This window comes from Aquarana catesbeiana, linkage group LG06 (assembly GCF_042186555.1).
Source record: "Aquarana catesbeiana isolate 2022-GZ linkage group LG06, ASM4218655v1, whole genome shotgun sequence".
Taxonomy (NCBI): domain Eukaryota; kingdom Metazoa; phylum Chordata; class Amphibia; order Anura; family Ranidae; genus Aquarana; species Aquarana catesbeiana.
The window spans coordinates 380,716,078-380,860,256 of record NC_133329.1 but is presented as its reverse complement, the minus strand read 5'-3'; the positions used below and the strand labels follow the sequence as shown (position 1 = coordinate 380,860,256).

The 144,179-nt window shown below is 43.7% G+C and overlaps 3 protein-coding genes, 1 long non-coding RNA gene and 1 pseudogene across 9 annotated transcripts in view; all 5 read left to right on the top strand.

Annotated features, from left to right (window-relative positions):
- Positions 1-13,162, top strand: part of THSD7B (thrombospondin type 1 domain containing 7B) — an 807,368-nt gene extending 794,206 nt beyond the window's left edge. Inside the window, exons 26-29 of one of the 2 annotated variants that reach the window (XM_073634254.1) lie at positions 723-805; positions 5,570-5,759; positions 7,629-7,716; positions 12,379-13,162. In XM_073634254.1, the coding sequence (XP_073490355.1) occupies positions 723-805; positions 5,570-5,759; positions 7,629-7,716; position 12,379 (362 nt within the window). In that variant the 3' untranslated portion in view covers positions 12,380-13,162. Of the gene's footprint in view, positions 1-722; positions 806-5,569; positions 5,760-7,628; positions 7,717-12,375 lie in introns of both variants that reach the window. The other variant, XM_073634253.1, reaches the window with a different exon arrangement.
- Positions 13,163-26,226: 13,064 nt separating this feature from the next.
- Positions 26,227-55,520, top strand: LOC141147124 (histamine N-methyltransferase B-like). 4 transcript variants are annotated; one of them, XM_073634251.1, is made up of 8 exons: positions 26,229-26,349; positions 30,605-30,699; positions 32,222-32,418; positions 40,534-40,586; positions 51,154-51,261; positions 51,366-51,496; positions 52,688-52,781; positions 54,694-55,520. In XM_073634251.1, exons 3-8 carry the CDS (start codon positions 32,282-32,284, stop codon positions 55,053-55,055), a joined length of 885 nt encoding a protein of 294 aa, XP_073490352.1. In that variant the 5' UTR covers positions 26,229-26,349; positions 30,605-30,699; positions 32,222-32,281; the 3' UTR covers positions 55,056-55,520. The 4 variants fall into 4 exon arrangements, with proteins under 4 accessions (XP_073490350.1, XP_073490352.1, XP_073490351.1 ...); XM_073634252.1 differs by lacking the exon at positions 26,229-26,349 and adding an exon at positions 28,196-28,408; XM_073634249.1 differs by lacking the exon at positions 30,605-30,699 and having other exon boundaries at positions 26,227-26,349.
- A 12,358-nt stretch (positions 55,521-67,878) lies between these two features.
- LOC141147122 (histamine N-methyltransferase-like) lies at positions 67,879-137,939 on the top strand. 2 transcript variants are annotated; one of them, XM_073634248.1, is made up of 7 exons: positions 67,879-67,971; positions 93,297-93,493; positions 95,355-95,407; positions 99,694-99,801; positions 104,309-104,439; positions 128,253-128,346; positions 134,551-137,939. In XM_073634248.1, the coding sequence occupies exons 2-7, from the start codon at positions 93,306-93,308 to the stop codon at positions 134,898-134,900; spliced, it is 924 nt and encodes a 307-aa protein (XP_073490349.1). In that variant the 5' UTR covers positions 67,879-67,971; positions 93,297-93,305; the 3' UTR covers positions 134,901-137,939. The 2 variants fall into 2 exon arrangements, with proteins under 2 accessions (XP_073490349.1, XP_073490348.1); XM_073634247.1 differs by lacking the exon at positions 67,879-67,971 and adding an exon at positions 77,776-78,032.
- Positions 69,311-69,448, top strand: LOC141101872 (U2 spliceosomal RNA; annotated as a pseudogene).
- LOC141147123 (uncharacterized) lies at positions 108,368-117,056 on the top strand. Its single transcript, XR_012245020.1, has 2 exons — positions 108,368-111,374; positions 115,242-117,056. It is a non-coding gene; the product is annotated as an uncharacterized lncRNA (long non-coding RNA).
- Positions 137,940-144,179: the final 6,240 nt, after the last annotated feature.

Below are 144,179 nucleotides of genomic sequence, written 5' to 3'. Positions count from 1 at the left end.
TAGAAGAGTACATATAGGCCTAAACTAATGAAGACTTTTTTTGGATATTTATTATAACAAAAAGTACAAAATATTGATTTTTATTTTTTTTTTTCAAAATTGTGTTTTTGTTTTGGTTTTTTTTGTTTATAGTGCAAAAAATAAAAACCGCAGAGGTGATCAAATAACACCAAAAGAAAGCTCTATTTGTGGGGAAAAAAGGACATAAATTTTGCGACCCTGCAATTGTCGGTTAAAGCGACGCAGTGCCAAATAGCAAAAAATGGCCTTGTCAGGAAGGGGGCAAATCCTTCCGGGGCTGAAGTGGTTGAAAAAAAAAAAAAAAAAAAAAAAACCAGAGCTGCATTAATTTGTGTCTTTCGTGTTGTTTTTTTTTTTTTAAATCTGGGAATATAAGAGTGGATTTCCAGTGACTACACTAGCTGAATTGGGGGAAATAGAGATTTTGACTAAGGAATACATGAAAAAAAAAAAAACGAAATGTGACATTTTTCTGAAGTCCAAATTTTTTTCAGCTTTCCCATGTTAGTAGTATGATTATCACGGTGGAAATGTTTCTGAAAACTTTATAATGCGGTGTACAATGGACAATTTATTGATTTCGCCACCGCCACTCTATCGAGACGTCTTACCGAGAGCAAGACAAAGGAACAAAAAAGCCGGACTCGAGAGTGATCAAAGCAAACCTAATAATTGTACAATTTGATATTTTCTTCTCCTAGGTGGCTGTTCTCCAAACTCTCAACCCGCTGCAGCTCGGTACTGCGACCCGCCATGCAGAAAACCATTTTCTTACTGTATGCAGGTAACCTACTTATAAGCTCACATTATATAATCAGCACAATTTCAGAAACATTATCCCTGTACCCACCATATAATGTAGGTTTGGGCGGTGTTTCGTTTTGAAGGGATACACTGCCACCTAGAGGATATTTTATTGCATTGCAGTGAAATGTTATCTTTATGTGAACTGTAGGGGTCTGCCAGACCACCTTCTGTAAAGCTTAGTTGTCTGGCTATGATGCTGACTGTCTGTCTTTGACATTTTCTAAGTTGCTGACCTGGAACATATCTGCTGATCAGAAAAGTCGAAGAAAGTCAGATGTCTTTATGTTCATGGTTGTTCTGCAGTGGCGGCTGGTGCTCAAAATTTTTGGGGAGGGGCGTAAAAAATTTTTGAAAAAAAATCATCATTTGCAGCCACTGTGCCCATCAAACGCTGCCACTGTGCCCATCATATTTTGCCAGAGTGCCCATTAAATGCTGCCAGTGTGCCCATCATATTCTTCCAGAGTGCCCATTAAATGCTGCCAGTGTGCCCATCATATTCTGCCAGAGTGCCCATTAAATGCTGCCAGTGTGACACCCCCCCCCCCCCCTGCCCGGCACTTACCCTGTCTTGGTGGGGCAGCGGGTGACAGCGACGAGCGGGGTCCTTTGTGCGTCTCCTGCCGTCCTCATCTCCCGTCCTCTCCTCCTGATAGGCGTCCAATAGCGGCGCCTGTCCTTTCAGCCAATCAGGTGACAGGTAACAGACCTGAGCACCTGATTGGCGGAGAGGCGGTTTAGTGTTAAGAGAATATGCATTCGCTTTTCTAACACAGCTGAGTGAACGACGCTCGCAGGTCACTTTTTTTGATGCCTATTAGAGCCTATGGCTTTAATTAGGTGCTTCAAAAACACCCCCGCCACTGTAATGCAGGCGCCCGGCTCCCGAAAAGGGGCCGGGCGCCTGAATAGTGGGTAGCAGCGGTGGCCATAGATATCTATCTGTTGGTGATAGAGGGGGTGGCAGGATAGAGGGGGCGGCGCCCGTGTGCCCTCATGGACACACCGCCAGGTCCGCCACCGTATGTTCTGGGTTTTTGGCTCAAAGCGCTGAAAGTAGTACTAAAGCCTAAACATTTTTATCTTAATGCATTCATTATTCATTGCATTAAGATTAAAAAAAAACACCCGCTTTATGATCTACCCTCCTCCCCACCCCCTCCGCAAACACTTACCTGGCTTCATGTCACAGCACCCTTTACTTCCTGCTAACACAGAAGAAACTGAGGGCTGCGGAGCCATAGGCTCCATCTCCTGTTAGTCAAACTCCTGTAAGGAGGCAGCAGGGGTGTGGATTACCCACGCTGTGTGTGTCTATGGACACACACAGCCTGGCTCTAGCACCTGGCTTGTTACAGGAGGCACCAGCAGGAGGGGGAACAGGACAGTGCTGGCAGGGGACTAGCAAAAAATGAGGAAAGCAACCTTTCTGCATAATATTGTTGCAGAGAGCTGGTAAGAATAAGCACTTTTGTATTTTAAAAAAAAATAGCCTTTAGTATCACTTGAAGCAAAAGGGTTAAAATTCAACTCCGGGCTAAATTGAAAAAAAAAAAAAGTAAAATTGGTGCAGCAGAAAAAACAAAAAAGGCAGGGATGAGAGCAATACTCACCTCCTCATTTGGCTTTGATTCCTGCAGTAATAATTCTCACAGCCTAGATGCCCTCAGTCTTCTTGGTTGACTGAAAATGAAAACTAAAAGTTAAAGTATTTGCATGTAAAATCGGTGGCACTTACCCCATCACTGGCGGCTTCCCCTGCTCGGCGGCTGCCTCCCGTTCTGCTCTCACGGCGGCGGTGGCTTCCATTTCCTCCCTCCTCCTCTGCGGCCAGTTGTAGGACTTCTCTTTTTGGACAATCCGAAAACTGGTCTCACACCCGCTTCTGGTTGGCCGGATTGAGGATCGAGATGCAAACCATCTATGGCCGGAGTTAGGCTGGCCAACCATGAGTCATTTTTTTCATTCAACCAGCAGGTTAAATGACAGAAAATGACTTGATTCCCCAGCGGGATGGGGAAATCCCTTCCACTGAGCCTTGGTATTTTGATTGTGGGCAGGCTCCCCCCTCAGAATACACTGATAATCACTGCTGGCGAATGCAGGCTGGTTGCACACAAATTGATCTATAGATTAACTTGTGAACAACCAGCCTGCCCATACAAGGATCAAATTCGCCTGGTGTCTACTGAACCGGTGGAATTTCAATCCATGTATGCCCAACTTTACAGTAGTCTTTGCTCACACTCAACTTTTCAATGCTAGGTGGCCGGGGACACTGCCAATAGAGTTGTATTGTGATAGAAGGTACAGCAGAGCAGAATCATTGTACTAATTGAAGGGCATCATGTATGTGTCCTATGCAAATGTGGTTGCTGCTTGTACATATGCTATGTGGCTGGAAGTCATCCATCCAAATGATTGCGTTCAGGTGTTTCCAGTGAAGGGTACTGTTAATACCACAACATACAAAGACATTCTATCTAGACAATTGTGCACTTCCAACCTTGGAACAGCAGTTTGGGGAAGGTCCTTCTCTATTCCAGTATGGCTGTGCCTCCATAAATACATGCTTTGATGAGTTTGGTGTGGAGGAACTCAAGTTTCCTGCACAGAGCACTGACCTCAACTCAAACAATCACCTTTGGGATGAATTATAAGCCAGGTCTTCTCATCCAACATCAGTACCTTGCCTCACAAATGTTCTGTTGGCTAAATGGACACAAATTTCACAGAATATCTCCAAAATCTTGTGGAAAGCCACCCCAAGAGAACATAGGCTGTCACAGCTGCAAAGAGGGGGCCATCTGCATATAAATGTTAATAGTATTTTGAAAAGGCTCATATAGGTGTGAAAATCAGGGGTGATATAGTGTATATACAGTAATTACAAAGGGGTAAAATTATAAAAAATGGAGCACTCAGAATCTGGTGCATGGTAGCCAATCGGCTTCTAACTTTAGCTTGTTCAATCAAGCTTTGACTATTAAACCTGGAATCTGGTTGATTTCTATGCATATCTGCACCAAATTTAGTAAATCTCCCCTAAAGTGTATGTACTAGAGTACTAAAAAGAATAAAGCGCATGGAAAGGTCACTAAGAAAAGTTCTTAAACTGATCACATAATATCTATCTATCTATCTATCTATCTATCTATCTATCTATCTATCTATCTATCTATCTATCTATCTATCTATCTATCTATCTATCTATCTATCTATGTAGTAAAATAGAAACCTTTAAGCTAGAAATGACGGGTCCCTTATCATAAAACGTTTAGAATTTGGTTTACAGAACAGGGGTGCACTGACTTATCAGGGCTCAAACAATAGCAATCAGACAAAACTTTCTACCTGCCCAGTCCTATTCCCTATAGATATGGTTTAGCTGGCGATATCTAAAATTGCCCCATAGAAATTTGTTGTTTTTAGACACATCGGAAGCTTTTTAATATCTGTGGGCACCTCTGCAATTTATAGTTAAAGCTGTTGTATTTGTTACCTTGTAGACTTCAATAAATCTCGATTCAACCAAAATTATAAAATTATAAAATTATCAAAGGAATCAGTCAACTGATTCCTTTGATTTCCTAACCTACTCTACAGAAATGAAAGTTGGATTCTGTTGGGTGAAGAAGAGAAGTTGATGACATCCTGTTACAGTTCTACTGCAGGCAACTTTGTTGGTCAGTAGAGGACCTCTTCAAGCCCAGGCTTGTGGGCAAAATGCTTTAGAAAAGGAAGTCTCATAAGGGGGCTACTTGCTTGTTTACCTAGACCAGGGGTCTCCAAACTTTCTAAACAAATGGGTAGTTAATTGTCCTTCAGACTTTAGGGGGGTCGGACTAAGGTTGGTGGGAGTAGAAAATGTCCTGGCATCTAGTGGGAGTAAACTATGCCCTATCTTTGGTGTCAGTGGGAGAGCTAGTGCCTCCTCATCGATGTCAGTGGAAGGAATAGTTCCCAGTTGTTGGGATCAGATGGAGGAATAGTGTCCCATTGTTGGTGTCAGTTGGAGCAATAGTGCCCCATCGTTGGTGTCACTGGAAAGAATTCTGTCCCATCATTGGTGTCAGTGGGAGGAATTATGCTCCATCGTTGGTGTCAGTGGGAGGAATTTGTTCATTTTGATGGTGTCGGTGGGAAGAATAGTGCCCCATTTTTGGTGTCAGTGACAGGAATTACAGGCATACCCCACTTTTAAGTACACAATGGGGTTTATTTACTAAAGCTGGACAGTGCAAAATCAGGCTCACTTCTACATAGAAACCAATGAGCTTCTAACCCCAGCTTGTTCAATCAAGCTTTGGGAAAAAAACCTGGAAGCTCATTGGTTTCTATGTAGAAGTGAGCCTGATTTTGCACGTTCCAGCTTTAAAGTGGGGTATGCCTGTATACCACATTTTTGGCGTCAGTGAGAGGATTAATGCCCCAAGGGCCAGATTAAGGCAAGCAAAGGGCTGAAGTTCGGAGACCGCTGATCTGATCTAGACCAATAAAGTTGCTAGCAATGTGAATTTTATAGGAGTTCCGCCAGCTTCTCTTTCTTCGCTGTTTGGCTTTCTGGGCTGAGGCACTCCCTGGTTTATGGCACTCAGTCCTTCTTCTGAACAGTGACCTGGCTTTTAGGCTTTCGAGTAGTGCGCACAACTTTTCGTGAATACAGTTTGCTGAAATACAGACTGCAATAGATTTTAATGTTGTGATTATTAGCTGATGTTGTCTGCCTTCCTCCCTATAGAGCGGAGTGTGTGGTTGCGAAGACGGGTACACACAGATCATGCGTTCTAGCGGTGTTCTGGACTACTGCGTGAAGGTTCCAGGCAGTGAATCCAAGAAAGCAGACGTGAAAACTTTCATTGGGAGGAGCAAACCTGTAGACTCCAATCTCCCCGAGATCTTCAACTGGTCTTTTCAGTTATTTGACCAAGGCAAGTACAAGAAGATGTATGGGAATGGGCCAGAGAAGAAAGCACAGGTTAGCCATCCACAGGAGTTCATCCCTGCCACCAGGGCAGGAAAAGAGGGGAGTTCTTGATACCAACAACCAATGAAACCTGAGAGTGTTTCCAACCTGCCCTACTCTGTTCAAGGCTAATGATGAACAGATTTTTTTTTTATTATTATTATTAAGGGAGTGTAGGGTTTTGTTTGGGGGAGGGTGTATTTAGGCTAGTTCTAGTTTCATTTTTTGTGTATTTGATTGGTATTTGTGTACGGTCACTTTACATCTTTTTAGTTTTACATTTTGTTCACTGTTTTTTTTTTTGTTTTTTTTTTTTTATTGGTTTGCTGTCTTTCTTTTCTGTAAAAAAAAAAGAAAACAGTAACAAGGGGCCCCTCTAAAGCACATGCACAGATAACCTCTAGGGGCTTTTTAAACCCTTCCCGCTGATGCAACACATATATGTGGCTCCACTGGACTGGGCTTTTTTCCACGGGGCCGCATATATGCGTATCCCCCTTTGTGCTGGGAGCCTGCCGCACAGAGATCGGGGTCTCACTGTGAACCCCTGGCCCTGTACTAACGATCGGAACATGGGACTCCCAATTGCAGGTCAACTAATCGCTGTGGTAGCCTCCGAATGAAGCCCGCCCCTGTGTTTCTCTCTCTGCGAATGGAGAGAGAAGATGCAATGGGATTAATTTACTAAAGCAAATACACTGTGTACTTTTCAAAGTGCAGTTGCACTCTGCAAGAGCAGTTGCTCCAGAGCTTAGTATATGAGGGAGAGCTCTGCTAACTTCCATCATCCAATCATGTGCAAACAAAAATGCTGTTTTTTTAAAAATTTTCCTTGCATGTGATTGGCTATTCTTTGCAAAGTGAAGCTTTACCTCATTTACTAAGCTCTTAAGCAACTGCACTTGCAGAGTCCAACTGCCCTTTGCAAAGTGCACAGTCTATTTGCCTTTAGTAAATCAACCCCTATGTATCTTTCTCTTTCCTTGCAGAGAGGAAAAAAAAGTGTGTGTAAAAAAATAAATAAATAAATATAAAGAAAGAAAAAAATACCTAGATCAAGGTTTGATCTAGGTTAGTGCCAGGGTTAGTGTTTGGGTCAAGGTCAGGGTCAAAGTTCAGGATCAGTATATTTTGGGCATTTTCTAATTTTTTTTTTTTTAATTAACATCAGTGTCAATGGGGTTGATTTACTAAAGCCAAATAGACTGTGCACTTTGCAAAGTGCAATTGCACTCTGCAAGTGCAGCTGCTCCAGAATTTAGTAAAAGCTCCACTTTGCAAAGAATACCCAATCACGTGCCAAAAAAAAAACAGCATTTGTGCTTGCACACAATTGGATGATGGAAGTCAGCAGAGTTGGAATTTGGTCTGGATGAATGGTGTCCTCAATGCTGGGAAATACAGGCATATACTTATCCATCATTCCATACCATCAGGGAGGCGTGATTGGCCTCAAATGTATTCTGCAGCACGACAACGACCCAAAACATACAGCCAATGTCTTTAAGGATTATCTTCAGTGTAAAGAAGAATAAGGAGTCCTGGACAGTGGCGGCTGGTGGTTTTTTGTTTGGGGGGGGGGCGGCAAACAACCCCCCCCCCAAACCCCTCCCGCCACTGTCTGCCAGTTCACCAGGACTTACTACATCGGCGGGCACATCGGGCTGGTGGACAGGCTGCGGCAGGCATCTGGCATCTGTCGTCTTCTCCTCTGAGATCACGGCGGCTATGGTTTTGCCCACTATAAATCCTATTATCCCTTGGGTGTTTTTGTACAAGCTATTTATTAACATTGTAAAAATCTGGTTGATATGATTTGTTTTTTGTTTTACAGATGGTCGGTTGAGTCTTTGGGTCTATGTTATGTGTGCAGGGAGTTTTCTTATCCTGGTTATCCTAATCATCATCTCTTACCTGGTCTGGTAAGTACTAACTTTTTAGGTAACAACAGCCAAAATTATAGATCTTGCCATTCGATTCAGGTTGAATTGAATCTGTAGAGGATAACTGAAGACCCATGCCTGCTATAGGGATGATGTATTGTTGCCTATCTCAAGCTAAAAGCCTTTTTGTTTAGTTTTCGTGGAGTAAGAAAAAGTTAAAGAAGAAGTATAGCCAAAGCTCATTTGGCTGTACTTCTCCTGTGGATCACAGGAGTGTAGTTCGTTCTGCACTTCTGTGACCCATTTTCAGCAGACAGCGGGCAGAAGCCTGCTGTCGGCTGACTTCACAGAGCCGGTCCAGGCTGAGGAAAGATCGCCACTATATGGTCGGGATCCACCCACATGCCTGGACTGCCACCGGGCTCAGCCTTTCAGCGAGCGCCTGAGCCGGCTGCTCCCACCCCCCCCCCACAGCCCAGCGCTCCAGTGAGTGTAGGGGGGGGACAGAGCAGACAGTGGTGAATGACAGTCAGCAGCTCTCTGCTCAGGGAGCTGTAAGAACCGAGCGATGCTGCACCGAGCGAGCCATGCTGCAGTCGCTCGGATCCCAGTGTCACAGACACACCATCTTGGGCACATCTCCATCCATCATAGCATAGAGCAGGAGCCCTGAAGAAGGGGGAGTTTTTGTTTCCTTGAAACGCGTTGGTTTTATCATACTCTACTATTTCCAATAAAAATGACCGTTCACCTTTTAATTACTTCTGATTGGATACTGGGCTTTCCTTTTACCTCACAAGAACCGAGCGATCGGCAGTGTTTGATCGTTCGGTTCTCAGTCTTAGAGCCGGTGGGGACCAATGCGGCATCCACCTAGGTAATGTCAGTTTTTTTTTTTCTGTGAGCTCACTTCCTGTTTCTGGACTAGAAATACATCATCAGGACAGGAAGGTAAGGATAGTTCTGAACTATCTTCCACTATAAGTGTTTTTGTTTTTATCTGTGTCCCTGTGGGAACATTTCACATCTCACTGCACAGATGGCGATAAAAACCAGAGAAAGGCTCTAACCCATTTTAGCTGGAGCTGGGCCTTAGAGTGTTTCTAAAGCCAAGATATTTCCTTCATTAAGGTAAAAAAAGGTCCCATCACTCTTACTTACCTACCTAATTACCTGAGTCCTATCTCGAATCCAGCACTGTGCCCATTTGCAGCGGCACCGGTCTTTGGTCCTCTCGTCAAAGGACACAGAGGCAGCAGTGGGAGTCACTGGCTCTTGCTGCTGTCAGTCAAATCCTGTAAGGAGGGAGAGGCGGGAGTGGCCCGGGCCAAGCTGTGTGTGTTTATGGACACACAGAGACTGGCTCGGGAGTGAGCCGCAGGTGTGCTCCCATAGCAAGCCTCTTGCTATGAGGGCACACAAAAAAGAGGAGGAGTTGAGAATGGTGGCGGAGGATCCCAGAAGAGGAGGAGGTTCGGTACCGCTCTAAGGCCACAATACCATTGCACTGAACAGATAAGTATAACATGTTTATTATTTTAATAAAATATAAAAAGATCCTTTACAACTGCTTTAACGTTATAAATAACATCCATTTTCTTCTTTCAGATTTGAATATAGTAGTTGTAATGTTTAAAATTAAAACTATATCTAAAACCAAGAATCAAAACTGAAATGCAGATTACCAGTCCAGATGTGGTGGCTACTAAGGATAAGCCGAACACCCCCCGGCTCGGTTCACACCAGAACTTGCGAACAGGCAAAAAATTCGGACAAACACGCGAACACCATTAAAGTCTATGGGACACGAACATGAAAAATCAAAAGTGCTCTTTTTAAAGGCTTGTATGCAAGTTATTGCCATAAAAAGTGTTTGGGGACCTGGGTCTTGCCCCAGGGGACATGGATCAAAAATGGCCGTTTTTTCGGGAGCAGTGATTTTAATAATGCTTAATGTGAAACAATAAAAATGAAATATTCCTTTAAATATCGTGCCTGGGGGGTGTCTATAGTATGCCTGTAAAGTGGCACAGTTTTCCCGTGTTTAGAACAGTACCACAGCAAAATTAAATTTCTAAAGGAAAAAAAACAGATCGTGGCTATAATGAATTGTCGGGTCTCGGCAATATAGATAAAACTCATTGAAAAAAACGGCATGGGTCCCCCCCCAGTTCATTACCAGGCCCTTTGTGTCTGGTATGAATATTAAGGGGAACCCCCCAATCAAAATTTTTTTTTAAATTGTGTGGGGGTCCCCCCGAATTCCATACCAGGCCCTTCAGGTCTGGTATGGATTTTAAGGGGAACTCTGTGCCAAAATAAAAAAAATGGCGTAGGGGTCCCCCCCCAAAATCCATACTAGACCCTTATCTGAGCACACAGTCTGGCAGGCCGCAGGGAAAGAGGGGGGGACAAGAGAGTGCCCCCCCTCCTGGACCATACCAGGCCCAGGACAAGGGCCTCATCCCCACAACCCTTGCTCGGTGGTTGTGGGGGTCTGCAGGCAGGGGGGCTTATTGGAATCTGGAAGCCCCCTTTAACAAGGGGACCCCCAGATCCTGGCCCCTCCATGTGAATTGGTAACGGGTACATTGTACCCCTGCCAATACACAAACAAAAGTGTCAAAAATAGTAAAAATGACAAGAGACACTTTGGGACAAGTCCTTTATTAAAAAATAAAAATGTCCCGCAATGTACATCCATCTCACGCTGCCCGATGGAACGAAAAAAGAAAAAAAAAAGCTGCACCAGCTCCGCCTCTATGGGAGGCTCCAGCCGAGTGACGCTTCTTCTCGATGACAGCTGTTATATAACTGAGGGGGGGCCACCCAGTGAGGCCACGTGACGTCAGAGAAAGGCGGGGTCACCCGTTTACATCACCGAGAGGCCCCGCCCTCAGCTATATAAGAACTGTCACAGAGAAGAAGCGTCAGTCGGCGAGAGCCTCCCATGGAGGCGTAACGGTTGCCCTTTTTTTTTTTTTTTTTCTTTTTTGGTCCATCGGGCGGCGTGAATTTACATCCATGGGACATTTTATTTTTTTATTTTTTAATAAAGGACTTGTCCCAAGCTTTCTCTTGTCTTTTTTACCATTTTTGACACTCTTTTTTTGTGAAATGGTAGGGGTACAATGTACCCCATTACCAATTCACATGAGGGGGAGGCCGGGATCTGGGTGTCCCCTTGTTAAAGGGGGCTTCCAGATTCCGATAAGCCCCCCAACTGCATACCCCCACAACCAAGGGTTTTGGAGATGAGGCCCTTGTCCCCATCAACATGGGGATAAGGTGCAGGTTGCGTGCTCGGATAAGGGTCTGGTATGGATTTTGGGGGGCCCCTATGACATTTTTTTTTTAATTTGACGCAGGGTTCCCCTGTTATGGATTTTAGGGGGACCCCAACGCAATTTTTTTTTTAATTTTGGTTCGGGGTTCCCCTTAATATTCATACCAGACCCAAAGGAACTGATAATGGACTGGATAATGGACCCATGCTCTTTTTTTTCAATGATTTTTATCTATATTGCTGAGACCCGACAATTCATTACAGCCGCGATCAGTTTTAAATGACATTTTTTCCTTTAGAAATTTAATTTTGCTGCGGTACTGTTCTCAACACTGGAAAAATGCGCCACTTTGCAGGCATACTATAGACACCCCCAGGCACAATATTTAAAGAAATATTTAATTTTTATTGTTTCACTTTAAGCATTAAAAAACTAACTGCTCCTGAAAAAACTACCGTTTTTAAAAAAAATGTTTGCATTGATCCATGTCCCCTGGGGCAGGACCCGGGTCCCCAAACACTTTTTATGACAATAACTTGCATATAAGCCTTTAAAATGAGCACTTTTGATTTTTCATGTTCGTGTCCCATAAACTTTAACGGTGTTCCGGCGGCTTTTGAATTTGCCTCAAACACTGCATATTGTTCGCTGTTCGGCGAACACCCGATGTTCGAGATGAACTTACGTTCGCCTCGAACATTGGGCTCATCCCTACTTGTAAGTGCCAGTCTTGCAATGGCTCATGAGACATGTAGAGTTTGATTTACTAAAGGCAAAAAGACTGTGCACTTTGCAGTTGCATTCTTCAAGAGCAGTTGCTCCAGAGCTTAGTAAATGAGCAGAAGCTCTGCTGACTTCCATCATCCAATCATGTGCAAGCAAAAATGCTGTTTTTTTTTTATTATTATTTTCCTTGCACGTGATTGGGTACTCTTTGAAAAGTGAAGCCGTACCTCATTTACTAAGCTTTGGAGCAACTGCACTTTGCAAAGCGCACAGCCTATTAGCCTTTAGAAAATCAACCCCACAGAGTCATGCTTGTAACGGCTGGTCTTGCAATGCTTCATGGGAAATATAGTTCCACAACAGCTGAAGGGCCGCAGGTTGCCCACCCTTGAGCTGGATGATGCTGGACATTCTCCAGCCAGGAAATGAAGCAAGCCCTGTCTGACTTGCTGCATCTCCCAATGCACACTGTGATATGCTCACAGTGTGCAGTGAAATCAGACTAAGCAAATTCAGGAGAGGAGCCTGTACTACTGGTAAGGCCAGAGTTGAGCATTAGATACTCCTATTTTTCCCCATTTCCCTGACCTTGTTTGCTAACCAACATTTGCCCCTTTCTTCATGTCCTACTCAAGTCGCATAAAGCTGAGTTCCTGTTTTCCTATCTCGATTTTTTTCCTTACAGCAGAAAGCCAAAAGTACCAAAAAGCCCATTTCCTCAACAAAAGCCGCTCACCTTGGCCTACGACGGAGATTTTGACATGTAAATTCGAAGCTACAACTCAGAATTGAAAAAAAAATCAGCTGCCTTAACCCCTCCTCAGTACAAAAATCACCTCTCCCCCCGAATTTCTACCAGGAGGATAAAACCACCACCGGCGTTCTTTTACCGAAGATTAGACTTTGATTGATGGTCCAACCTTTAGCTCTTCCATGGCGCCATCTCCCGGAGCTCATGTCCGTTCTTCAGAGCAGAGCTTTGGCTGCAGGCAGTTCTCACATCCTGAAATCTTATCTAATCTCATGAAATGCGTCAACAAACCCACCCGGATTTTATCTCTGTGTAATCTGTTGTGGATTTCAGACCTTGGAGATCTTTTACCGCATCCTAATTCATCGTCTCATTGGACAATCCCCCCCCCAGACTAGATGAACAATTGGTGGTGATTGGAGGGTAATAGAATCTCCTGTCCGTGTAATTGATTATAGTGGGCGTGGCTTCTCGGACCAGGATCAGAAGGCGGTTCTATGAAGTTGTATATTTTCTTGTAGATATTTGAACTGTTACCATTTGCACACCTGCAGAATCAGTTTTTTCTACATAAAATTTTGTGATATATTTATAACCCAACTTTTGTATCTAATGTACAAATCGGTCACGTCAATACACCTTTACCAGTGAAGCCTTCTGCTAACTACACCTAAAAGAATGAAACGATTATTGCCAATAAAAGTGGGAAATGTTGATGTGGCTTTTGTCTCCGTTTTGCTTTTCCTTTATTTGCAGCCATGGGAGAAGGATTAACCTTTTCGCTGCCAGAGTCTTTTCTTTTTTTTTCTTTTTTTTGCACACATTTAAAAAATCATTTTAGGCCTGAAGATTACACAAAAACCCCAAACATATATTTTCTGAAAGCACACACCCTGGAGAATAAAATAGTGGTAGTTGACATTTGTTTTTGTAACACAATATTATCGCAAAGGTCTAGGAAATGTAAAATTTCAGAAAAAAAACACACTGCAGTGAGGTTTTGGGAAAACAAACGTAATACATTATTGTAAGCTCTAACAAGCAGGGCCCTCTGATTCCTCCTGTATTGATTTGTATTGTAACTGTACTGTCTGCCCCATGTTGTAAAGCGCTGGGCGAACTGTTGGCGCTTTATAAATCCTGTATAATAATATAATAATAATACATCACCCACATTTTTGGTAAAATATAATAGAAAAGGTTGCAATGAGTACATGAATACCCAACATGCCAAACCTTAAACTTGTGTGGGCCCGCAAAATGGCAATAAACTTCAGTAACCTATATTTTTTTATAGGCATTTCTTCAAAAGCCCCCTATACACTATATTACCAAAAGTATTGGGACACCCGCCTTTACACGCACATAAAATTTAATTGCATCCCAGTCTTAGTCTGTAGGGTTCAATATTGAGTTGGCCCACCCTTTGCAGCTATAACAGCTTCCACTCTTCTGGGAAGGCTGTCCACAAGGTTTAGGAGTGTGTCTATGGCAGTGTTTCTCAACCTTTTTCCAGTCGGGGCGCCCTTAAAAAGTATTTTACAGTCTTGAGGCACCCCAGTCCAAGGCTTAGTTCACGTTACTGTGTGTTGCGGAACATGCGCAAAATCGCACTCGTTCCTGACACACAGACAAATGCCCTGCTCTTTAGGGGTACCATTAATTCTTAATGGTACCTCACACATTGGAAAATGTGCTTTTGGTGCCGTGCAATTTAAAAAAAAAAAAAAGGTCGGGGACTTCCTTCCCTGAATTTTTGTGGTTAGGGAAGCCCATTGAAATGAATGGGCTGCCCTACACGCAGCACGCAGCCACACAGATGTGAACCAAGGGCTTGTTCACATGTCAGGTTGGAGGGGTGGTAAAAGCACATGGTTAAGCTGTTTTTACCACCCCCAACTTCTTCCCCTTTAGCTGCAGAGACAACAGCTGGGGGTGTACACATGCTGTGGCTGCAGCTGGAGGTATACCCAGGGTGAATGGGGCTGCACTGCAACTACCCTGCAACTGTATTCATTGCACGGTTGCAGTGTAGTGATGCTGCATTAAAACAGGTGGTGAGGAGGCAACATAATGCCTCTTTACCGTCTGTCAAATGCCTCTGAAAAGCGATCTGTGCATGGGTTGCTTTTCAGAGGAGAAGCAGTCCTTGCTGCTATCACAAACAAGACCTACAAAAGCAGTTCTGATGGTACAGGAATGGAGGGGGGTGTCCGGATTAAAAGTAAGATATATACACACACACATATACAGGCACTTGTAAACACACACATGCAGACACGTGCACACACACATGCAGACACGTGCACACACACAGAGACATGCACACACACAGAGACATGCACACACACACACATGTACAAACACACACACAGACACATGCACACACACATACAGACACATGCGCACACATACAGACACATGCACACACACACATACAGACACATGCACACACACACATACATACAGACACATGCACACACACATGTACAAACACACATACAGACAGACACTCACATGTACACACACATATACAAACACACATACAGACGTACACACACACATACAGACAGACACTCACATGCTCACGCACATACAGACACATGCACACACACATACAGACACATGCGCACACACACACATACAGACACATGCACACACACATACAGACACATGCACACACACACACATACAGACACATGCACACACACATGTACAAACACACATACAGACAGACACTCACATGCACACACACATGTACAAACACACATACAGATGTACACACACACATACAGACAGACACTCACATGCTCACGCACATACAGACACATGCACACACACATACAGACACACACATGCAGACACGTGCACACACACATGCAGACACGTGCACACACACATACAGACATGCACACACACACACATGTACAAACACACACACAGACACATGCACACACACATACAGACACATGCGCACACATACACATACAGACACACATACAGACACATGCACACATACAGACACATGCACACACACACATACAGACACATGCACACACACATGTACACACATACAGACAGACACTCACATGCACACACACATGTACAAACACACATACAGACGTACACACACACATACAGACAGACACTCACATGCTCACGCACATACAGACACATGCACACACACATACAGACACACACATACAGACACATGCACATGTACACACACACACACATGTACACAAACACATATATACACATGTACACAAACACATATATACACATGTACACAAACACATACAGACACATGTACACACACACATACAGACACATGTACACACACATACAGACACACACATACACACACATGTATAAAGCCCTTTTAAAACAAATCTAGCTTGTAGCACAGTACCTTTCCAGCATCCTCATTCAGCTGGGTACTGCACTGTAGGGGGAAGCAGAGAGCACAGCACACTCCCCTGCACTTTACTCTCACTTTGCTGAGGTTGACGGAGCTACTCACAGTGCCGATGTACAGTTCAGCAGGGGATCGGGAGATCGGGCTCATCTGACAGCCCTTCTCTCCCCTGATCCCGCGGCACACCAGAGAACCTCTGACGGCACACCAGTGTGCCGCGGCACACTGGTTGAGAAAGGCTGGTCTATGAGAATGTTTGATCATTCTTCCAGAAGTGCATTTGTGAGGTAAGGCACTGATGTGGGACGAGAAAGCCTGGCTCGCAGTTTCCACTCTAATTTATCCCAAAGGTGTTCTATCGGGTTGAGGTCAGGACTTTGTGCAGGCCAGTCAAGTTCCTCCACCCCAAACTCGCTCATCCATGTCTTTATGGATCTTGCTTTGTGCACGGGTCCAAATCATTTAGTGGAGGGGGGATTATGGTGTGGGGTTGTTTTTCAGGGGTTGGGCTTGGCCCCTTAGTTCCAGTGAAGGGAACTCTTAAGGCGTCGGCATACCAAGACATTTTGGACAATTTCATGCTCCCAACTTTGTGGGAACAGTTTGGGGATGACCCCTTCCTGTTCCAACAGGACTGCTCACCAGTGCACAAAGCAAGGTCCATAAAGACCCCATCTACCCCCATCCATTCAAGACTGCCCCCCCCCCTCACCCCATCTACCTTAGACTGACCCTCCACCCCCATCCATTCAAGACTGACCCCCCCACCCCCATCTACCCCAGACTGACCCGCTACCCCCATCCATTCAAGACTGACCCCCTCGCCCCCATATACCCCAGACTGACCCTCCACCCCCATCCATTCAAGACTGACCCCCCCGCCCCATCTACCCTAGACTGACCCTCCACCCCCATCCATTCAAGACTGACCCCCCCACCCCCATCTACCCCAGACTGACCCGCTACCCCCATCCATTCAAGACTGACCCCCTCGCCCCCATATACCCCAGACTGACCCTCCACCCCCATCCATTCAAGACTGACCCCCCCGCCCCATCTACCCTAGACTGACCCTCCACCCCCATCCATTCAAGACTGACCCCCTTCCCCCCACCCCTATTTACCTCAGACTGACCCTCTACCCCCATCTATTCAAGACTGACCCCCCCACCCCCATCTACCCCAGACTGACCCTCCACCCCCATCCATTCAAGACTGACCCCCCCGCCCCATCTACCCCAGACTGACCCTCCACCCCCATCCATTCAAGACTGACCCCCCCTGCCCCATCTACCCTAGACTGACCCTCCACCCCCATCCATTCAAGACTGACCCCCCCCGCCCCATCTACCCTAGACTGACCCTCCACCCCCATCCATTCAAGACTGACCCCGCCCCATCTACCCCAGACTGACCCTCCACCCCCATTCACTTGAGACTGACCGCCCCGCCCCCATCTATCCCTCCAACCCCATCCTCTCGAGTCTGACCCCCCCATCCCTATCTACCCCAGACTGATTCTCCTCACCACAAACTACTAACATCCTCACCCCCCCTCCAGACTGACAGACCCACACTTCCCAAAACAGTAACACCCCTACACTCAACTTCTGTCCATCCAGACTCAGACCCTGTACGGCTCCTGCCCATGAAATCAAATCCCCTGTGCCTCAAATGTCACCCGGGTATGTAAACTGATGAAGCACATTGGGATCCATCCGACTCAGTGCTCCGCCCCTCCAACCAATCACTGTTTGTAAGACCTGGAGGAGCCTGCAGTGATTAGACACAGGGTGTGGGGCTGATGACTGCTCCAATCACATACATGGGGCAGGGCTTGTGGCTCTTCAGACGTCTGCTGCTCCTCGGTGTTCAGTCAGTAGGGGAGTCGGTGGCCGGGTTGAAAAAATATTCCACAAAGCCAGCCAGATGATTGGATTACCATGTGTGTCCCCCTCTCCCTCCTCCTGTCCGTACATTTGGACACTGACATCTCCGGCACCCTCTGTCCTCCTTCTCTGTCATCACCAGGGGAGGGCTGGCAGCCTTAGGCCTGGGGGGCAAGTCCAATCAAGTGGCTTACTGAACCACCGAATCAGCTCACCATCCATGCCCACCTGGTTTTATAACGGATATTGATGTTATGAAGCAAGACAAATATGATACAATGTGGTAACATAATTTTATGTTAATAGCAATAAAGGAGGTTTAACAAAAATAATTCATCAGTGCAGCCTCACCAGTGCCCATCAGTGCAGCCTCACCAGTGCCCATCAATACACCTTCACCAGTGCCCATCAATGCAGCCTCACCAGTGCCCATCAATGCTGTCCGATCAGTGCCCATCAATACAGCCTCATCAGTGCCCATCTATGCAGCCTCACCAGTGCCCATCAATGCAGCCTCCACAATGCTCATCAATGCAGCCTCACCAGTGACCATCAGCTCAGCCTCATTAGTGCCCATCAATGTAGCCTCACCGGTGCCCATCAGCTCAACCTTATCAGTGCAGCCTCACCATTGCCCATTAGTGCAGCCTGATGTGGGGGGTCAGCTGTGTCAGGGACTCTCACCTCTGCTGCAATGGCAGCTCAGCATCACCCGTCCTTGCACAGCCTCCTGGGGGGGTGATGCTCCTGGTTCTGGGGTCAAGTTATTGCCAACCAACGTTTAGCCCCACAACCTGAGCCAGTCACGTGCGTCATGATTCCATGGTGTGCCCTGTCTCTGCCTACCTCCAAGACTCCAGGAGTTTCCTCTGCTCTGCTCTCAGTTCTCCACCCCCTCCCATTTTACACAATTCCCCCCAGTCTGTTCAATCCCTCTTACCCCCAGTCTGCACCCCCCCATCTGCCCAATCCTGCCTCCCCCAGTCTGCACAATTACCCCCCTCTCCAGTCTGCACAATCCCCCCTCCCCTAGGTCTGCACAATCCCCCCTCCCCTAGTCTGCACAACCCTCACCCTCCCCCAGGTCTGCACAATTATCCCCCCCAGTCTGCACAATTACCTCCCCCCCAGCCCTCCCCCCAGTCTGCATAATTATACCCCCCCAGGTCTGAACAATCCTCCCTTCCACCAGTCCGCACAATTATCCCCCCCCTACCCTGTCTGCACAATTTACCGCCCCCCCCCCCCCCCGGTCTGCAGCACAATCCCCCTCCCTTCCCCCAGTCTGCACAATTACCCCCCTCCAGGTCTGACAAGCCCCCCTTCTCCCAGTCTGCTAATTTACCCCCCCCCCCCCAAAGTCTGCACAATCTCCCCCTTCCCCCAGTCTGAACAACTACCCCCCCAGGTCTACACAATCATCCCCTTCCCCCAGTCTGCACAGTTAACCCCCCCAGGTCTGCACAATCCACCCCTTCCCCCAGTCTGCACAATTACCCTCCCCCCAAAGTCTGCACAATCCCCCCTCCCCCTTCCCCCAGTCTTAACAACTACCCCCCAGGTCTGCACAATCCCCACCTTCCCCCAGTCTGCACAATTACCCCCCCTCTCCAGGTCTGCACAATCCCCCCTTCCCCCAGTCTGCACAATTACCCCCCCTCTCCAGGTCTGCACAATCCCCCCTTCCCCCAGGTCTGCACAATCCCCCCTTCCCCCAGTCTGCACAATTACCCCCCACCAGGTCTGCACAGGTCTGCACTTTTTGCTATAATAAATATCCCACGTCTTTTCCTCAGTTTAGGCCAATATGTATTCTTCTCTTCAGGGCTTTTTTTCCAGCGGGAACGTGGGAGGAACCCAGTCCTGGCGCCTCCAGCACTGAAAATATGTAATGGCAAGGGGTGCTGGGGTGTGCTGGAGGGTCCTATTGCCTTTGGGGGGAGATCTACTGTTGTGGGGGGGGGGGTCAGTTGTTGCTGGGGAGGTCTATTGTTGCCGCTGTGGGATCTATTGTTGCTGGTCATGATCTACTTTGGAGGAAGGGGTCCATTGTTACTGGCTGCTGGATGGTCTATTGATGCTGGCTGCTGGGAGAACTATTGTTGCTGGTATGGATCTATACTTGATGAGTATGTTTATTTATTGTTGCTGGGGTATTTTTTTTTTGCGGGGGGGGGGTCTTTTGTTGCTGGGGGGTCTATTGTTACTGGAGGGAGTCTTTTGTTGCTGGGGGGGGGGGTCTATTGTTACTTGGGGGGGGGGTCTGTTCGTTGATGACTGCAGGGATCTATTTTACTGTTTTTCTTATCATTTACAAATTCCACACAAATTACTTAGTATCACAAAATTATACTTCTGTATCCATCAAAAGGGGCAGAACTGGGAGGCGGGTAGGGGGTGGAACCAAAGGACGGTGCTTGGAGGTGGATAGGGGTCGAAGACAAGGGGTGAAGTGCAAGGGAAGAGTTCCTGCACCTATTCTTTGAGTAAAAAAGCCCTGATTCTTCTACACATTTTTGGTAAAAAAAAAAAAATCGCAATAAGCGTTTATTGATTGGTTTGTGCAAAAGTTATAGCGTCTACAAAATAGGGGATAGAATTTTTGCATTTTTATTATTATTATTATTTTTTTTTACTAGTAATGGTGGCGATCTGTGATTTTTATCGGGACTGCGACATTATGGACATATTGGACACTTTTGACACATTTTTGGGGCCATTGCCCATTTTACAGCGATCAGTGCTAAAAAAATACATTACTATAAAAATGTCACTGGCAGGGAAGGGGTTAACACTAGGGGGCGATCAAGGGGTTAACTATGTTCCCTCTGCATGTTCTAACTGAAGGGGGGATGGGACTCACTAGGGGAGTTGACAGATCGCTGTTCATACATTGTATAAACAGACCATCAGTCATTCCTCCCCTAAGAGAACCTGGATCTGTGTGTTTACACACACAGATCCAGGTTCTCACTGTGTCACGAGCGATCGCTTGTGCCCGGCGGTCATCGCGCCCTTAGTGGCCACAGGGCGAAGCGTCATAACATAACAACGTTTCGCCCAGCCGAGCCATGCTGCCGCAGTAAAGCTGCGGCGGCTGGTCGGCAAGTGATTAACAAAAAGTATATCTTTGAATGCGGAATTTCATACTGAACGAATCAAGTTCATACATGACCACACTAAAACATACAAAAGGGAAGATAGTTATCAGATGCCTCCAGGGTGACACGTTTATCTGATCTACCCTGTGTTTAGTATGCCTGGACACGGAATTCAATGCTGAACATAAATCTATCAGTTTCAAGAATTCAACCAGTACATATTGGGATATAGGAATAATGGTATAAAACTGTGTGTAAGGGAGGGTCATTATACTGTCATCAACCCCCCGGACAGCCCATGGACCCTCCTTATCCGTTCTATTGATCAGGGGCATCTGTCATCACCCCTTTGATCCCAAAAAAAGAGGAGATGCCAAGATAGTTGTCAGTTCTCCTTTTACCATCAAATCAGGAACATCTGCCAAGTTTGAGAACCGATTACACCTGGCTCATCGACCGAACGCTGTTCAACCCAAGGACATCGATTGCAAGTATTCTTCCTCCTCAATTCTACCTTATTTCTCTGTAATAGGTATATTGTCTTTATTTCTTTGAAACAGCTTTTTCTGTAAATATTTTATTTGCACCAATTTTGACCTTTTCATTATTAAAAACCTTATTTTGAAAAGTGTTAACCTTGTCCCTAAACCTCCTAATGCAAGCTAGAAAAGAACCCGTCTTTACTGTATAGGATAATACCTGACCATCCCCGTCTGTGGTGACAGTGTGTGTGTTACAGACAATTATTCTAAAATCTGAATTGGTATTGCTAAAATTACGAGTCCCTCCTGCTTGTTCAAAGGAGGTGGTGGCAGTTAAAGAGTTACCCCCCCCAGTCTGCACAATTACCCCCCACCCCCCCAGGTCTGCAAATCACCCCCTTCCCCAGTCTGCACAATCCCCTGCCCCTAGTCTGCACAATCACCCCCCTCAGCCCTCCCCGAGTCTGCACAATTCCCCCCCCTCCAGTCTGCACAATTACCCCCCCAGGTGTTCACAATTCCCCCCCCCCCCAGGTCTGCCAAATTACCCCCCCCCCCCAGGTCTGCACAATCACCCCTTCCCCCAGTCTGCACAGTTAACCCCCCCTCCAGTCTGCACAATCCCCCCTTCCCCCAGTCTGCACAATTACCCCCCCAGGTGTTCACAATCCCCCCCCCAATCCCCCCCCCCCGGTTTGCCAAATTACCCCCCCCCCCAGGTCTGCACAATCACCCCTTCCCCCAGTCTGCACAGTTAACCCCCCCCCCCCCCCAGTCTGCACAATCCCCCCCTTCCCCCAGTCTGCACAATTACCCCCCCAGGTGTTCACAACTCCCCCCCAATCCCCCCCCCCCAGGTCTGCCAAATTAGCCCCCCCCAGGTCTGCACAATCACCCCTTCCCCCAGTCTGCACAGTTAACCCCCCCCCCCCCCAGTCTGCACAATCCCCCCTTTCCCCAGTCTGCACAATTACCCCCCCCCCACCACCATAGAGCTTTCTTTTGGTGGTATTTGATCACCTCTGCGGTTTTTATTTTCTGCGCTTTAAAACCACTTGCCTACCAGGCCAATTCTGACCTTTGTCTCCTATATGTAAAAATCATAATTTTTTTTGCTAGAAAATTACATAGAACCCCCAAACATTATATATGTTTTTTTAGCAAAGACCCTAGAGAACACAATGGGGGTCATTGCAACTTTTTATCTTGCACGGTATTTGCGCAGCAATTTTTCGAATGCGTGTTTTTTTGGAAAAAGAACAGTTTTGTGCTTAAAAAAAAAAAACAAAACAGTAAAGTTAGCCCAATGTTTTTGCATAATGTGAAAGATGAAGTTACGCCAAGTAAATAGATACCTAACATGTCATGCTTCAAAATTGCACACGCTCGTGGAATGGCGCCAAACTTTGTTACATAAAAATCCCCTTAGGCGACGCTTTAAACATTTTTACTGGTTACATGTTTTGAGTTACAGAGAAGGTCTAGGGTCAAAATTATTGCTCTTGCTCTAATGTTCACGGCGATACCTCACATGTGTGGTTTGAACACCGTTTTCATATGTGGGCGGGACTTACGTATGCATTCGCTTCTGCATGCAAGCTCACGGGGACAGGGGCGCTTTAAAATAATTTTTTTTTATTGTTAATTTTACTTTATTTATTTTAGCTTGACACTTTTTTTCCCAAAAATTTTTTTTTGAGAACTTTTATTTCTATTATAAGGAATGTAAACCTCCCTTGTAATAGGAATATGGCATGACAGGTCCTCTTCACAGTGAGATATGAGGTCAATAAGACCCCACATCTCACCTCTAGGCTGAGAAGCCTGAAATTAAAAAAAAAAAAGATCACTGCTTCCCAGCCGAAGCGGTGCCGTTTTTTTTTAATACAGAGGCCGGGCGTGACGTCATAACATCCCGCCCGGCCTCCGTACGATCATAGAGACTCCGGCGACCATCTGGCCCACCGGAAATCTCTATTCTGAACATCCTGGGCTGGCGGATCCTGTGTCCAAGCACCGGAGGGCGATGGGAGGGGGGGAACGTCCCCTCTCGCCTCCTGTAAAAACTATGAAGCGGCGGAACAGCCGCTATGATCGCTCTTATGGTGCACAGATTCGCCGGCTGTAAAAGACGATATCTGAATGATGCCTGTAGCTACAGGCATCATTCAGCTATCCCCGCACAAAGCCGAGGTTGTCATTTGGCGTACGGCGGGCGGGAAGCGGTTAAACACAAAGAACAGCGACAATTTTGAAAAAAAACACAATATCTTTTACTTTTTGCTATAATAAATGTCCCACATTTTTTCCTCAGTTTAGGCCGGTATGTTTTCTTCTACATATTTTTGGTAAAAAAAAAACAAAAAATCGCAATAAGCGTATATTGATTGGTTTGCGCAAAAGTTATAGTGTCTACAAAATAGGGGATAGAATTATGGCATTTTTATTATTTTTTTTTTTTTTACTAGTAATGGCGTCGATCTGTGATTTTTATCGGGACTGCGATATTATGGCGGACATATTGGACACTTTTGACACATTTTTGGGGCCATTGCCCATTTTACAGCGATCAGTGCTATAAAAATGCACTGATTACTGTACAAATGTCACTGGCAGGGAAGGGGTTAACACTAGGGGGCGATCAAGGGGTTAACTGTGTTCCCTCTGCATGTTCTAACTGAAGGGGGGATGGGACTCACTAGGGGAAATGACAGATCGCTGTTCATACATTGTATGAACAGACGATCAGTCATTCCTCCCCTAAGAGAACCTGGATCTGTGTGTTTACACACACAGATCCAGGTTCTCGCTGTGTCACCGCGCCCCCCAGGCACTCGCATCGGCTCTGGCGGCGTGTGCGCGCCCCTAGTGGCCACAGGGCGAAGCGTCATAACATAACGACGTTTCGCCCAGCCGAGCCATGCTGCCGCAGTAAAGCTGCGGCGGCTGGTCAGTAATTGGTTAATAAAAAGTATATGTTTGAATTTGGAATTTCATACTGAACGAATCAAGTTCATACATGACCACACTAAAACATACAAAAGGGAAGATAGCTGTCAGATCAGATGCCTCCAGGGTGACACGTTTATTTGATCTACCCTGTGTTTAGTATTCCGGGACACGGAATTCAATGCTGAACATAAATCTATCAGTTTCAAGAATTCAACCAGTACATATTGGGAGATATGAATATTGGTATAAAACTGTGTGTAAGGGAGGGTCATTATACTGTCATCAACCCCCCGGACAGCCCATGGACCCTCCTTATCTGTTTTATTGATCAGGGGCATCTGTCATCACCCCTTATGATCCCATAGAAAAGAGAAGATGCCAAGATAGTTGTCAGTTCTCCTTTTACCATCAAATCAGGAACATCTGCCAAGTTTGAGAACCGATTACACCTGGCTCATCGACCGAACGCTGTTCAACCCAAGGACATCGATTGCAAGTATTCTTCCTCCTCAATTCTACCTTATTTCTCTGTAAGTGCCGGTTCACATTGATGCGAGTTCATAACGAATGTGATGCGTCAAAAACATTCTAAATTCGCATGTCACCCATAAAGTCATTGTTTTCAATGACCGTCAATCACATACATGTTATAAAACAGCGGTGAAGTCACGCATGCGCGGTAAAGCCCCGCAAACAGCTGTTTCATGGCGTTGCAAGAGCAATTTGGCCACACCCACTGTTTGCTGCAGCACGCTATGTGCACCACATACACTGACATCTCCCCGTTCTTCAGCTCCGTGACACGATTGCGGGACACCGGCGGACACCGAGTCTGCGGGTCCCGCGGGCACGATCACGGAGCTCGTGGCAGGGTCACGCGCGCGACCACACGGCGGTAAATTTAAAGGGACGTACCTGTATGTCCATTTGCCTGTCCGTGCCATTCTATTGATGTATATGTTCGTGTGGCGGTCGGCAAGTGGGTAATACATCAGATAACATTCACTTTAAGGTGAATGCAGCCGTATTAATGCCCTTTGCAACAACACAGCTGAGAGTAGTGATACCTTTTTTTTTTTTTTTATTTGTCAGAATATTATTACCAAACACAGTAGGGTTGCCACCTTTTCTTCAAGCCAAACCCGAACAATTTAGTGGCCTGGGACACCTTTGGGTGCCCCAGTGGGGGCAGTAATGTGGTGCACATAGCGTGACGCAGCAAACAGTGGGTGTGGCCAAATTGCCCTTGCTGACGTTATGGCCCTGTCCCCCAGGGATGCCAAACCTGACCGCAGACAGCGGCCCGCAGCTCCTGGACGGCAACAGATTTGTGTGCGACCATCTTGGTTACGTGGGGAGCCACAGTCCGGTCTGAATAATGTGTGGTTTTAGTCTGCCTGACCCGGACTGTCCGGGTGAATCCCAGGTAGGTGGCAACCCTATAACACAGACACAAACCTATAAACATTGCAGATCATTGTTTAGTAAATAATCACTTTTGTGAATTAAGATCCAAACTGAATAAGAAGCTGGCCTAATAAGGAGCCAACTTCAGCTTCATCCTAAACACATACTCTGCATTTCCAATAGGCATTAGCGGCATGGCTTCCTGCACACATGACCTGGGAGGAATGTGTAGGCGGTACAGAAGCATAGCTCCCAACTGTCCCTGATTTGGAGCAAAGTCCCTCCGTCCCTCTTTCCTCCTCATTTTGGTCTGATCTATATAGTTTTATATAAAATGCACTTTTTTTCTTTTTTTTCAAAAAGTGTTTCCCAGTGCTAAACCTTTCATCCAGTTTCTAAATGGCTGTATTTGTAAATTTTAAAAGCCAATATAAAGATTAGTAGTGGTAAAAAAAAAAGCCCTTTAAACCTTTTTTTGGGGGTTAATTGTCCTTTAAGGGGGTGTGGCAGGGGGCGTGTCCTATGCTTAAATACATTTGCTAGTAGGTGTCCCTCATTCCCATCTCAAAATATTGAGAGGAGTACAGAAGGAGTGACGACTCAGAAATTCCTCATTCATGTCATCTCAGTTTGCTGCAACCTCACAACTTCCCAGTCCGGTGAGTACAGTTCTGCTTTCTACTGAACTTTCTATACATAGAGCACAGAGTTGTCAGAACTGGATATAGTACCACCAGGGGCGGCTAGGCAGCACATAGAGCAGGGGTGTCAAACTCATATCCATTGGGGGGGGGGGCGCCGCATCAGCAATATGGATGGTTTGAAAGGGCCGGTTGTAGCTGTATCTACTATTTAATATTGTAGTAATGTAATGTACCCACATTCCTGTAGCAGATGATGCAACTCCAAAAAGGAGGATCACACAATGCTGGTATCATCCACAAGAAACGGTATTGGAGACTGCTCAGACCAAACGCCACCAAAAACAGGGTGCAGGAGTGCGTTCCGTACAGGGTGCAGGAGTGTGTTCCGTACAGGGTGCAGATCTGCATTCCCTACAGGGTGCAGGTCTGCGTTCCCTACAGGGTGCAGGTCTGCGTTCCCTACAGGGTGCAGGTCTGCGTTCCCTACAGGGTGCAGGAGTGCGTTCCCTACAGGGTGCAGGAGTGCGTTCCCTACAGGGTGCAGGAGTGCGTTCCATACAGGGTGCAGGAGTGCGTTCCGTACAGGGTGCAGGAGTGCGTTCCGTACAGGGTGCAGGCCTGCGTTCCGTACAAGGTGCAGGTGTGCGTTCCTTACAGGGTGCAGGCCTGCGTTCCCTACAGGGTGCAGGTCTGCGTTCCCTACAGGGTGCAGGAGTGCGTTCCCTACAGGGTGCAGGAGTGCGTTCCCTACAGGGTGCAGGAGTGCGTTCCCTACAGGGTGCAGGAGTGCGTTCCGTACAGGGTGCAGGAGTGCGTTCCGTACAGGGTGCAGGCCTGCGTTCCGTACAGGGTGCAGGAGTGCGTTCCGTACAGGGTGCAGGAGTGCGTTCCGTACAGGGTGCAGGAGTGCGTTCCGTACAGGGTGCAGGAGTGCGTTCCGTACAGGGTGCAGGAGTGCGTTCCGTACAGGGTGCAGGAGTGCGTTCCGTACAGGGTGCAGGAGTGCGTTCCGTACAGGGTGCAGGAGTGCGTTCTGTACAGGGTGCAGGTGCAGACCAGCACCGAGACCACCCACATTCCTGTAGCAGATGATGCAACTCCAAAAAGGAGGATCCCACAACGCTGGTATCATCCACAAGAAACGGTATTGGAGACTGCTCAGACCAAACACCATCAAAAACAGGGTGCAGGAGTGCGTTCCGTACAGGGTGTAGGAGTGCCTTCCGTACAGGGTGCAGGAGTGCCTTCCGTACAGGGTGCAGGAGTGCCTTCCGTACAGGGTGCAGGAGTGCCTTCCGTACAGGGTGCAGGAGTGCCTTCCGTACAGGGTGCAGGAGTGCCTTCCGTACAGGGTGCAGGAGTGCCTTCCGTACAGGGTGCAGGAGTGCCTTCCGTACAGGGTGCAGGAGTGCGTTCCGTACAGGGTGCAGGAGTGCCTTCCGTACAGGGTGCAGGAGTGCGTTCCGTACAGGGTGCAGGAGTGCGTTCCGTACAGGGTGAAGGAGTGCGTTCCGTACAGGGTGCAGGAGTGCGTTCCGTACAGGGTGCAGGTGTGCGTTCCGTACAGGGTGCAGGTGTGCATTCCGTACAGGGTGCAGATGTGCATTCCGTACTGGGTGCAGGTGTGCATTCCGTACAGGGTGCAGGAGTGCGTTCCATACAGGGTGCAGGTGTGCATTCCATACGGGGTGCAGGTGTGCATTCCGTACAGGGTAAAGGAGTGCGTTCCGTACAGGGTAAAGGAGTGCGTTCCGTACAGGGTGCAGGTGTGCGTTCCGTACAGGGTGCAACATGTCATTCTCACCCCTCCTAGGTTCTGACCTCTGCACCCACCACTCCCCCCACACATCAACCTCCACAGCCCTCACCCCCCCAAAATAAAAACTTCCTTACATCTGTACTCAAAAAGCCTGCCCACAGGATGCAGCCCACTGGATGGTAAAAAAAAAACATTGCTGTCCAAGCTGACAGGAACCTCCGCCGCTGACAGGTATGCCGAGCTATGTGAAGATGGGCGTGCACCGCACACCACGGCTGAGCTATTGCTGCAGGACACATGAAGTCTCCTGGTCAGGTAGGTCAGTGTGTGTCACTACCTTCAGTGTAGGTAGGTCAGTGTATGTATGTCAGTGTATATTATTGTATGCTAGGTAGGTCAGTGTGTGTATGTATGTCAGGTAGGTCAGTGTATGTATGTATGTCAGGTAGGTCAGTGTATGTATGTATGTCAGGTAGGTCAGTGCGTGTCAGGTAGGTCAGAGTAGGTCATTGTATGTATGTCAGGTAGGTAGGTCAGTGTATGTCAGGTAGGTAGGTCAGTGCGGCAGGCATGTGAGTTTAGTGGTCAGCATTGATGGGCACCGGTAAGCCAGGCAGCAACCAGCAAGTGAGCTTACCCCCCGCCACACAACCCCACCGCCCAGCCAAAAAACCCTACGCTGCTGCCCCCAAACCCCCCCCCCCGGCCTTGGACTTTGGGCTGAAGCCCCTGGTCTTTTTGCCACCTAGCAACGCCCCTGGTCAGCAGAGCAGAATGGCTCCTGAATCTATAGCCTCGCACACAGGATCGGATTTCCATCAAACAAATCTGTGGAATTTTGTGCAAAGGGCGTTGGCCATGAACTTGTTCTGCATACAGACGGCAGAACTTTTTCAGCCAACATACGAAACTACATGGTTTTTCTGCTCTTTAGCGCCACCTTTTGGGCAACTTCTGCTAATGTTGTCTTATGGTTAGCATTGGTTCGGAGCATGAGTGTTTGTACTTTACGTTTTAGTCCAATGGACTTGTGTACACACGATCGTATAATCTGACAAGACACATTTGTTGTCGGAAAATTTGAGAGCATGCTATCCAATATTTGTTGTCGGAAAATCTGACAACAATTGTCCAATGGAGCATACAAACGGTCGGATTATCAGACAAAAACACTGCAATCACACATTTGTTGTCGGAAAATCCGATCGTGTCTGATCGTGATACGAGCCTTAAGAGTGACTCATCAGAGCACATTAGATTCATGAGTTGTGTGAGCCAGCAGAGCGGTATAACTCCTGAGTTTATGAGGGACTCATCAGGTCACATTCGATTCATGAGCTGCTGTGAGAATTCTTTGAATGAGGCTCGGTTCACATTGGTGCGATCGTGTGGGAAACCCTGCAGTTCGCGCATCGCACCTGAGTCGCAGGCAGTTCACACTGCCCTATGTGATTGCGAACTGCTGGAAGTGTCAATACAAAGTTAATGACACCCCCAGACCGGTTCGCATATCGCAGTGTGATCTGTCTATTCGGACAGGTATCAGGTCGCCTAGATGTGTGAACACCCATGCGATCCGATTCTGGTGCAGACCAAAAAAAAGGGTCCTGCATGACTTTGGTCGGAATGTGATGTGAATTCAGCCATACAAATCTGTACAGCTTAATTTGCATCGCACAGACATCGCATGTGATTTGCACAGATGTCGCACAACGCACTGAGCGCGGCACTGTGTGAACCCGGCCTAAATCACAGAGAGCGCACAATCATTCTGTACTTTAAAATGAGCTGTGTATGTATGAGCCAGCAGTATGACTCTAGAATCTATGAATGACTCACAGTCTAGGGAGCTCACAATGAGTCTCTATTGAATCATGAACTGTGTGTGAGTCAGCAAGACTCTGACTCTTTGAATGACTCGCAGTCTAGATAACTCTTTGATGGCTTATGAGATGTGTGATAATCTCAGCTTTGATGAAATGAGTCCATTCAGTGATTCCAATCATTTCACTTAATTAACTGATCCAAATTATTCAACTCACTAAAATCGCTCACTCTGCCCCAGTCTAACCTCCGCTGAGTGCTCTCCCAGCCAGCAGCTTCTACATTGGCTGATTGAGATGGTGGGGGTGTGACCATCTTCATTTATATGCACACACCTGCTGAAAGGGATAGATAACTGGGAGGAGCATAGATGTGACCACATAATGCTTCCCTTCCATCCATGTGGTAAGTGACTCTGCTACAGCCATTCCCTCCCTACCAGTGCCCCATCAGTGTCGCTTATCAGTGCAACCCATTAGTGCCACATATCAGAGCCCATCAGTGAAGGAGAAAAATTACCTGTTTGCAAAATGTTATAACAAACTATAAAGTTTTTTTTTTTTTTTCCAGAATTTTCGGTCTTTTTTTGTTTCTTTAGCAAAAAAAAGTGGTGAATAAAAAATACCACCAAAAGAAAGTTCTATTTGTGTGAAAAAAAAAAATGATACAAATTTCATTTGGTTACAGTGTTGCATGACCACAATTGTCATTCAAAGTGCGACAGCTGAAAATTGTCCTGGGTAGGAAGGGTGGTGAAAGTGTCCAGTAAGCAAGTGGTTAAGGTAAGGAATTTCACATCATTAAATGTCTGGTGTGTGTTTTTTTTTTTTTATGGCACCCCTAAGCATCTTGCTAATGTATATATGTTCTAGCACGCCACATCATTTGCTAACCTTTTATCATGTGTTTTGTTACGCTGTGTGTGTTAAAAAAAAAAAAAAAAAAAAAAACATGCATTTGTTGTTGCTATTTTTGTACAGTGGGCAGCCCAGTCATGAACGCATGTAAAAAGCACATAAAAACATGCTTCTATGCACATGCGCACAAACAAAAAAAGCCTGCAAGACAAAGGCATAATGAGCTAGTATGCATTGCATGCTAGCTCATTATGAATGACTTACCTTAGATCGAAGCACCCGCCCTCGTACACCACTCCTGCTGGCGCCATCGCTCCCGGAGTTACTTCTGGGTTTCGCAGGCTCTGGCGCTGTGATTGGACAGAGCCGCGATCGATGACCGCACATTAACTGAAGCAAGGGCACGTACGGGCCCTTGCTTCAGTGCACATGTGCTGATGAAGTCGGCACATGCAGATACAGGGGCTATCTACTAAACCAATGGTCATCCACCCTGTCCTCAGGGTCCACTAACAGGCCAGGTTTTAAGTATTACCTTGGAGAGACGCAGACCAGAATACTGCAATCACTGAGCAGCAAAAGATATCACCTGTGATGTATTTTAGTTATCTTGCAAACCTGGCCTGTTAGTGGGCTCTGAGGACAGGGTTGACAATAGAGTTGCCACCTCATCCTTTTAAACCCAAACACATATTAATTACACAGGTTCTGTGGCTGATTAAGTTGGCAATGAAACTCACTTGGTGCCTTATCTGCATTTAATTAGCTTCAGAACCAGAGGCGTTGCTAGGTCTACAAAAGATCTGGGGCTAGAGCCCATAGCAACGTAGTAAAGAAAGTCATACGCTTGAGCGGACATACACATGTATATACATACCTTACAACAGGGTCCCCAGAGAGCCCCCCTTACATTAGGATCCCCAGAGAGCCCCCCTTACAGTAGGATCCCTAGAGAGCCTCCCCCTTGCATTAGGGTCCCCAGAGAGCCTCCCCCTTAAATCAGGGTCCCCAGAGAGCCTCCCCCTTAAATCAGGGTCCCCAGAGAACCCCCCACTTACATCAGGGTCCCCCAGAGAGCCTCCCCTCCCCTTGGGGACCCCTGCAGAGACTCAGGGCTATGTGCCCCAGATTCGGGGCTATAGCCCCAAAAGCCACCCCCTAGCGACGCCACTGCTCAGAACATATATGTAATTCATATGTGTTCGGGTTTAAAGGGATGAGGTGGCAACTCTAGTTGACGACCACTGTCCTAAACCATGTAGATTTAGGAGATATCCGGGGTAGCTACAGGTAAGCCTTATTATAGGCTTACCTGTAGCAAAAAGTGGTTGTGAAGGGTTTACAACCACTTTTAACATCTTGTACTTCTGCTGAGTGTAGTCCTCCTTCTGTGTATCAGTTAATATTTCCCCAGAACAGCACTGAAATCCTGTCTTTTCTCACACAGAGCCGAGGCCAAGACAAACACAAGAAGCTTTTTATTCTCTTTTCTGCGGAAGAAGAAAACATGGAGCCTGGGATGAGGAGCCTGATGTCTGACAACAGCCGATACGCCGAGTCCTTCCGACTCTTCCTACAGAATTCCACAGAGCACCAGTGCATGCAGGACTTCATGGAGACCAAACTGGCCGCCATTGTGTCCAGGTACGGTACCCGGCTCTCCTGTCCTGTCTGCTGGTGCTTTCCCTTCCTATGTGTTCTTCTGTGACGGTGGGATCTACACAGGTCAACTGTTACACCATAAGCCCGAACATTAGATCGCGGGCAACCATGCATGCATGTCCTGACCAATAAACAATCTAGATATGCAAGTTGTGCCTATGGTGGGAGCAGGAGCATGCGGGTCTCTTTAGGGGGAAACGATATTGTTCAACCATTTAGGTTGGCTTTCCCTTAAGCATGGGTCGGCCAAGGTCATGGAGGGGCCCACAAACAATTGGACAATAAACTACCAGATAATATTGATGTTCTCCAATGTAAGTAGTGTAGGCTTAGTATGTTTTTGCTCCTGACCTGCATTTAGGAAGGATTGGGAACAAAGCATTGGTAATAATATTATTAATAATAATAATAACAGTTTGCACAGCACTTTACAATATAAAGGGAGACAATGCAATTCAATACAAAATGGTTAGGAAGGCCCTGCTCCTGGGAGCTTACAATCTAATAGGGAGGGGCTGGTGAAACAAAAGTTAGTAAATGTGAGGGATGAACTGATGGGAGAAGTAGAAGACTTGGTTGTTAGCTGAAGGCAGGACAGGCCTCCCTGAAGAGATGAGTTTTCAGGGATCACCTAAAAGAGGACAGAGTAGGAGATGGCCGGACAGATTGGGGTAGTGAGTTCCAGAGGATGGGATAGGCTCTTGAAGTCCTGGAGACGAGCATAAGAGGACCAGACAAGGGAGCTAGAGAGCAGGAGGTCTTGGGAGGAGAGGATGGTTTTGGTGATGCTTAAACCTGTACCTTACTAAACCCTCATACACACGGTACGATTGTTGGCAGGGGATTGTCTGTTGACAGACTTGTCCTAAAATCTGACCGTTTAGTACTCTCTTGACAATTGTTGTTGAACTTTCGGCCAACAAATGTTGGATGGCAGGCTAGTAAATTTTCAGCGGACAACAGTTTGACATCACACAAGTTGAAAGTACAAACACGCATGCTTGGGATCAATGCTCACCAAACACGAAATTAGCAGAAGGGGCCCAATGGGTGGCGCTCAAGAGCTGAAATTCCTCGTAGTACGTCACTACGTTCGTGTTTGTTGCATGACAATTGTGCACCGTTAGTATGCAAGACAAGATACTGGCATACGCCCTTTTGACAAAAATCAGACGCTCAGTTGGCCAACAATCGTATTGTGTGTGAGGCTATAGACACTGGTGTTTATCTCTGTACTTACCGGGTCTTGGCTTTTATTGTGTTTTGGCAAATACATGCTTTATGATGCAGTCTCTGGACTGCTTTTCATCTCCTCCACGTCAGCAGCAAATAAAAGCAACACATTAGCTAGCCATCAGTTGAGCAATAAAAATGGTTAATAAATTATGGATCTGTTCATAATATTGAAACAACCATTTTATCTAAGAATTACATCAGGGGTCTCCAAACTTCTCAAAGGGCCAGTTTACTGTCTGACATCATTAAGGGGGCCGAATTGTGGGCGGGGGGGGGTTAGAAAATGTCCCAGGGCCCAGCATCAGTGAGAATAATGGCCCCGGGGTTGGAAGGAGGAGGAGTAGCCTATCATTGGTATCAGTGGGAGGAATAGTGCCTCATCATTGATACTAAAGGGAGGAACAGTCTCCCATCATTGGTGTCAGTGGGAGGAATAGTGGTTCATCGTTGAGAGGAGGAGTGCCCCAAGGGCTAGCAAAGGGCCTCATCCAGGGGCAGACTGACCATTTGGGCATGGACCGAGGGCCCCATGCCACTAGGGGGCCCCATCAGAGTGGCCAGCCTCAATAAAAGCAGGGACAGTATGTAAAAATCCTGTTTTTTTTTTTTTTTTTTTTTTGGCATTTGTCCCTTGCCGACATCATTTTGCTGTAAAAAACAAAAACAAAAAAAATGAGGCTATAGCTGCCCTGCCTCTGTACTGCCTCCTCAGCCAATGGGAACACAGTGTACACGCCCCCTTCCTCCCCACTGCTCATTTGATTTCAGAGCAGGAGATTGCTGACAGCTGGAGGAGAGGGAGGAGGGGACACAGCCTGCAATGTGGGAGGGGCTGCCACCTGCTGGAAGGTAAGCTTGCTGAGCTGAACTGATTGTATTTTTGTCAGTGGCTTACCCCTGGTGAGCAGGAGGGAAGGGGAGGATGTTTTTCCTCTAGCAGGGCTCCTCCTGTACCTGAAGCTGTTAGATCGATTTTTCTGTGTGAGAAGTACCATGCTTCTGAACTTCTCCCCCAATCTCTACTACCCTGCCTACTCATTACCTGCCACCCAGTACACAGGCACAGTCTCCTCCTCTCCTGCATTACCACCTAAAGTGTCTCTAAACTACTGGGACACTACAAGTCCCAGCATGCCAGAAGATGGGGGGGGGGCAGCAGTGTTTCTTTTAGGCTGATTTTTGGGTGAAAAGTGTGTGTGTGTGTATATATATATATATATATTACTGTGTGTTTATCAGTGGTGGTACGTCCATAAGGGGCGCATGGGCTCTTACACAGCGCTTTACATATACATTTGTACATTCACATCAGTCCCTGACCTTAAGGAGCTTACAATCTAAGGTCCCTAACTCTCATACATACATGGCCAATTTACCTGCCAACATGGCGTTGGAGTGTGGGAGGAAACCCATGCAGGCACAGGGAGAACATACAAACTCCCAGCAGGTATTGTCTTGGTTGGGATTCAAACCAACGACTCTACGGCTGCTAGGTGCAAGTGCTAACCACTTAGCCACTCTATTGCTAATATCTATTATCCACATTCCTACAGTCAAGCTAAGATTCTGTCCACATCCACAATCAACTGGCTGTCACCATTTACATCTACCAAAGTGACTTTTTTTTTCCAGGAACTTCCAAAATTCTAGCAGGGCCTCTCAATGTGGTGCTTCAGATAGTGCCTAGTACAAATCCCATTTGGACCTGCTGCTGTGTTTGGATTTCTGATTGAGCATAGGGTTGACACCTGACTGGTAAAAATGGGACTTGTTGCCAATGTTATTGATCTGAAAGGGATCATAAGGATATTTTCCCAAAATAATTTGGCCTATTCCCCCTTCCAACCAGATATTGGCTGACTCTTGGTCAATAAGGGTAATTTCACACCTTCTCTGTGGAATGTGGAAGGTCTCCTGTGTTCCGATGGAGACCTTTTTCAGCCTGTAGAAAAAAATCAACTCTTATGTCAAACAGCCATGGCATTAACTTTTTATGCTTTTTTTTTGTTTTTGTTTTGTTTTTATATTTTATAGATGAGAAAGCAGATGGCTTTATGGCAGTGGGGTGCATTTAACTACTATCAGGGAAGGGGGGTGGGAAACAGGGTAGCATACCTCCCAACTTTTTGAGATGGAAACGAGCGACACCTATTAGCAAAAGTATGTGAAAACGATTAGTTGAACCCACAAGTGCTTTTTATACTGGCTTTTGGTATTTACAAGCTCAGCAATTTAGAAATTAGATGAAAGGTTTAGCACTGGGAAACACTTCCCCCCCCCCCCCTTTTTTTTTTTTTTTTTTTTTTTTTAAATTGCATTTTAGATACAATTCTATAGATCAGACCAAAATGAGGCGGAAAGATGGACAGAGGGACTTTGTTCCAAATCAGGGACAGTCCCTCAAAATTGGACAGTTGGGAGCTATGGGATAGTAGGATCAATCTAACTGGTGGGGCAGGTTATAGGAAAGGAGTGCAAAAGTGAGAGGTAGTCTAGAAGCCTTTTGATTGGTTTGTGAATACAGCACTCTAACATCCACTTCCATTAGCCAGGTGTAAATTCAACACTTCCCCAGGCAAGTTCAGCACCCAATGCCTATACCATGACCATATACTATGACAGTGGATAACCAAATAAGTGAGCTTACAGTATATGGCAGGGGTCTCAAACTCAGAAAAGAAAGAGGGCTCACCGACCTAGTGCATTACCACTGATAAACTTTAATGCAGCATAAAAACAGTAAAAATATACTCACAAACGAGCTAGTAAAGATAGCTTTCAAAAGGGCGCAAAAGCGCTGTTTCTAAAGATCTGCACCCCGGGACCAGTTGCCGAGAGGATCAGACCGGTGCAAATGGCCGATGGCTTACGCGTTTCGGGGGAGCACCCCTTTCCTCAGAGCCTAAGCGGGCAATGGTTAGTCTCTCGAATTGCTCTCTCTATAAATGGAAGTATGTGCCTGTGTCTGTCACACTCAATTAGTGGCACCGCCCCCTCCCACAGATGTTAGGCGCCACCCACCCATTCGGGTTTAACCCTCCCTAGCCCATCCCTCTGAGTGTGATACTCCATTTGTAGCCCAACAAAAAAAGAAAATTAATATATAGAAAGAGCGAACATCACTCTATATTATCTGCTATATAAAAAAAAATAATAATAAAAGATACAATATAAATGTAAAATAATTGAGCCAACAGATCAATCACTCTTAGCATAAACTATATACAACCAGGGAGGGGAAGGGGGATTGGGTCTCAAACTGACAGCCCTCCAGCTGTTGCAAAACTACAAGTCCCATCATACTTGTAACAATGCGCTTCATTGCTTATGTGGTGGGGGTTTTTTTTTCCCTGCTTTTAATTGTATTTTGTGGACCTGTTTTATAAATGGGTGTTGGGACTCTAGATATACCCCCCCGTGTGCACAATAACAGACACAGATACTAATAACCTACAATATGTCTAAAAGAATTTTGTCTTTATTTTACACAATATAAAAAGCATATGTTGCTATCAATATGTAGCAATAACTCTCGGTGGAGCTGCTGATTTAAAGCGGGCTGTTACCGTCACCTTCGTTACCTCTACGTCACCAGAACTGGGTCTAGGGTCCCGTTGAGTTTAATGCCAGACAATGTAGGCACCGGACACTTGAGTATCTTTTCCAATGCTTTAATAAACATGAATTGAAGGAAGTAGCAGGAAAGAGGTAAAAGAACAGTTGCAGGGAAGTTCAAATACCTTTTCTTAGTGTAGTATTAGGAATTGAAAGCTTGTAGATGAATGTACTATCTCTTTTTAGAGTTGAATCTTTGCCCGCCTGGATAGGTTTCTCTCACTAACCTAGCAGCCAGTACGTAGCACGAACAAAATTCTCTGCCACAGACTTGATTGGGATAAAACCCGTACGATCCTCTGCCACAGGATGTAATGGTTTACGATGAACAGCAAACACAGCACTAGAACCTTTTAAGCCGACCCGGCAGTACTATGCGGTAGGGTTAATTTAGGATACGTCCTCCAACTGAGTCACCAGGCCCCTCTCCAGACCAGCACTCCGCATGATCCTTCCATGACGGGTCCTCCCCTGGGATCTTCTCAGTTGTCCAGCTTCTTCCCGTAGGACAGGCAGCCCAGGACCTTTCCTCTGCCGCCGTGGTAGGCCCCAGACAGGCTTCTGTGCCCACCCACACGCCGCAGCGACGTGGGCCTCCCGGACGGAGGACCACGAGGTAGTACTCCTAGCGCATACCTGTCAGCCAGGAGGGCCAGCAGGTGGAACGAAAACGAACTCTAAAACATGGCGTCTGTTCCATAAATACCCTCTCCCAGAATGCAACTCGGAGGACCTCCTCGACCGAGTTATCTCCAGGACAGAAGAGCACTCATACACTTCAATGTGTTGCCTTTCCAACACCGACCCATGGCGACAACGACACCCACAGGCACAGTGTGAAACTACATGCATAACCCACTAAATTTACCTATAAGCAGTAGATCAAATGACGCACAAAGCAGCAAGAATTCAAAATCCCAATTGGCTTGGACAAATGGGTGCAAGCCACAGTCAAATGAAATAATCTTCAGAGGGATTACCCACACACAATCTTGTCAAGAGATCAGAGATGATGTTTCACCCCTCCTGATCTCTATGAATGAATGAATGAGTGAGTGACTTGTATAGCGCTACCTATGCGAACTAAATCGCCTCAGGGCGCTTTTTGCTGCCGGTGTCCATCTGCAGTATAGCGCGGTCCTTGCCCCATGGGGTCCTGACACGCTTACAAACACATAACATACAACATACACATATTTGGCCAATTTTTTTCGACAGGATCTAATTTACCTACCAGCATGTCTTTGGAGTGTGGGAGGAAACCAGAGTACCCGGAGGAAACCCACGCAGGCACAGGGAGAACATGCAAACTCCAGGCAGATGGTGTCGTGATCGGGATTATGAACCAGCGACCCTATTGCTGCTAGGTGAATGTGCTAACCACTACACCACTGTGCTGCCCCTTGACAATCTCTAGACAAGATTGTGTGTACGTAGAGTTCAATATTGAGTTGGCCCACCCTTTTTGCAGCTATAACAGCTTCTGGGAAGGCTGTCCACAAAGTTTAGGAGTGTGTCTATGGGAATGTTTGACCAGAAGCGCATCTGTAGGGTCAGGCACTGATGTTGGACGAGAAGGCCTGGCTCGAAGTGTCTGCTCTTCTTTATCCCAAGGGTGTTCTATCGGGTTGAGGTCAGGACTCTGTGCAGGCCAGTCAAGTTTCTCCACCCCAAACTCACTCATCCATGTCAATTATGGACCTTGCTTTGTGCACTGGTCCAAATCATTTGGTGGAGGGGGGATTATGGTGTGGGGTTGTTTTTCAGGGGTTGGGTTTGGCCCCTTAGTTCCAGTGAAGGGAACTCTTAAAGCATCAGCATACCAAAACATTTTGGACAATTTCATGCTCCCAACTTTGTGGGAACAGTTTGGGGATGGCCCCTTCCTGTTCCAACATGACTGCGCACCAGTGGATGAGCAAGTTTGGGGTGGAGGAACTTGACTGGCCTGCACAGAGTCCTGACCTCAACCTGACAGAACACCTTTGGGATGAATTGGAGCGGAGCTTGTGAACCAGGCCTTCTCGTCCAGCATCCGTGCCTGACCTCACAAATTCTGGAAGAATGGTCAAACCTTCCCATAGACACTCCTAAACCTTGTGGACAGCCTTTCCAGAAAAGTTGAAGCTGTTATAGTGGCAAAGGGTGGGTCAATATTGAACCCTACGGACTAAGACTGAGATGCCATTAAAGTTAATTTGTGTGTAAAGGAAGGTGTCACAAAACTTTTGATAACATGGTGTATATTTTCACCCACTGTGACTGCACTGTCACCAACAGCTCCAGGTCACTGTTGATCTGGAGCCAGTAAGATGGGCTCCAAATCATGTGATTGCTTTTGACAGCCAATCGCTTAATCGGGAATCCCCTGTAATGCCTTTGTCATTAGGAACTCTTAAAGGTCTGACTCCCAATGGCTAAAAAGGGTCAAAGGATACTTTTTTTTTTTTTTTTTTTTTTTTTTTATTATATAGTGTACCTATGTCCTTTTTGCCTCCCCAATGCATACTTGTCTAAATTTTTCGGTAAAATCTTTTGTGTGATGGCGGCACCTGCACAGTCAATCTTCATGGACTCCTTAGAGAGGAGATGGGCCCCAGATAAATCTATAAGGGATCACATGAGCTGGCATGGCTTGCACAGAGAATTACGACTAAAGGATATAAACTTTGTCAGCCTGTGGCCTTGGGCTGTAGGTAAGCATGCATTTATTGAGGGAGTCATTTAGGTGAAGGGAATTGTGGGGCATGAGATTGAATAATAATTGCACTTTGTCTTACGCAAGTATGCATGTCTTTAAAGGAAAAGATAATGATACACAATGCCAGCAATGAGAGAAATAGAAAAAACTGCTTTACAGGAGGAATGAGACCCCCCCCCCCCCCCCATTCCATTTAGATATGTGGAAATACATTAACAGACATGCAGGGCCTCCATTTCTTCTTGTCAGGTGTAAATACAAAGAAATGGTGAATGTGTGACCTTCAACCTTGAACAAAGTTTGCTTGTTGGGCAGGTTTGAGCTCCACCAAAAACATGGGTCATTGGGATTTTCAAACATGGCAGCTATAAAGATATACAATAAATGGACCAAGGTAGATGTCTTTTGGCAGTTATTTTTCTATTTATTGATAAACTGTGCCAGTGAAAAGTACATCTGATTTTGTTCAACACTCGCTTGGTGAATGTATGGTCTGACCATTTCATCTCTAATGCTTTGAATTTCTCTTGTTATGTCTTTCTCAGCATCGGTGATGGGAAGTCAGTCATCAATGTCCTCGGAGTAGGAAGTGGCTCAGGTAACATCAGCTATTCATAGACATTACAGAATAAACTTATCCAAACATTATGAAATACAAATTCACACTGAGAGCACGTAATGGGCAATCTAAAGTGCCTTTTCATGCCTTAACCTTCATCCTCCGCCATCCAAATCCTCCATTTCAGAACTTCAAAAAATCCTATGTACATACAGTTGTGCTCAGAAGTTTACATACCCTGGCAGAATTTTATGATTTCTTGGCCATTTTTTAGAGAATATGAATGATAACACAAATTCTTTCACTCAATTTTAGTGTTGGGCTGAAGCCATTTATTATCAATCAACCATCTTTCTTTCTTTCTTTCTTTCTTTCTTTCTTTCTTTCTTTCTTTCTTTCTTTCTTTCTTTCTTTCTTTCTTTCTTTCTTTCTTTCTTTCTTTCTTTCTTTCCTCCTTTTTCCTCCTCCTTTTTCCTCCTCCTTTTTCCTCCATGACCCTGATCAAAAGTTTGGCCTGATAACATGCACAGAAGTTGACACAACGAGGTTTGAATGGCTATTAAAGGTAACCATCCTCACCTGTTTGTCGTGTGTGTGTGTGTATAGGAGGTCAATGAGTTTCTGGACTCCTGACAGACCCTTGCATTTTTCATCCAGTGCTGCACTGAGGTTTCTGGATTCTGAGTCATGGGGAAAGCAAAAGAATTGTCGAAGGATCTGCAGGAAAAGGTAGTTGAACTGTATAAAACAGGAAAGGGATATAAAAAGATATCCAAGGAATTGAGAATGCCAATCAGCAGTGTTCAAACTCTAATCAAGAAATGGAAAATGAGGGGTTCTGTTGAAACCAAACCACGGTCGAGTAGACCAACTAAAATTTCGGCCACAACTGCAAGGAAAATTGTTCAGGATGCAAAGAAAAACCCACAAATAACTTCAGGTGAAATACAGGACTCTCTGAAAACATGTGGTGTGGCTGTTTCAAGATGCACAATAAGGAGGCACTTGAAGAAACATGGGCTGCATGGTGGAGTGGCCAGAAGAAAGCCATTACTATGAAAATGCCACAAAGTATCCCGCTTACAATACAATACACCAAACAGCACAGAGACAAGCCTCAAACCTTCTGGCACAGTCATTTTAAGTGATGAGACCAAAATTGAGCTTTTTGGCCACAACCATAAATGCTACATTTGGAGAGGAGTCAACAAGGCCTTTGAAAGGTACATCATTCCTACTGTGAAAGATGGAGGTGGATCGCTGATGTTTTGGATGTATGAGCTACAAAGGCACAGGAAATTTGGTCAAAATTGATGGCAAGGTGAATGCAGTATGTTTTTAAAAAATACTGGAGGAACATTTGCATTCATCAGCCAGGAAGCTGCACATGGGATGTATATGGACATTCCGACATGAAAATGATCCAAAACACATTGCCAAGTTGCCCTGTCATTGGCTACAGCAGAATAAAGTGAAGGTTCTGGAGTGGCCATCTCAGTCTCCTGACCTCCAATATCATTGAGCCACTCTGGGGAGATCTCAAACGTGCAGTTCATGCAAGAGAGCCCAAGAATTTACAGTAACTGGAGGCTTTTTGCCCAGAGGAATGGGCAGCTTTACCATCTGAGAAGATAAAGAGCCCCATCCACAAATACCACAAAAGACTTCAAGCTGTCATTGATGTTAAAGGCGGCAATACACAGTATTGGGGGTATGTAAACTCTTGATCAGGGGAATTTTGGTAGTTTCTGTTGCTATTATGATTTAAAAAGAGTAAACGCAGTTTATGATGGCTACAGCCAAGCGCTAACCATGAGTGGATAAAGTTTTTTTTTTTTTTTTTTTTTGTTATCCATATTCTCTGAAAAATAGCCAAGAAATCATAAATTCTGCCAGGGTATGTAAACTTATGAGTACAACTGTACTAGATTTCAGAAAATTTATTATTATTATTATTTTTTTTTTTTTTTTGGGTGCTGGAGCTTTCAGGGGGTGTAGATTAGATGGAAAAAGGCAGCGCTGTGTTCAGATTTCCTATTCATTGGTACGTGTTGTAGTTTAAATGCACTTTTTGACAGATCCAACAAAAGCCTTACCTTTCCTTTTTTGGAGGTAAACCCTTCCATGCCTTGGATGCTGTGCAGAATGGAGCACAGGTTTTCCCAAGTGTGAGAAGGTCCTACAGGTAAAAGCTGATAAATCCTAAAGATAAAATATAGAATGGGGGGGGGGGGGGGGCATTGTTGTGTAAATAGGTGAATTTAGGAATAGTCTGTGGATTGGCAGCTGATTGGTTGCTTTGGACTGCCAGCTAACACCTCTTGTACTAAGGAATGGAGCATTCACAAGTCGTGTGTGTGTGTGTGTGTTTTTTGTTTTTTTTTATTACTGAGGTTCAACTCAAGGAGCCATATGGCTAAAGCTGGCCACACATGTTACAATTAGACTGTACGTTTTCCTTTTATATCTAAAGGTTCTCTCTCTCTCTCTCTCTCTCTCTATATATATATATATATATATATATATATATATATATATATATATATATATATATATATATATATATATATATATATATATATATATATATTTTGTGACTCTGGGGGCAGTGGCGTCTCCAGCTTTCATATTTAGGGGGGGCACATGGGGGGACAGGGACAAAAGTAGGGGGCAACTATAAAATGCAGATAGAGATATACTGGGGCCCTTTACTACGACCCCACAACGGCCCTTTCACATGTTCTGCAGTGAGCTCCCTTCCTACTGTATTGGGGCCCCCCCAGGGTGGCAGAAAACAAGAGATATATGTCACCAGCATACCAAGAAAATATAAGGATCCAAAGCGGTGGGAGAACTATCAGGGTTGCAAAGGTTGTCTTGCCTCCGGTCCCTGGTGTTCTGCCACTGTAGGGTTTCCCAGCCTCCTCTTGCTGTCCTGCCCCTGCTATTGACAGCGCTGCTCTGGCATCTCTTGGAATTTACAGACTGGTTCTCCTGTCCTAAGGACGGGAGAAATCAGTCTGTTTTTTTTTTTCAGTAACTGAGAGTCCTGGTGGAGTCCTTCCTGCAACTCGCTCTTCTCCCTGCCAATGAGGATGCAGGGGAAGGAGCAGATCGGACGGCCGTGGTTGTGTGAGCGCTCGCATTATGCAGTGTCAGCAAGCAGAGGGAGGGGGGAGGAATCACCCGCAGGAGCTGACTGGGGACGCTCTCCCTCTTAGACATTGTGTTTTTTTTTTTTTGTTTTTTTTTTTTTGTTTTTTTTTAAATTGGGGGGGCACATGGTGGGGCACAGCATAATGTTGGGGGGAGTCAGGGCCCCCTCTGCCCCCCCCGGGATGCCATTGTCTGGGGGAGGACCGTAAAGCTGCCCATACATTATTAGATTTCAAACTCATTCCTTCATCCAGGCTAAACGGTGCAGATGGAAAATGCTACCTATTGGTTGATTGTACTTTGACTAGAACAGCAGCTGCCACTGCTTGGAAATTTTCCAGTAGGTTCCTCCAACAAGTCTACATTTGACTTTTGTCGAATGGAGTTGGGCCACTGGCTGAGCAAATTTCAGTATGTGGTCAGCTTTAAATGTATGGCCAACATGAGAGTATTGGCTGCACTGAGTGTGAGGATTGAATTGTAGGTATCAGTCTTCCCATGGCAGATTTTCCATCATTCTTCAGCTTGCTGGGTTGGTGAATTTTATGAAGAGAAAGGAATAACGGAGTAGTGCCCCCATAGCAAGCCACTTGCTATGGGGGCACTTGTGTATGCTCACTCCCGAGCCCCACTCTGTGTCTTCATAAGACACACACAGAACGAGGCATGGCCCAGCTCCCTCCACACTGGCTATAATTGAGTCTCTCAGCCAATGAGAGGCATTGAGCCGGGACAGCAGCCGCTCTCATGCACACCGCTGGAATGTGATCGGGCTCAGGTAAGTATTGGAGGGGGGCTTTGGGGAAAGCTGCATATTGAAGGGTGTGTTTAATTTTTTTTTTTTTTAATATGCATGAAGGTAAAAAACCCGGCTTTACAATTAAGGTTTGGCTAAACCTAAAGAACACAAATCTTATATATTATAGCTTACTAGTCCTTAGATTTTATGACTGCATTATTTCTAATTTTTAAGGCTATTCCTTTTTCACCCATTGATTCTGCCAGTAATGTACTTCCTGTACTAGGTTGACAATGTCTGGTCATGTATTGAGATTATGACGAAGTAGCGTTGTCACCCTAGGACAGAGTCTCATCTCCATAACATTGGGGGATGTGTTCTGTAGACCACAGGGGTGAACTGAGCAGGGCTGAAGGCACTCCGAGTGAGCCTGCTGAATTTCTGGAAGTATCAACAGGTGTTTTCATACCTCTCCCTTTCCTTATCCCCATAACACAGGGGGAGGAATTCTGTCATTCAAAGAGCTGAACTAGGCAGGGCTGATAATAGTGTTTGCGCTTTCAGTGTAGCGTTGCCAGCTCACTACAGGAAGTTAAGAGCTCATTAGATTTCTTGTAGGATTAAAGGGTATTTGTTACACATCTAATGGAAATGCATCTCTTTCAATGATCTAGTTTTATCACCCTCCTAGTTAGGTTGCTAGCAGGTTAGGTAAATGTAGTTCTTATGGCTCTTGTGTAATCTGTGGAGCAGCTTGTGATTATTTTGGGCTGCTCTGGGCGCTGCAGGTGTGATTGCTTCCCCCTATCTTCTAATGTAGTGGGTGGGAGTCAAATGAGCAGCCTGAATATATATGTGGCTCCAGTCGATCCCTGGGGGAGGATGCCCAGATAGTGGCTGGGAGAGTGTATAAATAGTTTGGAGCTTTATACAGCAAAGTTCTTTTCCCGGAGGAGAGGATCCAAGCCAGGACTGTTGCCGTTCTAGGCAGCTCAGGTGAAAGTTCTTGTGCTCATTGAGGTCCCAGCTGGGGGGCCTAACCTGCTGCAAATTCCATAAAGCTAAGCTATGGGATCCGTCCTGGAAGATTCACTGAGTAAATTGTCTGCCTGAGTCTGTAGGGAGGCATCCAAGTACAGACCTGAGTAAAGGATCCTAGAGACTGTTGCTGCTGTTAACCCCTGGTGCACTAATACTAAGGCTTGCCTGGCCTGGAACATTACCAATGGTGTCCCAGAGCTTTCCGTTCTCTGTCCTTTTGCTGAAGGGATTGTTTAGGGAGTAGCTGCAACGTGAAGAGTATCCTCCTATTTACTGTTCAGTGTTCTGGAGTATCCCACAGCTCCCCTAATCCCCATCCAAGTTAACCTGCAATAAACTTTGAAAAAAGCAACCCCTGGACTGTTTACTGAGCCAGAGAAGTGAATGTTGCTGTTTGCCTGGCTGCCACTACACTTGTGGGAAAGAACCTGGGACAAAATCGGCAGCCCTTGCGTGTGTTGACGCTACTTATTTAACCGCTTGCGGACCGCTTACTGTACATATACTGCGGCAGGGCGGTCGCTCTGCACCAGATCACGTACCTAGTATGTGTTCTGAGGCACGTATGTGCACTGCTGGTGGCCCACTCCCGCTGTGATGTCCGCTGGCACCTGCCGATCCTTCGTTAGAGGGCGAATGGTGATCTGCCTATGTAAACAAGGCAGATCGCTGTTCTGTCAGTACAGAAGGCATCCTGCTGTACTGAGGGGCACTGATCCATCCCCCCCCCACTGTAAGAAAACACCAGGTGCATGGTTAATCCTTTGATCGCCCTGATCTTGACCCCTTCCCAGCCAGTATCAGTACAGTGGCAGTGCATATTCTTTAGCACTGATCATTGTGTTGGTGTTAGTGGTCCCCAAAAAGTGTCAGTGTCCAATTCCTCTGCCGCAATATTGCAGTCCCGCTATAAGCTGCTGATCGCCGCCATTACTAGTAAAAAAAAATAAATAAATAAAATTTAAATATCCCATAGTTTGTACACATAACCTTTGTGCAAACCAATATTTATTGGGATTTTTCTCCCTTCGCCTTTCAGGATAGCACCTTGGAGAGCGCGTAGCTCCACCCCATCACAGGAAACACTGAGTGATAACGCCCCTTTAAAAGAAGCTGCTTCCACCATGGTATCAGTTTGTGTTTCCTCTGCCATGAAAGCAGTGCTTGGTGAACCAGATAGGCTGCGCTCTCTAAGGAGGGGGTTTTGGCAGTACCTTTTTTGTTTATTCCAGCCCAGCTCCTTCCCGCACGAGAGGGGGGTGCTCCAGTGCCCCTTCCTTCGCCGGCTTACAGGAGAAAGGGTCTGTCGGAGGTCGTCCGCCCAGAGTGCTCGGGGGCCGCGAGTGTGCTTATTGTGAGCATCCATGCCAGGTCTCAACATGTCGGCGGGTGGAGACTTCCAGCGGAGCGTAGCAGCAATTGGTTTTGGCTGCTGGAACGCAGGAGGAAGAGGCGGGTCTTCTGGCCTGGACTTCCTTCCGCTCTATCACAGCAGAAGGAGACATTTAAAGCCTACAGGCGGCTGCTGTGGCATTTGCGATGGAGGAGGCTGAGTTGTCAGCAGCTATGGTGGATGCAGGCGCCCAGGTTCCTGGCCAGGCCCAGGTAGGAGAGGTACAGTGGCGCCTCTTTCCTTTTCTGTTTCACTGGTGGGTTGTGTGTGGTGTGTGTGTGTGTGGGGTTTTTTTGTGATACCACCGCCAAGTCAGAGAGAACGGGAAGAAAATGCTCTTAGAGACCCTAGGGACAGTGCGTTCCCTTATGAAAAAAACAAGACCAGAGTTCCAGCCAGGAACAGAGCTCCCAGTCCAGTCTTCCTCCAACCACTTCCAGACCAATTGAAAGTGAATCAGAGGAAGAGAAGGAAAGTATACCATCCCCCCCCTCCATTGATTCTGAGGAAGAGGAGACGAGATCGTCTAGATACAAACTAACGCTTGAAGAGTTGGGCGACCTACTTAAGTTTCAAGAAGAAAAAACCCAGCAATTATTACGTGATAAAATGTATCAGGGGCTGGAGGAGGCTAGACATAGTCATTACTGTCCACAAAGTTCTGACCGATACAATTAAAAAGGAATGGAAAGATCCAAAAAAAAGGACAGTGCGTTGTGTGGGGGGTTTTTTTTATATTTTTTAATTTTTTTCCTAGAGCCCTTTAAAAGGTTTCCTTTTGGAGGAAGACTAAGCGTTAGTTTGGAATAAAAAAAAAAATTGGTGCCGCCTTTTCACAAGTGTCTAGACGTACTGACCTGGCATTTGAGGATATGGGCGTACTTAAAGACGCCATGGACAAGAGAGCAGATGGGCTATTAAAGAAAGCTTGGGACTCATCCTTATCTAAACTTAAGCCGGCAATGGCCGCTACAGTTGTAGCTAGAAACATGGGAGTGTTGGCTAGAACAACTTAAAGGCCATGTGGTAGCAGGCACATCTAGAAAGATTTGTTAGTCCTTCCCTACCTATCTGAGAACGGTCAAATACATGGCGGATGCCTCAGAAGAATCCATTAGGATGTCGGCCAGATCCTCAGCGCTAGTTAACTCAGCCAGGAGGGCCCTTTGGCTGAAAACCTGGTCAGGGGACTCTGCATCAAAGGTGAATCTGTGCGGAATTCCTTTTACAGAAGACCTGATGGTTGGGCTAGAATTAGAGACGGTCCTTGATAGGACGACGGATAAAAAAGCTTTTCCACAGAAAAAGAAAGTGGTGCAGCAAAGTAAGAATTTTCATCCTTTTCAGCAAACCAATAAAGAAAGGGACCAAACACAGAAAAGGCCCTGGAACCCTCAGAGGGAGAGGCAGAGGGGTGCTCTTTAGACCCCCTGAGCAAACCCCCAAAAAAGCAATGACAGTCTCCCAGTAGGTGGGAGGTTACAGGACTTCCTGCCAGCTTTGGGTAAAAGCAACAAAGTCAGTTTGTTTTGATTTTCATCAATCAGGGATTAATCGACTAGAATTTTCAGATTCCCCCATGTCAGTTTTACATTACAAACCTTCCAAGGGATCAGGAGAAGCCCTGACTATGAAGTGTCCTTTTAGGAGAATTTGATGCAACAGGGTGTCTTTTCCCAAGTCCTGAAAAATCAAGAGGGGCAGGGTTTTTACTCCCACATCTTTCTGATCAGGAAAATTTTGTCTGATTCTCAATTTGAAAATTCTGAACCGATCCATAAAGTACAAAAATATTCCAGATGGATACCATATTCTGTGAGGCATTTACTCAGATTCTACATAGGCATCCCCCAGGTCGATAGATGCCATCTCCATATACCAATCACACCCTCATCACAGAAATTCCTGCGACTAGCAGTCAATCCTGGGGGGGGATTTGGCATCTGCAGTTCAGGGCTCTGCCCTTCAGCCTTTCCTCCTCTCCCAGAGTATTCATGAAAGTGATGGCAGAAGCTTTGGAGTCCGAGACTGAATGGGATTCCAATAGTAGCTTACTTGGACGACTTACTACTGTTCGCCGACTCAAAAGATCAAGTAGAGGTCCATCTGCAAGTAACCCAAGTACATCTAAAAGGTTTGGTTTGGCTTCTGAACCTTCAGAAATCAAATCTGGTACTGTCTCAACGCGTAAGGTTTCTGGGGTACGAAATAGATTCAATAGAACAAAGAGTCTTCCTCCCTCAGGAGAAGGTGGAGAAAATGCAGTTAGCTCTGAAAACACTTCAAACCAACACAGAGGTTTCTGTAAGACAAGCTGTCTGTTCTAGGCCTGTTGACAGCAGAAATCCCAACAGTACAGTGGGCCAGGCTTCATGCTTGACCTGTGCAGGCAGACATTCTACTGAATTGGTCATACCAGGAACCTCCTGGAAAAGAAGTTCAGCATAGGGTCAAGAGCAAGTATATCACTTTGGTGGAGATCAGAAAAACGCCTCAAAAGGATTTCCATGAACTTTTTGAGTAACTCGGAGGTTAACAGATGCGAGCGCATGGGGGTGGGGAGCTCGCCTCGAGGAACAGACAACTCGGGGGAGGGGGGGGTTTGGTCCAAGCCAGAGGCAAGAAGGTCCTCAAATTAGAGGGAATTAAAGGCTATCCACCTACGCCTCGTTTCCTTCTAACAGGTTCTAGAGGAACAGCATGTCCAGGTGTTGTCGGACACCATAACGGCGGTATTATACCTAAACAAAGCAGGGGGGCACAAGGAGCAAGACCCTGATGGAATTAGCTCATCAAACCCTGAGCTGGGCGGAGAACAATATAGCCTCTCTGTCCGCAATCCAATTGAAGGGCATGGAAAACACCCTAGCAGATCTCCTCAGCAGGAGGGAAATAAGAGAAGTGGAGTGGTCTCTAAACCAGGAGTTGTTGGAGATGATCTCCAAAAGTTGGGGTTTTCCTCAGGTGGACCTCTTTTGAAGAGAGAAGAGGGCTGATGTTTTTGCATTTCTTTGGTTTGCAGAGGCAGGATCAAGCCCTCAGAGTGGATGCATTGGCCCACAGACTTACCTTTTTGTCTTACACTTTTCCCCCGTTTCAACTAATACTAAGGGTATTCGCAAAATTCAGAGCGCAGTCAACAAATATCCACCCTAATGAATCTCTCAGCAAAATCTCCCTAGAGATTGCCTGTTAGGGTGGACCTTATGTGTCAGACTGAGGTAAGCTGGATCTGGATGGAGAATCTGACCCTAACAGCCTGGTTTCTGAGGAAGAAATTTTGAGAAAAAAAGGACTATCAGAAAAGCTTATCAACACTCTTCTAGCAAGTAGGAAGAAGGTCACCAGGGCTATCTACTTCTACAAAGTCTGTAAGTGTTACAATTCCTGGTGTTCCAGCAAGAACTTTAATTTCCTTAGCGCTATTTCAGTTTTAGAATTTCTCCAGGAGGGACTGGAGAAAGGTTTAGCATCAAGTACTCTCAAGACACAGGTGGCTGCTTTATCAGTTTTTTGGGGGGAAAAAAAACCTGTCAACCCTTGATAGTCAGGTTCTTTAGAGCTATGGCAAAAATTGGGCCTAGACCTCTTATTAGTTTTCCCAAATGATTTTACAGGCAGTGGTCCCACCCTTAAGTAAGTTCTCGGTTATCGTCTCCAAGTTGCTGTCCTGAAAGGCGAAGGGAGAACACCTTAGTTGGACTTACCAGTGACTGTATTTCTACGAGCCTTTCAGGACAGCAGCCTATTTCCCTCCCTAGGTTATCATATGTAAAATATAATCCTTGGGTTTGGTAATTGTCTGCTTATATCTTCCAACATGTTGGAGGAATTCTCGGTAACAACTGATGGCATGGTGGAAGCAGCTGCTTTTAAAGGGGCGTTATCACGTAGTGTTTCCTGTGGGGAGGGAGCTACGCTCCAAGGTGCTGTCCTGAAAGGCTTGTAAAAATACCGTCACGTCTAAGGTTTTTTTACAAAAAATATGTAGCAGAATTCATATTGGCCTAAATTTTATGAACAAATATTTTATTTTTCAATTTTTCTTATTGGGTATGCTTTATAGCAGTCAAAATTATCTTTTTTTTTTTTTTTTTTATGTTTTTATAGTGCAAAAAAAAAAGCTCTATTTGTGGTTAACCGGCCGAAAGGGAGCAAATAAAATGTTCATTGTTGGAGCTTTTTGACACCTTAAGCTCTACAGAATAAAACAAACTAGAATATTTTGACTTGTTTTATGGAGTACTAGGAAAAATAAAACTTTTTTTTTCCTCCAGGTGAAGTAGACTTGCAAATGCTCTCCAAGATTCATGACAGATATCCTGGGGTCTCCATTAATAACACTATTGTTGAGCCCAACCCTGAACAGTTGTTGCGCTACAAAGGTGAGCCTGCTATCTGCCCGCCATAAAGCAGTACTAAGTTTCTTCATTCTTTTCAAGGTTCATTTTGAAGATAAATCCCATCACATTGTGTTCTGTGTCTGCAGAGCGTGTTGCCAAGACACCTGGCCTGGACCATATAACCTTCCACTGGAACAAAAAGACTTCTACAGAGTTTGAGGTGCAAGTGAAGGGGGAGAAACATGATACAAAGTATGATTTCATTCATATGATACAGGTTGGTGCTGTGTTTAACTATGAACTAGATCCATAAGTCAAAATAAAATAACTGATGGTAATAACTCCCAGTTTGAAAAAAGCCCAGCAGTAGTAAAAATTGGAAAGCAGCTCTCACTGCAATACTCTCCTTCAGTCTGACACTGTCCTGCAGAAAATCCATTCCTCCACTAGATGGTGCTGCTGTTCTTGGTTAGGGGATGGCCACTGTCATTCAACTTCCTCAGTCTAGGCTGTCGTGGACACACCCACCTGGGAGTGTGCATCACAGCAACCTGGGCTCACAGATTCTGCCACCTCCCGAAATGTCAAATGATTTTTGTATTAAATTACTGCCACAGCCTCCAGCCAATTCTTTGGCCTTAGTGGAAGCATTTGACAGGCAGTGCCACCTGTCCAACTTCTGGCAGGCCGAGTTAAAATTGCCACAACTGCAGCTGCCATCACGGCCATGGCGTCTGCACAACCCTGTCCAGCTGCAATAGTAAATTTAGCTGGGTGGTCAGGGGGTGGTAAAACCATGGCTCAACCACCTGTTTTTTACTGTCCTCTCCTCTGGCTGCCCACATAAAAGTGCCCCAAATGTTGTTGAGAATTGCATATAATTTTAGCTGCTGAAAAAGTAAGCTACATTTGTGTTTTAAACATGAACAACAGAGTCCACTAAATATCCCTGAAGACTTTGTCGTTTTTCAAAATGCGCCACCCTTCCATGTGTTCCTTGCTGCAAAGGAAAGTTATAGGTTGGGATGGTTGCCATTTGTTTGTAATTGGTGAGGGGACGCACTGGATATCTTCAGCTACCATTGTGCTATTGCTATGCGTCCCTATACCTTTGAGGAGTGGGCTCCCTCTAGGCTATATCTGCTCTTAATCTATCCATTATTATATATGTGCTCAAATTTATAGTTAGGACTGCAGTACAATGGGATGCCATGACTTGGCCGGAGCTCCTGACACATAAATTTGCAAATGTGTGCAAACTAAACGACTTGGTTTAAACGTGAACTATTAGACGGGGTCAATTTGGTTTGTTGCTGGCTGGTAAGTGATCTGGGAATTTTGTGTTTTTGTTTTCTATAGACTACAGTAGTCTACCTATTGAATGAGGTGTTCTTTGGGACCATTCAGAGAGAAATTGGGAACCCCACTGTACACCATTGCATTATAAAAATGTCTTGTGTAATTACAGATGCTGTACTATGTCGAGGATATTCCTGCCACTTTAAAATTCTTCACCAGCTTGCTTTCAGCAGAAGGAAAACTTCTCATAATCCTTGTAGCTGGTAAGATATGAGCAAAACACGCTTGTTTGTGAGGATAGAGACATACCCAGCTGGACATGGATAGTCTGGCTACCTTAACAACCTTGGCATTAAAAGTGGGCAACTGGACATCGACAGTCCAACTATCTGAGCAACCTTTGAATTAAGTGGCCAATTGCACATATAGTATAGTCCAACTATCACTATCTGAACATTGAAATTTTTACACTTTTTTTTTTTTTTTATCTTGGGTTATGATACCCTATAATATATAAGGTTGGTGTGAAGTTAAGGGTCAAGTGTTATGCTCAGGTTAATGGCTAAACTTTAGGTTGGGATAAGGAGGAGCCTAGGTTTTTAGTGTTTTGGGTTAGAGACTAAATGGGAGGAAATGTTCCATTTGCATTAGAGCCCAACTCATTAGGTTTGGGGCAGCAGTCCCCAAACTGCGGCCTGATGTGGTCGATTGCTTATCATTATCTGGCCCCCTGAAGTACTATTCCTTCCTCTGAAATCAACAATACGGCATAATTCTTGCTATTGGCACCAACAATGGGCCAATATTCCCTCCCCACCCCCCCAATACCAAAGATGGGGCATTGTTTACTCCCACTGACAGGACATTTTCCACTCCCATTGGCCAAAGTCTGAAAGGCAGTAAACTGGCCCTTTGTTTAGTTTGAAGGTTCAGAAAAAAGGTTATATTCACCTTATTTCTTACTCTGGCAGGTTCCCTCCATCTGTGTAGTTGGTCATCCAAAGTCTCTTCTCTAAGGCCCCATACACACTATTAGATTTTCTGCAGATTTTTGTCTTCAGATTTACCAAAATCATATAATATGAGGTCAAACCTTAAGAGTTTCAATTTGTATGCAATCAGGCAGGCCCTTGCACTACATGGTTTTGGTAAATCTAAAGACGAAAATCTAATAGTGTGTACGGGGCTTAAGACTCTCTGGCCGGCGGTTGCATGCTGAAGTCATCAAGTACAACGCAGGGCCAATGATGGCAAGGGACGGCCTGCAGCCCAGAGTGTCAGAGAATAGGACAGCGCTGAAGCCTCCCAAGGTGAGGTACATAGTAATTTTTACAGCTTATTCCTCTACTACTACACCTATTGGGCATCTAACCCTTGCACTGCGAGAGTAAATTGGGTAAAGGGCAAGGGTAAATTGTATTCAATTACTGGAGTTGAGGTTTAAAGCCACCACCATTTTGTTGTGAGAGTTTAGAGGGGGTTGGAAACCCGTTGATTGCGATCTACCGGTTGATTGTAGGCAGGTATGGTTAGACCGCGATCCTTCCATGCCAACACCTAGAACCAGGACAGGAGGGGCAGCATTTACTAGAACCTATCTATCTTTACTCCTGCAGCCATTGAAAGCCCCCTCTCCCTTCCTGCTGGCATTCAGCGCCTGCAGAGGAAAGGGTATCGGTATATGCCACCCCTCCTGTCACTATTGCTCCCTATTCTGGCTGGCCGATGCCCTGTGTGCTCCCCATGCCCCCCCCTCCCCCTGCAGTGCTGCCAGCTTCCTGCCTCTTCTATCCCTATCTTTATTTTCACTGTGTACTTCTAAGGTGGGCTAAGATAATTAATTTTACAGTGATATTTGATTTATTATATTTTCCTATTTAGTTAGGCCTTGCTAGTTACTTTCTTTAAAAAATGAGGGTGCCAAACCCCGGCAATCTTTGATCTTTCATGTTGTTTGGGTAGATCTTCGCCTCCCAAAGGTTGCCTACCCGTGGTTTAGAGATACAGTATGTTGATGTTCTTGAGGCATTTAACCCACCATCTATCCAAATCAGAAATTATCATTTATGGGTAGATTGGCCCTTCATTCATTTTGTCCACTTTGTCTAGTATCCATTTATGAGTATAAAATATTTGCTTTAAAAAGTATAAACTTGGTTTCACTTTCACTAACAGGGACCAGCGGGTGGTCTACGCTGTGGAAGAAATACAGCTCCCGCTTGCCTCTGAATGATAGGTGCCTGTACATCACAGAAATGTTGAGTTCAATGGGCGCCAAGTACCAGAGTTACGACCTCCAAACGGTTATGGACATCTCAGAGTGTTTTGTGGAAGGGAACCGGAATGGGGAGCTGCTTCTGGACTTCTTAACGGAAATCTGTGATTTTAAGAAAAATGCCCCAGCTGACCTTAGAGATGCGGTCATGGAGGACCTGAAGAGCTCTGGGTGCAGCTCTATACGGGACGGCAAAGTCATTGTCCATAACAATGTTCGTGTGATTGTGGTTGAGAACAAAGAGGCATCACCCCAACCATGATGTCCTTCTCTATTTCAATTAAGAGAGACTCCATATTAAAAAAAAAATATATATATATTTTTGAGATCAATAGGATTTTCTTTGTCAGATTGTGTGCAACTTTCCCAGTACCTCTGTGGCACTGTAAGCCTTTTATTGGTCATTCTGTGCAAATGTTCTTCTAATAATTACCCTGCATTTAGTACGTCAAGAGATTGTAGCAGGGTTGGATGGGAATATGGATAGTTTTTCTTGTTCAATCATAAATGTATAAAATATTTGTGCAGTTGTAATAAACACTTGCACACTTTGAATGAAAACTACCATGTTTTCTCTAATGTAGTTCCTAGTGGTCACAATGAGGTTTTTTTCCCATAAAAACCTCAATTAGGAAAAATGCATTACAGCCACTAGGCGGCGCTGATGATATGGGAACTACATATATTAGAGAAAATATGGTGATTTTTCATTCTGTTTGTCACATGCGCACAATAAACATTATAAATATAGACTCCTTAGTGTGTATTAAATTAAACTAGGTGTAACAAGTAAAATTAATAAGATTACTTAAATCTGAGATCTTTGTAATTGACAAAAGCCAACTTCAAAGGAGCACCCCATGTATGGGTATACAGTGTTGGGGGGGGGGGGGGGAGGAGAGTATTTGATCCCCTGCTGATTTTGTACATTTGCCCACTGAAGGAAATGATCAGTCTTATAATTTCAATGGTAGGTTTATTTTAACAGTGAGAGACAGAATAACAAAAATCCAGAAAAACGTATTTTAAAAAAGTTATACATTGACTTGCAGTTTAATGCGTGAAATAAGTATTTGACCCCTTCACAAAATATGACTTGGTAGCAAAACCCTTGTTGACAGAGGTCAGACGTTTCTTGTAGTTGGCCGCCAGGTTTGCACACATCTTAGGAGGTATTTTGTCCCACTCTTTGTAGATCCTCTCCAAGTCATTAAGGTTTCGAGGCTGATGTTTGGTAACTCGAACCTTCAGCTCCCTCCACATATTTTCTATGGGATTAAGGTCTGAAAACTGGCTAGGCCACTCCAGGACCTTTTTAATGTGCTTCTTCTTGAACCACTTCTTTGTTGCCTTGGCGGTATGTTTTGGATCATAGTCTTGCTGGAAGTAGAGTTGCCGCCTCATCCCTTTTAAACCTGAACACATATTAATTACACAGGTTCTGTGGCTGATTAAGGTGGTAATTAAACTCACTTAGTGCCTTACCTGCATTCAGTTAGCCTCAGAACCTGCGTAATGTGTTCGAGTTTAAAGAGATGAGGTGGCAACTCTAGCTGGAAGACCCATCCACAACCCGTCTTCAGTGTTCTGGTTGAGGGAAGAAGGTTCTCCAAGATTTTACATGACCCCGTCCATTGACTCCACGTTGTGGCAAAGTCAGCCTGTACCTTTAGCAGAGAGACCCAAAGCATTGTGTTTCCACCTCCGTGGTTGACTGTAGGGATGGTGTTCTTGGGGTCATAGTTAGCATTTTTCTTCCTCCAAACACAACGGGTTGAGTTAATGCCAAAGAGCTCAATTTTGGTCTCATCTGACCACAGCACTTTCTTCTCCCAATCCTTCTCTGAATCGTTTAGGCCTCGTACACATGCTTCGATTTTTGGAAGACCGAGCGTCTTTTTTTTTTTTTGTGGCGGCACGGTACTCGCATGTTGAAAGTGAAGAGGTTTCTCACAATACGAAAATTTTTGTGCAACAGAATAAAACATCAGAGGTGATGTAATGTGTTGAATAGTTTTTGTATGTATTCTTTAGTTTCTGAGCATGCGTAGTCTTGCTCTTATGATTTATTTATTTTTTCGAATGAAAACTGTACTAATGAAACGAAAATCGGACTTTGAGTTCACATCCAACAAAATTTTTATAGTCTGCACATCCCAGCTTTTGTCTGACGAAAAAGCGAAATCGGCTGTCGAAAGCACCGTAATGACGGTCCAAAAATTGGCAGCTTCTTGTACAAATTTTTCCATCCAATTTTCGTATAGTGTGTACGGGCCTTTAGGTGTGTGGGGTTGTGTTTTTTTTTTTTTTTGGTCAATCTTCAGATGGGCCTGTATATGTGCCTTCTTGAGGAGGGGGACCTTGCGGGCGCTGCAGAGATTTTAATCCATGGCGGCGTATTGTGTTACCAATAGTTTGTTTGGTGACTGGTCCAAACTACCTTGAGATCATTCAAAAGCTCTTCCTGTGTAGTTCTTGGCTGATCCCTCACTTTTCTCATGATCATCCTTACCCCATAGAAATTTCATGGAGCTCTAGACCGAGGGCGATTGGTTATTTTGGATTTCTTCCCTTTTGTGAATAATCGCTCCAAAAATGGTCTCCTCCTTGCTGATGGTCTTGTAGCTTATTCCAGCCTTGTCCCTGATGTCATTTGACAGTTCTTTTGGTTTTGTGAGGTTTGAATGAAAGAGATTCTGTGGACAGGTGTCGTTAGGGGCACCTTCTTACATAGACATTACTAATCTGTGTAGTGTACCACAGAATTATTGTTGGTTGGCAGGGGATCAAATTCTTGTTTTACTTAATGAACTGCAACTTAATTTGTATCATGTGTGGGTTTTTTTTTGTTTGTTTTTTTTTTTTTCCTGGTTGATATTTTGTCTCTATCATTTAAGATACACCTATGATAAAAAAATTATAGACCCTTCATTTCTTTGTAAGTGGGCAAACTTACAAAATTTGCAGGGGATCAACTAATTTTCCCCACTGTATATAGCTCATCAGTTTCGTGTTACAGAGGAGATCTTGTGCTAAAATTATTGCTCTCATCTCGGCATGCGCGGTGATATGTCATCTGCATTTTCATGTGTAGGCTCCCCGACATATGCTTTTACATTTGGGGATGAGGGGGCCTAAAATGTTGTTTTTTTTTGGGGGGGGGGGGGGGGATTTTATGTTCTTGAGTAACTTTTAATTGTGAAAAAAAAGTATTTGCTTAACTTTTATTTATTTATTTATTTTTTTCATAGGGGCCTCTTCGTCCCCTATGTGGTGATTTTTTTTGGTAACAGGTTCTCTTTAATGGAACGTTGCAGGATCTAAAAGTGACAGGGTGACCCAGAAGTGACATCAAACACGTTGCTTACAGTGTCAACAACAAGAAAGGAGGAGAGCGGACGTACCGTCACATGCTGTGTCGGTCTTGGGCCCGCAGATGGGAAAGCGGAGCCTGGAATACATGGCAGGGGCACTGTTACCAGGGGGTGTGTGGAAACAATCGGGCAGCCACCCAAATACTTTTACCTGACAGGCAGGAGTCTGCTTGACAGTTTTACACACAATCCCAGGGGCTGCAGCCACCAGATTGTGTGTGAAACCTCCTGCTGTCATTTCTGGCAGCAAAGGGGTTAAAGTAGATATCGAGACTTTTTTTTTTGTTCTTTTGGATTAAATAAGGAAGAATGAGATCTTCTGTCTTTTCCCCGTAGTCCAGGCTGCTGTTAAGCTGACTAATTTCTGCCACCTCCTGATGAACTGTTCAAAGTTTACTACAGGGGTTGGTCTTCTCACCAAACCTCCCACCCAACATCCCTCAATTTAAAAATGGAAGGTGGCAGACAGAAAGTTGTTGGGCAAATAGTAGGTTCATCCAATCAGATGCAGCCACTAATAGGGCTAGTTTAAATAAGCTTCACCTTCTGAAGAGCGATACAGAGAATAGCTTTTCAAAGTGTTTGACATGCAGTGAGGAAGTGTTATGTTGGGGGAGATCCCATTCAGATGTTTGAATCAGTCGGTGGGTACCAAACACAATAATTTTTGTTGCATTGTGACCACACCACTCCTCCACTGCCTTTGCAGCTAAAGTGGTTTTAAATTCTAAATTTTAAAATGTAGAGAAAGGACTCGCCCCATTCCATGGTGATGGTCCCTCTCAGGCCTGATTAGTGAGTTGTCAGTCCATCGATGGCGGAAACACTGACCATCATCCTTCACCAGTGAGGGAGAGAATTACTGCCATAATCCAGCCAATGAGGGAATGAAGCTGTAGAAACATGCAAACGATTCACCAACTAGAAGTAAGCTAGTCAGCGCTCCCTTACATAAGATGATATAAACAGTGTATATATGTAATAACTCGTTGGAGCTGCTGGTTTAAAGCGGCCTGTTACCGTCACCTTCACCACCTCTATTTCACCAGAACTGGGTCTAGGGTCCCGTTGAGTTTAATACCAGACAATTTAGGCACCGGACACTTGAGTATCTTTTCCAATGCTTTAATAAACGTAAATTGAAGGAAGTAGCATGAAAGAGGTAGAAGGAAAGTTGCAGGGAAGTTCAAATACCTTTTCTTGGTGTAGTATTAGGAATTGAGAGCTTGTAGATGAATGTACTCTCTCTATAGTTGAATCTTTGCCCGCCTCGATAGGTTTCTCTCACTAACCTAGCAGCCAGTACGCAGCACGAACAAAAGTCTCTGCCACAGACTTGATTGGAATAAAACCCGTACGATCCTCTGCCCCAGGATGTATTGGTTTACGATGGACAGAAAACACAGCACTAGAACCTTTTAAGCCGACCCGGCAGTACTATGCGATAGGATTACTTTAGGATACGTCCTCCAACTGAGTCACCAGGCCCCTCTCCAGACCAGCACTCTGCATGATCCTTCCATGACGGGTCTTCCCCTGGGATCTTCTGAGTTTTCCAGCTTCTTCCCTCTAGGACAGACAGCCCAGGACCATTCCTCTGCCGCTGTGGTAGGCCCCAGACAGGCTTCTGGGCCCACCCACACGCTGCAGCGACGTGGGCCTCCCGGACGGAGGACCACAAGGTAGTACTCCTAGCACATACCTGTCGGCCAGGAGGGCCAGCAGGCGGAACAAAACGAACCCTAAAATATGGCGTCTGTCCCATAAATACCCTCTCCCAGAATGCAACTCGGAGGACCACCTCCACCAAGTTATCTCCGGGACAGAGGAGCACCCATACACTTCAATGTGTTGCCTTTCCAACACTGACCCATGGCGACAGCGACACCCACAGGCACAGTGTGAAACTACATGCAACACAGCCAAGCTGGAACAGAGGCTAAATCTGACTATGTATAAACAGATAACCCACTAAATTTACCTATAAGCAGTAGATTGAACATATACCAGTGCTACATATATATATATATATAGTGTGTGTGTGTGTGTGTGTGTGTGTGTGTATATGTATATTCACTTACTGCATGTGTAGGTTAACAGACAGACACACGCAAAAAGGTAAAAGTCCATAATCTGCTGGAAGGTGATAAACAGAAGGGAACAGGGGCCAATTCGATGATACAGCAGGTAGTGATTAGGGAAGGTACACACAAGCTGGCAGCTCCTGTGGAGGTATGGGATCCCTCAGAGACAAACGAAAGGAGAAAAGGGTGCCAGGCAGTGGTAATTTCGTCGACTAAAATGACTAAAACATTTTAATCAACTTAATGAATACTATTTTAGTTGACTAAAACAATTGAGATAACTAAAATACGACTAAAACTAAAATGTCATTTTAGTCAAAAGACTAAGACTAAAACTAAATAGAAATTTGACTTCAAAATTAACACTGGTCTGTAGTACATGTTCATACCTCAATAGCTTAAATAATAACATGAGATTTTTCACTCCAGCAGTATATAATGAATTTGAAAATTGTAGAGAAATGTTAACTAATGCATTACAATTTAATTACACCCATTTGATTTCAGACGACTAAAATGAGTTTTAGTCGACTAAAATGTACTTGAGATTTAGGCGACTAAATACGACTAAAACTAAAACAATTGCAGAAGACTAAAATGGGACTAAAACTAAAATGCCATTTTAGTCTTAAGACTAAGACTAAAACTAAATCGAAATCGAAATTTGCTGCCAAAATTAACACTGGTGCCAGGTCAGTGTAGATAAAAAAAAAACAAATTAAGTATCCACTTCCATCAAAGAAACTTGTATCAAACAGCGCACCACACCACCTCTGCACGCAGCACGCAAGTTTCTTTGACGTAAGTGGATACTTAATAAATTGTTGTTGTTTTTATCTACACTGACACCTTTGCTGCCAATGTGCAATCTGCTGGGTGTTCAGTGTGCTCCTGCACCTTTAAGAAGGGTTGGGCTCCCTCCAGTCATCTGCCCTTCATCTATCCATTAGAATACATGTGCTCCCACTGTGGAGACTCTTCAAAGTTAGATTTAGGGTCTGCAGGATACAGGGTGCCTTGCCGTGGCCTGCAGCTTATGCATGTATTTGCAAATGTGTGCAACTAAACCCCTGTTTTTAACGCACACTGTTAGGCAGGTTAATTTGGTTGGTCGCAGGCTGGTTGGTAAGTTGAGCTTGGAAATTCTTTGGTTTTATTTTACATGTGTTTGCCCTTCCAGTGCTCCTTGCTGTGAAGACCAGTTATAGGTGGGGGCAGTGACCTTGTTTTGTGTTTTTATCTACACTGACCTGGTGCCCTTTTCTTTCCAAGCTGCAGAAACAGGTGAGCAGTTCCTCTGTCCTCTAGCATACCTCCCAACTTGAGAATGAGGGACATTTCAGGGAACTAGTTGCCAATGTGGGTGTGGCCAAACATGATAGTGGGAGGGTACATGGAAGGCAGTAAGAATCACTATGGTACATGAAAAAAAGGAAGGAGGGATCACTATGGTACATGGAAGGCAGGAAAGATCACTATGGCACATGGAAGGATCCCTATGGCACATGGAAGGAAGGAAGAATCCCTATGGCACATGGAAGGCAGGAAGAATCCCTATGGTACATGGAAGGCAGGAAGGGTCACTATTGCACATGGAAGTCAGGAAGGATCACTGTGGCACGTGGAAGGAAGCATCACAATGGTACATGAAAGGCAGTATCACTATGGCACATGGAAGGCAGGAAGGAAGGATCACTATGGTACATGGAAGGCAGGAAGGATCACTGGCAAATGGAAGGCAGGAAAAATCACTGTGGTACATGGAAGATAGGATCACTATGGCACATGGAAGGCAGGAAGGAACTATGGTACAGGGAACTGAATAAAAAGAGAATACACCGCTCCAGGCTACACACGGGTGCAATCGAGTACCAGGTGCACACCTCGGCTCATCACCGTCCACAGCAGATTAATAACAACAAAGTACTAGCACACTGGATTCTTCGACTCCTTGGTGAATGCTTTATTGTCAAAAGCCGGGCAAGTGACAGGGAATGCAGTTAACGCGTGTCACAAGATATATCTTGCTTGATCACAACTTCAAACTGATCCCCTTGGCAGGCTTTTTAAGACGTTACCCTGAATCAGGGCACACCCAAAGACACCTGCACCAAGAGACCAGCTCATGCATATAATTAAAGAGGAAGTAAACCTTGATGGGTTTTACTTCCTCTTTTTCTCGCTGCAAAGCCTGCAAATGAAAAGCATAATGGGCTAGTATGCATAGCATACTAGCCCATTATGTGCCACTTACCTGCAAAAGAATCCAGCTATGTCCCCTGTGTGGGCAGCGTCCATCTTCTGGCCCCTCTTCCTTCCGGGCTGCGAACTCCGGCTCTGTGATTCGCCTGAGCCGTGTGACGTCACTCCCGTGCATGCGCACAGGAGCCGCGATTAACGGCACAGGCTAGGGAAGAAACGGCACTTAGTTTAGTTTCTTCCCCACGCATGTGCCATTGGGGACTACAGACTACAAGTGAAATATCTCCTAAACGGCGCACGTTTAGGAGATATTTCCACTACCTATAGGTAAGCCTTATTCTAGGCTTACCTATAGGTAGAAGTCCAAAAAGTGGGTTTACAACCACTTTAAACATCTCCACTGATAAGTTAAGAACATTTCATATATTTAAAAGGGCAACAAAAGAAACCAAAATTTAGGTAACCTAAATAAAAACTAAACGAAAAGCAAAAGAGAAAACAAACACGTAAATATCATAAGCACACGTGTGTATACATGATAGATGAGACCTGGACCAGGACCGTTCGCTCAAAATACAAAACAGTCCAAACAAGTTCACACCACAAACGATATACACATGTTGGTGAACCTGTGATTATGAATGTACACATACTTATAAGTAATGTGCATGCACAAAGCTCTCTTAAATACAACGTAGTCAAACTATTCGTATGAGTTTGATAAACAAATAGTGACATGAATGCTGGCAGGGCACAAAGATGACTTGGTGCTACCGTTTAGCCAAAAAACTGTATTGGTTCCAAAGTAGATATAGCACTTTCACTTCCAGTAATAATATTAAACAGGACAAACAGAGTGGGTGATTCTCCCTAACAAGGACACATTGGTAAAAACCTTGTAGGTGTTCCAATCCCTCACCACTCCGTCCAAAACTAAAACAAAAAACAAGTTTTGCCTTTAGTTATACACAGGTATGTACTGGCCATCGGGACTACAGGGAGTTTCCCGGTGGGCCGGTTCAGCACCGCCATACCTCCCAACATTTTGGGATAGGAATGAGGGACACCTACTAGCAAATGTATGTAGGCATAGGACACACCCCCTGCCACGCCCCCTTAAAAGAGAATTAACAAAAAAAAAAAGGTCAATTAAATCCACAAGTGCTTTTTTTACCACCACTATTCCTTTATATTGGCTTTTGAAATGTACAAATGCAGCAATTTAGAAACTGGATGAAAGGTTTAGCACTGGGAAACACTTTTTGAAAGAAAAAAAGTGAATTTTATATACAGCTATATAGATCAGACCAACTGAGGAGGAAAGAGGAACGGAGGGACATTGGTCCGAATCAGGGACAGTCCCTCAAAATCAGGGACAGTTGGGAGCTCTGAGCACCGCTGTACTGCCTATAAGCAGGGGCGGCACCAGGTGGGTGCTTGGGTGTGCTTTAGCTCCCCCCAAAATTTCACATAGCAGCCACCTCCGGTGCCTCAGGAAGATATTTACTGTTTGTAGCCCAGGTTTAATCTTGGCTACTGAATTACTGAATTGAATCAGTGAATCAACTCACTACTAGGGTTGCCACCTGTTCGGGATTCACCCGGACAGTTCAGGTTTGGAATCATGCGTCAGGGTTTCAGATGGTCTGAGACCCAGACACATTATTCAGACCGGACTAAGTCTCTCCCCTCCCCCCTTCTCTCTCCTGCCTCTAAGTTATACGCTAAAGTGAATCAGGGTTCCGCTTTACACCAAAAGCCACAGTACTCCCCCTTACATCAGATTCCTCTCTGTATACCAGGGAATCCCTTATGTTAGAGTCCCCAGAGTTCTCCCTTACATCATAGTCTGCAGAGTCCCCCCTTAAAGGGAACTCTGTGAGTTCAGATGTAAAGGGAGAACTCTGTTGACTCTGATGTAAAGGGGGAACTCTGTTGACTCTGATGTAAAGGGGGAACTCTGTTGACGCTGATGTAAAGGGGGAACTCTGTTGACTCTGGTGTAAAGGGGGAACTCTGTGGTCTCTGATGTAAAGGGGGAACTCTGTTGACTCTGATGTAAAGGGGGAACTCTTGTAATTAACTTCCTATGATTAGAAATGTTATTTAATAGTAACATCTATGCATAGTTTATCTATGCATACTATTAAAAAAATTGCTTTGCAACGCTGAAGTGTTCGGGTTTCACTTGAAGAAAAAGTGGCGACCCTTCTCACTACAGAGTTTGAATGAATCGAATCATGAAAGTGCATCTGATTCAATTCACTGTCAAAGAACCTCCGCTTTCAGGATGAGTAGGAAGGGAGCTGAAAACTGCAGCCCCATCTCATGATTTGTAAAATCAGCGATAACATGATTAGCTGCGTGAGCCATCAAGGCTCCAAGTCTCTGAATAAATCACAGAGCACACAAGATTCTCTTTTGTATGATGTCTGTGTGTGTGGGGCAGGTGTTCAAAAACCGCTACCCATCAGAAAGTGCAACAGTAGTGACGTTCCATGGCAGCCATATTGGTACACCCTGCACTAGGCCACACTAAGCCTACATTCTGAAGTCATGAAGTCTGGCTTTTCACGCTTATTTTTACCAGTAAACTGAGCTAATATAGTGAAATACAGTATTTTGAAATCCGTGACACGGTTTTGATGTTGAATTTTAACCGGTTCCCGATCGGCTCACGCACATATACTGTGGGATAATGGCACTGCTGCGCGAAACCCCTATACTGGTAAGGAGTTCCCTTTAAGAGCCGCGCCCGCTGCAGAGCGGGGGGACTCGATGCGCGTGGTCGGCAGTCGCGATCGCATGCACGAGAGCCAGCACAGGGATTTGTATGTGTGTACACACACAAATCCCTGTTCTGTCAGGGGAGAGGAAACATGTCATTTGTTCCTACTTAGTAGGAACAATGATATGTCTCCTCCCCCAGTCAGTCCTATCCCCCCTACAGTTAGAACACATTCAGGGAACACACACTTAACCCCTTGATCGCCCCCTAGTGTTAACCCCTTCCCTACCAGTGACATTTACACAGCAATCAGTGCATTTTTTAAAGCACTGATCGCTGTATAAATGTCAGTGGTCCCAAAAATTTGTTAAAAGTGTCCGATCTGTCCGTCGCAATGTCGCAGTACCGTAAAAAATGCAGATTACCGCCATTACTAGTAAAACAAAAAAAAATAATAATAAAAATGCCAAAAAATGCTATAAATCATTCCCATGGCTTGTAAACGCTATAACTTTTGCGCAAACCAATCAATATACGCCTATTGCGTTTTTGTTTTTTTTTTTTTTTACCAAAAATATGTAGAATAATATATATCGGCCTAAACTGATGAATATATTTGCTTTTTTTTTGGATATGTATTATAGCAAAAAGTTTTTTAAAAAAATATTCTTTTCAAAATTGTCGCTCGGAAAAAAAGGACGTCAATTTTGTTTGGGTACAGCGTCACACGACCGCGCAATTGTCAGTTTAAAGCGACGCAGTGCCGAATCGCAAACAATGATCTGATCATTAAGGAGGCAAATCCTTCCAGGGCTGAAGTGATTAATCTTAGCTTGGAGGAAGTGAGTTGTGAGTCAATTCAATGATTCTAATCATTTCACTGAACTGATCCAAATGATTTGAATCACTAAAAAGCATATTCTGCCCAAGTCTACCCGGGTCGCCTGCTACCAGCGCCACTCCCGCCCCTCAGCCCACCCCTGTATGTCCGGAGATCGACAAACAGCATGTCAGATGCAGGGCTAGATCTCGTTCCTGTGCCCCGTGCAGCATTGGGAGGGAGGGATCTTGGAATCACCTGCTCTGTCTTATCCTATCATGCTGTGCCTGGGCTACAACCCCTCCCACTTCCCCTGCCGCTGTTCTGACAAAATGTCTAACCAGGCAGAATGAGCAACCCGCGTCACTTCCGTTTTCTTAAAACCATCATGAATTGCAGATTTTGATGAATTGCTGTTTATTTCACAAATTGCTGTTTGGACACAACACCCACAACCGAATAGAGTCCGGTGCACGATATTATGAGTGGAGATTGTTACTCCGCTCCGATACCATACTTGCCAACAGTCTCGCTTTTCCCGGGACAATCCCGATTTTTGGACCCTCAACCCAATCGGAGCTCATCCTGATTAAAATCCCAGGATTTTGCTTTTGTTCCAGGAAATCTGGACTGTTTTTGGCAAAAACGTCAGCGGGCTACAAAAAGATGGCTGCCGCCGCAAGGACTGTTTCCCCGTGTGTTCAGTGGAGAGGGAAGGGGCAGCCAATTGGCTTCTCTCTTCAGTGTACAAGTAGACAATTCTCTTGTGCACTGAAGCTGATTAGTTGCACGGATCGGAAGGAGGGGCTCCGCTGCTGGGGACACTGATGTAAGGAGGGGCTCCGCTGCTGGGGACACTGATGTAAGGAGGGGCTCCGCTGCTGGGAACACCTGATGTAAGGAGCGGCTTAGGCTGTTGGGGACACCTGATGTAAGTAGGGGCTCCGCTGATGGGGACACTGATGTAGGGACTCAGGCTCTGCTGCTGGGGAAACTGATATAAGGAGGGGCTCTGCTGATGGGGACACTGATGTAAGGACTCAGGCTCCAATGCTGGGGACACCAGATGTAAGGAGGGGCTCCGCTGCTGGGGACACCAGATGTAAGGAGGGGCTCCGCTGGGGACCCCAGATGTAAGGAGGGACTCTGCTGAGAATGCCTAAAGTAAGGAGGAACTCTGCTGGGGGCACCTGATGGCATTTGGTGGCAGGTGACACACTCAGACACACAATGATTCTGCATTATGGTGAGTTGAATGCTTTCATTTTATATTACAATGTAATAATAGAAATAATGCGCTTCAATCATCCTGACGCCATAACAACCATGGTGCCGGGATGATTGAAGCGCTAACACCAGGTGTTTGGAGTATCTTTATATGCTGATTGTTGAACTTTCTGGAAAACACATATTTCTATTGTGGTGTAGGATCTGGGCCTCCCTCTCTCCCTATCTCTTTCTTTCTCTCTCTCCCTTTCTTTTTCTTCCTCCATTCCTCGTTCATCTCAGACTCTATCCAAACCCCCTTTGAGCCACGCCCCTTTAAGCCACGCCCAATATTCCACTTAAACCGTGTCGCACGCCACATTTTTTTTCCCCGCTACGCCATGCCTACAAACGTATGCCCCACCTCTAAGTATAAAAAGTGTCCCTATACATTTTTTTACAATATTGCCAACTTTGCGATACTAGCCAACAAAATGGCCGCCTCCGAGGCGGCGACACCTTTGTCCTCGCTAGCCGCTGTGCTGTGAAAACAGCTCAATCTTCCTGTACCGGACTGTATTCAGTAGCCGGTGTTGTGTCCAAACACCAATTCGTTCAAATCAGTAATTACTGATGATTTAAAGAAAGTGGAAGTGACGTGGTTTGATTTTCTGCCAAGTTGCCGATTTTGTCAGGACACCGCCTTGTTTTGGTTTCAGGCAGCTCCAGAAGAAGACGCCAAACCCCTCGGCTTTCTAACTCATGTGAGTCTTTTTTTTAATGCATACGTCATGGAGGGGAGAAGCAAGTTGTGCAGCAGCCTGGACAGTGATAGGTTTGTGGTTTAGTGCAGGTGGCGGTGTTCTCCGGTGGGGGGGACAGGACAAGAGGAAAACACGCTCTTACAGGTTATTTATGTTGTAATAACCAGGCTGTGAGATCTTCAGCATCAGAAGACAGAACACACAGACCTCATATGTTAATTTATATCAGCAAAAATCATGTTTATTACAGAGACTTCTGTGATAGGGAGAAAAGAATCCATGAGATCCGTGTGTTCTGTCCCTTTCCTGTCTCTGCTAGCTCCATCTTTAACCCTTACGGCTCATTCACACTAGTTTTGCCCTCTGAAGAGCAATCAACCTTTAGATTGCTCTTTAGAGAACATTAGACAGGTGGTGAGAAGGTGTTGTATCACCTCCTCCCCGCCTGCTTTATCTCTTTGAACCCCACACTAGTGCAACACAACTGTGTGCATTGCAGAGCAGCCCTATTCACTCGAATGGGTTGTGTTCAGTGGGTGGTAGCACCTGCCAAAAGCCAAAGGTTCCTGCCATGACAAAAAAACACCAAGACCACAGCATGTATACACCTCCCAGCTGCTGCCTATGCAGCTAAAAGGGTGGCAGTTGGGGGTGGTAAATATGTGGCTCAGCTATAGGGTTTTACAGCCCCCCCCCCCCAACCACTAGTGTGAATTAGCCCTAACATTGCTGGTGTGATGTCACAATAAATTTCAATTTATGTAAAGTGAACTTTCCCCTCTCCCTCCTCATGTTACCGTAAAGGTTTTTTTTTTTCTGATAAATATATATATATCATCAATCAATGTAATGGATCTTTTACATTTGCAGTAAGGGGGAAAAAAAGCAGGCATTTGAGTCATTGTTTTATTGCCACCTGAACCGCTGGTCGTTATCCCCGCAGAGCCTGGACCAGCTCTGTGACATCAGCCGACAGCGGGCTCTAGGCCCCTTTCACACTGCCGTGACTTAAAAGCTGCGCATTTATACTGCAATTTTGCCGCAATTTCAGGGAAAGCCTGTGTAAACTTTAGGTCTAGGACCTCAGCTCGCATTAAAGTCAGACCAAAGTAGTACAGGGACTACTTTAAAGTCATCACTACTTGAAGTCGCACAGATATGAATGGTTATCATTGGAAATCATGGGGAGCGACAGGTCATGTGACTTTGCCGTCCCAAATCGCAGGACAAGTCGTGCAAGTGTAAAAGGGGCCTCAGCAGAGGGGCAGAGCTGAAGAAGTGGCTCCCAGAGTGGCGTGCACTTTGTGGATTGCCTGTGGTGTAAGTCTATTACTGGTTGGAAGCTTCTCGGCCTTTTGGCTAAGATCAAGTGTAGGATCTGTTCTTATCAGTTGCCAGAGGAGGCGCTGTGCAACTCCCAAAGGGGAGAGCTATGCAAATCTGATGGTGTAATTGTACTTGGATGGCCTGTCTCATTAGGCGCCACATTAAGGCGCTCTTAGGCTATAGAGGCCAATGATGGTCATATGCGAGCAGGCTTGAAGGCTGCTCCTGGTGAGGATGGGTGCTGCATCGGGTCTGGCCGAAGGGGCGGTCCGTGGCCTTCTGGCCTAGATTTGTGTGGCCTCTTTTCCTGGCAGTTTTTCGGGAAAGAACACCGGCCCCCCTTTCGCACCAGGGGGAGCGGTTAGTATTTCCCGAATATAATTAGGCAGGAGTGATGGGAGTTGTTCTGGTTGAGCCTTATGTGTAGAGGCTCTCCCTAAGCTTTTAGAGCTCCAGGCCTTCCTGTTAGGGGTGAGGGCTGCGCCGGTCTGGCTGTGGGCCAGGGTTGGAAAAAAGCCCATGGTGTAAATTTTTTTTATTAAAAAAATCACACAAACATACAGTTCATTAATAAAAACATATTTACACAAAAATAAACAACTACTAAACAAAAACAAGCATGCTTACATCAGCAAGTAAAGAAAACCGTTTCCTGACAAGATTACATAGAAAGAAACATATTTTAATGACAACTACGAACCCCGAACCTCAACTTAAACACAATCCAGGCTAAGAAACATTTTGAGATTTAATCGCCATTGAGAATGTAATTCCCATGCCCATGGTGTATGTGCCCCTGGAGTGGCAGTCCAGGGGTGCCGTAAAATCACTGTGAGTGAGGGTCACTGCATCATACCAAACTTTTTTTCTCACCTACCTCCTGGGCCGGGCCTTTTGGGTGGGACTGGAGGAATTTTTAATTCCTGGCCAAAGGGCCTGGTCATTATTTCACACAATGACCACTTTTTCCACACCACTCCACTTCCTTCTCCCCCACTTTCTTTTATCCATATGCCCTTTGTTTGTCACTTTTTGTATTTTTTGTGTTTGTACACGGTTTTTGCATGTGTGACTGTTAGGGTGTAGGTCCTCAGGCCTGCCCCGAAAGTCTTGGGAGGGGGTGGACATGGCCTTCTGCCTTAGTTTGCCTTCTCTCATGGGGTCTCCCTTCGGGGGAGCCCCACCAAGTACTTGGGTGGGTCTGTTTCGGCAGACCCTCCAGAGAAAGGGGTCTGTCTGGTTTCGGCCAGATGGACCAAGTGTAAAGTACCCCAGTCCCCGTCTGGAGCCTAATGCCCCAGGAGATCAGGGCAAGGCCTTCTGATTTTAGAGGGCATGTGTACACCCATTGCAAGTTTTTGTGTCACCTCTTTATGTGTGTGCACATTTTTTTGGCAAGTTTTTGAGTGTGTTTTACACGCCATGGGCTTTAAAAAAAAAACTGGTTGGAAGCCTCTGTGGAGGCTTTCATAGTTTAGAGTTAGGACTACAGAAAACACTGGGGTGCCTTGATGGGGCTCTGTAGCTTACACATGTATTTGCAAATACAGTATGTGCAATCTAAACCCCTGTTTTTGATGCATACTGTTAGACAGGATAACTTGGTTGGTTGCAAGTTGGTCGGTAAGTTTAGCCCTCCCACTTCACGCAGTGATGTGAGAAGGAGGAGAAAAAATACAGAGAAGATTAATTAATGAAATAATAAAAGAGGTGAGTGAGGAGTTAGAGTATATTTTCAGTTAACACATTTTCATACAAAAAGCCGTTTATGCTTACAGTGGAATGTTTTTACTGATTTTTTTTTTTTTTTTGTGCAATTGCGTATAGTTTATATACTGTTTTTGTGCGTGTTTGCAAAAATTTAAGTTTTGCACTCCTGTGACCCGTTTTCAGTAGAGAGTGGTCTGAAGTCCGCTCTCTGCTGACGTCACCAAGATCAGTCCAGGCACCACATCATCACGACTTCGGAAGTCTGGATCCACCAGGTGCCTGGACTGATAGGCGTCTCAGCCTCTCAGTGAGCCACTGAGACGGCTGCCCCCTGCTCCTCCACAGCTCAGCGCTCCAATGAGCATGGAGGAGCAGAGAGGAGAGCTGCTGATTGACAGTCAGCAGCTCTCCTCTCGGAGAGCTGAGAGAACCGAGCCATCTGGTGTGTTCAATCGCTTGGTTCTCAGTACAGAGACACCGGGGGACAGCTGCAGCATCGGAACGATCCATCTAGGTAAGTATGATTATGGGAAAAAAGTAAGACCCATACTTCTCCTTTTAAGTACTTTATTCAGTTGATTTAAATCAGGGGTCTCCAAACTTTCTAAGCAAAGTGCCAGTTTAGTGTCCCTCAGGCTTTAACGGGGCCAGACTGTAGCCAGTGAGAGTAGAAAATGCCCTGGCATCAGTGCTCCATCAAAAGAAAAGGAATCCGCTGCTCCAGGTGTAGGCAATACCTTGATGGGAACCAAGTAGGAGTGCTAGCCCCGCGGCCCGCCTCCGTAAAAACTTGAGAAAAAGAAGAAATGGCTGCACATCTAAAGTTTCCAAAAAGTGACATGCAAGGAAAATAAAAAAACAGCATTTTAGCTTGCACACGATTGAATGATAAAATCAGCAGAGCTTCCCCTCATTTCAGATCTACCCCTAAGATTTAGGGCGACAGCACTTTCATGTGTACTTGCAGTGCAAAGTGGATTTGCCTTTCGTAAATAACCCCCCTAGTGTCCCTGGTGTATTTTGACTGTCTGCAATAAAAGGCACTTTTTGGAAGCTTTGGATGTGCAGCCATTTCTTCTTTTTCATCAGTGCTCCATCATTGGTTCTAATGGGGGGGGGGTAATAGTGCCCCATTGTTGATATCAACGAGATGAATGATGCCCCATTGATGGTGTCAGTAGGGTGAATGGTGTCTCATCATTGGTGTCAGTTGGTGGAATAGTACCCCAAGGACCAGATAAAGGCAAGCAAAGGGCCCCTTCTGCCCCCCCCCCCCGGGCCACAGTTTGGAGGCCACTGATTTAAAGTATAACTAAAAGCAAAGCTTTTGTTTTAGTTTTGGATAGAGGGGAGCTGGATTAGAACAACACTTGTCAGTTTTTATTGTATAGACTGGGTGTTGTGCAAACTCTAGAAATCATGATCATATCATATCCTGTGATATATAATCATCAAAACCGTATGAAGTGCATATATACAGTGCCTTGAAAAAGTATTTATACTCCTTGAAATTTTCCACATTTTGTCATGTTACAAACAAAAACGTAAATATATTTTATTGGGATTTTATGTGATAGACCAACACAAAGTGGCACATAATTGTGAAGTGGAAGGAAAATGATAAATGATTTTTAAACATTTTTTACAAATAAATATGTGAAAAGTGTGGTGTACATTTGTATTCAGCTCACCCGAGTCAATACTTTGTAGAACCCCCTTTCACTGAAATTACAGCTGCAAGTCTTTTTGGGGATGTCTCTACCAGCTTTGCACATCTAGAGAGTGACATTTTTGCCCATTCTTCTTTGCAAAATATCTCAAGCTCTGTCAGATTGGATGGAGAGCGTCTGTGAACAGCAATTTTCAAGTCTTGCCACAGATTCTCAGTTATATTTAGGTCTGGACTTTGACTGGGCCATTCTAACACATGAATATGTTTTGATCTAAACCATTCCATTATAGCTCTGGCTGTATATTTATGGTCGTTGTCCTACTGGAAGGTGAACCTCCACCCCAGTCTCAAGTCTTTTGCAGACTCTAACAGGTTTTCTTCTAAGATTGTCCTGTATTTGGCTCCATCCATCTTCCCATCAACTCAGACCAGCTTCCCTGTCCCTGCTGAAGAAAAGCATCCCCACAACATGCTGCTACCACCACCATGTTTCACGGTGGGGATGGCGTGTTCAGGGTGATGTGCAGTGTTATTTTTCTGTCACACATAGCGTTTTGCTTTTAGCCAAAAGTTAAATTTTGGTCTCATCTGACCAGAGCACCTTCTTCCACATGTTTGCTGTGTCCCCCACATGGCTTCTCGCAAACTGCAAACGGGACTTCCTATGGCTTTCTTTCAACAATGACTTTCTTCTTGTCACTCTTCCACAGAGGCTGAATGATGGCTATAGTGCGGACCTATATTGACCTATTGTCTCCTTTGCACGCTCCCTGCGTGCCCCCTGCAGGGTGAGCTGTGTGCTCTGTGATCACCTAGTCAATGAGACTCGGATGATCATAGATTGGAGTAAGGGGCTGATCATGGCACCTTACCACGTGATCAGCTGTCAGCCAATGACAGCTGATCACGTGATGCAAGCAGAAGATCGGTAATCTTTTTTTTTTTCCCCTCACACTAACAGCGCGAGGAGAAAAAAAGACGATCACCAACTTCTGTGTAAGGGACATCAGTCCCGAAGAGGCACAACCACCTCATCTGTGCCCACCAGTGCCACCTGCCAGTGCCCACAGTGCATATCAGTGCCCACCAGTGTATACCAGTGCCACCTATAAATGCCCACGAGTGCCACCTATCAATGCCCACCAGTGGTGCCAATCAATGCCTCATCAGTGCCACCTAGCAATGCTGCCTATCACTGCCACCCATCAGTGCCCATCACTGCCCTTCAGTGCCACCTATCAATGCCCTTCAGTGCCACCCATAAGTGACCATCAGTGCCACCCATCAGTGCCACCTCTCACTGCTGCCTATCAGTGCCGCCTTATCAGTGCCCATCAGTGCAGCCTCATCAGCGTACATCAATGAAGGAAATAAATTACCTGTTTGCAGAATTTTATAACAAAATATAAAACTGTTTTGTATTTTTTTTCAAAATTTTCGGTCTTTTTACATTTTTTTTAACAAAAAATAAAAAACCCAGGGGTGATCAAATAACACCAAAATAAAGCTTCATTTGGGTACAGTCTTGTATGACCGCGCAATTGTCGTTCGAAGAGTGACAGCGCTGAAAGCTGAAAATTGGTCTGGGCAGGAGGGGGGTTTAAGTGCCCAGTAAGCAAGTGGTTAAAGACCTAGCTGAATCCCTGTGTCACCAGATTGCCTGGCACCCTTCACTGGTTGCAGATTCCTATACCTCCCAACTTTCTGAGATGGGAACAAGGGACACCTATTAGTGTAAGTATGTAATGATAGGACACCCCCCTACCACACCCCTTAAAGAAGAATTATACACAAAAAAGATTAGTTAAACCCACAAGTGCTTCTTTGCCACTGCTATTCCTTTATACTGGCTTTGATGCCATGGACTATGGACAATTACAACTAGTTGGAGCGTCCGGAGGCCGCTCCTTTGAGGGGGGGTACTGTCAGGAAAGGGTTCACCCGTTGGTGGCGCTGTCAGTCTCTTGGATCGCAGTACCGGTGTCCACCAGCGGGTGTCTTCTAACAATTAGGATCTGTAGTGGAGGGATTCACCTGCTGGTGGCACTGTTAGATCCTTGGGCTGTAGTACCGGTGTCCACCAGCGGGTGTCTCCCAGAAGTGTGGAGCAGACTGCACCTCCTGCGATCAGGTGTCACTTAAGGCTAATTACAGGTATGCATATAAATACCCGGCAAACACTTGCATGTTTGCCTTAGTATCGTCCTTGTGCCCTGATCTGCTAGCCTATAACCTGAACCTGTACCTGATCCCGAGCCTGTATCTGATCCTGATCCCAAGCCTATCCTTATCCTGTCCCTCCTTTGTTCCTGTTCCCTTTCATCCTTGACTGTAGCCTGATCCCATTTACCTTCCACCATCTGCTGATTCCCTGTGTATGACCCTGGCCTGGCTTATGTTTGTGATTCTGGAACTGCCCTTGTTTATCCGCTGATCCTCTGTGTATGACCCTGGCCTGGCTTACGTTCTTGATTACGGTATTCCCCATCTACTGTATATAGTTATTTGTAGGTCACTGTTTGGTTTATTGAAATGGAGGAGACACAGAGAGAAAGAAAGGAATTGCTGCTCACCCCTTAAAACATTGAAACAGAGAGGAGAGAAGGTTTTCCCCGCAGCGGGGTTTTTAGGCAGCACAGTAATGGATGTAGTCAATATTGTATGAAAAAATATAACAATTTTATTGAAAGCTGTACCATAAAAGTTAAAAACGATGAGCTCCAGTGGGGAGTGTGTCACTGTTTGGTATTGGAGGCGTTTGTGTACTTATATATCACTTATATATCACTAATCTTAATAAACATTTATATTCACTTTACATGCGCTTTGGTTCTCTCTTTGCAGTCCACACAGTCTGATCTTACCTGGTACATGACACATAATAACAAAAAGACACAGTTTCACACTTTTAGTGCTTGGTCATGTGTTGTGACTAAGCGCTGAGAGTGTGAAACTTGTGAACTGTTTATCTTATGGGGCTGTGTTAGTGTCTTTTTAATATATATATATATATATATATATATATATATATATATATATATATATATATATATATAATTTTTTTTTTTTTTTTTTTTTTACTGCTAAATAGGAGTGCCTCTTTCTTTCTTTCTTCTATCTCTGTTATATTTGCAGCAGCAGAGCATGCTGGCATTGGGGGATTCAGCAGTATGGCTTTGTGGTGATTCAAGTCCACCTGGAGCAGTGTCAACCCTACTCTTTTCCCCATTTGCGACTTCTTTTTTCCCCAGTATGAGTCATACTGATCTAGCCTGCTGAGTGGGGTACCTGGCCTTTCTGGTGGAGTGGACATATGGAGGAGCCTTTAATATCAAAAGTGAATGTTGACCCATTTACAAAAGGGTGAAAGGCTCTGGTGAGATTATATTTAAGCGGGGCATGTTTTGGATCACTATACGGAGTGCTATATGTGGATTGCAGTGGCGCATATGTTTAAGCACTTCAGCACGAGCTGTTGTTGAAACAATACCCTAAAAATGTGGAATTTAAATATTGGTTACCAGATCTTATTTGGTGATGAAGTGATGCACTAAAAGTGTGGACTTTGCACATTGGTAACCAGTTTTCTAAATTTGTATGATTTTAAAAAAAATGTTTTTAAGACAGCAAATTTCACTAATACGATGCACTGTTTTTAGGTATATTACCACGGCTCATTGGGGGGCACATTGAGAGCAGCAGGTGGGATTCACACATAAGAAGTTTCGTTTACAAGATCCATAGAGTAGGTGTTAATATATTGTAGTGCTACTCTAGTAAGAGCCATAGGAATACTGTCCAGGTCTTCCCCACAAGGGTTGCTCCGCAGCCAGGCACCCAGGCTCATTCACATGTTTCTTCCATGACCAGTCTAGGGGTGTTGTTTTTGGTGCTTTTTATTTTTGAAGAACCTGGTTAGGGTTGAGGGGATTAGGTGGGATACTCCAAAAACAGAACTATGTACAACTTGAGGACTTAGGTATTCTTCAAAACAAGCTATTTTAAAGTCTGTGCTTGTAGCAAACAGTAGATGTAGTAGTAGTAGTAGTAGTAGTAGATGTAGTAGTAACAGTCGTCTCCTCTCTTACAGCCACAAGAGCAGAGCAGATTTAAGTAAAATATTAGATGGACAAAGCCCTTCAGGACACTAGCGCATGTCCCCTTTAACTAGACCCACAGTTGACTCTCTAGCACCAAAAGGGTGGCAAAAGCACAAAGGTCCCCAAGATCTCTTAGAAGTGTCTGTACTCACACAAGGCCTGAGGACAGTTGGTTGCCTCCTTTCAACTTCCAAGTGAAACCTTACTCCGGTGATATCAGACGAGATCTTCAGTGGATAGCCCCCCTCAGTCAGCTTTCTCTAGCTCCAGGATCTTAACATCCAGGCCCTCAGGTCCTCGACATCCAGACCCTTAGGTCCCTCAGCAGACATAGCAGTTTTGCCTTAGAGGGCAGCGTGCCCTCCAGGATAAACTAATCATCTCCAGGAAAAGACCCCATACCCAGTGTGCTCACAGAATCAATAAAGTCTGTCAGCATGTCATCAAAGCCTGCTTCTCTGGTATTGGCCAGGGCTGTATCGATATTCATGCTGCCATCTGTATGGCTCCACACCTATCATCCAGAAACCTCTCAAGCTTTCTGGATGCAAAGGGAGTTATCAGATTGGCAGCAGCTGACCCCACTGAGCAGACCTGACTAGCAAAACACAGCTACACTGAGTAAGTACCTAGGAGAGGGCTACAGTCATATTTTTACCCTAGGCCCACCTTGACAGTTAAATCCCTGATGGCAGTCATCTCATTTGCAGTACGGTGACAATATTGTGAAATAACTGGCAACAAGCAGCTAAATCTCTCCATAGCAAAACAATTGAATTGCATGCATAGCCCTGCCTAGGCTGAACATAGATCTAAGTCTTATCACTAAAGTCTCATGCAAGCTTCAAAATGGTGAATTCATGTCAAAACTTTGTTTTACTCTGCAGCTTTATAAATTACAATAATTAATGGGTGACCCTGCCATGCAGTTCCTGTGCAGGCACTTCTGTGTCCGGCATATATCCAGATTGATCCGGTTGTGCCATTGCTGTGCTAACTACATCAAGACGGTTAGCTAGGATTTTTGCTACCAGTTTATGTTTAGATCTACTTTACAGTCTGAATTTTTTGAGCACGGATGATTTTAGGTTAACTAACACCTCACATTCATCTAAATGTGTTTGGTTCCTGGAACTGGAAAGTCTTGTTCTCGAATGTGTGTTTTTTTTTCTGTGGCTATACAGTGTATATTCTAGCTGCTGTACATGATCACACATCTCCTGGAAGCAACATTCATGACTTCATTCAATCAGGTAACATCAACATTTATCCTATTTCATGCCTGATCACTTTTATTGATTTTGAGAATTTAACTCTCCATAAACCTATCAACTACAGCGCTGATCAGTGTATTCCAAAAATGAGGGACTCCTGCAGTCAGAATACAATGACACAGCGGGGAGGATTTCACCATCCACCTCACATATGGTGATGGGGAAATCAGTTCAGATTTTTTTTTGTTCAGCCAACTTCCGAACAAAAAAAACTGAGCCATGTATGGCCAACTTTAGTACCAAGTTAGGGAGGGGATCCATTGACTAAAATACCCTATATGGAGTGGGGGGGGGGGGGGGGGGCTGTGTTCTCTGAGCTGGTTTAAAGTATAGTTCTCTTTTGCAGTAGTTTTGAGAAACCGCAGCTATATGTTTGTTATGGGGTCCAATTCACATAGCGCATATATATATATATATATATATATATATATGTATGTATGTGTGTGTATATGTGTATATGTGTGTGTGTGTGTGTGTGTATATGTGTGTATATATATATGTATATATACATATATATATGTGTGTATATATATATATATATATATATATATATATGTGTATATATATATATATACACACACACACACACACACACACACACACACACACACACACACACACACACACACACACACACACACACACACACACACACACACACACACAGCTGGTAAAATAAGTATTGAATATGTCACCATTCTTCTAGGTAAATATATTTCTGTAGGTGCTACTGACATGAAATTTTCACCACATCTCGGTAACAACCCATGCAATCCATACATATAAATAAACCAAAACAAATAAATGAAGTTTTATGTCTAATAAAATGGAATGACACAGGGAAATGTTATTGAACACGCTAACTGTAATTTATTTAATTACAGACAGACAGGAGCAGCAGGTTGACCATTAAGGCTAAATGCTTATAAGGGGTGTAAAGTGGGATCCCCACAGGGTACAGAGTCCGAGCCACAGCCAGTATCATCCATTACCCTTGATGGTAGGGTTAGTCAACACTGCCTGCTATTGCCAGATCCCTGGGTTCACCACACCTGCTCCCGGGGCTCAGGTTAAAGCAGTAGGCAGACTAGGGGAGGTAGAATTACATTAAGACATAAGACCTGGATGTCCAGGGATACTTTGTGAAATATGGTACTTGTATGTTTCAGGAAACCATTCTATAGGACCCACTGGACTCTTAAAAACGGAGTCGGGCAGAAACGGTAAAGCCTTACAATTCACAGCTCATCTCTGATATTAAAACAAAAGTTCCAGAAGATGAATACATTTATTTTTAAAGATATAGAAGAACATTATCAGCTAATGGACTGGTACCGTCACTTAAAGTAATTAAAGATAAGAATATGAAACAAAGAAAGTAGGAAAGAGAAAGAAGAGAAAAAGATAAAAGAAGAAAAAAATTTAAAAAAACATACAGGTTCAATGCTGCTTCAACTCCGACCGTTTATCATACACATTACACTTTATGTCAAAGAGCATTGAATCTGCATTCATAAAAACAAACTTTTTTACTTAAAGCTTTGGTCCTAAGACTGCACCTGAATGAACTTTTCCCATTAAGAAACCTTAGTATGAGATATTTGGATTAAACTCTTTCGATCTTCACCCAAATCGTCCACTCCGCTCCTCCTAAAATATCCTGATTTCCAGCTCCCTTGTTACCTCCTCCCATGCTCAACCTCAGGACTGCTCCAGAACCTATGGAACTCCCCACCACCATAATGTCCAGCCAGGCCCTACCCTTTTCACCCCTAGGTGTCGCTAAAAACTCTTTTATTCTGGGAAGCCTACCCCTCCTCCACCTAAAATGTTACCCCAGCCAGCTCCATATCAGATAATTCCCAGCAGCTGTTATTTTTGTTCCACCCCCTCCCCTTAGATTATAAACCCCTAGGGCTTTTATTTTCACGCCCTGCACAAACTGTTGGCACCATTTAAAACCTGTTGCCCAAAGTTTAACTACCCATCTTTTAACTCCTCCCCGAATTCCAACGAAAGTTTCAGTAGGTGTAAGGGGATGTCAGGTTTGCTATAAAACCTTTCTTCAGGGGTTATTGGGGTGCAAGCCGGGGTTCCTTCTATATCCATGCCAAGGACAAGAGAATAGGTACAATAGACTCCCCGAGGTAGTGTACCCTGCTGAGTACAATTTAACCTGATGCTGAAAACAGTGCATCATTAGACATGTGATACCAGCACCAGTACCCTGGCCCCAAGTATTTTTAACTTTGTTTAGGACCAGTTGGGACACTACCTCGGCATTCATTAGACATGACCCCTTCCTGTGCCACCATTGCGGTCTCATGATTCTGTCCTTTTCCACTGACGCAGAACAACACCTTCCTTTCTCCAGCACCCATCACTACCAGTCATCTGAGGCTGTCCAGAATCAGACCATCAGAACAAGAAGGACTGCAGGGTGTAACACAGTGGAGTCTGATAGGATAGTACCCAAATTGACAGTGATATATGCACAATGTTCCGTCCCTGACATTAGGGATGAGAATAGTACAAGTAAGATTTTGACAACCCTGGAACTGAGTCATCCACCAATCCATAGGACTCATAGTCAACTCGGATACTACCCCACCTGCCTGTCTTTGCAAAGTGGAAAATTCTCCCACTGAGAAGAGTCAGTCACCTCAGAGTCAGGTTTTGGATGCTGGACAGAGCAAGTTGGATTTCCTAACACCTTCCCTGATATGTAGCCCAAGACCTCCCAATGTGTTCCCTGATTATCTCCAGCTCCATAGTGTTTAAGGTACCCAGTGACCCGCCTCCCGCTCCAAAGGCAGTCTCCATTTAGCCTCTCTTTTTCCTAAGGATGGGAAATAGTCTGAATACATGGATTGAAAACCACCTGCCAACAGGTACAACTGATTCTTTATAGAGGCTGCACACCTTTTCCCTCCTTTTATCAATTCGGTAATCGGACAATGTTATCCTTTACCCATACAAAATAAACTGCCTACACTATTCAGACAGGACTTCACATGAATGACAGGGGCATAGTGCAACACTGGGGCACTGGTCTTCCTGGTATGCAGGACACAGACAACTAGTCAAGGTATACAAGGCGTCTAGGGCAGGAAGGACACCTATGGGTATTAACTGAGGAGAATGTGGCCTGCCCACACGTATATCAGAAGTGAGAGCCCTTGGAACAGCCAAGAGCTGGTAACACCCCATACAATCTTCCTGCACAACTTTTCTCCAGACTCAACCAAAACTATACAATACGAGGCCAGACCTATACACTTTCAACTTGTATGCAATCAGGCAGGCCCTTGTACTACACACCTGCAGGTAAATCTAAAGGAAATTGGAAAACTAAAATTGCATAATGTGTATCCACCTTGAGGAACTGCTGTCACCAGACACAACTGGCCAACAGGCAAAGAAAAATTCCTTGCAGCACTGAGGCACCGGGATCACTGAACAGTAGGGGGTACAATTTGAGCCAACCGGTGTGCCTTGAAACACACAGATATTTATTAGGCAATCTGTAACAAATAGCCACATAAAAACAGACAAACGGGAAACTCTATGAGCAAATAGGGTTGCATGGGGACACACGGCAGGAAACAGGTTTGAACTACACTTGTCGACACACAGCCTACTAGACACATTACCATACCTTAGCCTGAGGCAATGAGCCAAACTTGAAAAAGAAGCACTGGCTGGGCGTGTAACTAATTACAATAACAGCGGGGGGGGGGGGGGGGGGGGTTAGGCAGTCTTAAAACATAAGTCTACACAAAAGTAACATCAGACCTTTACCCTTTAAAGCCATGGAACTACAAGTATTAGCATGGCTGTTCTTTGGGAATAGGAAACAGATATGTAACAGATCTATGACAGATCCAGAGGGTAGGTATGGCACTGATCTTATTAAGAGGTGACCTACAATCTCTAAATACTTGGAGTGTGTGTCACGGGTGCATTTAGTGCAAAAAGTGACAATAAAAGTGCAGAAAATAAATATTTGTATATTCACAAAAATCCACAAAAAAATCCTACTGTGTAAACTGCCTAACCACTTATATATAATGCATATTGTTACGTTCAAACGAAAACAAAATCCTGTGCAAAACCTGCATTTCAAAGTGACATTTCTGTGCAAAAAAATCCAACATATATGACTGCCGTATATTGTTGCTGTGAAACTGGGTTCAGAAATATGTATATACCTTTCTTAAACCCTGGTGTATAAAAAAGTCCAATAAAGTGACAATGTGCTCCTTCTAATTGTTCTGTGCTTCTTGGAAAACAGTGCCCAATAAGAAACGCACTCACCGCTATTATTCACCCCACAAGGAGGTATTTCACCTTCACAGTATGAGCCACTGTGCAGCCTGTGGAGTGGAAGGAAACTTCTTGTCCTGTGTTCTCCAAGTGCCTCCTTGTCTGCGATGTAAGTGGTCTCCTCACTGTTAACCTCTTAGATGTTGCCCACATGTAGAGAGGAAAGAGACTACATAGTGTTATACCTTAAAATATCCAAACATTTATTAATAATACTGATGGGTACTCACATTTATTAAAAATCATTTAAAGTGAAAACAGTATTTAAAAACAGGAAACTGAAGCGATCTGCGCTCCACGGCTCGAAACAGAAAGTGATGCAATGACGCTGTATAGTCCCGCCCTACACATTTTGTCAATGGGACGTCATCTGGAGCGTTGCTGCGTGTCGAGCTTCCGTTCCTGCTATTAGCTGGAGCGCACGCCGAGACGCACATCGAGTACCCACAGATTCGTAAGGTACCACTCTGGTCTCTGCTTCTCCTCCACAGCTGTAGCTCGGTCTGTTTCTCGTCCTGTACCTTGCATACCTGTTTGGCTGTAAAGTTTCTATCCGGATTAAAGACGTTTTTACACTATTTGAGCTTTTGTGGCTTTCATGGGGAGCCACTCTTTACAGATTTGGTTGGTGAATTAAACTACCGAGGCTCAGGTACAAGAAGTTACATATATATATATATATATATATATATATATATATATATACTCCTGCTGTCCTGTTACTGGAGTCCCTCTGCACTGATATCTTTCATGCCAGGATATCTGGAAAGTTACCTTTGATGAATTATTTTACCTGATCCTTTCCATGCCTGAGAGTCACTCTGTGGCCACTACTGTCTGGTGAGCACTTTGACATACCACTTCGGGTGAAGCACGAATAAAATAGCATTTGCACCTTATTTTCATGTGGTGATCGGATTAATTAAGAAGATTGCGGTTTTGTTTCATAATAATAATAAGACAAATTGAACTTTTTTTTGCACTATATTCACTTTATTGATATTACATGATTTATTTATTGTAGCATGCACTGTTGCACCTTATTACATGATTGAGTTAACACAATATTTATTCATTTATTATTGCACTATTGATGCGCCCTTCACTGTTTGTTTATTGTCTATTAGTATTTTACTAATTTTAGGAGCAGCATTCGTTTGTGAGAGTGTACGTTTTATCATTTGGCGCCGTGCCCATTATTTTTCACTTGATGTTTTCTATCATAACCTGTACTTAAACCCATAACATCTGTTTTGTAAGGCTGAAATTCTTTCAGAGATCGATCCCATTTCATTAGCCCCTTCTCAGCCTGTATGGAAGCATTCTCAGGATTTTGGAATGGGACCCATGACCTAGGTGGTTCATACTTCTTACATCTAGGCCACTTTGCAAAGCGCACTGAGTACACTTCATAATCACGTCTTGTGGTCCTATATGGATTATGGTTACCGACTTTTTGACTGGAACTGGATAGACAGAATCTCGCGATGTGGCCAAATAAGCCACATAAGTGACATTTTATCGTATCTAAAGTGGTACAACATTTCCTAACAAACGGCTTTGTTTTAGAAAATGAGGGATGGCTTTTTTCGGATAAGTAGTGTTTACCTGCGACTTACAAAATATAGGGGCAATTTTTAAAGAGCTCTTACCTTTTCAGTACATACCTTAGGTGTGGAGGATGTCTCCCTGAATTCAGACCAAACCAAATCAGTTGCTCGGTTATCTCCTGTATCTGAAAACTGAATAGCTCCTGGCAGCTGACAGATAATGGTTTCACTTCCCTTTCTGCATCCTTCAGTCTTTTCCTCAACTGATGAATGTCTTCCTGTAATCTCTGGTTTTCTAGTACTAATTGCTGGTGGATAGCCTCAGAATTTTACATAGAAGCTTCTAAAGTACAGATGTTACCTTTGGTTGTTTCTAGCGCTTCTTTTAGGGATGTGTTTTGCACTTTCAAATGTTCATACTGTTTCGCTAACCACCTGGCCGCAAAGATTATCGACATTTTTCCTGTGCGCTTACTACAGCTTCTTCCAGCGAAATTTTATTTCACATCCTCTCCTATCAGCGGGACAGAAAGTGTCCCTTCTGCCTGGAGACTTTCCTCCCTTAATGCCAGCCTGGCCATTTCCTCTCCATGGCCTGCTGCTCTGCCTTCCTCTTCCTGTACCTCACAATCCCCCTGTACTTCACATTTTACTGGGGTATCGGCCTTGTGTTGTGGCTAGGGTTGTCCCGATATCACTTTTTTAGGACCGAGTACAAGTACCGATACTTTTTTTCAAGTACTCGCCGATACCGATTACCGATACTTTTTTTTAATGTCACGTGACAGTGTTTTTTTTTTTTGTTTTTTTTTTGTTTTTTTTTTAACAGTGTTTTCTTTATTTATTTATTTATTTTTTTATGGGGGGGGGGGGGGGTGAACGGTGTATGTGTGTGTGTTTTTTTTTTTTTTTACAATTTTTTTATTTTTTACAATAATATTTTTTTTATTCTTTATATGTTTTTTTTTTTTTTAATCAGCCCTGTTTGGGGGCTTTGGTGAGATATCAGGGGTCTTAACAGACCTCTGATATCTCCCCCTTTGAGACAGAGAAAGAGACAGAGGATAGAGATTCCCCAGTCCCTTTCTCTGCAGCCTCAGCTGCACTGAGAATGAATGGAGAGAAGACAGCGGCTCCTCTCCATTCATAAACTGACACATCGTAATCACAAGAGATTACAATGTTTCAGTTATGTGAATGGACAGAGTCAGCTGACTCTGTCCATTCACACAGCGGAGAGAGACAGCAGAACGGAGGGGACAGGGAAGGAGAGGGGAACGGAGGGGACAGCGGAGAGACACAGAGAAGGAGAGAGGAACGGAGGGGGACAGCGGAGAGACACAGGGAAGGAGAGAGGAACGGAGGGGGACAGCGGAGAGACACAGCAGAACGGAGGGGACAGCAGAGAGACACAGAGAAGGAGAGAGGAACAGAGAGGGACAGCGGAGGGGGACAGAGGAAAGGAGGGGGCATGGAGGAGGATGCAGTGACATACAGCGGTGACCGATCACCGCTGTATGTCACTAAAGCTGCTGAAAGCCACTGGGGGATAATCTTGTAACTCCCCCACGCGCCGATCACTGCTGTCTTCCAGGTATTGGGGGAAGCATCGGGAGCATTTGCCCGAGTACAAGTACCTGGGCAAATGCTCGGTATCGGTGCCGATACCGATACTAGTATCGGTATCGTGACAACCCTAGTTGTGGCTCTCCCTTTTTGTCAGCCACTGAAAGGTGACAGTTCATGTCAGCCCCTGAGCGCTTTGCTGACAAGGACTGCATAAGGCCCAAGTCCTGACAATTGCTCCTTGTCTCCCTGAAAATCACTGTCACCACTTGTTGGGGGTTGTGATGGTTTCTGCTTGTCCCTACGTTCAAGCATTGTTTGAAATGATTTCTCCTTGAAGCCCATAGTAAAAATATTACTTTGCTGTGTTCTATCCGCTGACTGCAGCATCCATATAGCCCAAATATCTTTTTCATATGGCTGTGTCATCTTTTTGTGGTGAGCACGGTACAGATCTTCCCATACTTTAAGTTTAAATGTACTTTTCTTAGGAAAACTTGTTCCAGTCCACCTATCCCACTCACGAAAATATTTTACCAGCCAGGGCCTATATTTATCTATTATCTCTTCCATTGGGGTCATTTGATAGGATTTACCCCATTCAGACCCCCTCTTTGACGTGATTCTATTACCCATCCTTATGAACGCTTGGACCCTGACCTGATTTCCCAACCTTTTTTATAGGTTTTTCCTCCAGAGGTAGCTACTCTCTGGACCATGATTGGGATGACAGGTACTGCCCCTGTCACTATTGCTGCTTTTCACTACTTGTCAGAACAATATTTTCCCTGCTCGTGACGATAGTCCTTCAAGTCAGCCTGGATATTTTCCCGAACTCTTCAGTTCAATCTCCCCTGTGGACTTTTCCGAAGTATTCTAAAAAATGGCTTAAAGTAGGACTATTACTTCTGTTATCTCAAGAACGATTAGCACAAACTTGGATAATCAGGACCCTATGAGTGCTTGTAATACAGGAGGCAGTTAACTGATGCACACCTAATTGCAACATGATTTGTAGCAGTTACAATATAGCCAGTGTTTACAGATCTAATTACAAAGCTTACGATCGATTACAATGAATGGTTATCGTTGCGCTCCACACATTAACCAGGTCCTCTCTAAACACGTGAGAGGCCATGAGTGTGGCGATTTATGACATTTCTATGTATTTTTCAATAACCGAATGTTGCAATATATAACCTTTGACTTTGATCACCTGATTGGCATATCAAGATTGCAAACTCTGGCAATATGTTCTGACGTCTATGGAAATAGGATGTTTACTAACTCTGCTTCTATCCATATGACCCCCTGTGGAAATATTTACATAAATTCTTGTGTATGGACATGTAATACTTGCCAAACAGGCTACTAGTTTGAGAAGGAAGCACTACACCTAGAAGAGAATTAATTAGTAGCATCAGGTGCTATCCATCCCTGGAGACGGGAAACCCGTGCATGGAGCCACGGGGCTATTTTGTGTTTAGCGTTTTTTATATGACGATGTTGTTTATTACTGTAGTATGGTTTTAAATTATAGTTCGGTCCATGGGAGGAGCACAGTCCTCAATAGGGTTATTGTGTCGCCATGAATGGACTTAAATTATATATTGTATGTGTATTTTTTCATCAATAAAGCTAAATTTGCATTAACATATGCCGTGGTTGACCCTCCCCTCACTTGCTTTCAGTGGACATTCCTTTGCTCCACCCATTCTATTTTTTTAACTTCCCTGTAGACATTGGTCCCAGCACTACTACTGCAGGAAACGCTAGCCCACCTGGCTGCTTCTTCACTAGTCTACCCAACCGACTCTCCAGAGATCTCCCAGGGCGAGGTAGGGAAGATTAAAGCACAACGCTTTCTTTCAGAGAGGCCTGCTACATGTGGCAGTCTCTCCCCTTGAATGTCCCTTCACTGTGCTGTAGTACTCACACTGTCCTCCCGCTGCCTCTCAGGGAAGACTCCTTTCAAGCTTTTCCTGTTGTGAGGATCCTCCCAGGCCAGCATCCAACCCCCAGCCTGAGGCAGAGCACCCCCTCAGACTAGAAGGTTCGCCTCAAGGGCCACTGACAGTCTCCTCAGCACTGTATCTCCATCTTCCACCCTACTCCCTTCCCAGCATGACTCATTCCTATTTAAGGGCTCACTTAGTCCCCTGCCAGATCCACCACCTGGGGATTGGCTAAGCGCCCCTAAATATTTAGAACAACCCTCCGCCCTCTAGTTTCCAGAATGTTCTCTAACTTTCCAGAACCAGGTGGAGGCATCAGAGAGCTGTCTGTATGAGTCATGCTGCCCTGAACTCTAATAACACTGACCCAGATTAGACTCACAGGGTTTAAACATGAGTCAGAATATAGATATGTGAAACCTTGTGAGCTGCTATGTTAATCTAATTAAAGTTTCCAGCACTAAACACTTCCTAAACATGTGAATTAACAAACTAGAATCAGAATAAGTGCAGTGCTAAATACAAAGTATCCCCTGAGGGATATATAGTGCATTCAATAAACGATATTATAAATAAACTACAATATACAAATTTTCACAATGCGTTCTTATATAAATCAAACAAGTGCAATGTGCAGATACAGGTGAAACTCAAAAAATTAGAATATCGTGCAAAAGTTCATTTATTTCACTAATGCAACTTAAAAGATGGAACTAATATATGAGATAGACTCAATACATGGAAAGCAAGATAGTTCAGGCCGTGATTTGTCATATTTGTGATGATTATGGCTTACAGCTCATGAAAACCCCAAATCCACAATCTCAAAAAATTAGAATATTACATGCAATCAATAAAACAAGGATTGTACATAGAACAATATCGGACCTCTGCAAAGTTTAACCAAGCATATGTACTTGGTTTGGGCCCCTTTTGCAGCAATTACTGCCTCAATGCGGCGTGGCATGGAAGCTATCAGCCTGTGGCACTGCTGAGGTGTTATGGAAGACCAGGATGCTTCAATAGCGGTCTTCAGCTCTTCTGCATTGTTCGGTCTCATGTCTCTCATCTTTCTCTTGGCAATGTCCCATAGATTCTCTATGGGGTTCAGGTCAGGCGAGTTTGCTGGCCAATCGAGTACAGTAATCCCACGGTCATTGAACCGGGTTTTGGTGCTTTTGACAGTGTGGGCAGGTGCCAAGTCCTGCTGGAAAATGAAGTCCGCATCCCCATAGAGCTTGTCTGTGGAAGGAAGCATGAAGTGCTCCAAAATCTCCTGGTAGACGGCTGCGTTGACCCTGGACATAATGAAGCAGAGTGGACCAACACCAGCAAATGACATGGCTCCCCAAATCAACACAAACTGTGGAAACTTCACACTGGACTTCAAGCATCTTGCAGTGTGTGCCTCTCCATTCTTCCTCCATACTCTGGGTCCTTGGTTTCCAAATGAGATATAAAATTTGCTCTCATCAGAAAAGAGGACTATGGACCACTGAGCAACAGACCAGATCTACATAGTTACATAGTTACATAGTAGGTGAGGTTGAAAAAAGACACAGGTCCATCAAGTCCAACCTATGTGTGTGATTATGTGTCAGTATTACATTACATATCCCTGTATATTGCGGTCATTCAGGTGATTATCTAATAGTTTCTTGAAGCTATCAATGCTCCCCGCTGAGACCACCGCCTGTGGAAGGGAATTCCACATCCTTGCCGCTCTTACAGTAAAGAACCCTCTACGTAGTTTAAGGTTAAACCTCTTTTCTTCTAATTGTAATGAGTGGCCACGAGTCTTATTAAACTCTCTTCTGCGAAAAAGTTTTATCCCTATTGTGGGGTCACCAGTACAGTATTTGTAAATTGAAATCATATCCCCTCTCAAGCGTCTCTTCTCCAGAGAGAATAAGTTCAGTGCTCGCAACCTTTCCTCATAACTAAGATCCTCCAGACCCTTTATTAGCTTTGTTGCCCTTCTTTGTACTCGCTCCATTTCCAGTACGTCCCTCCTGAGGACTGGTGCCCAGAACTGAACAGCATACTCCAGGTGCGGGCGGACCAGAGTCTTGTAGAGCGGGAGAATTATCGTTTTATCTCTGCAGTTGATCCCCCTTTTAATGCATGCCAATATTCTGTTTGCTTTATTAGCAGCAGCTTGGCATTGCATGCCATTGCTGAGCCTATCATCCACTAGGACCCCCAGGTCCTTTTCCATCCTAGATTCCCCCAGAGGTTCTCCCCCCAGTGTATAGATTGCATTCATATTTTTGCCACCCAAATGCATTATTTTACATTTTTCTACATTGAACCTCATTTGCCATGTAGTCGCCCACCCCATTAATTTGTTCAGGTCTTTTTGCAAGATTTCCACATCCTGCGGAGAAGTTATTGCCCTGCTTAGCTTAGTATCGTCTGCAAATACAGAGATTGAACTGTTTATCCCATCCTCCAGGTCGTTTATGAACAAATTAAATAGGATTGGTCCCAGCACAGAACCCTGGGGAACCCCACTACCCACCCCTGACCATTCTGAGTACTCCCCATTTATCACCACCCTCTGAACACGCCCTTGTAGCCAGTTTTCAATCCATGTACTCACCCTATGGTCCATGCCAATGCACCTTATTTTGTACAGTAAACGTTTATGGGGAACTGTGTCAAATGCTTTTGCAAAATCCAGATACACCACGTCTACGGGCCTTCCTTTATCTAGATGGCAACTCACCTCCTCATAGAAGGTTAATAGATTGGTTTGGCAAGAACGATTCTTCATGAATCCATGCTGATTACTGCTAATGATATCATTCTTATTACTAAAATCTTGTATATAGTCCCTTATCATCCCCTCCAAGAGTTTACATACTATTGATGTTAGGCTAACTGGTCTGTAATTCCCAGGGATGTTTTTTGGGCCCTTTTTAAATATTGGTGCTACATTGGCTTTTCTCCAATCAGCTGGTACCATTCCAGTCAATAGACTGTCTGTAAAAATTAGGAACAACCTGACTGTCTCTGGACCCTCCCCCCCATCTGTTTTTCTTTAGCCCAGGTAAGACGCTTCTGACGTTGTTTGTTGTTCAGGAGTGGCTTGACAAGAGGAATACGACATTTGAAGCCCATGTCCAGGATCCGTCTGTGTGTTGTGGCTCTTGATGCACTGACTCCAGCCTCAGTCCACTCCTTGTAAAAGTCCCCAACACTTTTGAATGGCCTTTCCTAACAATCCTCTCCAGGCTGCGGTCATCCCTGCTGCTTGTGCACCTTTTTCTTCCACACTTTTCCCTTCCACATAACTTTCTATTAATGTGCTTTGATACAGCACTTTGGGGACATCCAACTTCTTTTGCAATTACCTTTTGAGGCTTTGCCCTCCTTATGGGGGGTGTCAATGATGGGTTTTCTGCACAACTGTCAGGTCAGCAGTCTTTCCCATGATTGTGATTCCTACTAAACCAGACTGAGAGACCATTTAAAGGCTCAGGAACCACTTTGCAGGTGTTATGGCTTAATTAGCTGATTAGAGTGGGGCACTTTGAGCCTAGAATATTGCACCTTTTCACAATATTCTAATTTTCTGAGATTGTGGATTTGGGGTTTTCATGAGCTGTAAGCAATATTCATCACAATTATGACAAATCACAGCTTGAACTATCTTGCTTTGCATGTTATGAGTGTATCTCATATATTAGTTTCACCTTTTAAGTTGCATTAGTGAAATAAATGAACTTTTGCATGATATTCTAATTTTTCGAGTTTCACCTGTATTGTCCACATAGTGTCCTTATGAAAATCAATCGATGGTGAAAAAATCATGCCAATCCATTATATGCATCGTGAATAAACAATCTCTCCACAATTACCCACCCGTATATGTGTTTCTCAAACTTCTAATGTTCCCTCCACTGGTTGTGCCTTCACCTTATAGGCTTTTTAAATGTGCCTTTAGAAATGATTAATCCAATGCTTCTCATAAAGCACTATTGCCAGATCTGATTACTTTGCATGGGGTCAATGTGATTGGAATTCACGAGCAGCAGCAAAGAGGTTTAACCCTTTGATTGATCAATGTGACTGGAGTTTACGGGCAGCTTATAAGGAGAAGGAATACAATGAGAAGCGGATTAATCATTTCTAAAGGCACATTTAAAAAGCCTATAAGTTGAGGGCACCACCGGTGGAGGGAGCACTAGGTGTTTGAGAAACACATTTAAGGGTGGCTAATTGTGGTGAGATCATTCATTCACTATGCATATAATGGACTGGCATGGTTTTTTCACCAATTTATTTTTTCATAAGGACACTATATGGACCATATCTGCATATTGCACTTTAGTATTTATCATATTGTTTGATTTATGGAAGAACACATTGTGAAAATTTGCATATTGTACTTCATTTATAATATTGTTTATTGAATGCACTCTATATCCCTCAGGGGATACTTTGTATTTAGCACAGCACTTATTCTGATTCTAATGAGTCAGAATATGTTTTACCTACTATGACACTAGTAGCACACTAGAGGGTGCCACACTATTAAAACCCCACTCTGGAATCAATGGTACCCCCTGCCCACTAGTTCAAAGAATAGGCCATCTTTACTCCCTTCTCTTTTTCTTTTCTCCCTTCTCCTTCCTCGTCACTTCTTCTCTCTGCACCCTCTTGGGTGACCCTATGCCTCTACATTCTAGCTTCCTTCTGTCTAAAATTGTGAAGTGTCCGTTTGTACAACGCGAGCAGAATACACATGGGTACTACCTGATTTGGTGAGGTGAGAAGCTCACCTGCGTGTCAGTGATGTTATACTAACTAACTTTCAAACAACTCTGCTTCGAATTGTATCTCTGTGGCTTGTATCTACAGGTATGTTCGGTGTGACAGGGCACCTTTGGTGCTTTTGTTGTATTGTATTTTGATGGATACTTTATTCTTCTATACAAATAAAGGAATAGGCCATCAATAGCAATTAGAGACATGTCCATTTACTTATTAATGCTTTACTATCAAGTAAACAACATCAATGCATGCACGTCAGGGCACACAACTTCTCACCAATTCTGTGGACATCAGTACTCTCCCAGGTCAGGCACTCTTTCCTGTTCCCCTATCCCAGTCCTATCTGGGGTTTCAGGACCCCTTTGAGTATTCCCTTGCCAGAGAATACAAAACACTGGAAAGCATTACATATTGAATGGCCCCATCAGGTCCCATGAGGGCCAGCTCCAAAGACAAATTACTCTCTCAAATACTCCACTTGATCTTCCCTTTGCAACTCAACTCACTTTTATATATACTAGGGAAGGGCGCCACCTAATGGCCAAACCAGGAAACGTGATTACACCCGGTTACTCACAGCCAAATGATGCTGAAGCCCTGAGTCTTCTCCTCTTGTGCTTACTTCCTGATTGGGGTCCTTCTTGGGTTGTCTGCCTTCATGATGTGGACACTTCCTGTTAAATAGCCACCTCTCAGAAGAGGACTGATGTCATCACAGGGTGTCAGTAGGAGGCATCAGGGCATCTTTGGAATGGATTAGCAGACCTCCAGCACTGGAACTGATGGTGGTAAGGGACCTGGATGGGGGATTTAGGTGAGTATTGCTGGCTTCACCAGGTAAGGGGGAAAAAAGACTGTCAGTATAGGTTAGAGGATGGTAGGAGGGGTGGAGAAAGTTAGTTTTATTGCTGCATTTCCTTGCCTCCCTTATGTGTTTCTTTCAAGTTGTAAAGTTGGGAGGTATGGTTTACATATTCTAAATGGAGGTTGCAGTCTTTTTATAATATTTTGTGGAGATAAGTGAGCAGCCTAGTGTAATTAGTCTATTTATATTTTATTTTACATAGGCTGTACCAATGATGGAAATAGCACCAGTTCTTGTATCAGACAGTGAGGACTCTCCAGACCCAGAGATTACAGGAAAACATATGTACTCTGATGAATCTTACAGCATGAAAGTGGTGAATTTGGCCAATGTAATGTCAAATGAGAATGACAATGTCAAGCTATTTTTCAATACAAAGCTGCCAGAACTGGTCTCAGGGTAAGTAGACCGGCATATATTGGCATTAAAAGTAGATTGGTGCAAGGACACTATTCCCCACAGAGGTCTCCAAAGCAAAAGAAAAATGGACTATGTCGGTACCCTGGACATATTACACATTGAATAAAAAAAGGTTTATATTTTATTGATACATGATTTACAATTAAAAACAAGGTATCCAGATACAGATAACAACAAAAATTAGCAGAAATAAAGATAAAGCCGTATGAAGTACGCATTACACTGATGCTAGATATACTCCATGATGGAACATTAGAGATGTAGTACTTCTCAGTGCACAGACATCCTCTACATGTTTCGCTGACTTTTACTGCTTCTTCAGGAGGAACAGTACTAAATAGAGACATTAAAAAAGTAATGAAATCATAAAATAGAACAGAGGACACACAGGCCTAGTGCATTATGCTCAATAAAAGTCTTTAATAAGTAAAACAGAGGCAAGTATAATATTCACAAACAAATGCTTGTATCTTAGCTTTCCATTAAAAAAAAAAAAATCAGCTCAAGTTCATGATGAGACTTCCACATCAAAAAATGGAATATTAGCAGTGTAATAGGCTGACGCGTTTCAAGGCTTGCCTCTTCCTCAGAGCCCAGGGCTTTGAGGAAGAGGTAAGCCTCAAAATGCATTAGCCTATTAAACGGCTGATATTCCTTTCTGTGATGTGGAAGTCTCATCATGGACTTGAGCTGATGGTTTTTTTCTGGAAAGCTAAGATACAAGCATTTGTTTGTGAGTATAATACTTAATTCTGTTTTACTTATTAAAGACTTATACTTAGGATAATGCACTAGGCCTGTGTGTCCTCTGTTCTATTTTATGATTTCGGTGTATTCAGATTCCCCCAGTCTTTGGATGGCAGCAAGGTGTTATATATCCAGAGGCAGGATAAGAGTCTACAAAGGCATCTGGGTCCACCTTTAAGTTTAAGCTGCACAATTCTGGCTAAATTGAGAATCACAATTTTTTTTGCTTAGAAGATCACGATTCTCGTAGCATAACATCATCTTTCACATTATACAAAAAAATCGGGCTAGCTTTACTGTATTTTTTTTTTTTTTTATTCATTGAAGTGTATTTTTTCCCCAAAAAATTGCATTTTAAAGACCGCTGCGCAAATACAGTGTGACATAAAATATTGCAACAATCGCCATTTTATTCCCTACGGTTTCTGCTAAAAAAATATATATGTTTGGGATTCCAAGTAATTTTCTAGCAAAAAAATACAGATTTTAACTTTGTAAGAAACAAGTGTCAGAAAAAGGTTTAGTCTTTAGGTGGTTAAACTTCCCTTATTTACAGACCGAAGTTCATTCCATTGATCTTAGAACAAAAAGTTACAATGTTTATAGTTATCTACCAGCACAGACAATGTTACAAAAAACTTGGCAGGCTGCCCGTTTTTTTTCTTTTGACAGCTGAGTGAGCAGAGAACTCTCTATACTTGTTACATGAATGAATCAGGGAAATTCTGCATAGAGGGGGTTGAATCGAGATCACAATTTTTTTAATGATTATTCATGCAGCTCCACTTTAAGTGCAGGAGATTGCTTTTTTAATAGATCAAAACAATGTTTTACCCTTCAGTAAGTTTAGACTGCAATGCAGTACAGCTGACATCCAACCAATCAGATTTCGCCTCTCATTCACTCTCATTCACTCTCATTCACTCAAAACAAACTCAACAATGAGGGTGATTTCCTGTTGCTCACACATTTCTCTTGTCTCTTTATCAAAATACCTTTCTCTTGGCAATATCAGACTTTTTTGACAGATGCCCCGCTATTCTCCTCTGGAATGCAGAAGACTGATGGCAGCCATGTTTGTGTTCTCTTTCAGGACTACAAAAGAGAAATCGCAGTATAATGTCCTAGGCATTGGGAGTGGACCTGGTGAGATCTTGTTCAACTTGCCAATAGATACAAAATTATTTAGCAAAACGGCAGTGAAAAATATTGTATTCTGGCAAATGTTTAGGGTTCATACCTGTAATTAAAGTATTTGGTGTATTAAACCCTTTTTTATCATGTCAGTTTATATATTTTTACATTTTTATTTATGTTTTTCTCAATAACAGTTGGGAATGATTGTACTGAACTAGTAAATTTTTAAACCAAAGTGACTATCCTTAGGTGATACACAGAGATGAAACAAATCCTCCTACATAAATTGTACCTGTTTATCTGCAGCTGTGAACACGGCCTTAAGCTGGCCATAGAGGGATCGAAATTCTGCCAGTTCAGAAGGGACTGGCCAAATTTTGATCCATCTATGGTCGTTCTTTTTTTCGAGAGAAGTCGATCCAATGATCGACTTCTCTCTATCAGGACTGCTGGAAATTTTTGTTCAATCAATTGGCTGCAGCGCTGATCATTGTATTCTGACAGTGGAGGAGTCCCCGCTGTCAGAATACAATAAAAAAGCAGGGAGGAATCCTCAATTAAATGTAAAAACAAAACATTTTTAGTGTAAGTTTTGGAATAAGGATGAGGAAGTGGGGGAAAAAATGGCGGGATCAAGAGGTAATAATTTACCAAATATGACGCACACAGAATCTGGTGCAACTGTGCACAGTAACCAATCAGCTTCTAGGTTTTATTGTCAAGGCTTAAATTAGGGATCTAAAACTGGCGGCCCTCCAGCTGTTGCAAAACTACAAGTCCCACGAGGCATTGCAGGGCTGACAGTTACAAGCATGACTCCCACAGGAAGAGGCATGATGGGACTTGTAGTTCTGCAACAGCTGGAGGGCCGCCAGTTTGAGACCCAATGGACCAGCAGAAGTTATAGCTGATTGGTTACTATGCACAGCTGCACCAGATTCTGTGTGAACCAGTTTTAGTAAATCTCCCCCCACTGTTACAGAAAAAAAAAACTGCCTTATGAATGCAAGTGACAGATTGCAGCATATTTTTTTTATTTTGCCGAAAGTTCTATTTTAAACCTAATGCCGCGTACACATGACCGGACTTTACGGCATACTTTGCCCGGCGGACTTTTCAACGGACTTTATGATGGACTTTCCAAATGAACCGACTTGCCTACACACGATCAACCAAAGTCCGACGGATTTGTACGTGATGACGTACGACCGGACTAAAACAAGGAAGTTCATAGCCAGTAACAAATAGCTGCCCTAGCGTCGGTTTTTGTCCGTCGGACTAGCATACAGACGAGCGGACTTTTCGACCGGACTCCAGTCCGTCGGATAGATTTGAAACATGTTTCAAATCTAAGTCCGTCAAACTTTTGAGAAAAAAAAGTCCGCTGGAGCCCACACACGATCGAATTGTCCGACGGACACCGGTACGCCGGACCAAGTATGCCAGAAAGTCCGCTCGTGTGTACGCGGCATAAGATTTGGGTTAATTAGTAAAGCAATACAAAGAAGTAGTTGTTCAAAGTAGCCAATCAAAAATCATCTCTCATCTGTTGTTTCTGCAGTAACCTAAGTCTGATTAATTTTATTAGTTTCTATTCGTTGCATTGGCTGACTCATTTGTATTGTGAAATATCATTTCAAAGCTGGACATTTCAGACAGCTTGGCAAATAGTTTTTTACCTAAATATCTACAAAATGTGTCAGGATCGGTTAATTGGCTTCCTCTTGCCCCTTAAATGAAAATTCAAATTGTTTTGTCTTTTTTAAAATGTTTAAACAGATGTTTAACATCTTTTGAAACTATTTATATAACGTTTGTTTTTGTTTTGTTTTTGTGTTGCAATAAAAAATATGCAATATTGGAAAAAAAGCACAAAACACAATTTATAAATTAAAATGTATACTATTTATCTAAAGTAAAAAAAAAATTGTATTACTTGTGTTATCTTATATAATGGCCCATAGTAGAAATGTAAAGGCTGCTCTGGTCTATAAAGGTGCAAGAGCAGAAGCTGCTGGATAAAAAAAAAACAAAAACGAAAAAGAGGCTCAATTTGAAGGTAATCACACAAAACAGAGCTACTGACCGTTTCCATAGAAAAGTGCCTAAACCTTGCCATAGATGGATCAAAATTCAGCCAGTTCACAAGGGAGTGGCTGAATTTCGATCCATTTATAGACATTCTCATTCAAGAGAAGTCGATCGAATTATTAACTCCTCTCAAACAGGAATTTTGGAAAATTTTTTGTTCAATCAACGCTGTAGCATATCAGCTGCAGCGCTGATTACTGTATTCTGACAGTGGAGATGTCCCCGCTGTCAGAATACAAAAACACAGCAGGGAGGAATCCTTTATTTACCTCGCTCATGTAGATAGGGGAATGCCTTTTTTTTTCTGATTGAAAAATACGATCATGCATTCTCATCTAACAGGGTTTACTGTATATCTGTCCATTTAAAGTAGTTGTATACCCATTTTTACCTACAGGTAAGCCTATAATAGGGCCTACCTGTAGGTAAAATTAATTTCTCTTAAACCTGTAAGGTTTAGGAGATATTCACTTTGCATGCAGCCGCTGACGTCAAGTATGCTGTAAAGACCCCCATGTGCATGCGCAAGAGTGACGTCATCGTGGCTTCGGCCACTCACAGTGCCAGAGCTGCGAGCCCAGAAGACCAGAATCAGATGCTGATGCCTCGTTCTAAGGTAAGTATTTCATAATGAGCTAGTATGCAGTGTATACTAGCTCATTATGCCTTTCCCTTATAGGTGTGTTTTTTTTTTCTTTTGTTTTTTTTTTGTGCGGGTATACAACTGCTTTAAACTACAAATAACTTATAACATAAAGACGCCTCCAGGCAAAGCATGGACAATACTCAATTGTCAGCCACCATTCATGAACAGGTGGCCATACAGGAGGCCATAATCTTCTATGTTTGCAAAACAGGTTTTAAATATCACTGGGGATAACAGTCACTACTTAATTGTAGCTAGTCTAGTACTGTAGTTATTTGTCATTTGCCAAAAGGCATTCATTGATATTCCAAGATGTTGCTCTAATTATAATATATCAAACTGTCAAGTAAATGGGTGCGGTTTGCCCAGGGCGAGCATTTATTAGATCTTTAATTGGATATAAGTCCCTCTCAATTCTGAAATACCAAAAAGGCAGAGTAGGCACCGGCCTATGGGCCCCAAGCCATTTAAGGACCTCATGACAATTATTATTGTCATATGTTATTAATATGTCATGACCTCGGATTCAATTAATATTGATTTGATCTTGAAAGGAAATTACAATGAAGCTTTCTTTAATTGTTTACAAAAGATAGAAAAAAATAAATCAACTCAAAGAAAGAAAAACTTTAAATGAAGGACTCTATAGAGAAAATACTGAATTCATGTAATGTACCCAATAACAACTCAGTACATAAACCATAGACATTGGGTTCACATTACAGTTTGTCTCTGATTTCTCATTTTATCTTCAAGAAGTTACATTTCTTTCAGCTGTCAGTTTGTAAACACACAGTAGTGATGGTCATCTTTATTTAGCAGCCAACGTGCACACTATACTTAGTTCAAAGTTATACTACTAGAGTGCACGCATGAGAACCTCCAGAATACCTGTGGGGGGCCCAAGTTTTCGACTGCCTAGGGGCCTCCACAGAGTTTAATCTGGCACTGGTTTCCATTACCTGCCTCATTAGTCCAGCCTACAGCAAGCCCCTTTTGGCTATTTAAACAGCTTTGCTCATTCCCTCTGTGCCCTCGCGTGGTCAACATCTCCAGTGTGTTCCTGTGTTAGACTTTGCCTGGCCGACTTCTCCTCTGATTCCTGCTCTTGATTTTTGAGTCCTGACAACGCTGACTCCTGACCCCGGCTCCTTTGATTACCCGCTCTAGCTTCCAAACCCTGGCTTTTGTTTTAGACTACGTTCCTGATCTGTGTTTATTTTGCTATTACATTAAAGGTGTGATTTTAACTGCGTTTTCTTTCTCTGCCTGGTTTATGGTTCCTAACAGGTACTTACACTAATTGCATGTAAAAAATACTGAATTAATGTATACAGAGCTAAATAAATGTATGTCTTTTATATCTAGCTGAAGTTAAGCTGTAGGGCTTTTTTAGGATTTATAGCAAGTGTTATTGTTTGGGTCAGGCAAGGGTTGAGGTTGGCTTTATTGTTAGGGATCAGTTAGAGGTTGTTGAAAGTTTTGGAAGACTTACCTTGTTTTCTAGGTTTTGCTGCCAAAACCCCATGTGCTTTATTGTGTCAATACTCTATTCCAGGTGAAATGGACTTATACATACTTTCAGCAATACAAAAATTCAGGCCTGACCTCAAGATCAGTAGTGAAACCATTGAACCAAACCATACACAAATAGAGCTTTACAAAGGTAAGTGATGTGTCTATTGGTATGGACCAACGTACAATAGGCAGCTGCTGCTGTGCCGATAGGGTCCCATAATAAGTACCAGCTGTATTTTAAAGAATGGGGTACCATTCACACTTTTAGTTGTGGTAACAGTAGGGTTGCCACCTGTCCGGTTTTGACCCGGACAGTATGGGGTTTAGAATACTGTGCCCAGGTTTCCCTCTGCCTGAGACCCGGACACCAGTGCCGCTGACAGGGAGAACCATGGGGCCTCCTGTAGGGGCCCCAGCACACAGGGGGACCCAGACAGCAGGGGGATCAGAGCAGCGGGCGGGGGGGGAGGAGGCAATTACAGAGGAGTCAAAACATAAGGGAGAGGCCACAGGCAGCTGCTGGTGCGGTAGTTTTTAATAAATGAAATGCTTAAAAACAATCCACTCACTCTCCATGTCAGAGCTGTATATGTCAGTCTGTGAAGTCCGCTGTCAGGATTCTCCCGATCCACGCTGCTGTTTCCCTAAATCGCTGGAGGAAGCCAAGTATACAGAGCCGCGGGGAAACTGCAATGAGCTGTCAGATAGCCTGGGACGCTGTGACCATCACAGGCTGACAGTTCACATGAGTTTCCGCCGCTCTCTGTTTCCTCCAGCCAGTGCCGGGACAAGGTCATCCGGTGCCCAGGGCGAAGATGGCAAACTACGCCCCCCATAAAGAAAGAGTCAGTGTCATTTCAAAACAGGAAAATATTACTTAATACAAATTGAATGAAGTTTAATTCGATAGAATCAGAGTTCACTCACACATTTTAAATATATGTATTTTATTAGAGGTACTTAAAGTGCTTTGAAAAACCGCAGCTTAGCTTCCCCGTTGACAGGACAGAGCTCTGCCTTGTTTACATAGGCACAGGTCTGTCTTGTGTGTCTTTCCAACAATCGGTGGGTGCCGGTGGTCATCACACAGCACAGCCGGGTCACCAGTGGTGCACGCATGTGCCCCTTACCTGGGAGTGCTGAATTATGTACCTGGTACACGATCCAGTGCAGCAGAGTCACCGTACATGTGATACGGTCGGCAAGCTAATAATAATGACCACCAGCATCAGTCCCAGTTTCTGGAATTATATCCCCCAGCATCGGTGCTAGTTTAGAAAATGAAAACTCTCAATATAAATAGCAGTCTCCATAATAACCGCCAGCATTTTTTTTATATACTAGCAATGTGGGCGATCAGTGACTTATAGTTGGACTGTGATAGTGACACTGACACCTTGTTGGAACTGAATAACTGACATCACCAGTGACACTAATACAGTGATCAGTGCTAATAATATACACTGTCACTGTACTAATGACACTGGGAAGTGGGTATAGGGAGCAATCAAAGGGGTTAATTGTGTGCCTAACTATGTATAATGTGTGTATAGTGTGCTGATTTTTAACACAGATTCATTTGTTTATTTTCCCTGCTTTGTAGGGAGAAGAAACAAAACAATCATTCCCTCTGTATAGAGCCCTCTGTGGGCTGTGATTGGCCACAGTTGATCAGCAGGTCCTGGCCATGAATCATTGGCTGAGACCTGCTGACAGATTCTCGCTGTGTACAATCACAGGAGAGTTGGGTGTTGGCAGGTGTGGGCAGGCTCCTGAAACAGGTAGCGGTGTACGGGTACACTACGGTTACTGTAGCTGCAGTCCCATCGTAGTATATTTATGCAACCTCATGTACCTGATCCCACCAGGAAGCCAACACTGCACAGCGCTAATCACAGGCAGTGAAACAATTCCTGATCTGTGCAGCTGCGGATCGGGAAATATCTCACTGCCTGTGATTAGCGCTGCGCATTGTCAGCTTCCTGGCGGTATTTCCTGGTTGCTAAGGAGCGTCAGGAAGCTGGCCACCGCATCCTTAACAACCGATGACTCATCAGCTGTCAGCGGGCTTCCCCGCTGACAGCTGATTGTAAAAAAAAAGCAGACAATTAAAATATGCAAAAAAAAAATTAAAAAATTGCCAGACCACGCCAACATTTTAAAAAAATTACGTGGGGTCCCCCCAATATCCACACCTGACCCTTATCCGGGCATGCAGCGGCAGATCAGGAAAGGGGGGGGGTATAAGCGAGCGGCCCTCCCCCTCCTCAACCATACCAGGCCACATGCCCTCAACATAGGGGGGTGGGTGCTTTGGGGCGGGGGGGCTCTGCCCCCCCACCCCAAAGCACCTTGTCCTCATGTTGATGGGGACAAGGGCCTCATCCCCACAACTGTGGCCGGTGGTTGTTGGGGATCTGCGGGCAGGGGGCTAATCGAAGTCTGGATGCCCCTTTTAGGAAGGGGGCCCCCAGATCCCGCCCCTCCAGCCCATGTAAATGAGTATCGGGTACGTCGTACTCCTACCCATTCACCAAAAAAGTGTCACAAGGTTAAAAAAAAAACACACAAAAATAAAAAAATAGTGTCTCCCGCTGTAAATCCACCGTCAATCACGCCGCCCGCTGGTCCTGAAAAAGAAAAAATAACAAAGACGCTCCCGCCGTCGGTGAAGACATTTTTTATATAGGTAAGGGGTGGGGTCACCTGGCTATGTCACCTGATGGGCCCACACCCTTGTGATATTGCAGACAGGTGCATGCTGGTTTGGTGATGTCACAAGGGGGTGGGGCCACCCGGTGACATAGCCAGATGGCCTGCGCCTTACCTATATAAGAAATGTCAGATGGTGGAGCCTGCAGTAGGGAGCCAACTTTCACTGATGGCGGGAGCCTCTTTGTTATTTTTTTTTATTTTACAGATCCGGCAGGCGGCGTGATTGATGGTGGATTTACAGCGGGGGACACTATTTTTTTTATTTTTTAATAAAAAATTTGTCAAAAACTCTCTGGCGTTTTTATTACCTTGTGACACCTTTATCGGTGAACGGGCAGGGGTACCCGATACTCATTTACATGGAAGGGGCGGGATCTGGGGGCCCCCTTCTTAAAGGGGGCTTCCAGATCATTCTGATGGCCCCAAAGCACCCCCCCCCCATGTTGAGGGCATATGGCCTGGTATGGTTTGGGTGGGGGCACTCACTCACCCCCCCTCCCCTTTCCTGACCTGCTGGGCTGCAAGCCTGTATAAAGGTCTGGTATGGATTTTGGGAGGGACCTTACGCCGTTTAAAAAAAAAAAATTGATGTGTGGTTCCCCTAAAATCCATAACAGACCCAAAGAGCCTGGTATGGACTGGGGGGGCCCACGCTGGTTTTTTTCATACATTTTAATTGTCTGCTTTTTTTTTTTTTACAATCAGCTGTGAGCGGGTTGTTAAGGACGCGGCGATCGGCTTCCCGGCTTGCTGCTTAGCAACCAGCTATTCATCAAAAAACAGCCTGGGGGTCCCAGGCCCCAAAGCACCCACCCCCCCATGTTAAGGGCATGTGGCCTGGTATGGTTTGGGTGGGGGCGCTCACGCGTTCCCCCCCCTCCTCTTTCCTGACCTGCTGGGCTGCAAGCCTGTATAAGGGTCTGGTATGGATTTTGGGAGGGACCCTACGCCATTAAAAAAAAAAATTGATGTGTGGTTACCCTAAAATCCATACCAGACCCAAAGAGCCTGGTATGGACTGGGGGGGCCCACGCTGTTTTTTTTCATACTTTTTAATTGTCTGCTTTTTTTTTTTTTTTTTACAATCAGCTGTGAGCGGGTTGTTAAGGAGGCGGCGATCAGCTTCCCGGCTTGCTGCTTAGCAACCAGCTGTTCATCAAAAAACAGCCTGGGGGTCCCAAATACCGCATGTGATAGCGCCAGCAAAACCCTGGGGGTAAATATTGCATGCTTTTTAATGCTCTGGTCCGTTTGTGAATTGGACTTAAAGGAGTAGTAAAGGCAGAAAGTTTTTTTATCTTAATGCATTCTATGCATTAAGATAAAAAACCCTTTGTGTGCAGAAGCCCCCCTCATACTTACCTGAGCCCCATCTCTCTCCAGCGATGTCCACGAATGTCTAAGCCGTCCAGGACACTCCTCTTGATTGGCTGAGACAGAGCGGCGGCACCACTGGCTCCCGTAGCTGTCAATCAAAGTCATTCAGCTAATCAGGGGAAAGGGGGGGGCCGGGTCGGGGCTCCATGTCTGAATGGACACACGGAGCTGTGACTCGGCTCGGGTGCCCTCATAGGGCACTCGAGGGGCCCGAAAAGAGGAGGATCCGGGCTACTCTGTGCAAAAGCATGTATAACATGTTTGTTATTTTTATTTTTTAAACAAGACTTTACAATCACTTTTTTTTTCTGGTAAATACTGCATAATTTTAGAGTTATTTTTATTTTAATTTAAAGTTATTTTTTAATTTTTTTTTTTTTTTGAGAATTGGACTTGATTTACCGCATGCAATAGTTTATGCAAATGAATAACCTGATACCCTTATCACATGCGTTAAGCGTTAGTGAATTGACCCCTATATTCCAAATGCATTTATTTAGTTGGTATTCACTACTTAATTTACTATACAGTCTTGATAGAGTCATTATGACTTTGTTTTTTAGCCAATCTATCCAAAATGCCAGACCTGAGGGGTGTAAGTTTTACTTGGCACGAAAAGATCACAGCTCAGTACAGACAAGACGCCAAGCAGAATAATGAGTTTAAGAAGTTTGATCTCATTCATATGATTCAGGTAATGTAGTTACAAAGTAAACAGAAGGAGTAATAAAAGTGGTATTGGGTCTGTTGGGGGAGGGGGGCAGGAAGTTCATCTAGTGAAGCAAACCTCATATCTAGCAGGACCTGGTAACAGTGACTCCTGTTATTTGAAATGGGCAACTCGGCAAACTGCATGCATAGTGCCCTGCTCTTTATGGGTTCAGCAACTACGTCCCTCATACTTCAACACAACTTCTGCTTAACCTCTTAACCCTTTTGAGGGCCAGTAGTCAACAATTTGCTCAACTACTGTCTCTGAGTTCCAGCTGCCGCTGATGGCTTGGGCTCCTATAGAGGACTGAGTAATGACTGGATACAGATAATGTGAATACTTGCAGGTTGGAGGTTTCATTGAGGAAAATAAAAGTTTGCCTCCTGTAGGTGAACAGTATCTTCTTCTGGCTGAAGTGTTAAAAAATGTACCTTGTACATGGCTGTCCATTGTACGTGAATGTTGATTTCTAAAATAAATGTTTGATATAAGTAACTAGAAAATGTCATAAAACAGTTTGTAAACTTCTAAACTTCAAAAGAAGCCATTCTTTTGAAGAATTATGAAGAAATATGAAGCCATTCTTTACCTTCATATTGTCGGGGTCCCCCAAGGTTCTGTTCTTGGACCTCTCTTATTCTCCATCTTCACCTCCTCCCTGGGTCAGGTAATAGCCTCTCATGGCTTCCAATACCACCTCTATGCTGACGACACTCAAATCTATCTCTCTACCCCTCAGCCCACTCCTTCAGTCTCCTCACGTATCACTAATTTACTAATAGACATTAACCTGGATGTCACACTACTTCCTCAAACTCAATCTATCCAAAACTGAGCTCATGGTTTTTCCTCCCCCACGTGCCTCTGCCCCTGATCTCTCTGTCAAAATCAATAGCACTACTATCAGTCCGTCCCCGCATGCCAAGGATCTAGGTGTAGTCCTGGACTCTGAACTATCCCTTCGGCCCCACATCCAAACACTTTCTAAATCTTGCCGCCTCAACCTCCGCAACATCTCCAAAATACGCCCCTTCCTAACCAATGACACCACCAAGCTCCTAGTTCACTCCCTGGTCATCTCCAGCCTCGACTACTGCAACTCCCTTCTCACGGGATTACCTCTAAATAGTCTATCCCCCCTTCAGTCCATCATGAATGCTGCTGCCAGGCTCATCCACCTTACCAATCGCTCTGTGTCTGCTATCCCTCTCTGCCAATCCCTCCACTGGCTTCCACTCACCCAACAAATTAAATTCATAATTCTAATAACTTACAAAGCCATCCACAACTCGGCCCCCAGCTACATCACTAACCTAGCCTCAAAACCCCAACCTAATCATTCCCTTCGTTCCTCCCAAGACCTCCTGCTCTCTAGTTCCCTCGTCACCTCCTCCTCCCATGCTTGCCTCCATGACTTTTCCAGAGCCTCTCCCATCCTCTGGAACTCCCTACCACAATCTGTCTGACTAGCTCCTATTCTGTTTGCTTTTAGACAATCCCTGAAAACCCTTCTCTTCAGAGAAGCCTATCCATCCCCCACCCAACAACTGTACATTTATCTTCTCAATCAGCACATCCCCCATAGTTATTACCTTTCGTATTTCTTGACCTTCCCTCTTAGATTGTAAGCTCTAAGGAGCAGGGCCTTCTGATTCCTACTGTATTAAAGTGTATTGTATTTGAACTGTCTACCCTCAAGTTGTAAAGCGCTGTGTAAACTGTTGGCGCTATATAAATCCTGTATAATAATATAAATCCTGTATAATATTAGCTGTGTAACAATACCAATAGTGTCCACCAGAGGTCATCAGTTACTCTATAAATTCCAGTAACTGTGTGCAATTTTGATGTTTTACTCCTTTTTTTTTTTTTTTTTCATATTCACAAAAAAGTATATATATATACATGTGTAAAACTGTGCATAGTTTTAGATCGTATCCGCAGGTTATAAATGTAATTTGTTGCATCACCCTAAGAAAGATATGAATTACTTAGCTTTACAATGTATTTCAAAAGATATGGGCTTGACTACAGAGTACATAGAACCATTTACAACAGTGTCTGTATCCAAAGGAGCTTACAGATTAATGTCCTTGTACATAAAAAACAAATTTTATATATATATACACACTGCAGGTGCATCTCCTAAAATTAGAATATCATCAAAAAGTCCATTTTATTTCAGTAATTCAATTCAAAAAGTGAAACTCATCTATTATATATAGATGCGTTACACACAGAGTAATATATTTCAAACATTCCTTTCTTTTAATCTTGATGATTATGGCTTACAGCTAGTGAAAACCCCAAACTCTGTATCTCAAAAAATTAGAATACAGATACTCCTCATTTAACGACTTACCTGTTTAACGCTCGGACTTACGACCAGCTCTCCTCACCCAAACAACGCGCTATACATCATTATATTGTACAGTACAGTATATTCGTTTGTTCTATACTTATGCAAATTAAAACAACGTTATTGAGCTGGAGTTTGGTGTTTAGACCCTTTTTTCACAATACAGTACAGTACATTAGTTAAGAATGATTAAAATATTGATTACTTGTGGCTCCTCATTTAACGACCAATTCGTTTAACGCCCTGGTCGTTGGAACGGAACCTGGCCGTTAGGTAAGGAGAGCCTGAATTACATAAGACCAATAACAAAAAGGATTTTTAATACAAAAATGTTGGCTTACTGAAAAGTATGTCCATGAACAGTATAGTATGCACTTAATACTTTTGCATGAATTACTGCATCAATGTGGTGTGGCATGGAGGCGATCAGCCTGTGGCACTGCTGAAGTGTTATGGAAGCCCAAGTTTCTTTGATAGAGGCCTTCAGCTCATCTGCATTGTTGGGTCTGGTGTCTCTCATCTTTCTCTTGACAAAACCCCACAGATTCTCTATGGGGTTTAGGTCAGGCGAGTTTGCTGGCCAATCAAACACAGTGATACCATGATCATTAACCACTTCAGCCCCGGAAGGTTTTACCACCTTCCTGACCAGAGCACTTTTTACAATTCGGCACTGCGTCGCTTTAACTGCTAATTGCGCGGTCATGCAATGCTGTACCCAAACGAAATTTGTGTCCTTTTCTTCCCACAAATAGAGCTTTCTTTTGATGGTATTTGATCACCTCTGCCGTTTTTATTTTTTGCGCTATAAACGGAAAAAGACCGAAAATTTTGAAAAAAAATTATATTTTCTACTTTTTGTTATAAAAAAAATCCAATAAACTCAATTTAAGTCATACATTTAGGCCAAAATGTATTCGGCCACATGTCTTTGGTAAAAAAAATGTCAATAAGCGTATATTTATTGGTTTGCGCAAAAGTTATAGCGTCTACAAACTAGGGTACATTTTCTGGAATTTGCACAGCTTTTATGGTTCAAAAAGTTTTTATTGAAGTTTTCACAAGTATATAAACATATAAAAACAGGAGAGTAATAAAAATAAAAAAGAAAAAAGAAAAGGAGTGTAAACAGTGCCAGTTACCTGACATATAGTCTCCTAATAAACAAATATTTCTTTTAAATGTTGAGATAGTGCAATCTTATACAAGTGCGAGGGTTATTATAAATAAATTGTTACGATAAACCCGTATAACAGGTGTTTGTTGATGTGTAGGCATTAACTACCCTGTGTGGGGGTGCCCCTTTGGGAGCCTGCTGCACCCCTGGACACAGGGAGTCTGGGATAACCACCGTATACATAAGTTTTCAAAAGTGTGGTTAGTAACAAGTTTTTAGATCTCTATTTACATAGAAGGTCCTATAATTATATTGCATCAAGAGAGAAATATTGGAGACACAAAGAAGAAAGGAAAGAAGAGACAGAATAGATGGAAGTGAAATAAATGTAGAATAGAAAAGTATTAGAAGGGCAGGAGGGGGGGGGGGGTAGTGAGACAGTGAGCTTCGGTCCACATATGAGGTCTTCATTTTAAATGAGAGGTATAATGGATATGGCTTTTTCAACTCCTAAGTGGAGTTCTTAGCCGAGAGTCTTTGTTTGAGTTTGTCTGAGGTAGAGTAACTCCTCCAGATACTCCAGACAAAAGAGAACTTAGCATATTTATCTAGAGCTTTGGCCTGCATTTCCTCCATTAGCATGTAATTGTTTACTTCCCCTACCCACTCAATTAGGGTGGGGGGTGTAGTGGTTTTCCAATGTCTGGGTATAAGTTGTCTACCCGCACTAACAAAGAATTTCAAGAGGCCGCTTTTTTGCGATTTGATTGTCCCTGGGAGGATGGATAGGAGGGCAATAGAGGGTGATGGTAGCAGTGGTTTGTTATAAATGTCTGAGTAAATCTGAAAAATTTGGGTCCAGAATTGGAGAAGAACATCACACTCCCACCAGATATGTATATAAGTACCTTCCATTGTGTTGCATCTCCAGCATCTGTCTGAGTTAGATGGGAACATGACCCTGAGAGTAGTTGGGACCCGATACCACCTCGACAACAATTTATAGTTTTTCTCTTGTGTATAGCATGATACGGAAGTTTTGTTTGTGAAGAGGAAGGCTTTCCCCCACTCCGTCTCGGTTATGTCTTTCCCGACCTCCACTGACCATTTAGAGGTGTAGCTAGGTAGAGCTTCGTGGGTATGGTCTACAATTGATTTATATATCAGTGATAAGGTGTGTCGTGGAGTTTCAGAAAGGGTGCATAGTTGTTCGAACCCGGTCAAGGGTCTATGAGTTTGTTTGGAGTCGTGCAGTGTCTTGCAATAGGAGTTTAGGTGTCCACGAGTGAGCCATGTCATCTTGGAGGTAACGTCTGTTGGGGTGGTTATAAATGTGCCCAGTGTGTGATCAACGAATTGGCGTGCAGTGGGCCATGAGTCTCTGTTGTAAGTGTCTAATGAGTGGGTTGAGTGCCCTTCTGGGAGGTTTGGATTATCAAACAAGGGGGTGAGGGGACTAGGTTCCGAGGATAATGAGTGGGTGTCTCTTTTGCGGTACCAAATTGTCAGGGCATCTCTAGTGAGGGGGGACAATGTTGATAAGGATTTGTATGTCTTGTCGTGGCCCCATAGAAGCGCTCGTAGGTCATATGTGGATAGATCTTGTTCTACAGTCGTAGCAGCTTTGGCCATAGGGCGCGGGAACCACTCAAGGATACGAGATAGGACTGCTGACGTATGGTATGTTTCAAAGTCAGGTAGGCCCAAACCTCCCTTCGTGATAGGAGAGCATAAGAGTTTGTGTTTCAATCTTGGGTGGTTGCCCTTCCAGACAAATTTAATTGCCAAGGAGCGGAGGGTATGGAGATACGCAGAGGGGAGGGCTATGGGTAGGGCTTGAAATAGGTATAACAGCTTGGGGAGTATATCCATCTTTAATGTGTTGATATGTCCTATCCAGGATAAAGGTAGGTCCATCCGTTCTTCTGTCAACTTTCTAAGTTTTTGGAGCAAGGGGGTAAAATTCAGGGAGTATATGTCAGAGGTTTGTTTAGGTATAGCTGTGCCTAGATAAGAGATAGAGTTAGGTCTCCATTGAAATGAAAAGTTGGATTTAAGGGAGGAAAGAGTAACGTGTGATAATGAAAGGTTTAGGGCTTCGGTTTTAGAGATATTTAGTTTATAGTTACTAAGACTACCAAATCTGTCTATCTCAGCCAATATGGAGGGTATGCTGGTATGGGGTTGTGTGACGTAAAGAAGGAGATCATCGGTGTTAGAATATTATTCCAAATTCATAATTCGGCACTTATAGGTGTTATATTATATTCATGGCAAGCTTGCAAAACATATTTGGTTTTATGATTAATCATGATAAATAGAGTATGTGTGAATGACCTTGATCAATAGATTTGACATGATTCTTCTTCTAAAGCTGAGCATTGCTGGATTTTTCTGGTGTAGCCAATTTGAGTATGACATTTAAGGTATCTTGGTGTAGAATGTCATGAGAAGACGAAAATAGACACGTGTCCACGTAGCTAAAGGAATATACATTGTGGATTATATACTGTTAAGTTAAGTTAGTTTGTAGTTCCAGTCATATTAATAAGTACTAGTATATAGTTACTTAATGTAAAGTTGATAATATGTGTTCATATTATATAGATGTTTGGTTATACGACATTACATGATCAGCATATTACTTCAAATATGGAGTGTTACATGTGGGCTTGTCAATCATATGCCATATATGACTATGAGTGCATACTGAAGCTAGCAGAAATGAATATGTGCCATACAAGGTTCTAAGTTGGAGTGAGGATATGACGTTCACACGTTCACATGTAACATATAAAGCCAATGCTTCCATATTGAAGGACACACAGACACAGACAGACACACACACACACTCACAGTCATTAGATGACATTGACATGTATACAAGACATTTTGACAAGTTGGGACAGCTGAATTCTGCCAGAGGTCTAAGAACGTCATTTCCTGTTTCTTCTTTAACGACACACAGAACAGCATGGAGACAGGAGGGCAGCAGCCATGAAGCATACATGCTTTCATAAGCTTATTACAGCTTTATAACTTTTTATTCTATTTCATATATTTTTACCTACATTGAACTGAACTATTATATTTTTTACATTGTATTTATGATGCCAATTGTGTGACAATAAACTCACACTTTGTTTCAAGTCAGTTTGGCTATCAATGCTATTCATCCAGAAACGCCTCTGAGATACAAGAATATTAGATATTAATAATATTCTTCATTTTGGCGAGCCAGACAACTGCCGTCATTTCTCAATTTTTACGGAAATCTCGATCCTTGCTGAGGGGGGAGAGATTAGCGCAGTTTTGCGAATATTCAAGTCTCGAGAAAAAAGACGGTTCAGAACCTATCAACCAAGAGGCGTTTGTGTTGCATCAGATGTGGACAACAGTCCAGCAACAGACGGTTGAAGACGAGAAATTCTTCTAAATACGGTGAGTAAAAGTTATGGAATTTATTGATGAAATAGCGAGAGACAGCAAGCTAGAGTTTAAAGATGTGTCTTTATATCCAAATGACAGTCACTTGTGGAGATATATGTACAATGAATGCTTAAATGCCAATACACAGATTGATAAATCCAGGTTCACTGTACATAAATTACGTAAGAAAATAAACAATGTATTAAGCTTAGTGAGAATATTTAACAAAATGATTATTAATGTTGATTTACCTGCTAAAAATGTGTGTACATTACAGCAGACAGAATGTAACACTGTACAGAACACAGGGAAACATGAAAATATGTCTCAAGATTATCTTAATTGTCCAAACTGTGAGATTTTTTGTAATTATATAGAGAATCTTGAGGAACAAATTGACTCCAAAACAAATCTTTTGGAAAAACTTCAGAATGACAGTAGATTGACACAGATTGCTGTAATAACTACAGATGACAAAAAGACTGAATCAAAATGTAAGCAGCAATCCTCTTATATTCCGGAAAGTTCGGATATGGAGAATGTTGATGCTACTGATGAAAAAGAAATGAAACATAAAAACTTATTATGTAGAACTGCAAAACTAAAGTTGCAAATACATGACCAACTTATGAAAGTTTTAAAAGACTTTCCTATTTATGACACTGAGGCAACTGTATTTTCCAATTGGGATTTATTTGAAATGTTTGCGGATCGTTTTAATCTGTCAAATGATCAACGCAATTACATATTTCAGTTGTGGGTTCCTGTTAATTTCGCTAAACGAATTAACACACCTGTTATTGATGACGAAGGTCAGGAAAAACAAAATGACGCGACAGATAGACTGCGACAATTATTGCTATGTATGACCGGTGAGCAAATACCGACCATAGAAATGTTAGATCTTTTACAGACTACTGCAGAAGAAAGTCCAATTGACTTTAGAATTAAATTTTGCAAAGTTTATCAAATGATATTTGGAGTAGATGATGACAATGACCCAGGTTTAAAAACAGCTTTCATAAAAAAATTTAAATACCTTGACCCAACTTCAGTAGCCATAGCACAGGAACGTCAAAATTTAAATGATATAGTAAGTTTTATTGATAAAATTAGGAGACAATTGAATCAAAGCAATCTCACACATGAGATAGCTATAATTCAATGTGACAAAAATAGTCAGGCTGCAGACATGTCAGAAACGACAGGTCTTGGCAGGAATGACAAGGACAGCTGCAGACAAGTGAGGCAAGGAGAGCCTATCACGTGTCTTTACTGTCATAGATCTGGTCATATGAGAAAACATTGCTGTAAATTTAAGAGAGACTTACAAATAAAAACTAAAGATATGGAGAATGAAAAATCAGCTTTTGTACAAACTGTTTTTTCATGTCAAGATAACATTTTGACTGAATTGCCTTATGCCACTGAAGTCAAACAGATCAGTAATTTGACTGTTAACAGCAGTTCAGACAACACTGTCGCTGAAAGAGAGGGTTTATTGCCATTACCAAAAATAGAATCACATCGGGATTCAATTTCTCTGCCATTACAATATGTAGCACCAATTATTTTGGATGAGAATGGTAGGCCTTATATACAATGTTTGCTTAATGGTAAAAACATTAATTGTCTCATTGACAGTGGATCTGAGATTAGCCTTACCAAAGAAAACATACCTGTGAAATCCAATTCTCCTATGTGTAATATAGTGGGTTTTAATAATACAGGTAATTCCACTGCTAGACAGGTATCTAATGTAACATTTGAAGTACCTGGAATAGTGAAAACTAACATTAACATTTGGGTATGTCCCAAAGCAGAGAATATACTTGGCATTGATGTAATCAATGAACAAAAATGGGTGATTGATTTGGCTAATAAAAGTATTTGGAAAGATCCATCTAGGCCCAAATCAGTGCTTATTGATCCCTCTGTATACAGTAAAGTTGGTTCCATTACCAATATGTCTACAGAACAAAAATGGCCTGATGTTGATGGTAATTGTGCTCTAAAGGAAGTGGTACAACGTTTTCCAAGTTTGTGGTCAAAGTTCAAAAATGACATTGGAACTTTGAAAAATACTGAATTGAATATTGAGGGAAAAGATCCAGAACCCCTTAATCAGTATGAGTTACCACTAGAATCAATTGGTCCACTTTCTGCCATTATTCAGGAGTTTGTACAACTTGGAATTGTAAAGAAAGCTAAATCAGTGGTAAATAACTGTATTTGGCCTATCAAAAATACTGATAATTCATATTCTTTATCAGTTGACTTAAGGACATTGAATAAACATATCACAAATAACCCAGTTCTTCCTGATAAATCTAACTTAAAGTTAAATTTGAATGCTGAGGACAAAGTGTTCTCTGTATTAAAAATTATGAATAGCCATTTTTCTCTTCCATTAACGAATAGCAGCCAGTACAAATTCGCATTCACATTCAGAAAAGAGACTTATACGTTCACTCGATTAATACCTGGCCTAGGTATTGGTGATGGTATAGTTCATGAAACTATAGCAAAAATACTTTCAAAATTTTCTAGGCCAGACTGTATTTGTCAGTATGTGGATACGATTCTGCTGAGTACTCAGAATATCGATGAACATATTGCTCTTTTGTCTGAGTTGTTTATGATGTTACAAGCTGAAGGTTTAAAATTAAACACGACAAAAGTCCAGCTGATGAAAAGTCAAGTGAAATACCTTCACATGCAAATTAGTCAAGGAAAGAGACAACTGTTGCAAGAAACAGTTAGAGATATCACTGCAATCCCAACTCCAACAACTCATAAGGCATTGCGTCAATTTTTGCATAAAATAAATCTTTGCAAAGAGTTTGTACACTGTTTCGCAGAAAAAGTTAATCCACTATATAATCTTTTGAGGAATAAAGGTAATATAGTTGACCAATGGGGTCCAAAGGAGAAAAATGCTTTTGAAATGTTGAAAAAAGATTTGCAGAATGCTCCAGCATTAAGTACTATAGAGGTTTGTTCTGAAGCATCTTTTATTTTGAAAACTCATGTATCTGAAAATGCCATCTCAGTAACGTTGTCTCAATTACAAGAAGGTAAGGAGAAAATAATTGCCTATTTCTCCAGAGTTTTATCATTTTTGGAAAAAACTTTTGAGTCAGGTGTAAAGCAACTGCTAAGTGTTTACTATGCAATTAAAGCTACAGAGAGCATAGTGAAATCAAACAAAATCATTGTACAGACACCTGACTGCTCACTAAAAGGTATTTTTGAGGAAGATAGTATTAAAGAATGTCGTAAAACATATCCTCTATGGTTCAGAGCTTTAGCATCCAAACACATTCAGATAGATGTAAAAGAAAGACATCTTCAGGAATGTACACCAGCACATGTTTATACAGCTGTATATGAGAAGTCTCTATCTCAGGTTTCCAGTACAAGAACAGAGAAGGACATAGAGCCAGTATTTGTTACTGCAGAACAGTCTAACACTAGAATAAGAGCTTCAACACAGAATACAGTTACGCACATTTCTAATCTTTTAGAGATGAGAACAAAGGCATAGTCCATTGTCATCTCTGGGTGGTACAAAACTTTTCTTTTGTTTGTGAAAACAGAGATTTGCATCATGACCAAAGGAGGTGTTGCGTCCTGTCATACCTAAACTTCACCGTACATATGATTTATAGTTTAGGCCATCTTAGACAGGATAAGGACAGTACATTGTCATACAGAAGTTCTCTTTGAAGGAAAATATAAGATAGTGTTATTTTACATATAGTTTAGCAAATTCACAAAGTTATTGTCTCATAATGTTTTAACATTTGTTGGAAAAAGTTACAAGAATTTAATGAAAATATTTTATGCCTGATTAATGATACTGCATTTCTTTTACAGAAATGGCATCTAAAATCACATAAATATGGAAGATAACAAGCTCATATGAAGTGCAAAGAGAATATCAGGAAAATTCAAAGTTAAAGAAGGAATCCTCTAGGGAAGAATATTGGACAAAAGATTTATACTTCATATTTATGACTGTTTTATCTTATTCAAGAAGATTTTTCTAATCTAACAGAACTTGAAGAAGAAACTTTAAAGACATTTCATGAAGAAAAAATTAATCAGAAGAAACTTTATCTATCTACTATAGATAAACAATTTGGGACTCAAACATTTGTCCACATATACATTTTTGATAATCCAATTATTCTGATATTAATGTTCATATTAAGTTAGGATTATCGTTATTTTTATTTTTCCTTATTCATATATTGAATATTTTTAGGTAACAACTGCACACTCATTCTAGTTTATAGAACATCTTTTGTTCATAACTTAAGAAACATATTACTCTTAATAGAACTATGGAAAGTTATGACAAGTTTTAGAGTGTAAAGTATATTTCCAAAGAGCTAAAATATTATTTGAGCACAAATATGGAAATATATTATTGCATAATTTATTTATTTTAATAATAATAATAATAATTATTATTATTGTTATAATTATTAATAATAGTAATTATAGATATGAGTCATCATTATGTTATACATTTTTAAATTCTATATAATTATTTTAAGATTTTGCATAGATAGATCTTAGAGAAGTTACAGTAAAAAGAAAAGTGATTAGAAGGAGAGTTATTTCTAGCTGCTTCAGTTCTGAGGAATATTGTGTTCAATCATTTGATACAAGGATGTATAAATGTGACACGAATGATGTTATGAATGTATTAGAATATTTTGATATGATTAATCATAATTCAGGGGGGATTGTTAGAATATTATTCCAAATTCATAATTCGGCACTTATAGGTGTTATATTATATTCATGGCAAGCTTGCAAAACATATTTGGTTTTATGATTAATCATGATAAATAGAGTATGTGTGAATGACCTTGATCAATAGATTTGACATGATTCTTCTTCTAAAGCTGAGCATTGCTGGATTTTTCTGGTGTAGCCAATTTGAGTATGACATTTAAGGTATCTTGGTGTAGAATGTCATGAGAAGACGAAAATAGACACGTGTCCACGTAGCTAAAGGAATATACATTGTGGATTATATACTGTTAAGTTAAGTTAGTTTGTAGTTCCAGTCATATTAATAAGTACTAGTATATAGTTACTTAATGTAAAGTTGATAATATGTGTTCATATTATATAGATGTTTGGTTATACGACATTACATGATCAGCATATTACTTCAAATATGGAGTGTTACATGTGGGCTTGTCAATCATATGCCATATATGACTATGAGTGCATACTGAAGCTAGCAGAAATGAATATGTGCCATACAAGGTTCTAAGTTGGAGTGAGGATATGACGTTCACACGTTCACATGTAACATATAAAGCCAATGCTTCCATATTGAAGGACACACAGACACAGACAGACACACACACACACTCACAGTCATTAGATGATATTGACATGTATACAAGACATTTTGACAAGTTGGGACAGCTGAATTCTGCCAGAGGTCTAAGAACGTCATTTCCTGTTTCTTCTTTAACGACACACAGAACAGCATGGAGACAGGAGGGCAGCAGCCATGAAGCATACATGCTTTCATATGCTTATTACAGCTTTATAACTTTTTATTCTATTTCATATATTTTTACCTACATTGAACTGAACTATTATATTTTTTACATTGTATTTATGATGCCAATTGTGTGACAATAAACTCACACTTTGTTTCAAGTCAGTTTGGCTATCAATGCTATTCATCCAGAAACGCCTCTGAGATACAAGAATATTAGATATTAATAATATTCTTCAATCGGCGTATAAAGAAAGTTTACAGTGGGACGAGGGGGTTTGTATTCCCTGTATGTTGGGGTTAGATCTTATGGCTTGTGCCCTAGTTCAATTACTAGGGCGAACAGGAGAGGGGAAAGAGGACAGCCCTGTCTGGTGCCGTTAGTAATCATAAATTTTTCTGATTGAATACCGTTTACCAGTACTGTGGCCGAAGGTGCAGAGTAGAGAGACATGATACGCGTCAACATTTTCGGGCCAAGACCCAATTGGGAGAGGGTGGCTTGGAGGAAAGACCAGCTGACCCTATCAAAGGCCTTCTCTGCGTCACAAGAGAGAAGGCAGGCAGGTATGTGGTGACGGTGAGCGTATGTGATTAGGTGTATGGTCTTGGTGGTATTGTCCCTGGCTTCACGGCCAGGAACAAAGCCCACCTGGTCTCTATGTATAGTTTGTGGTAACAAGGGGGAAAGGCGGTTTGCAAGGATCTTAGCGTACAACTTTAGGTCAATATTTAGAAGGGATATCGGTCTATAATTGGGGCAAATGGAGGGGTCCTTTCCAGGTTTAGGAATGACAACAATCTGAGCTTGGAGTATAGATGAGGAAAGAGCAATGTTTTCATCAATGGCATTAAACGCTTTTGTTAGTAGTGGGGATAGTTGTGGCGCGAACGTTTTATAAAAGCGGGGGGAAAATCCGTCTGGACCCGGACTCTTACCATTCTTGAGACTTTTGATAGCGGTTAGAAATTCCTCTTCGGACAGAGAGGTCTCTAGGTCCTCCGTATCCGAGAGGGGAAGAGATGGCAGTGCTGTCTCTTGAATATATGAGGACAGGTCTTGTGGGGTGGATGTAGTATGTGGGGTCTGGGGGGATAGATTATAGAGGGTGGAATAATATCTGCGGAATTCCTCGGCTATTGCTGAGTTCTGCATGAGTTTACCCTTAACGGGGGAATTTATTAACGTTATAGGTCGCCTGGCTTGGCGTGGTTGGAGAGTGTTCGCAAGGTGTCTGCCACATTTGTTGGCTTGTGAGTAATGATTGAATCGTCCCTTATCTCGGGCAATTAGGGACCTTTCTGCGAAAATAAGCAGGAGGTCCCTTCTTGCATTGGAGAGTTCTAGGAGAGACGAGTCAACTGGGTCTTTTTTGTGTGATTCTTCTAATTTGGCGATAGTGGAAAGAAGTCGTGTTATATCCGCAGTACGGGCATGTTTCAGTCGGGCTCCGTGCTGGATTAGTTTGCCCCTGAGTACACATTTAAGTGCCTCCCATTTAGTGAATGGGTTAGTAGTGTCTTTGGCATGATCCGAGACAAAGTGTCTAATGGTCTGTATAATGTCCTGCGAGCATACAGAATCAAATAATAAATTATCATTAAGTCTCCAGGAGGAGCTCCGTTTGCGTGTTGGGATATGCCCTAAGCTCAAGTGTATGGGGGCATGGTCTGACCAGAGGGTGAGGCCAATAGAGGCGGAAGGTGAATAATCCAACATTGATTGGGATATGAAGAGGTAGTCAAGTCTGCTGTAAGAGTTATGTGCGGGGGAATAGAATGTGTAGTCCTTAGTGTTAGGATGTAGCATCCTCCATGTGTCTACCAAGGATAAATCAGATAGGAGTGTTCTGATGTTGGTCAGGGAGGTCGGGGAGATCGAGGACTTACCGGTGGATGAATCAAGACGAGGTATCAAGGAGGCATTGAGGTCCCCTCCCAGGATCATGTTGATTGTGCAGAATTTTTTCAGATGGGAGATCACGGAGGAGAGGAAGTGTTGTTGATTCTGGTTAGGGGAGTATATGTTAATGACAGTATAAATAGTATTCAGATAAGACAATTTAAGAAAGATATATCTTCCTAGGGGGTCGATATAGGTATCAAGGACATCTGGCGTGAAGGAAGTGTGAAATGCTATAGAGACCCCCTTAGATTTTGCAGAGGGGTTGGTGCTATGAAACCAAACAGGATATTGCTTATGGAAGACCTGTGGGCATTTATCTGTTCTAAAATGAGTTTCCTGTAGGAGAAGGATTTGGGTCCTTATTTTATGGAAATGATATATTATTTGCCGTCTCTTCTCTGGGACGTTAAGACCTCTGCAATTCAGCGATGAGATCTTTAGGGAGGGTTGTACTGCCATGTAAAAACAAATTTACTGTGTGTGCAATAATAAGGACCATGGAGGCTCGCTGTCTCAAAAGTATGGGAGAAGGGGGAGAAAGAGGAAGAGGAGAGACCTCTAGTGGCGAAACAAGAAAAGGGATTTAAGTGTAGAAAAAGGAAAAGACATACAAAAGTAAAAAGGGAAGAACGAGGCCAAAAAAGCCTCACTAATGGGGTTGTTAACAACATTTCAGCTAATACCGCTGTGGGCGCTGAAGGGCCTAAGTGGGGGGACAGCAGGTTATGCACAGAGGAGCCCGCACACGCCGGGCGACAATTATCAAAGGTTCAAGATATGAGAACTATAAACTTAACATCTCAGAACTCCGCGCTGCTACATAAATACTAAATAGGTACACATCTTAGCTAAAGAGGGCCTATTTCATAAAACATCTCAGAGTGTAGGCAGCCCAGAGGGCCTTCATATCCAGCTATAAGATACTAACATATTCAAAAGGGGATGTATAGGAGGAGGGAGGGGGGGAGGAGGGATGGGGGGGGGGGATTGGATGGGATGAGGTAGGGTTGGGTATAGTTGAGGAGTGGGGGAATGTGTGGCCCGTATCACAGGCAATCACACTACACGGGAGGCAAGTGCATGGAACATTGACACAAAACCTGTGTTTAAGGAAAAAGAAAGTAGGTTAGTAATAAAATGTCCCAACAAAAACTGCAATCGGGGACGTCTGCACTGGTCTGGAGCCTGTGAGAGAACTATAGAAAAGAGTCAGACATCATAGGACTGGATTCAGCCATCTGTCGCAGTGGAGAAGTCCTGTTTGGATCTCTTGTTCATCTTCGTTCGTTTCTGCCATCCTGCTGCAGTTTTGAAGCCGGGGGTGGCCGCATGAAGTGGCCAATCTGGAATGGAGATCTGTGGTAATTCAAAAGTTCCGAGGAACCTGGGGAGATCACCCAGCGTGCGGAAGGTTGCCGATTTCCCTTCATGAGATGCAAACAGATTAAAGGGGAAACCCCATCGGTATTTGATTTGTTTTGCTTGCAGGGCTCCAGTCAGAGGTTTTAGGGCACGCCGCATGTCCAGAGTCAGTTTGGAGATGTCAGGAAGCAGGGATATAGCAGTACTATTAAAGTGTACTGCAGCTTGAGAACGTGCAGCTTGCATGATGGCATCTTTGACTGCATAAAAGTGTACTCTGCAGATCACGTCTCTGGGGTGCTCTAGGTTTGGGTTCTTAGGGCCAAGGGCTCTGTGGATTCGGTCAAGTTCCAGAGGGGCGTCTTTGTCTTTCTGGAGGAGTTCATTGAACATGGCGGTTACTGTAGGAGCTAAGTCCTTAGTTTCAACTGATTCGGGTAGGCCGCGTATGCGTATGTTGTTACGTCTGGCCCTGTTTTCCTGGTCATCCTGATGGTACATCAGTTGCTGGATCTGGAGGGTATGTTCATGCAAGATAGTTTCATGCGCATGCAGAGTGCATGCAGTCTCTTCTATGTTATGTTCCACTTCCTCAATTCTATTGGTGAAGTCTCTGCGAAGTTCAGACATTTCTTGTTTGTATGAACGCTCCATGCGTTGCACACAGGCCTCAAAATCATGTCTGGTGGGGAGTGCTTTAATATAAGCCTCCATGTCCCATCCATAGGATCTGTGGGATTCAGGGGAATGACCTGCAGAGCGGACCGAGCCTGTCTCCGAGTCAGGGGGAGAGTGAGTACGCTGCCTGGTCTTCATGTGAGGTGTGGAGCGCTGAGACATAGCTCCCTGTGAGGCTGCATGTGTGCCTGGGGTCCGGGCCGGCGCCATCTTGGACGGGGGGGGGTCGGAACGGTTTTGGCCCAAATGTGTGAAAAATCGGTCGATCTCACCTGCGGGGTGTGGATCGGAGGAACGCTGGCTGTCTCCCCCACCTCTCCTCCCCATATCAGGCCTGGATGCTTGTGCTGGGAAGCGCTGAGAGCCTCTGTATGTGCGGCGTGTGCGGGAGCTCCAGGAACAAGCGTCCTACTTCCTCATGTGCCAAGCCACGCCCCCCTTGCACAGCTTTTAGTTTATGACTGCCTATGTCATTTCTTGAGGTGCTAAAATGGCAGGGCAGTACAAAACCCCCACAAATGACCCCATTTTGGAAAGTAGACACCCCAAGGAAATTGCTGAGAGGCATGTTGAGCCCATTGAATATTTATTTTTTTTGTCCCAAGTGATTGAATAATGACAAAAAAAAAAAAAATTTACAAAAAGTTGTCACTAAATGATATATTGCTCACACAGGCCATGGGCATATGTGGAATTGCACCCCAAAATACATTCAGCTGCTTCTCCTGAGTACGGGGATACCACATGTGTGGGACTTTTTGGGAGCCTAGCCGCGTACGGGGCCCCAAAAACCAAGCACCGCCTTCAGGATTTCTAAGGGCATACATTTTTGATTTCACTCCTCGCTGCCTATCACAGTTTTGAAGGCCATAAAATGCCATGATGGCACAAACCCCCCCCCCAAATGACCCCATTTTGGAAAGTAGACACCCCAAGCTATTTGCTAAGAGGCATGGTGAGTATTTTGCAGCTCTCATTTGTTTTTGAAAATGAAGAAAGACCAGAAAAAAAATTTTTTTTTTTCTTTTTTCAATTTTCAAAACTTTGTGACAAAAAGTGAGGTCTGCAAAATACTCACTATACCTCTCAGCAAATAGCTTGGGGTGTCTACTTTCCAAAATGGGGTCATTTGGGGGGGTTTTGTGCCACCTGGGCATTCCATGGCCTCCGAAACTGTGATAGGCAGTGAAGAGTGAATTAAAAAATTTACGCCCTTAGAAAGCCTGAAGGCGGTGCTTGGTTTTCGGGGTCCCATGCGCGGCTAGGCTCCCAAAAAGTCTCACACATGTGATATCCCCGTACTCAGGAGAAGCAACAGAATTTATTTTGGGGTGTAATTTCACATATTCCCATGGCATGTTTGAGCAATATATCATTTAGTGACAACTTTGTGCAAAAAAAAAAAAAAAATTTGTCTCTTTCCTGCAACTTGTGTCACAATATAAAATATTCCATGGACTCGACATGACTCTCAGCAAATAGCTTGGGGTGTCTACTTTCCAAAATGGGGTCATTTGGGGGGGTTTTGAACTGTCTTGGCATTTTATGCACAACATTTAGAAGCTTATGTCACACATCACCCACTCTTCTAACCACTTGAAGACAAAGCCCTTTCTGACACTTTTTGATTACATGAAAAAATTATTTTTTTTTGCAAGAAAATTACTTTGAACCCCCAAAAATTATATATTTTTTTATAGCAAATGCCCTACAGATTAAAATGGTGGGTGTTTCATTTTTTTTTTTTTCACACAGTATTTGCGCAGCGATTTTTCAAACGCATTTTTTGTGGAAAAAACACACTTTTTTAAATTTTAATGCACTAAAACACACTATATTGCCCAAATGTTTGATGAAATAAAAAAGATGATCTTAGGCCGAGTACATGGATACCAAACATGACATGCTTTAAAATTGCGCACAAACGTGCAGTGGCAACAAAATTAATACATTTTTAAAAGCCTTTAAAAGCCTTTACAGGTTACCACTTTAGATTTACAGAGGAGGTCTACTGCTAAAATTACTGCCCTTGATCTGACGTTCGCGGTGACACCTCACATGCATGGTGCAATTGCTGTTTACATTTGACGCCAGACCGACGCTTGCGTTCGCCTTAGCGCGAGAGCAGGGGGGACAGGGGTGCTTTTTTTTTTTTCTTTATTATTTTTTTCTTTTTTATCTTATTTTTAAACTGTTCCTTTCATTTTTTTTTTTAATCATTTTTATTGTTATCGCAGGGAATGTAAATATCCCCTATGATAGCAATAGGTAGTGACAGGTACTCTTTTTTGAAAAAATTGGGGTCTATTAGACCCTAGATCTCTCCTCTGCCCTCAAAGCATCTGACCACACCAAGATCGGTGTGAAAAAATGCTTCCCCAATTTCCCAATGGCGCTGTTTACATCCGGCGAAATCTAAGTCATAAAATGCTCGTAGCTTCCGGTTTCTTAGGCCATAGAGATGTTTGGAGCCACTTTGGTCTCTGATCAGCTCTATGGTCAGCTGGCTGAATCACCGGCTGCATTCTCAGGTTCCCTGTTGAGACAGGAGAGCCAGAGAAAAACACGGAAGATGGTGGGGGGGGGGGGGCATTTCCTCCCACTGCTTGTAAAAGCAGTCTAGAGGCTAATTAGCCGCTAGGATTGCTTTTACATGAAAGCCGACCGCTGGCTGAAAAGAATGATACCAAGATGATACCTAAACCTGCAGGCAATATTCTGGTATAACCACTCAAAGTCGTGAATGGCGTACCTGAAGACAAAAAAATGGTTAACAATAAAGCACAGTAAACGGTAAAGTATAAAAAATTGCATAACTGAAAAGCAAACATGATAAAACATAATAACAATAAAACATTGCAGAATAGAATACAGTAAAAAAGAGCAGAACAATAGAGAGAGAGAATAGAGAGAGAGAGAGAACAATAAAACAACAACTATTTATTTTTTTTTATTTTTGTTTGTGTTTTTTTTTTTTTTTTTTACACTTTTTTTTTGTAACTGTAACTTTTATAACTGTAACCGGTTCCAGGTTCGGGTCTCTCAAAATGCGATGGCATCTTGGGAGACCCTGTGAAAGTGTGCCTAGTCTGTGCAATGCTGTACCCTACACTAATACTCAACTAGTGAATGGTAGCGTTCAAAACATTCACCAATGCAAAGACCAGGATTGTCAGGACAGGAGGGACAATAATAGCGGGTGTCACGCCTATATCCGCGCTTGCTGTAGACACGACATCTTTTTTGGGGGGGTTCGTTGGGTAGGGGTACTCGGGAGGACATAAAGAAAATGCCTCTCATGCAGCCGACTGCATTTGGTTGGGGATGTGAATGGGGGAAGTGCGGGCGCTGCAGAAGTGGTGGGTTCCCAATTAGGATTGGCGAATGCAGCAGGAAGGGCACTATGGGCACGACGTTCCTGTGTTTGTCTTCTTGGTGGCAGCGGGACACTACTTGTGCTTGCCACCTCACCAGCTTGAACTGCACTTATGGGACTCGCCACGTCACCAAGTGTTACTGCAGTGCTGGTTTGACTACGACCGGGGTGTACTAGGCCGCTGGTGCTTGCCAGTTCACCAAAACGCTACAAAAAAAAACTGTTAGCGATCGCAGGGATCAGGCCTGACTCTGCGAACGCTGCAGTTATGCGTTTAGTGTTTTGTAAGTGACAGTGATCGATCGATACTGCACTTGGGTGGGCTGGGCTGGGCCGGGCGGAGGGGCAAAACGCAGGTGCTAGCAGGTATCTGGGATGATCCCGCTAACACTGCGTTTTTGGGAATCCTAAACTGCTGGGGACGCTAGTATAGATCTGATCAGATCAGATATTGATGCGTTCAGATACTATACCACCAAGGGAGGTGTACGGTGCGTGCGTGGGTGTTAGCGGTACTGGCACTAACCTGACGCTGCCTGGGGCTGGTGCTTGCCATTTCACCAAAACGCTACCAAAAAAACTGTTAGCGATGGCAGGGATCAGGCCTGACTCTGCGAACGCTGCAGTTATGCGTTTAGTGTTTTGTAAGTGTCAGTGATCGATCGATACTGCACTTGGGTGGGCTGGGCTGGGCCGGGCGGAGGGGCAAAATGCAGGTTCTAGCAGGTATCTGGGCTGATCCCGCTAACACTGCGTTTTTGGGAACCCTAAACTGCTGGGGACGCTAGTATAGATCTGATTGGATCAGATATTGATCCGATCAGATACTATACCACTAAGGGAGGCGTATGCTGCGTGCGTGGGTGTTAGGGGTACTGGCGCTAATCTGACGCTGCCTGGGGCGACGCATATCACCGCCGGGCGATCGGGGGGCTAAACCTTTATTCGGTAATAAACGGCGGGTGCCCTGACACTATAAAAAATAAACAAACTAACCAGCGTCACCCGTAACAGTTATACGGTGATCAGTGGTGAAAGGGTTAACTAGGGGCAATCAAGGGGTTAAAACATTTATTAGGTAGTATATGGGGGTCCCTGTCGCTATAAAACGCTGACGGCGAACCTAAATATTTACCTCACTAACTAGCGTCACCAGCGACACTAATACAGCGATCAGAAAAATGATCGCTTAGCGACACTGGTGACAGGGGGTGATCAAGGGGTTAAAACTTTATTAGGGGGGGTTAGGGGGGTACCCTAGACCTAAAGGGGGCTAATACTCACTGCCCTACCACTTCTAACTATCACAAACTGACACCAATCAGTAATCAGGAAAAAAAAAAAAAAACAGCTTGGTGTCAGTTTGTGACAGGGGGGGAGGGGGGTGATTGGGGGGGGATCGGGTGGGCGATCGGGGGGGGATCGGGGGTGTTTAGTGTGCCTGGCATGTTCTACTGTGTGTGTTTGTGTTTTACACTTACTCAGATGTCTTCTCTCCTCGGCGTCGGAACGGAAACTGCCAAGCCGAGGAGAGATGACATCACATCCTCTGCCTGTGTGTACTATACACAGGCAGGGGATGTTTCTCATTGGCTGGGAGCGATCGCGAGGGGGGGGGCACGATCGGATGGCCTCCCCCTCATGTCTGATCGCTCCTAGACAAATGCCGACCGCCGCTGGCACTGGGGGGGGTCCGATCGGACCCCCGCCCGCGGGAAGGCAATCACGTACCAGGTACGTGATTTTGCCTGCCCGTGCCGCTCTGTTCACGTATATATGCGTGAGGCGGTCAGCAAGTGGTTAAACCGGGTATTGGCACTTTTGGCAGTGTGGGCAGGTGCAAAGTCCTGCTGGAAAATTAAATCAGCATCTCCATAAAGCTGGTCAGCAGAGGGCTGCGCTGACTTTGGACACAGTGGACCAACACCAGCAGATGACATGGCTCTGCAAATCATCACGGACTGTGGAAAATGTTGCATTTCATTTGGAAATCAAGGTCCCAGAGTTTGGAGGAAGAGTGGAGAGGCACAGAATCCAAGTTGCATGAGGTCCAGTGTGAAGTTTCCACAGCCTGTGATGATTTGGGGAGCCATGTTATCTACTGATAAGAGGAATGGAGGAGCTCAGCTATGAGGAAAGACTAGAGGAACTGACTTTATTATCTCGAAAAAACGATTAAGGGGGATATGATTAACATATATTAACCACTTACGGACCGCCCGGCATCATTATACGGTGGCTTTTTGACGAGGGATATCATTGTTATGGCAGGAGCTAGCTGCCATAACCCCGGTATCCTCTTCTTCAGCCCGTAGTCCTCTTCCAGATAAAAGTGGTCTCTGTGGTGGATTCGCTGCAAGATCACTTTTAATCAGTGGTGGGATAGGCCCCCCTCCCGCTGCGCTCCGGTGGTCTCCGCCACTTACCGGAGCCGCTGGTAGCGGCTGAGACTATCAGGTCCTTTCCCCAGATTGGTTGGCTGCTGAGTGAGGGTAAGATGGCCCCACTCGGCTCCATAGCATTAACTGGCGGAAGCGACGTCAAACGTCACTTCAGCCCAATACTCTTAAAAGGAGAAATTTTTTTTCAAATTACTTTTTTTTTTTATTGCATTTTAGTGTAAATATGAGATCTGAGGTCTTTTTGACCCCAGATCTCATATTTAAGAGGTCCTGTCATGCTTTTTTTTCTATTAGGAATGTTTACATTACATGACCCAGTTTTTTTTTTTTAAAAGGACAGCATCAAAATAAAAAACAAAAATTAAAATAAATAAGAAAAAAAAAATTAAAAGCGCCCTGTCCCGACGAGGCCACGCGCAGAAGCGAGCGCATACGTGAGTAGCCCACATATGAAAATGGTGTTCAAACCACACTTGTGAGATATCGCCGCAATCATTAGAACGAGAGCAATAATTCTAGCTCTAGACCTGCTTTGTAACTCAAAACTGGTAGCCTGTAGAAATTTTTAAATGTTGCCTATGGAGATTTTTAAGGGTAAAAATTTGTCACCATCCTACGAGCGGGCGCAATTTTGAAGCGTGACATGTTGGGTCAATTTACTCGGCGTAACATCATCTTTCACAATATAAAAAAAAATTGGGCTAACCTTACTTGTGTCTTATTTTTTAATTCAAAAACGTGTATTTTTTTCCAAAAAAAGTGCGCTTTAAAGACCGCTGTGCAAATACGGTGTGACAAAGTATTACAACGACTTCCATTTTATTCTCTAGGGTGTTAGAAAAAATATATATATTATATTTGGGGGTTCTAAATAATTTTCTAGCAAAAAAAAAAAAAAAATGATTTTAACTTTTAAACACCGAGTCTGAAAAATAGGCCCTTAAGTGGTTAATACATAAGTGGTCCATATAGTGAACTTGTGTACAGTTATTCACTTTCAGGTCCTTACAAAGGACAAGGTGGCGCTCTTTATGTCTGGAGTAAAAGATTTCCAAATATGGAAAGGCTTCTTCACAGTAAGAGCTGTGAAAATGTGGAATGGACTAGAGAAATCGAATGGAATGGACTCGAGAAATAATTCTGGCCAGCTCAGCAGATTGTTTAAAAAAAAAAAAAAAAAAAGAAGCTGGATGCATTCATAAAAGCACAAACTATAACAGGATGCTAACATTGATAGGTAATAACACCATTGCATGTTGATCCAAGAGATATCCGATTGGAATCAGGAAGGAATTTTTTCCCCCAGGAGCAATTTGGACCATGTTTTATAAGGTTTTTTTTTTTGCCTTCCTCTGGATCAGCTCTGGGTATAGGATTCTGCATATGAAGGTTCTCTATGTAATTGTTTTTTTTTCTATTTGTTGAACTAGCTAAACGTTTTTGTCTTTTTTAAATGTGTTTTTTTTCCCTATAAAAAAATATTAGCAGCTGCAGATTAAAATTAAATGACCTTCTCAACACTGTATTATTTATTACATTATTATTGTAGTAATTAGTAGTTTTATCTAAAGAAAGAGAAGTTTTCCTTTAAAGCACACATTGGTTGGTGAAGTGCGGTTATCGTGTGTTTCAGATGGTATACTATACAACTCCAATAAAAGAAACCTTGGAGTTTTTCATATCCTGTCTGTCCCCAGGAGGAAAGCTCATCATCACCCTCATAACAGGTGAGTTACATCGATTTCTGTTCTGTTTGTGGGATCATAAACTGGATGCAGAGCAATGCTGATGTACCAAACTCTACACCTCAGATTCTTCTTAATGTAGTCAAATCAGTGAGGTTTGTGTCTGTGACTTGCTGTACTAACATTGCTTTATTGGAATATTGATGCGGGAGGTGAAAGAGGTACATGAATTCAATATGGAAGTACCTAGAGGAAAGTTTGTGCAAAAGTAGCATTAAAGTATGGTATTTGTGTGGAAAAAAAAAATATATATATATACACACACACACACACTGTGTGTGAGGAGTACACCCCTCACATTTTTGTAAATATTTTCTTCTATCTTTTCATGTGACAACGCTGAAGAAATTACACTTTTCTACAATGTAAAGTAGTGAGTGTACAGCTTGTATAACAGTGTAAATTTGCTGTCCTCTCAAAATAACTCAACACACAGCCATTAATGTCTAAACCGCCTGCAACAAAAGTGAGTACACCCCTAAGTGAAAATGTCCAAATTGGGCCCAAAGTGTCAATATTTTCTGTGGCCACCATTATTTTCCAGCACTGCCTTAACCCTCTTTGGCATGGAGTTCCCCAGAGCTTCACAGGTTTCCACTGGAGTCCTCTTCCACTCCTCCATGATGACATCACGGAGCTGGTGGATGTTAGAGACCTTGCGCTCCTCCACCTTCCATTTGGGGATGTCCCACAGATGCTCAATAGGGTTTAGGTCTGGAGAAATTCTTGGCCAGTCCATCACCTTTACCCTCAGCTTCTTTAGCAAGGCAGTGGTCATCTTGTGGGTGTGTTTGGGATCGATATCATGTTGGAATACTGCCCATGGTCCAGTCTCTGAAGGGAGGGGATCATGCTCTGCTTCAGTATGTCACAGTACATGTTGGCATTCATGGTTCCCTCAATGAACTGTAGCTCCCCAGTGCTGGCAGCACTCATGCAGCCCCAGACCATGACACTCCCACCACCATGCTTGACTGTAGGCAAGACACACTTATCTTTGTACTCCTCACCTGGTTGCCGCCACACATGCTTGACACCATCTGAACCAAATAAGTTTATCTTGGCCTCATCAGACCACAGGACATGGTTCCAGTAATCCATGTCCTTAGTCTGCTTGTCTTCAGCAAACTGTTTGCGGTCTTTCTTGTGCATCATCTTTAGAAGAGGCTTCCTTCTGGAATGACAGCCATGCAGACCAATTTGATGCAGTGTGCGGCGTATGGTCTGAGCACTGACAGGCTGACCCCCCCACCCCTTCAACCTCTGCAGCAATGCTGGCAGCACTCATACATCTATTTCCGAAAGACAACCTCTGGATATGACGCTGAGCACGTGCACTCAACTTCTTTGTTCGACCATGGCGAGGTCTGTTCGGAGTGGAACCTGTCCTGTTCAACCACTGTATGGTCTTTACCACTGTGCCACAGCTCAGTTTCAGGGTCTTGGCAATCTTCTTATAGCCTAGGCCATCTTTATGTAGAGCAACAATTTTTTTTCAGATCCTCAGAGAGTTCTTTGCCATGAAGTGCCATGTTGAACTTCCAGTGACCAGTATGAGAGAGTGAGAGCAATAACACCAAATTTAACACACCTGCTCCCCATTCACACCTGAGACCTTGTAACACTAACGAGTCACATGACACCGGGGAGGGAAAATGGCTAATTGGGCCCAATTTGGACATTTTCGCTTAGGGGTGTACTCACTTTTGTTTTCAGCAGTTTACACATTAATGGCTGTGTGTTGAGTTATTTTGAGGGGACAGCACATTTACACTGTTAAACAAGCTGTACACTCACTACTTTACATTGTAGCAAAGTGTCATTTCTTCAGTGTTGTCACATGAAAAGATATAATAAAATATTTACAAAAATGTGAGGGGTGTACTCACTTTTGTCAGATACTGTGTGTGTATATATATATATATAAATATATATATATATATATATACTGTATTTATTGGCGTATAACACTCACTTTTTCACCATGAAAATCGGGTGCAAATAGCATGTGCGTGTTATACGCCAATACTTCAATTTTAGCTGCCTCGGAGGGGACAGAGAGGGGGGCGGGACGAGCGCCGTCAGATTACATACAGTGAGAATCTCCTGTTTACTTGGCGGTCTCTGTAATAGGAAGTCCCGTCTCCTGGGCTGCCATTGGACCACTGTTCTGTCTATCATAGGAGATTCTCACTGTATGTAATCTATCAGCGCTCATCCTGCCCCCCCTCCCTGTCCCTTCTAGGCTGCAGATGGGCATCGATCAGGCTGTACTGGTGGCAATGGTGAGGATGCTGCATTGAAGGCAATAGAAAGGCTGCAGATGGGCACCGACCCTTATTTTTCTTCAGATTTCCTTAGTTAAAATTTAGGGTTTTTTTTCTGATACTTCCCTCTTAAAATGAATGTGCGTGTTATACGCTGATAAATACGGTATATATATATATATATATATATATATATATATATATATATATATATATTATATACACACACACGCACACACGCAAATATTTTAGGTAGTAAAATGCTCTAAATGAAGAATGCTTATAGAAATCGAAGTGTTAATAGTTTAATTTTATCAACGAACAAAATGGAAAGGAAATGAACAGAAGAGAAATTAAAATCGAATCAATATTTGGTGTGACCACCCTTTGTCTTGTAAAACAGCATGAAATCTTTGAGGTACACTTGCACACAATCCTTCTGTCTCTTCATGTAATCCCAGACAGACTCCACGATGTTGAGATCAGGGCTCCGTGGGGGCCCAACCATCACTTCCAGTACTCCTTGTTCTTCTTTACACTAAAGATTTCTTAATGATATTGGCTGTATGTTTGGGGTTGTTGTCCTGCTGCAGAATACATTTGGTGCCAATCACATGCTTCCCTAATGGTATGGCATGATGGATAAGTATCTGCCTGTATTTCTCAGCATTGAGGACACCACTGATCCTGATCAAATGACATTGGCTGTATGTTTGGGGTCGTTGTCTTGCTGCAGAATAAATCTGGTGCCAATCACACGCCTCCCTGATGGTATGGAATGCTGGAGAAGTATCTGCCTGTATTTCTCAGCATTGAGGACACCACTGATCCTGATCAAATCTCCAACTCCATTTGCAGAAAGCAGGCCCCAACATTGCAAGGAACCTCCACCGTGCTTCACTGTTGCCTGCAGACACTCATTATACAGCTCTCCAGCCCTTCAGTAAACAAACTGCCTCCTGCTACAGCCAAATATTTCATATATTGGTGTCCATTTATGAAACTGAGATGAGCTACAATCCTGATGATCGCAGCTCTCCTCATATCATTAGCAGTTTATAAAAACGGAGATGATCACTGGAGACCATGTTCTTCCCGGATCATCTCAGCACACAGAGAATCTGTGATTGACAAAAACAGACAATTTATGAAGGTGCGATCTCGGCACCTCACTGGTCATCTCTGTCAGAATTCTTCTACAAGTTTCTCCAGCCCAGAGGTGGAGATTCAGGGAGAGGAGGGAGAATCCCGGTAGAACTGAGGTGGAAGGTTATTGACTTCATTCTTCCTCAATCAGACCCCCCAAGACAGTAAACATGTCCCCCTGCCATGTTTATGTAGATATACAGTATCTGACAAAAGTGAGTACACCCCTCACATTTTTGTAAATATTTTATTATATCTTTTCATGTGACAACACTGAAGAAATGACACTTTGCTACAATGTAAAGTAGTGAGTGTACAGCTTGTATAACAGTGTAAATTTGCTGTCCCCTCAAAATAACTCAACACACAGCCATTACTGTCTAAACCGTTGGAAACAAAAGTGAGTACACCCCTAAGTGAAAATGTCCAAATTGGGCCCAATTAGCCATTTTCCCTCATCGGTGTCATGTGACTCATTAGTGTTACCAGGTCTCAGGTGTGAATGGGGAGCAGGTGTGTTAAATTTGGTGTTATCGCTCTCACTCTCTCATACTGGTCACTGGAAGTTCAATAAGGCACCTCATGGCAAAGAATTCTATGAGGATCTGAAAAAAATGAAATGTTGCTCTACATAAAGATGGCCTAGGCTATAAGAAGATTGCCAAGACCCTGAAACTGAGCTGCAGCACAGTGGCCAAGAAAATACAGCGGTTTAACAGGACAGCTTCCATTCAGAACAGGCCTCGCCATGGTCGACCAAAGAAGTTGAGTACACGTGCTCATCGTCATATCCAGAGGTTGTCTTTGGTAAATAGACGTATGAGTGCTGCCAGCATTGCTGCAGAGGTTGAAGGGGTGGGGGTCAGCCTGTCAGTGCTCAGACCATACGCCACACACTGCATCAAAATTGGTCTGCATGGCTGTTGTCCCAGAAGGAAGCCTCTTCTAAAGATGATGCATAAGAAAGACTGCAAACAGTTTGCTGAAGACAAGCACACTAAGGACATGGATTACTGGAACCATGTCCTGTCGTCTGATGAGACCAAGATAAACTTATTTGGTTCAGATGGTGTCAAGCCTGTGTGGTGGCAACCAGGTGAGGAGTACAAAGACAAGTGTGTCTTGCCTACAGTCAAGCATGGTGGTGGGAGTGTTGTGGTCTGGGGCTGCATGAGTGCTGCCAGCACTGGGGGGACCATGAATGCCAACATGTACTGTGACATACTGAAGCAGAGCATGATCCCCTCCCTTTGTAGAATGGGCCGCAGGTCAGTATTCCAACATGATACACACCTCCAAGACAACCACTGCCTTGCTAAAGAAGCTGAGGGTAAAGGTGATGGACTGGCCAAGCATGTCTCCAGACCTAAACCCTATTGAGCATCTGTGGGGCATCCTCAAACGGAAGGTGGAGGAGCGCAAGGTCTCTAACATTCACCAGCTCCGTGATGTCATCATGGAGGAGTAGAAGAGGACTCCAGTGGCAACCTGTGAAGCTCTGGTGAACTCCATACCCAAGAGGGTTAAGGCAGTGCTGGAAAATAATGGTGGCCACACAAAATATTGAAACTTTGGGCCCAATTTGGACTTTTCACTTAGGGGTGTACTCACTTTTGTTGCCAGCGGTTTAGACATTAATGGCTGTGTGTTGAGTTATTTTGAGGGGACAGCAAATTTACACTGTTATACAAGCTGTACACTCACTACTTTACATTGTAGCAAAGTGTCATTTCTTCAGTGTTGTCACATGAAAAGATAATAAAATATTTACAAAAATGTGAGGGGTGTACTCACTCTTGTGAGATACTGTATTTGTATATTTTACATTATATATTATATACTATCATTACATCAGGGTCCCCAGAGAGCTTGTCACGTTACCTGCCACAAGATGCAGCTTGTCTTGTCGCCTGCCACCAAATGTAGATTGTCACCTGCTGTGTCACCTGCCACCAGATGCAGCATATATGCATTGCCTGGGTCCCAGAGAGAAGACGGGCAGTGAGAGATGATGTAATCTATCTGCTGCCTGCAGTGACACAGTGAGGGCGGAACAGCGGTGACAGGCTAGGGTATACAGACAAACTAGGGTAGTATAGAGTTCCCCCCATCCCCCCTCCATCCTCCATGGCCTGCATTCACCTGGCGCCACCCTTGCTCAGGAGCTCCTGTGAGAAAAATTCCTCCCGGCTCTATCATATGGGTGGAGCAAGGGAGGAGACTCACTCTCACACTGATCTCCGGGCTCTGGCTGTATCACTGGAGCACCGAGTGTAGACTCAGTGAGAGTGCCGTGGCTGTGTGGGACAGCTCTGTGTCAGGCAGCCCGCAACACTATTACTGAGTCTGCACTCGGTGCGAATCATGCAGGTAGTGCCTGCCGTGCTCTGACGCCTCTCTCAAATTGCTGCCTGGGTCCATTGGGAGCCATGGTAGGACTGGTTCTGGACCCGGGGCTATGGGCCCCAGAAGCCACCCCCTAGCAACGCCACTGGTCTCCAGTATTGAAGCCAGAGACAACCAGACAATTAACAGGTTCAGAAGAATGTCAGCAATGGCATCCTGTTTATTTCCCCTAGTATGGGTTTCCTTTTAACATCTGTAGATATCTCCTAAAATGTATTTGTAAATGTAAGGGTAAAGGTCAAAAGCAAAAAGTGACTTTGTTCATTTAATAAAGGTGATGCTAGATGTTGTCAATGACCGTGTATGGTGCCTGTGATTGGCTGCTCCTGGAAAGTCACACCTCTCACTCTCACTGATTGTTCTACAGGGGACTGCGGATGGAGTAAGTTGTACAAGAGACACAAATGGCTTTCACAGGAAGAATATTGCATGGATTTGTGTTCGGAGGACGTCACTGGTATCCTTGATACTATCTCTGTGAGATACGAGACCCATGACATCGACTCGTACTTCGACATCACCGAGTGTTTTGTAGAGGGCAGTGACGTTGGCGGGATGTTGCTCGATGCGGTCACAGAGAAATTGCATTTTGCAGAAACGGCACCCGCTGACATCAAAGCAAAAATCATGGAGGACCTGCAAAGCCCGGAATTCAGCGTCAGGAGAGATGGCAAGATTTTGTTGGATACAAGGATTAAAGCAATTGTGGTTGGGTAGCAAATAGTTTTTTTACTTTTCAAAAAGTTTTCTCAACTGACACCTGTCATTCGAGACATCCTCAGATTGTCATTGTGACCTTCCTATAATAATGCTTGTTTTTCGGGCTGTATTTGACTTTAACCCTATTTGAATCTCCTACATCACAGGTCTGGAATAGGGAAAAGCAAAATCTGGAGTTCTCTTTTCACAAAAAATGTGAATTTAAAGTGGTTGTAACCCTCAGACATGAACATGAACAAAGCATATCCCTCTAGTCTATAGTGTGTACTTGTCAATCCAGAACACTAAGTGTCATTTCTGTCTGCTGCTTCGTTCCTCAGCATGTATCACTACTAATGCCCTGTACACACGGTCGGATTTTCCGACGGAAAAAGTGCGATCGGATTGTGTTGTCAGAAATTCCGATCGTGTGTGGGTTCCATTGGACTTTTTCCGTCGGAATTTCCGACACACAAAGTTTGAGAGCAGGCTATAAAATTTTCCGACAACAAAATCTGATCCTTTAAATTCCGATCGTGTGGACACAAATCCGACGCACAAAGTGCCACGCATTCTCAGAATAAATTAAGAGACGAAAGCTATTGGCTGCTGCCCCGTTTATAGTCCCAACGTACGTGATTTACGTCACCGCGTTCAGAACGATCGGATTTTCCGACAACTTTGTGTGACCGTGTGTATGCAAGACAAGTTTGAGCCAACATCCGTGGGAAAAAATCCATTGATTTTGTTGTCGGAATGTCCGAACAAAGTCCGACCGTGTGTACGGGGCATAACAAGTTTTCCTGACACCAAAAGGAAAAAAAAGGTGTCAGGGGAGGGATCTGCAGCAGATTGACAGCCTCAGCTCTGTTCCTGTGTGAAGGGGGTGTGTCCCTTCCCTCCAATCAGCTCTCAGAGTTCTCCTCACTGAGCTCTGCAGAGTGTAACTTCAGCTCTCCGCCCCCTTTTTTCTGAACTCTCAGACAACCATATAAATTCAGCACTTTGAATGGATGTAGAGAAAAGAAGATTGCAGATAGACAGATAAAACTTACAGTATGTAGGGGGATTTGCTTCATCTCTGTGTATCACCTGAGGCCAGTCACTTTACTGGGTATATGTAAAGGTTTACAACCACTTTAAAGCGGTATTAGACCCAAACACAAGCTTTTATTATATTGCAGCTTACCAAATCTCAGATGTGATGGCTGCATTAGTTTTCTTTTTTTTAGGCTTTCTTTCTTCTATTTTCCAGCCAGTAAGTTTGCTGTTTTTCAAAAGCACAAACTCTCCAGCAGAACTGATCAGCTTACATGGATGGAACGAACCACCTAACACTGGCAGGGGGTGATAAAATGATCAGCATTTATTTATTCATGCAAAACCTTTACCCCAAAAGGAAACTTTAATGCCCTGTACACACGATAGGATTTTCCGATGGAAAATGTGTGATAGGACCTTGTTGTCAGAAATTCCGACCGTGTGTAGGCTCCATCACACATTTTCCATAGGAATTTCTGACACACGAAGTTTGAAAGCAGGATATAACATTTTCCGACAACAAAATCCCATTCGGAAACTCCGATCGTGTGTACACAATTCCGACGCACAAAGTGCCACGCATGCTCGGAATCAAGCAGAAGAGCCGCACTGGCTATTGAATTTCATTTTTCTCGGCTTGTCGTATGTGTTGTACGTCACCGCGTTTTTGACGTTCGGAATTTCCGACAAGATTTGTGTGACCGTGTGTATGCAAGTCAAGTTTGAGCCAACATCCGTCAGAAAAAATCAGATGGATTTTGTTGTCGGAAAATCCTATCGTGTGTACAGGGCATAACTGATTATAAAGTGTGAGTTGGAGTTTGGGTTTAAATTGTTAATGGTTTAAGGTCCCTTTCATACAATAAGTCAGCTCAGATCCGCCTGTCTGTTTTTCCAGGCAGATCCAACCGGGCCATCCATTGACTCCTATGGGCAGGCGGATGTCAGCGGAGATGTGTCTACTGACACCCGTCTGCCATCCGATCCGCTCAGGACAGAAATATGGCGATACGTCTATCATCTGTCTTGGCGGATCGGATGAGATCTGATGACTTGCTGTCCGTTTTCGTCCAATCTCTCCATAGAGATCAGCGGGGCTCTGACAGGTCCCTCCCCGGTCAGTGTGCAGAGACGGGCCTGTCATCCGCCGGCTCAGCGAGGATCAACGGAGCGATCTCCCCCCTGTGTGAAAGGGGCCTGCTAAAACATTTGATGCATTTGTTACCCCAGCACTTCATACTCCTGATATGTGCCTGCTGTACATATTCCTGCTCTTTTTTTTATTGCTTCCTTTGTGTATAATACCTGGTGTTCCTGCCAGTCTCTCTGCTTTCCTATTCAAAACTGACCACACTAAGCAGGAGAATACACCATGGTCAGATCTCTAGCTATCCTGCAAACTCAGGACATGTCTGATCATTGGAGGAGAGCAGGCTGACACCTCCCCCCACGCATAGCCTTTCACTGAGAAGATCAGTGTGCTGCTGCTTCTCCACCCCCAGCTCTTATGCAACTGAGAACAGAGGGAATATGATCACTAATGCCTCGTACACACGATCAGACTTTTCAACAACAAAACCGTTGAATTTTATTTTGAAGGGTGTTGGCTCAAACTCGTCTTGCATACACACAAATGTTGGCCAACAATTACGAACGCAGTGACATACTAGACGTACTACATGGTTTTTCAGCTCTTCAGCGCCACCCTTTGGGCTCCTTCTGCTAATTTCGTGTTAGTAGAAGTTTGGTGAGTGTTGATTTGTGCTTTTCAGTTCATTTCTGAGCGGCCGTTCGTCAACCAAACATGTTGCGGAATTGCGGAGATAACGTGTTATTTATTATTGGCCTTGGAGTTGTTGCTTTGACATTATTTTTTAGTTGAATAATAATGATTTGATTTGTTACATTTTTGTATGCATAGAATGCACTTTTTGGTTAAGTTCTATTGGCGGATATCATGTCTAATTTTATTTGTCTTCTTTTTTTAATGCACAATAAAAAAATTGTGTAGAATAATACTTGGCTCTGTGTTTTACTTCAAATGACAGTTTGTATTTTTTAAAATGTAAATGCCACTGTACTCCCAATGTAAAATTAACAAGAGACACCAACATAGTTTTATCTTTGATCAAAAACTACGGGATAATGGTGTTGTGGTAACTTGCCCAAAAAAAAAAATAAAAAAAAAAAAAGCAGCATAATAATATTATTCTTGATATCACTAGAAAAAAAAAGCCTTTGAAAATTTGTTTGCAATAACTCCATCAGTATCACCAGCAAAGCAGCTTCATTATTATCCCATTAAAGAAGAAGAGAATTGTGCGCTGCATTTGGAGATTTCATAATTTGCCGCGTCACGAATGTTAATTCTCCATTATGAGCGCTAGTTTACAAGACCAACCGCTTCTGCTTCTGGCTCCTCCTTGCTTCCGAGCATGCCTGTTTGTACTTTGGACTTTTGTCCGACGGACTTGTGTACACACACTCGGAAAGTCTGACAACACACATTTGTTGGCGGAAAATTTGAAGACATGCTATCCAACATTTGTTGGTTGAAAGTCCGACAACAATTGTCTGATGGAGCATACACACGGTCGGATTGTCCGCCAACAGCCTGTCATCAAACATTTCCCGTCGGAAAATCCGATCATGTGTACGAGGCTTTAGAGACACCTACCAGGGAACATACCTAACCCATTGATCACCACTAGTGTTAACCCCTTCCCTGGCAGTGTACTTTATACAGTAATCAGTGCATCTTTATAGCGATCTGTCCATCACAATGTCGCAGTCCCACTAAAAATCGCTGATCACCCCCATTACTATTAAAATAAAATAATAATAAAAATAAAAATGCCATAAGTCTATTCCCTATTTTGTAGACGCTTTAACTTTTGCGCAAACCAATCAATATACGCTTATTGCGATTTTTTTTTTTTTTTTTATACCAAAAATATGTAGAATACATATTGGCCTAAACTGATGAAGAAATTCGTTTTTTTACATTTTTTTTGGATATGTTTTATAGCAAAAAGTTAAAAAAAATTTTTTTTTTTTTCAAAATTTTCGCTCCTTTTTTTAGTTTATAGCGCAAAAAATAAAAATGGCAGAGGTGACCAAATACCACCAAAATAAAGCTCTATTTGTGGGGGGGGGGGACATACATTTTGTTTGGGTACAACGTCGAACGACCGCGCAATTGTCAGTTAAATTGGAGCAGTGCCGTATAGCAAAAAATAGTCTGGTCATTAAGGAAGCAAATTCTTCCGGTCCTTAAGTGGTTAAATTGTATCTTGCAAAAATATAGAGGTGGTTATGGCAACACTGTGATTTCACATTTCCAGAATACAAGGACTGTTGTCAAAGTTTGCTAAAGAAACATGAGATTAAAAATTCCCTTTGTGACCAGCAGATGGCGCATTCTGTTTTGGTTCAGCTAGAGACATCAATGTTGATGCAGCATTGTATACAATACATATATAGAAAGAGACTGTGAATGATGGGTGAATGATGGGTGATTGATGGGTGAATGATGGGTGATTGATGGGTGATTGATGGGTGAATGATGGGTGATTGATGGGTCCCTTCTCTAATAATATTAATGGCCTCTTATTGTTGCTATTTTAAAGCCAAAAATGGCCAGCTGGCAAATAATCTAAATAACCAGAAAACACTGGATGTTAGAGAATGAATGGGGAATAAGTAGCGAATAACGAGCGTGTTATTATTTATGAACATTATACACTCACCGGCCACTTTATTGCACCTTGTTAGTCCCGGGTTGGACCCCCTTTTGCCTTCAGAACTGCCTTCATTCTTCAAAGCAAAGATTCAACAAGGTGTTGGAAACATTCCTCAGAGATTTTGCTCCATATTGACATGATAGCATCACGCAGTTGCTGCAGATTTGTTGGCTGCACATCTATGATGTGAATCTCCTGTTCCACCACATCCCAAAGGTGCTCTATTGGATTGAGATCTGGTGAGTGTGGAGGCCATTGGAGTACAGGGACCTCATTGTCCAGTGGTGAGATGATTGGAGCTTTGTGACATGGTGCATTATCCTGCTGGAAGGAGCCATCAGAAGATGGGGACACTGTAGTCATAGAGGGGTGGACATGGTCAGCAACAATACTCAGGTAGGCCGTGGTGTTTAATCGATGCTCATTTGGTACTAAGGGGCCCAAAGTGTTCCAAGAAAATATCCCCCACACCATTACATCACCACCAGTCTGAACCATTGATACAAGACAGGATGGATCCATGATTTCATGTTGTTTACACCAAATTCTGACCGGACCATCTGAATGTTGCAGCTGAAATTGAGACTCATCAGACCAGGTAACTTTTTCCAATCTTCTATTGTCCAATTTTGGTGATCCTGTGCAAATTGTAGCCTCAGTTTCCTGTTCTTAGCTGACAGGAGTGGCACCCGGTGTGGTCTTCTGCTGCTGTAGCCCATCTGTTTCAAGGTTTGATGTGTTGTGCATTCAGAGATGGTATTCTGCATACCTTGGTTGTAACAAGTTACAAGGTTACAAGCTATTTGAGTTACTGTTGCCTTTTTATCCTTTCTGCCCATTCTCCTCTGTCATCTATAAGGCATTTTCCTCCACACAACTGCCGCTCACTGGATATTTTCTCTTCTTCGGACCATTCTCTGTAAACCCGAGAGATGGTTGTGCGTGACAATCCCAGTAGATCAGACCAGCCCATCTGGCACCAACAACCATGCCACGTTCAAAGTCACTTAAATCCCCTTTCTTCCCCATTCTGATGCTCGGTTTGAACTTCAGCAAGTCATCTTCACCCCGTCTAGATGCCCAAATGCATTGAGTTGCTGCCATGTGATTGGCTGATTAGCAATTTGTGTTACCAAGCAAAAGGTGTACCTAATAAAGTGGCCGGTGAGTGTATAATTGCCTGTAATAAATAAAACAAAAATCCGTTTCACTTCTCTGATTTCTCTGCAGTTTCTGTTACTTTACAATTACAAGTAAGTACGACTAAGGCTATTGCCGAAACGCGTCAGATTTATTGTTTTATTGTCACTCTGATGGACCAATAAACGTCACTTCAAGGATTACAGTTTTGCCGGCTCTCCTTATTACTGACTGCTGTGGGAACTCTGTGATTTGTATAGTACATAACTACTTCAATGAATACAAGTATTAAATGCAAATGTCGGATGTGTTTTATGGCGAAACAGAACACAGTCTCAGATCGCACCCAGTTCATTCTGTGATTGATAACGGCAACCTACTCAAATGCAAAACTCAGGAAATCTACTGTATTTGTGGTTGCGCAATGCTTTTAACCACATCAATACCCGGCACATTTACCCCCTTCCTGCCCAGGCCATATTTCAGCTTTCAGCGCTGTCACACTTTGAATGACAATTGCGCGGTCATGCAACACTGTAACCATGTGAATTTTTTTATCATTTTCTTCACACAAATAGAGCTTTCTTTTGGTGGTATTTAATCACTCCTGGGTTTTTTATCTTTTCCTAAAAAAAAAAAAAAAAGACCAAAAATTAGGTGGCACTGATGGGCGGCACTGGTGGGCACTGGGCACAGATAGGCGGCACTGGTGGGCACAGATAGGCAGTATGGATAGGCAGCACTGATGGGCGGCATTGATGAGCAGCAGTGATGATAGCCAGAACTGACTGGCATCAATAAATGCCACTGATTGCTGGCACTTGTGGGTACAGATTGCTGGCACTTGTGGGCACTGATTGGTGGCAATTGTGGGCACTGATTGGCACTGATTGCTGGCAGTGGTGGGCACACAGTTCTGGCACTGGTGGCACTTAATTGTAATCAGGGCACTGATGATCAGTGCCCTGATTACATCCCTAGATGTCCTCTGTGAGGAAATGCCGCTGATCGGCTCTCCTCTCCTCACACTCTGTCAGTGTGAGGCAAGGAGCGCCAATTACCAGCATCTCTGTGTTTACATGTGACCGGCTGTGATTAGACACAGCCGATCACATGGTCAAAGAGCCGCGGCTCTTTACACAGATCGGGGTCACGCCATATCCTAGCAACACGGCGTGGCCACAATCGCCGCTCTCCGCACCCCCGGGGGCGAGCAAGAGCGGTCGTTCTGGGCGGCCGTCATATGACGTCCACCCAGAACAAGAGCCGCGCTGCCCAGCCATCATTTGACTGCCGGTGGGCAGGAAGAGGTTAAACAGCCTGTCTGTGTCACCTCTACCAGCATGTCACCAACTTAAAAAATTGCAGGTAAACTCATAGAAAAAGTATTTTAAATGCACCTGTGCGTTTTCCGAATTTTATTGACTTGCATTGTGCCTCTGAACTTTCTAGATCGGGGCTTCTCAACCAGGGTTCCAAAGGTTGCTTGGGTTTCCTTGAGCAATTTCTGCCCCTCAGATAAGTCCTCACTGACACCATTGATCTTTTTAGCTATCTGTAAGGGGGTAATTCTTCCCAATGACCACAAGTGTAAAGAGCGTTCTTCCCACCGACCATCACTCTAATGTACCATGAGTTGTAGATATAGTCATTATTAGTAGGGGTTCCCTGAGATTGGAAAGTTATTTCAAGGGTTCATCTGTGTTGAAAAGGTTGAGAAAGGCTGTCCTAGAGAGTAGACTAGTCAAGGACATTGTCAATTCCCTTTTCACAGCCTCCTCCTTACATCATAGCCCTCTCCTCTTCTGCATCAAACTACTTGTCTGTGCTGGCCCAGCTCCTCCATTCCTCCCATCCCCACCCTACATAACCTTTTGGTAAACATCACATCCAAGATGGTGGTGCCCAACAGCACTCTCGGGGGTTTTAGAGTTCTACACGATGGTATTTTTGTGGTATTTGATCACCTCCTCTTTTTTTTTTTTTTTTTTGGGGGGGGGCGCTATATACAAAAAAAAAAAACAAACAAAAATCTAATTTGTTCATCAGTTTAGGCCAAAAAAAAAAAAAATTCCAATAAGCGTATATTGATTGGTTTGCACAAAAGTTATAGCGTCTACAAACTATGGGATATTTTTATTTATTTACTAGTAATGGCGGTGATCAACAACTTATAGCGGGACTGCGATATTGCGGCAGACATTCTGACACTAACGTGACCCTTTTTGGGAACCAGTGACACTAATATAGTGATCAGTGCTAACAAATATACACTGTCACTGTACTAATGACACTGGCTGGGAAGGGGTTAACATCAGGGGACATCAAAGGGTTAAATGTGTGCCTAGCCAGTGTTTTACTATACTGTGGGAGGTGCTTTTACTAGGGGAAGAGATGGATCCTAGTCCCTATCTTGTTTACATAGGCAGATTGTAGTCTTCGTCTCTGGATGATGATTGGTGGGTGTCGGCGAACAGATGCAGCATCCACCTAGGGAAGTATGAATGGGGGGGGGATACTAATACTTCTCTTTTAAGATTTAAAAAAAACCTTTTGCCTTTAGAAGCACTTTAAACAAAAGAAAAAAAAATGTGGGGGCTGAAGTGCCACTCTGAAGACTATCTAAACCCAACACCAAAAAATAATATATTGCTCCTTATCAGTCTTTAGCTGTGGTGGCTGCATTTCATTTTCACCTGTCCTTCAGTGACAACACTCACTGTACTGTACTGTATCTATGGAGTGTTGTCAGCGTAGGACAGGACTACAGAACCCTCCCTCTCTCTTCTTCTCCATAACTTTGGGGTGGTGCCTCTAATCCACATGGGGAACTGGGGACAATGTAACTGATACATATAAAAAAAAAAAATGGAGCGCTGTTCCTAAATTAAATATTGTGACTTGAATTAAAGAAGTGTAATAAAGTGACTAGTGCATACATGAGATAAGTGCTAGGTGAAATAAACTTAAATAATAATAATAATAAAAAATCAACCACAAAGGTTGCTACAAATGTGAAACAATGTCTGAATGAGTGCTGGTGTGAGATCACTCAACATACACAAAAAATAATAGCAACAAATTGTTGTATCAACCACAAAGATTACTAAACAAAAGTGAAACAATGGGGGTTATTTACGAAAGGCAAATCCACTTTGCACTACAGGTGCAAAGTTCACTTGAAATTGCACTGAAAGTGCATTTGGAAGTGCAGTCGCTGTAGATCCGAGGGGGACATGCAAGGAAATAAAAAACAGCATTTTAGCTTGTACATGATTGGATGATAAAAATCAGCAGAGCTTCCCCTCATTTCAGATCTTCCCCTTAGATTTACAGGGACTGCACTTCTAAGTGCACTTTGTACTTGTAGTTT

Coding starts and splice junctions, on each gene's coding strand:
- LOC141147124 (XM_073634249.1), top strand. CDS start 26,308: ATGTCATCTCAGTTTGCTGCAACCTCACAACTTCCCAGTCCG. Junction 26,350..32,221: donor CCTCACAACTTCCCAGTCCG/GTGAGTACAGTT, acceptor TTTCTCACACAG/AGCCGAGGCCAAGACAAACA. Junction 40,587..51,153: donor CGGAGTAGGAAGTGGCTCAG/GTAACATCAGCT, acceptor TTTTTCCTCCAG/GTGAAGTAGACTTGCAAATG.
- LOC141147122 (XM_073634247.1), top strand. CDS start 77,985: ATGATCACACATCTCCTGGAAGCAACATTCATGACTTCATTCAATCAG. Junction 78,033..93,296: donor TCATGACTTCATTCAATCAG/GTAACATCAACA, acceptor TATTTTACATAG/GCTGTACCAATGATGGAAAT. Junction 104,440..128,252: donor ATCTCATTCATATGATTCAG/GTAATGTAGTTA, acceptor CGTGTGTTTCAG/ATGGTATACTATACAACTCC.